The sequence below is a fragment of the Harpia harpyja genome, chromosome 9 (genome assembly GCF_026419915.1).
Source record: "Harpia harpyja isolate bHarHar1 chromosome 9, bHarHar1 primary haplotype, whole genome shotgun sequence".
Classification (NCBI taxonomy): domain Eukaryota; kingdom Metazoa; phylum Chordata; class Aves; order Accipitriformes; family Accipitridae; genus Harpia; species Harpia harpyja.
Genome location: NC_068948.1, coordinates 43,677,810 through 43,819,621, shown reverse-complemented (window position 1 = coordinate 43,819,621; position 141,812 = coordinate 43,677,810). Strand labels below are relative to the sequence as shown.

Below are 141,812 nucleotides of genomic sequence, written 5' to 3'. Positions count from 1 at the left end.
CATACAATGACCAGGTCATCTGGCTTTTCAACAAATCCAGAATACATACAGTAGTTCTTGAGCCTCCCTGTAGTGTTACTGACCAGTGTTCAACCTTGAATTCCTAACAGGCCAGTATCACTTAACATGTCTTTTTATTTCTCAAGTCCTTTAGAGCACCTTTAACTCTACTGACCACATTTCTCTTTGTGATTTTCCTCCACTCCCAGTTTCTATTTCTTCATTCGCTATATAGCGGTGCAGCTGCTTTCATGTTAGCCAGCACAGGCATGTCTGTACTGTGATGTTTTGCTGTCTCTCCAACAGCTTTAAAGCTTCCGTTAGCATTTTCGTTTTGTATGCATTTGTGTGCTCTCAAAGTATATGAATAATTTTCAATGTTTTGAAGTCATCCCCTTTGCAACCACTAGAGATAAGGTCCTGCCACCAGCCTCGTATTTGAAAGGAAGGGGCTTTGCCTCGGTCACTTCGCCTCCGACCCCGATGCCAAAATTCTCCTTGGTAAGTTGCTTGCGAGCATTTACTTAATACAGGCAGGACCAAAGCGGTCACTTGTTTGCACCTGCCAGCAGTTCAGAAAAAGCAGAACATTTAATACTACTTGCAGGTAGCAAGGCAGAGCCACAGAGCAAACCAGTCTCAGCAAGCGTTCCTCTCTTCAATCACATTTCCAGTACTTCTGGTTTGCTCAGGGCCCTGGAGAAACAATGTTCTCCTCTGCACTGTGAAAAACAAGCAAATGGGCAACAAACAACAGCATTTTTCTATTTCTGTAGTGACTCACCACTACCTAACTAAATAAGCAGCTGGGCATCGCTATTTTATTTTGTAAGAACACTGCATTTACAAAATGGATTACACTACAGCTCTTGTGCCTCTCACCAGGCACGGATCTCCTCCAGCCAGGTTGACCAGGTGCCACAGAATAAAGGGGACAGGCCGTGGAAATATTGTACTAGTCAAAATTTCGGCCCTTACACTCTTCCTTTGGAACCCCACGCCTACAGACAGCGGCCGCAAAAGCGCTAGCTGTAGAGGATGGCATCCCTTCCTTCCTCCTCCCACATCTGATTATCCTGTAAATGGCATAGCCAACTCACCAGTACAATTTGACCCTGGAGAGTTTTCAGTGCTCCCACTTGCGGGATTGATCACTTAGTCTTAATTCTACAGGCATTTCTTCATTTAGTTAACAAAGAGCAGGAACATATTTGTGCATTCTAGTGAAATCCTTTAGCAGGCTACATTACTTTTGTACAATAAACTTTCCCAAATCCGTTGAGGATAGTGAAAGTGTTCTCAGAAAAACAGTTATAGTTAGAATAAAATACAGATGATCGGAAATTCCCAGATGACAACAAACACATATACGCATGTGCTAGGCAGTCACATAGGAAACGTAAGGGAGTAGCTAAGGTGTCCAGCCCCATAGAATCAGAGCGTTTAACAGGGCTGTGCACAGAGATACATCCTAAATTTTATTCCCCCATGTAAGAAGGAAAAGAAAAGCCTTTTGTTCCAAACAAACACCACCAGATCATGATTATAAAAGCAGCACTGGATACAAGCTTCAAACCCCCACACTACGATTCAAATCACAGCAGTCTCCTCTTGTCATCCTCAGGATCTTTCATCAACCACACAGTGCTGCGGTGGATCAACACAAACACACCTCTTCTGCCTCCCTCTCTCCACTACAGGTGCACAAGCTTCCTGCTGAACTGCTCACTAGAAGCAGATGGATGAAATCCTAAAGCTGCTCCTACAGCTCTCCATAAAGAAAGCAGTCATGTAAAAATCAGGTATCTTCTCAACATGCAAAAAGCAATTATGCTAAAGACACGGGGAGAGCCCTGCAAGGTCCAGATCAAAAGCCAGAGACATTGGAGGCAAGAGAAAGACCTATCAAATTCACCGCACTTTTCCCAGCTTAAGGATCAGAAATGGAGCGTTCTGGCTCATAAATTCTACTTCCAGCAAATTCAAGCTTAAATCCCCTGAAGGCAATAAGGAAAAGGCAATCAACAACAACTCTAACCACTTCACAGATGCTCCTGTTTAGTTTATACAGCACTTCTTACAGCATTCAAATGGGTAAAATGGGATTTCAACGCAGGGGGGCTGACGGCAGCAAGCAGGATTCCTCGGTGAAGATACCAAGGGCAAAGGAAGTTCTGAGAAGCATCATATTGGTTATGATGAGTGAACTCAGCGTGCTCAGCCTTTGCTCATTTTAATCTGCCAGTAAGCAAGCTTGGCTAAACTGAACATCCTGCATCTACAGTGCCTTAAAAATCCACAGGAATCACAAAAATGAGGGGAAAAACAAACAAACTGATGCATTCCCTGGGAAGCCATGAAAAAACTAATCGCTATTTGTTTCCAACTGTTGTTCCGCTTCCTGAGCCAAATGTTCCCAAGTCAGCTGCGGTGGCTGAGGAGTGACCGGTTAGAGCTGGAAAGTTGTCGATTTAAAATTGCAGCTTGAACACTTTCAAACTCCTTAACATCTTTTATAGCTCCAGGACCACCTGTTCGAAAAGCGGAGCCCTCCGATGCCATAGCATGTGCCCTTACCCCCGCATCTTCCAACTAAAGCAATCAGCCTGGGGAGAAGACACTTAGCCTAGCCCGTTCTTCTGCTCTCACACCAAAAAGATGCAAGCTGTGTACTAGAGAAGAGATACATGAAGGGAACAGCCTCGCTCCCTCAAAGCGTCAAGGTCATTACTCCCATCTTCAGGAAAGGAGTGAGAAGAAGCTTCCAGACTCCTCGAACCCCTCTGCAGCATCTTCCCTAATTTACAGTGAGCATGCATGAAAGATGATATCCATCCCTAGTGCTCCGGGAGATGACAAAGGAGAAAGAACTATTTGACTCCAGGATAATGGAACACTAACCCAAGTCTTCTTTACCTTGTATTCGCTTTTACTCGCTCAGATTTGAACAGCATGGGGCATTCAAGACAGAATCACTAGGATTATTTTTTTTACTGCACGAAAGAGTCAACAGTGCGGAGATTCTGTTTGACAAAGCATCCTACTGTGAAACACACAATGTGTGCATTGTGCAAACCGATCTCCTGCAGGGCTAAGAAAACAAGGCAGGCTCGAAAAAAACCCCCACAAGATAACTGCAGCCCGCAATACCTCTTGGTACTTTACTCTGCTCACGGTTTTTCTTCTATAGGTACCACATTTACAGAGTCATGTTGAGAATGTCTTGATACAAATGCTTTTGTGAGTCCTGGACAACGCAGTGCTGTTTCTCTTGAATCAAAGGTACCAGCTCTACCCTCTCATTATGGCAAGTATTTAAGCACAGCTCAGGCGGTCAGTCCTCCCTTAAAACCTGAATTCTCAGGATAAATGAGATTCCAGAGGATAATGCATTTGGAACTTAAGAGCACAAACACATTTTCCACTATTTCTAACACTGTATCAAAAGATACACAACATCTCCTAAAAAGCAACATTTGCCTCCTTCCTCTGAGTTTACAGAGCTCATCACCCAGGGAAACGGATTGTACTGAAGGAGAAAACAATAATCTCCTTATGTTTTGGGTGTTCATTTCCCTTTCCAAGATTTTTACCCCTCACTCATCTCAGAGGCAGTTTTGCTTCGCTTTGCTTGCTTAAAACATTCATTATAAGTCATCTAGGCCAGGAAAGGATTAGAGAAGCACTGGCAGAAGTTGCAAAATGCAAGGCTGTTAGGTCGGAGAAATGAGACTTTCAGAGGCATAAACAACAATCCAGCACTGAACTACCACTTGTGCTTCAGAAAAAATTCCTCTATAAATTTTAAGCAGGTATATACTAAGAAAAACAAATCATGCACAGCAATGCAAAACAGCACCTCTTCATAACAAAGTAATGAAGCCTACCTGTCCACTTCCACGTAAGGTGTAATCTGCGCTTTACAGATGAGACGTGTTAATCACAGTGATGTTAACTGACTTACCCCAGGTACAAGGAGGAGCGGCTTCAACAGCAGAACTAGATTGCCTCCGAAAAGGTGGTCCCAGTCCTGTGCTCTAGCCATGCTTCACCTCCAAACGTGGCAGCAGAAGCGCTGATACTGGAACTAATTAAAGGCAAATCGGTAGAACTAGGAGCCATGACGCAAGAAAATATCCTGCGTAGCATCCAAGAAAGCCACCAGATAATCCAAAAGGCTGTTTAAGAGCCTGGCTGTCAGAGATGTCGGGATCTGCCAGGTCCATCGCAAGTGTCTGCTTGTTCCCTCGTCCCTATTTCTTCACACCAATTAGCGACAGCATTTTATAACTACTGCCCAAGTCCAAATAACCATCTCTGAAATCCTTGCTTTCACACAGGGATCAAAAACTACAGATCCTGGAGGATTTATTAAATCTACTAGATGGCTGACAGTTAAAATGCCTGTTTTTCTTCAAAGGTAGCAAAGCCAGAATGCTTTCACTGCAATTGAAGTGGTACCTCAAAAAGCACAGCTACCGAGTTTGTGTGGTTGCAGCATCTCCCCAAAGATCAGGTATTTATTCTCTGTTTGTTCCCTCAGCCCATCAGAAAACGTACACTTATTTTACACCTGGAAATCTCTTTCATCCATGGACGGCACTACAGGAAGCGGCAGGAAGAAGGAGGCAACAGAGATGTTTGAAGAGCAGGGACTCGTTGACCAGATGAGCTGAAGCTGTGGACTGTGCGGACAGACTTACTTTCTCTCACTGCTGATAGAAACATGTTCTGGAACCAGATCCAACACAGAAGAGAATTATATCACTTCAGGTTGCATTGGTTGCCGAACACATCGAAATCGAGGTGGCTCACATGTTTCAAAAGAACAACACTAACTGCCACCAATCCTGGGCCATCCCCAAAAGCATATGTCTACCTGGGGATTAGTAAATGATTTTTTTTTTTTTTTAAAAAAAAGACATGTTTGTTGCATACAACATCCATTAATGCTGTAATTAGACTCTGTGTTCAGAAACATCACTTGAGTTTCCATCAGCCAACTACAAAAAGAACAGCTTTGCTGAAAGCCTCTTCCTACATTTCATCAAGGAACTGGGCCGACGTGCAGAAGCAAGGCAAGGGAAGAGGCCCTCCTTCCAGCAGCTCCAGGAAGCACAGCGCACACCACACACTGCTTTACAGGCACAACCAACAGTCTCAGAGGCAGTCACTGCTCTCCTTATCCACAGTCACATTTCACACCAAGCACACCTTGGGCAGCCCCTCCAACTTCACCAACAGTAAAATGTCATTTTCTTTACACGCTTTGGGCCACCTGCTCCTTCACGGCAGTGCACAGTCATGGGGGCACACGTATCAACAATTCTCCTACTACCCAAAAGGCCAGGCTGGCTCTAGTTTTCCTGACAATTTATTCTTCAGGCAGCAGAAACAGATTGCAAAGGCTCAGCTGAAACCTCAACATCAAAGTTTTAACTTCCCATTTTCCAACAATCCTTCTAGAAAACATTGCACTTCGCTGTTGCGGTTGCTCCCCCCACCTCCCCACACATACACAATAATTCATTTTTACCTCAATAGCAGATGCAGTTGCTTTCTTGTAAAAACCCAGAGTTTAAAGATGACTTCTTCCACTTGCCATAATCCATTGTGTGGGAGAAACAGACATACAGTATCATATTGTTCCCTGTACAACACTTTGAGCTGTACTTTCTGCTCTGAACACACTGAAACTCCACTTGAGGCTACAGCAATTTCCATGCAGGAGGCAAAGGAGATTCTCGTGTCTGATCTAATACAGGATAAATCAATGTGCACTCATTTATTGCTTATAGTTCCCATCAGCTCAAGGAGAGACACCGTCCTAGAGTTTCAAGGCTATCCACACTGCTTTTGTATATGGAAAACATACCTCACACTTTGAGATATTTTGAGAACCCCGTTCCAATGCTTCCCCGGAGTTCAGGTGAGGGACGGGAAATCACTCAACCCCAGCTGCTTCTCACCGCGATTTTGGGAAAGGTCGTGCGAGGACGGCATCCTCGTCCTTGCCTTCTACAGAAATTCAGTTAGTATTAGTCATTCACCTCAGACAGCTGCTGGGAAGCTTAATTAGAGTGTGTACAGCACTCAGAGATTCTCAGATAAGATGTACCAGGGAAGGGCAGCATCATATTAATTAGCGTGGATTCAAGTGACGAAAGCGCTTCTCTCTGTCTCCTTCAGCTGTTGGAGCTTGAAAGAAAAATTACCCAGCACCACAGTCCTACATGTTGTAGTCAGAAAACCATTGGCACCACAGGGACCACATTTTTCTGGATGTGGTCTGAATTCCCATCAGCTTTGCAGGATTCTGACCTTTCGCTGTGGCTGCAAACGGGAGATCCCTGGAAGATGTGGATCCCAGCCCAAGCCAAGGAAAGCAGAGTTTTAAAATTCTTTCCCATGCAGGTATTTTCTCCCATTAAGTGCTTAAGAGCTGTATGATTAGGGAGATTAATTTTTGCAGCTGGACATTTTCTTTAAGAATGTAATTTTCCACACAGTTTTCTCATTTAGCTTTCTTTTATTCTAACCCCAAGACATTCACTTCCCCAGAATAAGACTCTCCTGCAAGGTTCAGAAAGGAATCCACTCTTGCATTTTAGTCCTTTCTTTTTACATCTGCAACGGGCTTGCTTTCAGAAAACCCTGTTACTACTTATTTCAACCCAGTAACTTGTCTGCATTGCCAGACAATCAACACCAGGAGTCCAAAACTACAAATTCATTTATCCAAGGACCCGATTGTAACAAAGCTACCTCATGGATCAAGTTGGTTTTTTTTTTAAAAGCGCAAGAAGTTCCTTAAAAAACATGAGAGTTGATGTACTGAAATCACACAGATACCCAGCACTTAGCAAGATGGTTGTGACAAGCTGGAACATGGATTAAAATTTAGAGAGGTCCACTGACATAGCGACACAAAACAAGAGTGCAACTTAATTATTATCAACCTCAGATGCATGATTTAACATAAGGGCGGTTACAGCCACTTTGTCTTTCCCTCGTTGTCACCTGGGAAGAGGATGACGGGTCCCTCACTGCAAACAGTCCCAGCCGATATCTGGGGACACACTTAAATAAAAGCTTTGTGTTTAACCTGCCACCAAATCCCTAGGAGTCGATGGCCAGGCACAGTAACAAGTGAGCTACTCCTCCAAATTCTGGCTGAATATTCTGAGACTTTAGGCATAAGGAAGACAAAACCAGAAGGAAACAGCCTCCTGACCTTCCCTGTCCCCATGCCCTCATCATCACCCTAGCAGGCTCTCCCTCTCCTGAAAAGGACTGGTTGGGACAGGACTTTCTCCCTGAAAAAGACAAGCCTCTGAACAAAAACGTGGAATTATACAGTTCTGTTAATGTCATTTCAGTCCTCAGCAGAGAAGTGGGGGCAGAGCAGAGGGGAAACATTTGAATTCCTCACAGCCTCCACGAGACACAACTTTTCTGCATTTCACAGTAGATTTTCTTTGCAGGCAAAGAGGAAAGCTGGACTACATGTTCTGTTTTTAAACAAGCTTACTTTTGCAAGTGATGGCGTTAGGCTTGCTCGCTCACTAATTTAAGCTTCCCGCTTCTCAGAGATAGATGTTCCTTTCAAGTTGTTTATGCCAGCCTCCCTTTTCTAATCTTTTATCCCACTCTCGCAGTACCCACTGACTTCAGAAGGCTCTGTATCATTCAGCATCACTTGCACAGAATAAGCTTTATGATTTTTTCAGCAAATTCAACTTTAACAGTGATTAAAACATATAGCAAAATAACAGTTCTTTAATACCAAGAGACACTTCATTTGAAGAATTCCAGGAAATGAATTCTCAAAAACCACACAGCAATCTTTTAAGAAGCACAAAATTGGCCCCTAAACAATCCCCCTGTATTTCAAGGGAAAGCAGATTGTGGAATATTTTTATTTATTAATACATTCATTCTCATGCTTGTGCTTTAGCACAGTCATGTTGGCTTTAACCAAATGACAAACCTCACAGAACTTCTTCTTTAAAGGGATGGGAGGCGGGTGGAAGAAATAGATGAGAGAAGAGTGATTAAAATCAGTCACAAGAAAGCCTATAAATACACCAGTGGACAGAGGAAGCATTCTCTCTTCTACTGAACTCAAAAATAGCGAGCTAAACTTTAAAAGACAAACAGATGCAATAGAGCAGATGCAATGGAGCAAAGATGCAGCAGAGCTTAGAGAAAGTCAACTGGGCAATTTAGCCAGGGATGTGTATTGCAGGGGTGGGAAAGGAGGAGGGAGGAGGAATCTGGATTGTCAGAAATCCTACTGGCTCAGGAAGTCACAAAAGGAGAAAATTAAGGGAACCCATAAGATTGCAAGAGAGAAATCAAATCACAGAGTCACAGAGGCAGTATGGAATAGAGGTATAATGTAGAAAAAAGGGACGCCAGGCCAGGAAACAGTTTATTTGTTACAAACGTTAAGCTTGTGGCAGCAAGGGCTTGAATAGGATCACAAGACCTGTGCATACACCTGCAATGTCAATTGGAAGTCAAAGGGATGTGTTGAATAAAACTGCTCAAATACATTCAGTGAGGTATAACATAAAACAGAAGCTCACTGAACATGCTCAAACACATCTGCTGTTCCCATCTCACCTAGTGCAGGGCTCTACCAAAGATATACTGAGGAGAAAGCAATGCTTCTAAGGGATGATGGCTTTTGTTTTCCCCCTCTCAACGCTCATAGGCTGGCTCTATCCCACTAAATACCTGGGGCTAACAGGAGTACGAATATATTTTCTAAAAGTACTCCTGGTTCTTTGATAAGAATACAATAAAGATGTTAAAGGGATTTATCAACACGTATCACTTTCCTTATCGCAAAAATCGGAACGTAAACTAGAAATAGGCAAAACAACAGTTGCAAAGGACGGATGCTTTATGGCGCTAGGAAAATACTACATGACATAATTGCAGCCGCTGCGCCTGAACAGCTCAGGCCACTGGTACGGCACGGCGGGTCAGTGCCAAGAAAAGGAGACGCTCAGGGCCAATGCGCAGGAAAGGAGAGTTGAGCTTAAGGACAACGAGGTCGCAGGTTATTACATGGAAACCACAAAAAATGTGTGTTAGAAATGGCATCGGTAGGACCTGTCCATCCAGCATCCTCCTCCCTCTCGGTGTAACATGGGTACTGTGAGTAAACAAGCAACACAATAAGCAACTTCCTGATCTGATTTTCTCAGGCAGCCGCCGGGACACTGAACGAGAGCTCTGAGAGTTTCAGGTCCTGGCAAGCGCAAGAAAGAGCAGCCACCGCAAAGAGAAAAACAAGCAAGGCTGTCACAGTGGGCCGGAAACAACAAAGCGATCTTACTTTCATTAGGCAGCTCCTCCCGATCCAGGTCATCAAGAGGGGCTGAGGCGCTGCTTCCACTGTCGTCCAGGGTGAGGATGAGGGGAACATCATCATCCATGCTCACAGCCATCCTGTCCCTTCAGAGGCTCCTACTCCAAGAACTTTAAATAACGCCTTTTTCAGTTCCACTTGTAAAATGCTTACGTCAAAAACTGTCCCCAGAAAGTCTTCCATCAGGGGTGTCTTCTAGACATAAGAATATAAAGGTATGCGTACCCATCTCTAGAGACCACAGTTCAAAAAAGGATCTAGTTATTTGCTTTTGAAAAGCAGCGCAGGATGCTAGACTCAATGGCAGTATTTACGCACGAGCTAAATTCAAAAAGTCAGGTCTGGGCTGCCTATTCCAGTCAGTGCACGGCTCGCAGTACAGCACGGAAGCAAAAGAAAGTGCTTCTTGACAAACTCCTGACCACTCAGCGCAACAAGCAGGCGGGCGTGACGCATCCGGGGCCAGCATGATGCTAAGTGTCACCGTCACACAGGGCTCTTTCCCCTGTCATGCCAGAATGCCTCGATTTCAGGTGGGGAGGGGAAAGAGGGAGAAAAAGAGGCCAGTTTGAGTCCGCACGCGTGAAGTTCCCGCAGGCTTTTTTTACTGGGCGATGCCACTGTCACAAAGTCACGGATTTCTTTAAAAGGTGGAGGAAAAGAAAAATCACGCAGGGCCTGGACAACCTCACAGGGACGCTCCACGACCGGTGCCGCCACGCAGCCGTTACTCTCCCCGTCTCCTTCCTTGCAGGCCGTGGCGAGGGCAGAAAGAAGTCACGGCGGAGGCCGCATCCCCCCCAACAGCAACAGGCCGACCGGGGCCGAGCCGCCCCGCTCCCGCAGGGCCGGCACCCGGGGCCGGGACGTGAGCCTTCGCGGCGGACTCTCGGGGGCTTGGGAAACAGGCAGAACGGCCGGGACCGGACTCCTCCCGCGGCCTACGAGAGAGGGACACCGAGACGGGGCTGTCACCCGCGCTGTGGAGGCCCCGGCCCGGCCCATTCCCCGGGCTCCCGCCGACCCCGGCCCGCGCAAACCGGCCCTGCCGCCCCCCCACACACCCTGCGGAGCCCTCGGGCAGCCCACCGATGAGCCTACCCACACACACACCACCAGCCCCTCACGCCTGTGGCCCCCGGGACCCCCCGCCGCCGCCGCCGAGCCCCCCGGACACGGCCCGGCCCCGCCGAACCGGCGCCCGCGGCCGCTGCGACACCTCTCCTCAGCGCCCGGCGCCCGCGGCCCCGCCCCGCCGCCTCTCATTGGCCGCGGCGGCTCGGGCCTCTTGCCGGAGAGGCCGAGCCTCCCTCCCCTCCCCGCCAATCCACGCTCCGTCACCGCCCACCGCCCGGCCCTCGGCTCCTGCGAGCGGATCCGGATTATTCCCGCCTCCTCCTCCTCCTCCCTGCCGCACTTGGTCTCGTCATTGGGTAGCGGCGCTGCCTCTCCGGCCAGGCGGGGATGCTGATTGGCCCGAGGTGGTGGAGGGCTAAGAACATCGCGCCTCAACCACGGGAAGGAAGAGGCGGGCTTTCGAGGAGGGGAGCGCGGGCTGCCATTGGCTGTGCTGAGGCCCCGCCCCCGGGGTCAGAGGGGAGCGGAGCGGTCACCTAGCAACCGCGGGACGCGGGCGGAAGGCGGGAGCTCCGGGCCCGCCGACCCCGACCCCGACGGGAGGCCCCGGCCCGGGAACCCCCCGGTCCCCGCCTCCAGGAGGCGATGTTTCTGCTCCCAGGCCCCCGTCCGGGGGCGTCGGTGCCCGCAGGGAAGAGATGGGCCCTGAGGAAGGGCAGCCCAGCCCCAAGAGGCAGCGGGTACAGCAGGTGCCGGGAAGGGCCGGGGGCCCCGTCAGTGAAACACGACGTTCCCCAAACCCCAGGATTACATCCATCTCTGAGGAGGTGAGGATTCTCAAGCTGGAAGCGAGCAGCCTGGTGTGTAATGAGTACATCTGTTCCACTGGTCCAGGCTGAGCATTTCTCACAGGCAGCCCACTGCGTGGAGTCCCCAGGACAGTCCCCCAGCCCAATCCAGCCTGATAAAGCCACCAGGCTCTGTCCAGTGGCTCTGATGAATTGATTCTGCCACCGGCAGGACTCCTGTCAGTGTTAGAAATAGGTAGGCAAGGCCTCTGTCCAGCTGGAGCATCCCCCTTGCTACCAGATCAGATGTGTCCAGTCTTAAATTACCAACACCTTTGTAAATGAGCCTTTCTTCTGCCCACCTGATGCCTCAACACACCCTCCCCTTCTCAGTGGTCCTTCTTTGTGTCATCCTCCAGGGCTGGATTTACAAGGAGGACAATGAGATGAGAGATCTCAACAACAGCTTCCAACAGCTGACCAGAAGACTTCAAGATCCGCAGACCAAGCAGGAAGCGGTGAAACAGCAGAAACAGGAGCTGCAGGCTTCCCCGAACAAGCATACCGAGCTACAGCAGGACACGCGGCACCTAAGGACACAACTAATACACTTGTATTGGAGCACTGAGAATCAGCACTGGCTCTCAGAAAGGTACTGCAGGAGGAGATTAAACATGTCATAGTGCTGTTGGGTCAGGCTGCTGCCTGCTTCAGGTCATTACCTGGCTCCTGCCAGCTCCTGGCAGGATGCATATGCTGGTTTTTGGAGTATACCTGCTCCATCACAATGCTCCACTGATTTCAGTGGAAAGGAGCCCTGTAGCAACACAACCGCAACCACCAAGCAAGTAGCTTACTCACAGGACCGCCTTTCCTCCTCATCCACTGACTCAGCTCTGAAACCTCCTCTGCAAAGCGCTGTGCCAGTCTGGAGAGGCTGCACGCTAGCCAGAATGCACAGCAGCGAGGCTACCACAGATCGGGTGAGGCATGTGTTGAGAAACAAGGGAGCTGGTGTGGGCCAAGCAGAGCAATCGTAATACTGCCCACACATAAAACCATCTTTTATAGTCGTTTGTAGCACCTAGGGCTGGGTGCAGCTAATTTTGGAAGCGAAGCAGTTCCCAGATTGGCTGGTACTTTGCTGAGAGACAGAAGACAAGGAGTCCGGGCTGAGTCAAAGGTGGAAAGTGTGATTAATCAGAGTGCTGAGCAGATAGAAAAATGAGAAATAAGAGCAGCAGCAGGCAGGAGGCCCAGCTGTGATTCAGGCCTCTGTATCAACAACTCTCACCCGAGCTGAGCATTAGTGATACTGGACAGGGTGAATCTGGAGCTAGGAAACAACTGAGCATTTCCCCTGCCTCATTTTATTCAGACTTGGTGTTTGCTCCACACAAGCGCCAGCCTCCTACAGGCAGGGCAGCCCACCGCAGTGATGGAGCATCTTTTGCTCTCGTGCTGGACTGCACAGCTCTGGCAGAACAAGAAGACGGGGCAGTAGTAAAGCATCAAATGCGAGTGAGAACTGTAGTATGAAATCCAAGCAATCCATTTATATCCTAAACAACACTGTCCTTGTGGAGTAAATAGCGAGGAAGTGCCAGTTCTGACCTCCTGATAGCCTGAAAGCCCTCGGTGACAACCTGGGCCAGTGTGGGACAGGAAAGCGTGTGGCTGATGCAATGGGTTCTAGTTTCCCCCGTTGATTCCTTGGAGCCTGAACACAGCAATGGGGGTAAACCGGCCACCCTGGCCATACAAGCCACTGTTAACTTGTTTTTCAGATAAAAATCTCTCTTCATTTTAAGAGGCTTCATCTTTCAAGTACTCCAGCACTCCAATATTGCCCCTTGTGTCCTGCTTTTGGGTTCAGCCGTTCTCTGCTGCTTTCGGGGCAGTTACCCCAGTTTGCTGATGACTCACCTCACTGGATCTGACTCACCCACCTGCTGCTAGGGAACAGGGCTCTCGCTTTTGTGTCAATCCTTAACCCTCTTGTCTCCATCTAGTGTCCAAATCACACTTTGGTTTCTCTCCTAGCCCACTGAGAGACCTGCAGGCTTAACAGCTTGCATGTCACTGTGCCCGACATCCAATTAAGCTGAACAGGCTCAGATTCACGTCAGCACCCCCAACGCCTCCTCCGAGAAGGCCCTAATTGCTTTCATGTCCCTGCAGCTTTTACCCAGGTGGAGAAGAGCTGCCAGACTACTGCAAAGCAAAGTGTAGGGAGAGACCCAAAAGCTCAGTGCTAATCATAAGGATCCTCACCTTCTCAGGTTTTTAATAACATCAGGTTATTCTCGCTTCCTATCTGCCAGGGCAGCTGGAGCAGCAAGCCCCAGAACTGCTGGCTCCCCCAATTCTCCTCCTCCTCCGCATGGCTCACTAGTTCAATGGGCAAGGAATAAATCGTTGCCAAGTGCCACCAAGACTACCTGTCCTTGGCCTTCTGCAGGCAGACACGTCCTGGTTTTTCCCACATTCCCAACAGCTCACAGCATATTAGCTGGGTTACAGCACCGCTGATATAACCTGCTTCTCAGCAAAGCTCTCGGCTCAGGCTCAGCCCCATCCAAACCACACAGATGTGGCCTTTTCTTCAGAGCGGTGGCAAAGCAGGCTCTGACCCGCGTGTGCAGTACTCGGTCAGAGTCCCCATCAGTGGACAGAGGCCGTCTGCAACGTCAGGGCTGGTGGGGGAAGCTCAAAGGAGCATGAAGGTATTTGGACTTGGCACCTCTTGAAAAGTCCCATCAGGCACATTTCCTTTTCTGGTCCCTTTGGGAAGGCTCAGTTCAGCAGCCAGGGGCAATTCTACCCGGATTTCGGATAGGTAAAATGATCCCTCCGTAGGGACGTGCAGGGAAAACCTGCTGAAGGCCCTCAGGCTTGCAGTAACTGGTGTCTGCTGTCTTGCCAGGCTGAGCGAGAGGCGCTGTCTGCACCAAGGACAAGGCTTGGCCCTGAAAGAGAAACGCTGTGCTTACCTACCGTTCCTGGACTGAGGAGGAGCGCTAAATGTGGCAGGAGAAGAATGAGCAGGACGTGAGGGGGACACCTACGACCTGTGCTGCCACCCACATCCAAAAAAGCTGCTTGTTCCAGACACTCCTCACGTCGAAGACGAAGAAAAAGGGAGAGGGCAAGAAGGCCAAGAAATAAGCACAAAATCCATGCTCTGTCCTCCAGTCTTTCCTCCCAGCAAGGCTGCTTGCTCCCCTGGGGCTCAGCTCTCCCAGGTTACAAGCATTAACTGAGATAGCACTTGCACTAAGGCCCGAGCCTGCCATGGCTGGCTGTCACAGACAGATGACATCAGAGCAGTGGCATGACGATACGTCTCACTATTTTAGGTTGAGCTCTGTTGCCTTTCAAAAGCAAGAATAACCTTTCTTGCCAACAGGACTGCACCAGGAGAGCAGGCTCCTGGCTGGCCTTCCTAGCTTCAGTGCCCTTCATGTGCTGGAGTGGGTCAAGGCCCAATCTTGCTGCTGCTGAAGGTGGCAATAAAATAATTTCTGGGGGCAGAATGATGCGCTTAACCTGGCTCGGTTTGTCCTTGGGTGAATTTGAGAGAATGTTTCCCTTTGTGCGGGACAGAGTTACCAAACTCCCAGCAACTCCCCTGCATTCCCTGACCTCAGCGGCTCGTCACTGCAGCCTCCCTTCCCAGGGGAGCAGTGACACTGGCTGCAAACCCCAAGTCACCCAGCCCATGTCCTTTATATGCCTCCCTACCTATACTCCTACAGACCGAGTTGCTCTTTCCCACCTCAGGAATGGAAATCAAGGAGCTGCTTTGCTCAGACAGTTTTTGGAGATGCTAGCTGTGCCCAGATCGCACAGCAGTGTCCCATGGACCAAACATGAGGCCCCAGCAGATTCGCCTTGGATCATTTATTTGGTAACGAGCATGGCGTTGCTGTGACAGCACCTCACAACACTCAGTATAAACCATGGGATTACGTGTCCACTCAGCACACCCTCGTCACCAGAAGCTGCTGAAATCCCCGCGGCAGATCCTTCTCTGTCTCAAACCCCATCCAGCTTGGGGGCACCCCCCCACCAGCGGGACGCAGGGCGATGCCTTTCCTCACCTCTGTGCTCGTCCTCCCTTCTCCTTCCTTGCCAAAGGAGATCATTAAAGCGTCGATGAAACGGAGCAAGGCCAGCAGAGAACCACCAAGACGGTCAGGGCTGGAGCACATGTCCTGTGCGTGGAGGCTGAGGGAATGGGGCTTCTTCAGCCTGGAGAAGGGACGGTTTTGGGGGGCCTCAGAGCAGCTTCCCAGCGCCTGCGAAGAGGAGGTAACCATGAGGATTGAGCCAAGCTTTGCGCACAGGTGCAGAGCAGAATGAAAAGACACAAACTGAAATGAGAAAGGCTCTGACTGGATATAAAGGGAAACTTTTCACCCCGAGGACAGTTAAGCAGTGGGAGGGGGTGCCAGAGAGGTCGTGCAGCCTCTGTCCTTGAGGGTTTCCACCACCCGACTGGGTAAAGCCCTGGACAGCCTTGCCTGAGCCCATAGCTCACCTGGCTTGAGCAGGAGGTTGGGCTAGAGATCTCCTGCAGTCCCATCGAGCATGAGTGATCCTGCGCTAGTACGCGACAGGCAGTACGAAGCAAGACTCCTCTCCCCAGAAGCGATCAGCGGAGGTCCCCGTCGGGGCTTTCAGACCTTAACTGCCCTGGCCAGCCTCGCCTGGGACCCCCCACCCCAGTGGCACCGTCCGCTCCCTGGTCTGGGAGCTCCATCCGACCTGCCCGTCCCCGCCAAGCTATGGTCTAGGAGTACCTGTGCCCGGTCCTTCTCCTGGACAGGCCCTGGACCTACGCCGTAAGGCAGCCCTGTCTCCCGCTGTTCCAACTTCCCGGCTGGACTTCCTGGACAGAAGGAACCTGACTCGTTATCACACCTCATCTGATGACCACCGGACAGTCAAGGGAAGCTGCTGTTACCACCAAGGCTGTCCCACTCTGGTGCTGCAGGATTGTGCCCTGCTCAGGGAGGTCACTGCCCCGTCAACGCTGCAGTCACCCTTGGCTCCTGGCTTGTCCTCCAGCGCGGAGCAGCCCCATCCTTCGTTTCCAGCCACGGAAAAGCCCAGGGTCCTCACGGACTCGGTCACCAGGTGGTCTCGGGTAGGCTAAGGCTGTATTTATGTCCAGAGGGACATTTGGTTTCACTTCCAGGGAGGCCTGGGTTTGCAGCCACCCGCTGCCGTGGAGTTCCTGGCCAAAGGAGGTCCGGACACGCTTTTCGACCGACCCCTCATCAGAGGGCCTCGGGGGGTCGCAGGGGCTGTCGCAGGGCTCTGGTTTTTACACCTTTCTGTCTTGAGGTTGTCTGAAGCCAGGCGGAGCCCGTCTGAGGGGGTGTTCAGCCTGCTGAGAGACTGAGAACGTCCTCTGCAGGGAGCACCCCGGCCTTCGGAGCAAGAACCGCTCTCGGGATGCTCCCAGACGCAGGACTTGCCCTCACGGCCCGCCTCGACGCCTTCTGTTGCCGGAGGTGCCGGGGTTGGCGGGTGGACGGCTCTCAAGGGCATCTCCCTGGAGCGGGGGCAAAGGCTGGGCTGGTTTCGGGGGGCAGGCGGTGGGCTCCAGAGCAGCGGATGGAGCTTGGCCACGTCTTCCTTCCTCATCCAAGGAGCTGCCCAGGCCGGACCCTCGGGCTTGGTACCAAAGAGGGTCTCGTCGCAGAAGGACGGAGTGTGACTCCTCAACCTTCGCGGGGCGGCAAGGAGAGAAAGCCGCGTGTTTATTAAAGCGGGCAAGGGCAGCACGGAGCCCCGGCCACGGCGTGGGAAGCTCACGGGAGGGCAGGGAGGTTGAGATTCCCCCCCAGACCCTCCCGAGGGCCGCCCGGGCTGGGGGAACCGAGGGGAGCTACCGGGCCGCCCTCCCCGGGCTGCTGCTCGCAGGGACCGGCACCCTAAGGAGCCCCGGGGCCACCGACGCCTAGCGAGCCCCGAAAAACCGGGACAGCGAGCCGAGGAGGGCTGGCGGGACCGCTCACCTGCACTTACTCCTCGGCCGGGGACCGGCAGCGGGAGCCGCCGCCGCCGCCACCGCCGCCCAGGGAGGCGCGAAGCCGGGCGGCACCGGGCGGGCCCCCGCGGGGCTGCCGAAGAGCGACTCGTCCACGAAGGACGCCCGCGCCCGGCGGACACCCCGGCCCCGGCCCCGGCCCCGGCCCCGGCCCGCCCGCGGCAGCTGGGGAACGGGAACGGGAGCGGGAGCGGAGCCGCCTCCCGGGACCGGCCCCGCCGCCCGCATGGCCGCTCACCGCCCGGGGCGGGGCGGCGACTGGCTCCGCCCCTTCCGACTCCGCCCACCACCGCGTGCTTCCGCCGCCGCCGCCGCCGGTACCGACATGGCGCCGTCGCGCGCCCGCCGCCAGCCCCGGGGAGCGCCGGTAAGGGGGGGGAGGGAGGGGGGCGGGGCTCCAGGGCGGCGTCACCGCTGCAGCCGGTGCCGGTGTCCTCGGTCCGGGTGTCTCCGGTCCCCGTGTGCCCCGTCCCCATGTGCTGGTGTCCCCCGTGCCCGTATCCCCCGTACCGGTATCCCCAGTCCCCGTGTGTCGGCGCCTCCCCGGTACTGGTGTCACCAGTCCCTGTGTGCTGCTGTCCTCAAAACCAGCGTCCCCCGGTCCCCGTGTGCCATAATCCTCAGCCCCGGCGTGCCCAGGACCGGTGTCCCCAGTGCCAGCGTCCCCAGTACTGGCGTCCCCAGTACTGGTGTCCCCAGTGCCGGTCTCCCCAGTTCTGGCGTCCCCACCGCCAGCGTCCCCAGTACCATTGTCCCCAGTGCCAGCATCCCCAGTGCCGGTGTCCCCAGCGCCGGCATCCCCAGTACTGGTGTCCCCAGCACCAGCATCCCCAGTACTGGTGTCCCTAGCACCATTGTCCCCAGTACTGGCATCCCCAGTGCCGGCGTCCCCAGCGCCAGCATCCACAGTACTGGTGTCCCCAGTGCTGATGTCCCCAGTGCCAGCGTTCCTAGTACTGGTGTCCCCAGTGCCAGCGTCCCCAGTTCTGGTGTCCCCAGTACTGGTGTCCCCAGTGCCAGCGTCCCCAGTTCTGGTGTCCCCAGTGCCAGCGTCCCCAGTGCCAGCATCCCCAGTGCCAGCATCCCCAGTACTGGTGTCTGCAGTACTGGTGACCCCAGTGCCAGTGTCCCCAGTGCCGGCATCCCCAGTACCAGCGTCCCCAGTACCGGTGTCCCTAGTGCCGGCATCCTCGGTGCCGGCGTCCCCAGTGCCAGTGTCCCCAGTACCGGTGTCCCCAGTGCTGGTGTCCCCAGTGCCAGCATCCCCAGTGCCAGCGTCCTCAGTGCCAGCGTCCTCAGTGCCGGCGTCCCCAGTGCCGGCGTCCCCAGTGCCGGCGTCCCCAGTTCTGGCGTCCCCAGTACCGATGTCCCCAGTCCCAGCGTCCCCAGTACCGGCGTCCCCAGTACGGGTGTCCCTGCCCGCCAGGCGGGCAGCGCAGACCCGCGCTGCCCCGGCACCTTGGGGACGCCCGTCGCCGCAGCCGCGTCCCCTCCGCCGTCCCCAGGTGCCCGCGCCCCCGCTGCCCGCCTTCCCCGCCGCCCAGGAGGACGATGGCGCCGACGCCGAGCCGGACACGCGGGCCATGGTGTGGGCCCAGAACCAGAAGAAGAAAAAATCCGGGGGCTTCCAGTCCATGGGTGCGTGTCGGGGGGACACACACACACGCAGCCGTCCCCGGGACGGGGACCGTCCCCTCCCGCCCGCGTCCCCTCACCCGTCCCCGTCCCCACAGGCCTCAGCTACCCCGTCTTCAAGGGCGTCATGAAGAAGGGCTACAAGGTGCCCACCCCCATCCAGAGGAAGGTGAGCGCGGGGAGGGGAGGCGGAGGGGGGGACGGCAGCGGGACCCCCGTCCCGTGTCGTCGTCGTCGGGACGGTGACGGCGACGCGGCGTCTCGCAGAGCATCCCCGCCATCCTGCGCGGCCGGGACGTGGTGGCGATGGCGCGGACGGGCAGCGGGAAGACGGCCTGCTTCCTCATCCCCATGTTCGAGAGGCTGAAGGCGCCCAGCCAGGCCGGGGCGCGCGCCCTCGTCCTCTCGCCCACCCGCGAGCTGGCCCTGCAGACCCTCAAGTTCACCAAGGAGGTACGGGGGGGACAACCGGGGGGGGGCAAGGGGGTTTGGTTTTAACGCCCCCCCCCCCCCGACGTGTTTCTTTCTCACCCCGCAGCTGGGCAAGTTCACAGGCCTGAAGACCGCCCTGATCCTGGGAGGAGACAAGTAAGTCGTCCCCACGTCCCCGCCGGTCCCCGTTTCCCCAAAGCGTCCCCAAAACCTGGCGAGGGGCTGAGGTGCCCCGTGCCGCCCCAGCCTCTCTCCCCTCTCGCAGGATGGAGGACCAGTTCGCCGCCCTGCACGAGAACCCCGACATGTGAGTGGGGGTGCGGGGAGGGGACCTGGGGGGGGGGGGAGATGGCCCCCGAGAGCCACCCGCCATCCGGGGACGTCGCTGGCGTTTACAGCCACTGCGCCCGACGGACGTGTCCTGGTGTTCCCTTGGAGCATCTTCCCGTGCTCCCCGTGAGGGACAAGGGGGTCTCTATCGGGTCTTCTTTGGGTCGGATTTGGGACCTGCACCTGGGATGGTGTGGGGGTGCCGTGTCGTGTCCCCCCCACCACCGGCCTGGTCCCATCGGCAGCTCTGTCCCCGCAGAATCATCGCCACCCCCGGGCGCCTGGTGCACGTGGCGGTGGAGATGAAACTGAAGCTGCACACCGTGGAGTACGTGGTGTTCGACGAGGCCGACAGGTCAGCGGGGTGCAGGGGGGGGTTCCCCGGGGCCGGCAGCGTCCCCGCGTGTGGGGTGAGCGACGGTGGGAGCGAGGTGCCCCGAGGGGGTGGCAGGGCTGGGCACGGAGGGACCGAACAGGCGCTGCCATGTCCCGTGTCCCTTCTCCCGCAGGCTTTTCGAGATGGGCTTCGCCGAGCAGCTCCAGGAGATCATCGCCCGGCTCCCGGACTGCCACCAGACCGTCCTCTTCTCCGCCACGCTGCCCAAGCTGCTTGTCGAGTTTGCCCGGGCCGGTGAGGAGCGTGGGGCAGACGGCGGTTGAGGGGGGGGCTGGATCTGGGGGGAACCTGGGGACGGGGACACGGCACGGTCCCGCAGCGGGGCTGGGCCCAGGACTGGTAAAACCAGGCTGGGCCAAGCGGGTGTCCCTAAGCCGAGAGGTGGGACTGGTCCCAGTGGCTCGACCCACGTCCCGCGTGTCACCACGTCCCACAGGTCTCACCGAGCCGATGCTGATCCGTCTGGATGTGGAGTCCAAGCTCAGCGAGCAGCTCAAGGTGAGAGGGGCCGGCGGCGGGGGGGGGGAGGCTCGATTTGGGCTTTGCGCCCCCCACCCCCTGCAAGCCACCCTGCGGTGGCTCCAGGCTTGTGAGGAGGGGACAGGAGGGGTGGTGGCATCTGGCGCGGGGACGCAGAGGGGCTGAGCTCTGCCCTCCTTTTGCAGCTGGCTTTCTTCCACGTGCGCGGGGACGACAAACCGGCCGTGCTGCTCCACCTGCTCCGGAACGTGGTGAAGCCCCAGGACCAGACGGTCGTCTTCGTGGCCACCAAGCACCACACGGAGTATCTCAAGGAGGCAAGTGGCATTTGGGGTTGCCCGGCCTGTCCCCCTGTTAAAGGGCAGGCTGCCGGGGGGGGTGCCTCGGACCCCTCTCCAGACCCACGTGGGGTCTGCATCTGTGATCGCGTCCCTGCTGGAATCTCTGCCTCTGTTTCGCTGGGTCGAAGGAGAAATCCCAGCATACGTCATCGTGGAGGTGCTGCATCCACCTACCCCTTGGAGAGAGGGGGGAGCACAGCGGGATTTGGGGGTCCGGGCGGGCACCCAGGAGTCTCAGGGAACTGGGCAGCCCTGTCTCTCGGCTGAGGGTGCATGCCCAGGTGGGATCTGATCTCTCTTCCCCCCTCCCCAGCTGCTGACGGCCCAGGGCATCCGCTGCACACACATCTACAGCTCGCTGGACCAGACCGCCCGCAAGATCAACATCGCCAAGTTCGCCCAGGGCAAGTGCCCAGTGCTGCTGGTCACCGACGTGGCCGCCCGTGGCCTTGACATCCCCATGCTGGACAACGTCATCAACTACAGCTTCCCCGCCAAGGCCAAGCTGTTCCTGCATCGCGTCGGTGGGTGCCGGTGCCCCGCACAGGGATCCTTGCGACCTGGGGGTCCCTCAGGGTGACAGGGAGGGTGTGAGTGGGCTGTCCCTTGTCCACTGGTTTTCCTGTCTCTGTGTCCTGCTGGGCTGGCGCTGCTGCCCTTGACTCGGTGGTGATATTTTTGGGGCAGGAGGTTGGCGTGTTGTGACAGCAGGAGACAGGCTGGGGACAAAACAGTGTCAGGAACGTCCCTGATCTCCCAGCTGAACTGTAGGGCTTCCTGCAGGCAGGGCTGGTGTCTTACCTTTAGGATGACAGAGTGGTGGGCTCCCCTTTGCCCCCTTCCACAGTGACCCACAGCCCCTTGCCAGCCATGCCCACGGGGTATATGTCACGTGCATGGGCTCCCAGGGGCACCAGTGGGTCCCTGCCCGGGTGGGGGCAGGCTGGGTTGGCACTGGGTCTGGTTTCCCACTCTCCTCCTCCCCTTGCCAGGTCGCGTGGCCCGAGCTGGCCGGAGCGGCACTGCCTACTCGCTGGTGGCTCCCGATGAGATGCCCTACGTCTTTGACCTCCACCTCTTCCTGGGGCGCCTGCTCGTCCTTGCCGGTGCCCAGGAGATGCCTGCTGGTGAGCCAGACCCAGTTGCAGGCATCGGGGCGGCTGCATGTCCAGGCTGGGCCGCTGGCTGTGTGGCTGCTGTGGTTTTATCCTCGGCCAGCGCTGGAGTTCACAGTCTTGTGGTTGGCATTCGTGCAGAGGGGCGATACGCTCTCATTGCTGGGGTGCAGCTGGGGAAAATGAGGTGCTGGGGGCTCCGACACACCCCGTGTGTCGGCGACGCTGATATAACACCACCGAGCTCCTTGTGGCTGTTAGCTCTGCTCTGTTAAATCCTGGATTGCTGCCGTGCCTGCTGCAGTAATCCCAGGGTGGGTGCCAGCGAGGTGACGCGGCGTCCCCCGGGCTGCAGATGCCGGCGGGGTCCTGGGCCGTGTCCCCCAGAGCCTGGTGGACGATGAGGAGTGCCTGCTGCTGACGGACCACGAGGGCTCGCTGGAGCTGCGGAGCCTGCGCCGCGTCGCCGACAACGCCCACAAGCAGTACCTGCGGTCCCGGCCCGGCCCCTCGCCCGAGTCTATCAAGAGGGCGAAGGACCTGGACGTGTCCCAGCTGGGCATCCACCCGCTCTTCAGTGAGTGACTCGGGGACGCCGAGGGAGGGGACCCTGTCCCCCTCGCCAAGGAGCTGATCTGTGCCCCTCTCTGTGCCCGCGATCCCCAGGTGCTCACTTCGAAGACACTGAGCTGGAGAGGCTGAAGTTCGTGGACAGCATTAAAACCTACAAGTCCAAGGCGGTGAGTTGAGACCCGGCCTCGGGCACGAGGCGCCTGGGTTGGGGTGGGAGGGAAACTGCGTGGGGCCAGCCATGCAGCTCACCGGGACTTGCACTCCCGCTCCGGGAGCAGACCATCTTTGAGATCAACGCCACGTCACGGACACCGGCCAGCACCGTGATGCGGTCGAAGCGGCGCCACGACCATGCTCTCATCGAGAAGTACCAGCGCGGGCAGCAGGAGAAGCGGGCAGCGGCTCTCAAAGGGCAGGGGCTGTGCCCGGCCCCCCCCGGGCCCGAGGAGGGAGAAGGAGAAGGAGAAGGAGGGGAGGAAAACCTCCAGGTAACACGGCAGGGATGAGGAGTTTGCCGTGGCCACCGGAGCTGCTGCAAGGTGGCCTCAGCTGGGTGCTGGCAGCACCAGGGCCCCGGGGCTGTGCCAGGGCTCGGGGGACCAGTGCAGGGACTGGTGGGGGGGCATGGCTCCTCCAGCCCATCCACTGTCCCCTTCCAGGACGTGTTCTCTACCGTGGTGAGCCAGAAGCGAAAACGGGGCCGAGGGGGAGAAGACGGTTCCAGGAAAAAGCCGCAGCAGCCAGCGCAGCGGGACGAAGACTTCTACGTCCCGTACCGGCCCAAGGACTTTGAGAGCGAGAGGGGGTGAGTCCAGGAGGGCTCCCGCTGCAGTCCTGCCGTGGCCTGCCTGTGGGGGGAACGTTCTCATCGCCCACCCTTTGCAGGCTGAGCGTGGGCGGCGAGGGCAGCCCCTTCGAGCAGCAGGCAGCTGGAGCCGTCCTGGATCTCATGGGGGACGAAAATCACAACCTCAACAAGAGCAAGCAACTGCTGAAGTGGTGAGGGGGGTCTGGCCATGGGCGGGAGGGGGTGGGAAGGGGGGCTGGGGGTCCCACCACCCGGTCCCACTGCTCTCCGCTCTCTCACAGGGACCGCAAGAAGAAGCGGTTCGTGGGGCAGACAGGCCAGGAGGACAAGAAGAAGGTGCGGACGGAGAGCGGGCGCTACATCAGCAGCTCCTACAAGAACAACCTGTATCCTGCCTGCGGGCACTGGTGGGGAGCGGGGCTGGACCCACTGGCAGCCGTGCGGCGTTGTGCCCTGCTCCCGGGGATCCATCCCGTGCCAGGGCAGCGGCCTGGGGAGGGAGGCTGGCCAGACACTCCGGTGGGTCGAGCAATGGGGAGTCGGGCGATGGGGAGTCGGGCGATGGGGAGTCACGGCACGTTCCCTTAACCCACCCTGGCCCAGCTATGAAAAGTGGAAGCAGAAGTACAAGGTAGACGAGCGGGACGAGGACGGGGAAGACGAAGGAGGCAGGGCGCAGTTCAGGGGGAAGCACAGGCGCGGGCACGGTGAGTACCTGGAGCAAGCGGCGGAGCCCCCACATCGTCCCCCCGCCACCTCGCTCTGGCCTCTGAGCTGAGCTTGGCTGTGTTCCCCCCCCTCCGCAGGACCTGCGCAGCCCCCCGCCCGGGGCAGGGTACGCTCGGAGCTGAAGAACAAGCAGCAGATCCTGAAGCAGCGCAAGAAGGCGGCCAAGCAGCGCTTCCTGCAGAGCGGGGGGCTGAAGCGCCTGAAGGCCAGGAACCGGCAGCGGGTGCAGGAGCTGCGGCAGATGGCCTTCGGGCGACGGGTGGGGGCCGCCAAGAAGGGCAAGCTGCGGAAAAGAGTGTAAGAGAGGGCGCCGTGCCCCAGCAGCTTCCCCCCCGTGCCTGGGCTGGGTGCCGGGGAAGGAGACATTAAATACGTGGCTGGTTTTGCATCCTGACTCCCCTTTGTCCTTGCCAAGAGCATCGTGCCTGGGATAATTCCCCCCCCGCCTTGGGCCACCCCCAGGCGCAGTCCAAAAACAGCCAGGTGCTGCGCATCCGCAGCTGGGTTGTATTTTGGCAGGAGACACCCGCGATGATACCCAACAGCCTGAACGTGAGCGGCAGCCGGTTCCTGCTGCCCGGGGTGCCCCTTGCAGGCTCTGCCCCAACGCGGTGCCATCCCGGCGTGCCCACTGCCGTCTGCGTCGCCTCTCGTTATGGGGGTTCCCAGACTTGTCAGGGAGCGACCTCCATCCCCAGGGAGGTGCTGGGGGTCCTGTGTCTCCACGCTGGCCCTGGCAGCCTCTCCCCAGCCCTGGGAGCTGGGGGGGGATTGTCCCCAGGGGCTATTCCTGGCTCGGAGGCACCCTGGCACCCCCATGGCGCAGAGGGCTTATGCCGGTGGCAACGGGCAAGCGTGGGGGACACGTCCCCGGCTGCCTGGGGCGCAGCTCAGCAGAGATGGCAGCCAGGTCCTGCACGCAGAGCAGCACCTGCGGAGACAGGGACCTCGGTGCCGCGGCCATCCGGGGACGTGAATGAATGTCCCCGTGTCCCTCCCAGCCCCTCCGCCCAGTGGAAAGGGCTGCACTGACCGTGTCCAGCTGGGCCTCGGTGTCTTCCAGGGCCACGTCCGTGGGGACCTCGAGCCGTGCGGTGGCGAGCTGGAAGAGGTTCAGCACTGCCAGCTTGATCTGCCCCAGCAGCAGGGTCTTCTGGGTGGCCGTGCTCTGGACGTGGGCCCAGTGGGACTCCTGGGGGACAGAGCGACAGAGAGCCCTGGGCCCCCCCCCCCCAGCCACTGCCCCATGTCCCCTGCACGCCCCCGGCTGGGAGAGGGGGACCCAGGAGTCCTGGCTGTGTATCCCCCCATGCAGAGTTCCTGATGATGCTTCTTCCAGGCACGTGGGGACCTCCAGCCCACCTTCCCACCGCCACCACGTTGGGCATCTGCCCTCTGCAGCACGCTTGGGGTCCACACTGCTGCCCTTCTCCCTGAAAGGGGACCCCCACGTTCCCCCCCCTTACCCCTTGAAGCACGTCACGGCGGGTGGCCTCCAGGCGTGCACGGAGCCGGGTCAGCTCGTCGTTGGTGCACAGGAGCTTGCTGCCGGCCTCCTTGCGGTACCGCCGGAGCTGTGCCCAGCCCTGGGCCAGCTGCTCCTGCCTGGCTTCTGCCTGTTGCGCCAGGGCTGCCCGTGCCCCCGCCAGCGCCCCGAAATGGGCCAGCATGGCCGGGATGTCCTGGAACTGGGCAGCAGGAGGGGGTTGAGAAGCTGCTGCCCTGGATGGGGCTGACCACCCCCCCCCCCAAAAAAAGGGGGCTTGGGGACACGGAGGTGGCACCGCAGGATGGGGATCCCCGCGCTCACCTGCCCCATCCCGGCCAGCACGCTCCGCAGGTAGTCACCGAAGCCACGGAGGCTCCGCAGGCGCCGGGCCAGGCGCTCCCTGCGCCGCAGCAGCCCCTCGAGCTCCCGGCGCAGGCGGGCGGCCTCGGCACCCTGCCCCGCCGCCCGCGCCCGCTCCTCGTCTGCCCGCCGCAGCGCCCGCTCCTGCCTCGCCGCTGAAGCCTGCGGCGCGGGGACGGAGTCAGCGGGGCCCCGACGGCCGGTCCGGTCCCGGTCCCCGCCCTGGCACCTTGAGGAAGGCGTCGAATTTGAGGACGACATCCCGGAGCTGCTCTTCCCTCCGGCCCAGCTGCCGCCGGCGCTGCGCCAGGCACTCCATCCTCTGCCGAAATTCCTGCGGGACCGCGGGGTGCTGGGAGCGTTGTCCCATGCCGGCGCACCCGAGTTGGGGACGGGTGCCGGCCCTTGAACGGCTGGGGACGTGCCCACCAGCTCCTTGTCTCCCATGGCACGCTGCAGCCCCCGGGGAGGGGGCACACGGAGGGGCTGGGGGGGGGCCACCCTTACCTCCCGCTGGCTCTGCAGCGCCCGCTCCACCTCCGCCACCTCCCGCCGTTTCAGCAGCAAGCGCGTGGAAGGCAGCAGCGTGGCACCATCCCGCGTCGGCACCGTCCTGCCGCAGGTTGCGTGGAGCTCATCGTGGCTGGGGGGGCAAGAGCCCGGGCGGGGGCACCCATCACTGCGGCATGGCCGGGGACCCCCAGGGACCACCGCTGTCTGCTGGGGCTCAGCACAGGGGGGGGGCTTGGCCTGCTCTCCCCTCACCCCCCCTTCCTCTTCAGCCTCCCTCTGCTCGGAGACCCCCAGCGCCACTGTAGCATCCCAGGGAAGGAGAAGTCACGGCACAACCTCAGCACCCACCCACTGACGCCCACCCTGGGGACCCGGCGACGGGAACATAAAACCGACAGACCACCGGGGACGGAGGACGCGCTGGCCCCGTTGCTGAGCCTTTGCTCGCCTCCAGCCAGCAGCACCCGCCATGGGAGCCAGGCGGGCGGCTGCCGGTCCCGCGGCGAGGACGGAGGGGGGGATCTCACTCACGGCAGCCGCAGCTTGTCCCGGAAAGCCGTCCGCAAATACTCCTCCAGGTCGAAGGCCATCTTGCCGGTGCCTCCTGCTTGCTGAGAGGCCGGCGTGGAGGCCGGGACGTGGGGCGGCCGAGATGGCGGCGGCACAACACTGTTGCCAGGGGCAGCCGGAGGCTCCCGCGGCTCCCTGGGATTTTCCCGGCACGGCTCTGAGCATCGCCCACGACGGCGGGGTGCTGGGCACGGGGACTGCGCTGAGGGTCCTCGGGGGCTAGCTCGCAGGTCGGTCCCGCTCGCAGCTCTCTAACCACACTCCATCCTCCCGCCCGCGCTCCGGTCCCCCCCAAGCCCTCAGACCCCACTCCGGCCCCTCAGAAACCTCTGTTCAGGCTCCACACCCCTTCGGAGACCACCGCGCACAACCGGACCCCGACCCCTGCCCCCCCAAGCGCTCGGGTCCCCCCCGCCCTGTACTCCCTCAGCTCTCCTCCATCTCACACTGTTCTTACCCACGTCCCAGGGAGGGCTCAGACCCCACGGCTTCACCCACGGTGCATAAGCTGCTCCTCTCTGCGTGCCCCAGGAGTGCCTCCTTTCCCCTCCACGTGCCCTCAGGTCCCCTTCGCTCCCCCCACGCGTGTGCTCACCTCCCCTCATTACCCTCCACGCACTCAGATCCCTTGTGCGCTCGCTTCTCCATCACCCTCTATGCACTCTTTCACTCCCCACTTTACACAGTTTATTCCCGTTCCCCTCCAGCACGCTCAGAGCCCTCCACCCCCCTCCAACCTCTGTTCCACCCTGATCCCATCCTGCTCTGTTTGGCCATTCCCATCCATACGTGCCGATCCCCTCCCTGCCCTCCTCTGAACACACAGCTCCTCTCCGTGTGCCTTTTCAATCCCTCCCTTTACCCTCGCAGGGCGCTCAGACTTGTCCTGTCCCTCCATCCCCTCCTGCACGCTCTGGCCCCTCTGTTACCCACCCTACGGTTCCCCCGCACGGCTGCCGTGATCCCCTCCCTGCGGATCCTGCTCCCCTCATCCCCTCCCTGTATAAGTTCCCTCCATGCTTTCCATCACGGCCAGGGATCCCCCTCAAAACCACACCGCAAGGTACAGGTTAACTCCCAACTTAGATATGGAGCAACACTTCAGAAGGACTTGGGGAAAAAAATATTTATAACAAAAAAAAAAAAAACCAAAACAATTAAGCCTCCCTAGAGTCAGCATCACCCACGCATGTCCTGCCCATGCACCAGTTGTTTCTTCTGTTATACTGGGACCAACACGGCCCCACAGCGACTTTCTCCATCACACTCCCTGCAACCCCAGCACTGCTCATGGCGACTGAGCCAGAATCCTGTACCAGTACTGGAGTCCGTCACAGGCATCAAGAGGAGCGGGCTACTGGGACCCACTTCCCGAGCTCTGCCTGTGCTGGGTGCCACCTTGTTAGAAATGACACCTGAGGCAAAGAGGAACATGAAGAGAGGGGGAAAAGAAATGGAGAAACGAGGCTGGGGAAGGACGGAATGAAAGCTGGGGAAGGGGTGAGTGGAGAAGGAAGCGGGGACGCTCCGACCGAACCAGCCTGCTGCAGGACACGAACAGCCTGCTCTCAGCCACGCGGCAATGAGGATGTGCTTGACGCTGGGCATCCAGCTGGAGTTCTGGCTGTTTCCGCAAGAAGGGATGGAAACTATGAGCCTCGTGTCTCTTCTCCCCTTGTTTCCTGCGGAGAGTCCCCGCTGTGCTGCTCGCCATCGTCACCTACATGGGGCACAGAGCAGCATCATCTCAGCAAGAGCCAACAAGCCAGACAACAGGAATTCCTCCCTCCCCGGCAGCTTCTCCTGGAAGACCCACAGCTTAGCAGGAGAGCAGGCAGCTCCGGCCCCAAAACTCGTCCGTCAGGCAGGCACCAGGGCTCACCTTCCGTAAGGCAGTTGAGGTAAGCAGTCTGGACGCTGTTCCCATTGACCAGCGCCATCGCCTCGTGCTTGGTGGAACTGCTCATGGTCTCTTCTTCCCCCTTCCCCTCCTCGTCATCTTCTGAGTCCACCAGCACTAAGATATCACCCGAGTCCTGATTCCTGTGAACAGCAGAGCAAGCAGAGGTGGGCTGAAAGGCTGAGGATGGCCTGTCCTGACCCCTCCCTCCAGCCTGTGCCTCCCCTGGCTTTGAGAACCCTCTACGCCAAAATGGCCAATTCTGATGGATTCTCCCAATCCTGCACTATGTTCAAAGAACAGCTGGTTTCAGACCCTGCTGGCAGCAACACCACCACTGGCATTCTGCACTACTTCCCATTCGTCTTCCGAAGTCCTCAACCACAAACATTCTAATGTACTAAACTGCACGAGCCCCTCCCAAGTGGAGTTATTCTCCCCCCCTGTACACATGGGGATACGAAGGCATTCAGAAAAGAGCCTTCCCACGCTGCAGCACCACAGCTGTGAGAACAGAACCAAGAGGGGCAAGGGAAGGGAGCGGGACCAGGAGGGGTGCGAGCAGGAAGCAGAGAAGAAATCCGGTGCACCTGAACCCCAGGAAGCCACTTGTTCACGTGCAGTTATCAGACATCCCTCCTGAGAGAGGAAGGACACGGGCAAACACCCACACAGAGCGGCAGAAGATCACCGTTTCTATTTACTCTAAGTCTTCAGGCTCACCTGCACCAAGGAGCAGCTCTCCCGCACAACCTCCTCCCACGCTAACGGGCGCCTTGCCAGCACCACCCCTGCGCATCCCAAAGCGACACCACTCCCGCTCTGATGCCAAGTGCTCTCCTCTCCCCCCATCCTCCTGCTCCCACACCCACGCCGAGTCTCACCCAGCCCCACCATCCCCTTCCCGTGGGAAGCACAGCTCCCACGTAAGAACAGCTTTGCTCTGGGGATGGCTCCTGCCTCAGAGGTGGATTCCCTACCCTACAGGGAGATCACCTCCGTCAGGAGGCGGACTAGCAAGGCCACGCAGGACTGGGCTGAGGAAAATCAACACTCACCTGAATGCAGCACCTGAACGGGAGAGAAGGGAAGGGAAAAGACAGCATTAGAAACCGGCCCCAGAGCAGTCCCTTGGGCAGCGCGCTGCTGGTTTTACTGTACCACCCCTGCCAATCCTGCCTGCGGTAGGATGGTCTCTGGCAGCCACACGTAGAGGCGTGGATGCGAAGCTGACCTGCCCACGTATACAACGAGAACACCAGAGAGGTCACAAGGAAAAGGGAGAAGGCCCAGCACAGCACAGCTCCCCGGAGAAGGCGAGGGGAAGGTGCCTGAAGCACTCAGTTGGGGAAGGGCCTTGCGTTTCCAACCCATCTGCCTCCAGAGTTTTGACCAGGAGCAGGATGAGGCCCAAGGGCTGGGGTGATTGTCACAGCACACCAGAAGGGTCTAGCTGGTTAGGGATAAAACCAGGCCACCCCAGGAAGGAGTAACCTCCTCCCTGTCTTGTGCAGGGGAGAGCTCCTACCTCTCAGGCACAAGAGGGGATTGTAGTACAAGACGATCCCGGTGATGGTGAGAATAGCCAGCAGGGACAGGACTACCACTGCACCCACGACCCCGACGATGTTCACCGGCTCTGTGGAGAGGAGACACAGGAGGCCAGCTTGTCAACGAGACATGGATGGATGAGGAAATCTCAGTGCCTGGTGCTGTCTCAGCTCCCATTTCCCATCGCTGCAACAGTCCCACCAGCACAAGGGGCGAGGGTTTCAGCACTCATACTTCATTGATATAGAAAGCACCACACTAAGGCCCCTGTTTTTGTGCCCATGTGCATTTAAGCGAAAGGAAATCAACCCCTGCCCATTGCACCTTGAGCAGCTTGGCCCTCAGAGGTGCACCTCTGCATTCACAACCCCCAGGAGGGACCAAGGATGCTCCTCTCTCAGGCCCATTACACTGAGGAGAGGGGAATCAGGCCTTTTCACCCTGGGATGGAGGGAGCCAGTCCTGCATCTACACTTGCCGCAAGAGTATGGACAGCGTCAACAGGCTAAGAGGGCTCTTAGTGGCAAATGGAGCCCCTTGGGGGCTCGCCAATGACCCCAATGAGCTGTGTCCCTCACTCCTCCTCAATCCCTGCTGCAGCAACCCCAGGCAGCCCCACTCACGCTTCACTGTCAGGCAGACGAACAACTCCCTCAGTCCCACGGGGTTCTGTGCCTTGCAGACGTAACAGCCCCCGTCAGTGCCCTGGGAGCAGTTCCGGATGGTGAGCCGGGACACGTTGCCCTCCTGGGCGATGAGGTACCTCCCTCCGGGTTGGATCTCCATCTCTGGCTGGGTGATTCCCTGCAGCCAGGTGAGCCTCGCTGCCGGGGTGCTCTCAGTCACACGGCATGTCAGGGTCACGTTGTCACCCACAAAGCAGGTCTTTGGGGGCTCCGACTCCAGTGAAGGGATTTCTGAACAGCCCAAGGGGAAAAAAAAAAGAAAAAGAAAAGAGTCAAGGAGGGAATGGAGGAGTTTAACATAACAAGCAGTCAGCCATCTGACTGATTAATAATCATTAACAGAAGGAAGTCAGACAGGAGGCTGGGACTTGAGCGCTATGGGTTTGGCATTCAGCTCACTCACAAGACTTCAGCAGCCTTCCAAGGAGCAATGTGAGCAACTTTCACGTTGCTCAGTCCCTTTTTTGACACCTGTCTTTATAATCCCAGGGAGGAACAGTCAGAGGGTAGCCAGTCGGAAGATGGCAGAGAGGAGAAAGGCAGCCCAGGAATTTTCCTTGGGAGCAGCAGAGCTCACAACCCTTGGAGGATAAATACAGCTCAGGTTTTCAAAAGCCACTTTAGTCAGACCCCTTAGTTGCTTGAAGGGGGCCTGGGGGCATGCACAACCCTTCTGCTATAAACCCAGCCCGGCCAAATTTAATCTCAAGATGCGCAAGGCACTAAAACCACCTCTCACTTTCACACAGGCACGAGTGCTTGCACAGGTGAAAAGCTTGATGCAGGGAGATTCGTCAGCCCCTGAAGATGTACCCAAAACACAACTAACTCACCTGCGACTGTGCCATGATGGATCTCAGCTGCAGGACTTCTGTGCCTTGTGCAGTCACCTTTGCACAAGCCAAGCCCTGCCACGCTGCCTCATTAGCATTGCCCCCTGCGGCAAGTGCCCCCCCCCCACAAGCCTGGCTTGCCTGATCACTGCCTTAGTGCTTTGGAGGGCAGAGAATGATGGGGGTGCCTGTCTGCCCCACCATTAGCAGGCTCATTAATAGTTAACAAGGTAGGCAAGTCAACTCACTTATCTCCACAGTGCATGCAGGCTGCTCCTGCTTGACGACATGGCTCCCGACACACTTGAACACTTTGCGGTGGGAGAGGTGGGAGCTGTTCAGCGTTTCCACGTGGGTGTCTGAGGAGCTCGTGGAGCTGATGACCCAGCTTGAGTTCTCCAGATCGTGCCCCTCTTCTCTCCAGTGCAGGGTGGGGTGGGGGTACCCCCCAGGCCAGCTGCAAAACAGCTGCAGCATCAGCCCCGACGAGGAAGTCTCAGCCCAGCACTTTGGGGTTGAATGCGGTGGATCTATCAGCAAGAACAGCACATAGTTAGAAACATTTCCAAGTCACAGCTCTCGGCACCTCAGGGCTGGAACCCCCAGAAGTGCTTATTTTTGCCATCATTCCCCTTGAAAGTCTTCCTGCTTCCCCTGCCTATCTTGCTCCTTGACCTGTGTCCCACAGCCTCAGGGGAGCATGACTCTGAATGACAGTCAACACGGACCAAAAGCCGGAACAGCAACCACAGCCAAGCCTTGAGGGACTAATGCACAGGGAGGAAAAAAATTATTGCCCCAGCTTTATCCAATGGAGAGAAGGTAAGCACCTAAAAACACAGCAGGAGAACAAAATCTCCGTGCTGCCCTTGGCAATTCATCACAGCACAGGTCCTCATGCCTCAGATACAAGGGGGTGACACTGATTCACACTACTTAAGAACAAGGCTCTGCCTCTCCATGTCGCTGATACAAGCGCTCGGATTTCCCAAGGGAACATGGAAAGCATGAGAGCTCTTGCCAAGGGGCAAGTAACCAGCTTCTCAGAGCCACCAGCTCAAAGCTGGAGCACTTCCCCAGCAAGCCCAGCACATTGTTGAAGGAGGCGGCTGTTCCTAGCATACAAGATTCTCTCTCCACACGGAGTCCTGGTGACTCCAGCTCGCAGCGTCAGGGCCACAGACACGTGCCACTGAAGCCAAACCAATCGTGCTCCGCTCCTTCCCGGCACCACTGTCACTGCCATGTGGGGCCAGACAGTATCACTCAACCACGCACCACGGTCTGTGTCCGCACCACACCTCAGCAGGGGGGACAAACTCCAGCAAAGAACATAGGTAGGGTAAGTCACCACTGGCCTCATGCCAGGGCTGATCACTTGGTAACCGCCAGGACTATGTTTGTTATTTAAATACAGAAACAACTACACGAGAGCAGGAATGGGTCAGAAGTCAATAGAAACCCAAGAGCAATCCCTTTGGGCAGAGGGGGTCTCACGTTTCATGCAGTATGATGCAGTATGAGTTCCTGCCTCTCTCCCATCAGCTAGCTTCACACACACACACCCGTGCACAGATAGACACACGTGTTTGTTTAACAGCCATAGGGATTCTGGACTCGGATCCAGGCAGAATTAACACACTGTACCCTTGTGGCTGGCTTGCCTAATGCAAAACTGAACAAGACCCCACCAAGAGATCAGATGCTGCCAAAGCAAGCCCCACACAAGAGGCGTCAGAGGGATAGCCTGATGTTTATTTTGCAGAGCATTTATTCAAGTGACTTTCAAATGACATGAGTTAAAAAAAAAAATAATCACGGCAAAACCCCAGGTGAGCGACCAGAACATACCTTCTTGGGGCTGGGCTTTCCAGGAATTATATGCACACATCTCGTATGATCTTTGAAACTATCCAGCTCTGGCAAGAAAGTTCTCTATAACAATTCCTCTGTCCCAGCTCTGGGAAGGTCTCACAACCAATCCCGAAACCTGGCTGTGGTTAATAAAAGCAACCTGTCAGCCTGAATCACCAGAAACTGCCCCACGTCAAGAGGCAGACGCAGCCCTTCCAGGACGTCCAGCCAGAGAGCTGCACTTTTTGTGCTGGTTCCAGGAACCTGCCTCCTGAAGCCACCAGCTTTACATCCTGAACTCCCAGGCTTTCCCAGTACAACTCTACTCTTCTGTCCAAACGCTAACAGACATCTCTTTCCAAAACGTTAACACGACAAAACCCTAAAAACCTCCAACCCCCCCCAACCAAAAAAAGACTCACAAAACACCAGCAAAAAGGACCTCATGCCCACAGAAGAGCCAACAGCAGCTTGTATCAAATTGCAGACAAACATACCAAGGAATCACTTGGAGGTATGCAATTGCACGCTTCTTCATACCATGTGCTTCCTATCCAAACCAAACACAGAACAGCAGCTCAAGGCAGGGCTGCACCTTTGTCATGTTGCTAGAATGTTTACTCTACTGCTTGTGTTTTTTTAAAACGCAGTTTTAAGCAAAGAGAACTTTTTGGTACAAGCCACGAGGTGGGTTGAAGACTGTCAATTGGTAACTCCCACATGAAGCCCACAGATCCTGGGTGGCTCTTTTACAGCGGTGCCAAGTCTGTGTCTGAGAGGTTCACTCCAGCCCAGGCTAAGCTGGTCCAGTAACAGTGAAGTGTGAAAAATCAGGGCCTGCGCTTCTAGTCTGAGGTTGAGAAGCTTCAGCTTCTGGCCTTTGCTGATGCTTCTTCTGCTGGTCTAAAGCACCACCAGAAGTACCTCTCTCACCTATTTTAAGGGCACGGCACTGTCCCGTATCACCTTTGTAACCTTTGGAAATTAATTGACACATTATTTCCGTGCTAATAAATGAAGTTCAGAGTGCAGCACCAACACTTGGCATGCCATAGATATCTTTTGCTCACGAGTGTTTTACACCAATGCTCCAGATTTAGGGCTCCCCCCTCCTAAGCCCTGCGCCTACATATATATTCTCTGAAGCAGCCCGGGGTTCGATTCCTTCACTCCAGCCCTCCTTGACCCTCCAACCCCCATCTACAGGTTCCTTGCCCCAGGAAGGGAATTTTTACTCGTGTGACCTTACAGAGATTTAATCTGCACAAAGCAGGTACAACAGCACGAACCCTTCACCAAACACCTAGGAGGAAGGAACACCCTGAATGCAAACAGAAAACAGGTCTCATACACGGTACGTGTTGACAGAAAGACCAGCAAGAAAGGAAGGGGCCAACAGACCAGAGTGTCACTGAAATAGGCAAACTGGCAGCAGTCTTTCCCTATAACATGGGCTTGGCTGGCATAAAGGACAGCAGGTCACAGCCCCGGTGTGAGGGGCCAGAGCCTACATCACATCTGATTCGACTTGGTGAAGGGGCCAAGAGTGGTACCAGCCATAGGACCTGCAGTCCCTCCTAATGTGGAGGCGGCTGCTCTCACAGAACAGATGAGGCATCTGGGCAAAATAATGGTTCCCTGGCAGAAGCAGGAAGGACCTGTGGCGTGCAGTGGTGTGCAAAGTAAGCGACTTGAGTGCTCTCCAGCCCGATGTTCCACCCGTGCTGTGAAGATTTCTAAGAGAATGAATGAATGAAATAGGGATGGAAATGGGAGAGAGCACGAAAAGACACAACAGGACAAAAAGGCTGAAAGAATGGCCTGTGCTGGTAATGACAGGCATGCTCCCAGGACACTGCTCCTAGCAGTAAATTTGAGGAATGTGGTGTTTCCATTAAAACTGGAAGGCTGCACAGTAAGACTTGGCACAGACAACTCGTCAGCTGAGGACCCTCCATCCTCTCACCAAAATGACGGCAACAAGGAATGGCACAGCACATCTATTTCAAACGTATTTCAATCAAGGGAAAAAAAGAGAGCGGGCAGCAGCCCCCACCCTAAGATTTATGAAGGCTCAAGTCAGCCAGATTCTGAGGCAAAGGGCCACCCTGGAACAGCTACAGGATATGAAAGATCTGACCAAAAACTAGTTTATAATCACCAGTGAAGAAGGAATTGAAGAGACATAGAGAGGACTTGACAGCTGGCATTTCATCCTCTGCATCGCAAACAACTGATCCTTGACAGACCATTTAGACACGTCTTGGTGCTCGTGAGTGAATGTGTAATTAAGTAGTATCAGCCTGCTCACAGATTTTGCATGATAAGACCACCTTGCCGTTTTTTACATTACTTTTCCACCAGTGCCAGATGAATCTGGGGACCTGTGAGACTGAGGGGAGGAAATTCACAGACGCGGCACAGACTTACTGGCTACCAGGAGCCGGACCCTGTGCTCATGGTCCGTCTTGTTCAGCACTTCCTTGCAAGTGTAGTTGCCTTCGTCCTGCACACGCAGCTCTGTGATGCGCAGAGAGCTGTTGTCAACCAGGGAGAAACGGACGTCCGGGGGGAAGGTGACCCTTGAGGAGAAGAGTGGGGGGAAAGAGTGCGGATCCCCTTGAAACCAGACCACCTCGGTTGCTTCTTTGGAGACATTTCGGCATAAAAGGAGGATGCTTCCTCCAACCTTCCCAAAGACCACTTCCTCTGTTCCTGCAAAACAGAACGGACAGCGTTAGGGATGTAGGGAACCGGCAAAGCCCTCTTCTGTCAGCAAAGACCCGGACATCTGATATATATCAACCCTCTGGGGTGCTTGTTAGTGGGCTACCGTCAAAGGATCTCCGAGATGCATTTGGCGACTAAAAACGTTTGAGTGCAGATGCACGATCGGGAAGAGGAACGCAGCTGAAAAGGCTCAAGAAGAAAGCAAGGACAGGCTATTTCTGCCCGAGAGAGGAGGGCAACAAACAAGTGACCTGAAGGAGCCAGAGAAGAGCGGCGTTAGAGCACTAACGACGTGGGGTCACAGCAACGCCCACGCTCAGCCAACGTTTTGCTGGACCACTTGCCCCAGTAGCCTCATCCCCGCACCGCTCAGGAGGGCGCACGGTACCGAAAAAAGAGACAAAAACCGCCTGGGTATCGGCAGCCGTCGAGGAAGATGACACAACTGTCGATATCCCCCTTTCGCCTTTTTCCTATTTTCCCCTTCCTGCCAAATGGCACCCGGACCCTACAGCCAGCTCGAGGGTCCGCAGGAGTCCCCGCTTCTACCAGCCCCCTCAGCGTCTGCCCTGCTTGTTTTCAAAGGGGAATCGTGTTACTTTCAGCACAAAAAAAATTACTTTTTTTAAAAAAATAAATCGGCGTTAGGGCCCACTGGGGAGCTCCCCTCAGGAGCACGGCGGACTGAGGTACGGCTCTAACAGTCGCCCACACACGGTCGCCGCTCCCCTCCCCTCAGCCCCCGCTACCTGCGGCGTCCCGGCGCTGCACCAGCCTCCAGACGCAGAGGGCGAGGAAGAACCGGGCTGGCGGCGTCCCGCTGCGGAACCGCATCGCCGTGTGCTGCCGCCACAGCCTCCCGCCTCGGGGAGGCGGCGCTGCCTCGCCTCCGCCCCGGCGAACGGGCAGGGGAGGGCCGGCGGGCCCGTCCTGCCCCGCTGCCCGCTCGCTGGGGCCCGTGAAGGGGGTCGCGTAGCCATCCCCGCCGCCTCAGACCCGCCATCTTGACCGCCCGCCATCTTGGGCGCCCCCCCCGACCCAGCCCGCCATCTTGGGGGCACCCCCCCCGCCATCTTGGGCAGCCCCCTCAGAGCGGCCCGAAGCCGGTTTCCCTGCCCGGGCAGGCAGGCACTGACCTGGAGTGCGGTCCAAGGATCGGGAACGTTTAAAGCAAGGAGGATGGTGTTTCCAGACGGCAAAACTAAGTGAAGGTAGTAAGCGAACCCCCCCGCCCAGAGGATGTTCCATAATTCAACCACTTAGAGACACCCCAAAAGCAGCGGGAGCGGGAAGAACAGTGATAAATGACTACGAACAGTGCCACAAACTGTATGATTCTTGGCTAAGGGCAAAACCAACCAAACAAAAAAACCCCAGGCAGCAGCATAAACCAAAGCTGGAAAGAAGCAGACCACAGACCCAAGAGGGACTGGCAGGAGGAAGCAGGTGGAAAGGGTAAAGGATGAGCTTCTCCATAGCTGGAGGGGTCCCAAGGAAACAGGCAACAAAGAGAAAGGCACTAGTGCTTTCAGTTTCTCTAAAGGCATCCCTCGGATTCCCCTGGGTGAACGTAACAAAGCACAGCCAGTGTGCTGTTCAATGTCTGCAGCAGATGTGTAAGGAGAAATTGACCCAATGACAGGTTTTTCTTGCTGACTGATGCCAAGTAGACCCAACGGTCCTGCATTGTCCACCATTGCAGACAGCAACTTCCACGCTGGTTTGTTGTATGTAGTAATACATAGATTACTTCTCTGCGTAACCCCGCAACAAGGGCTGTAAAGCACGCAGGTATCCTCAGGTTCCTCCAGGACACCTTACCGCTTGGGAAAGGCACAACATGGCCAGCTCTCCAGCAGCTATCGCACATTGGGCTAAGGCTTGCATGGAGCACAGCACCGAGATCCACGGGGCTGGCCCCTGGCACATAAATTATAACCTAATTAACGTCAGGGCCAAGGCCGTGAAGCAGGGGCAGCACTGCTGCTTTAGGTAATCGCTCTGCTTCTGCTCCCCCTCTCCCGTCGGCCGCGGCCCCCCCGCCTGGGGGCGCCCCAACGGCTGGAGCGGGGGAAAGGCTAGCGGCGCGCCGCCGCCAATGAGAGCGGAGCGTGGCGGCGCCTCCGCCAATGGGAGCGGGGGGCGGGCTGAGGGGGGCGGGGATTGAGCCGTGCGGGCGTAGTGCGCGGAGCGGAGGGCAGCAGCAGCCATGCCGGTGGACCTGGGGCTGTGGAGCGGGCCGCTGAGCCTCACCGAGGTGGAGCAGAAGCCGGCGCACCCGCTGCGTGTCAAGTATGGCTCCGTGGAGATAGACGAGCTGGGCAAGGTGCTCACGCCCACTCAGGTGAGCAGGGCTCGGCCCCGCGTTCCGGGGGGAGGTGTGTCGCAAGGGGGCGCGGCAAAATGGCGGGAGGCGGCCGGGCCTCTTGCGCCTTCGCTCCGGCAGCTCCCATCGGAGCCTCACCGGGTGCGGGGGGGAGAGAGAGGTGCCCCGCTTTCCCGTCGGCTTTTGTACGGGGGCGGCGCGGTCAGGCCTGGCTCCGCGCTGCAGGAGAGGTCCCGGCGGCTCCCGTGGGCCGGGCGTGAGCTGGCACTGAACGGCCTTGAACTCGCTGGGGTGCTGCTGGCTGCGCTGGTCACGCGTGGCCTCCGTGTGCAGTGCAGCTGGCTGGCGCAGGCTGCGTGGTGCGGGCAGGAGGGCTGGCTGGTTGGGCTAAGGCTGTCATCTCTCCAGGTCCAGCATCGCCCCACCAGCATCGAGTGGGATGGCTGTGATCCGCAGAAGCTTTACACCCTGGTTCTCACAGACCCAGATGCTCCTAGCAGGAAGGACCCAAAGTTCAGGTAATGGGCGTGGGCAGCTCCCTATCTCGCCTGGGGAAAAGGGAGCGTCTCTCTTGATCTGAGCAGAGGCTTAGAAGGAGATCGGGAATGTGCTCTGCCTAAGGTGCAGCAGTGAGAAACAGTGCCCTTGCATCTCTCCTTGAGACAGGGACGGCATGGGGAGGAGCAGCTGCTTTTGCCAGGGGTGGTTGAAGGTCTGCTGTTGCTTGGAGAAGCACAGCATTGGCTGCTTGCTCTAATTTGGTACATGTGTGAGTTGGAATGAGGTCTGTCAGTGCTAGCAGTGGAGTGTTAAACCTGGGACCAGCTCACCTTTCTCAAATCAGGCTCAGAAGCATGTGGAATACCCACTCTTAGAGGTCAGGCTCTGGGAAACCCAGGCAGTATGACAGAGCTGGTTTTGACAGGCTCTGCTGCCTGAAGGAGGCAGTATCTGCTCTAGGACTGGTGCTCTTTGGGTTTGGCAAAGCAGGAGTGGCAGCTGTTAGCTTCAGTTACCCTACACTGACAGCCTGACAGAAAAGCAGCAGCTTGGAGTAATGAAGGGTCTTAGCTGAGGCTGTGATGCAGTCTCATTGTTTTCTGCCTTCTTCCAGGGAATGGCATCACTTCTTGGTGACCAACATGAAAGGCAACAATGTGGGGAGTGGGACTGTGCTGTCAGATTACGTCGGCTCTGGACCTCCCAAGGGAACAGGTCGGTACCTGGCTGCAGCAGTTCCCACGCTCTGAGCATAGCCGTGCTGCATGGATCAAATGCGGTGCGCAGGGGAGGGTGGGGAGGCCTGCGGAAAACTGGCTGCCTGCTTGGCGTGTGCTGCATGGCTGGGCAAACGCTGTCCTGCGCTGTGGAAACGGACCATGTGGGACTGCCTGCAGCTGCTTGTAGCCACGGCCAGCACGGACACATCCCTTTGTTGGATGGCAGGCTTGTGCCGTCCTGCCTGCAGTTGGTAGGCAGTGTTGCTTGGTGAGGGGGAGCACTAGCCCAGGCAGGACATGAGCTATTTAAGCCTATCTAGTACATCTTCTCTAAGCTCCTTTAGCTCCATCATACTTATCCTTCTGATCCTGGGGAATGCAGGTGTCCGTTTCCCTGCGTTCCTGGGGTCACTTTAAAGCAAATCTTAAACCTGGGAACGGCAGGTGACTGGCACTTGTAATGCTGTCTCCTCCCCGCAGGGCTGCATCGCTATGTGTGGCTGGTGTACGAGCAGCCGAAGCAGCTGACCTGCAACGAGCCCATCCTCTCTAATCGCTCTGGTGACAAACGAGGGAAGTTCAAGGTGGCATCTTTCCGCAGCAAGTATGAGTTGGGGGTGCCGGTGGCTGGCACTTGCTACCAGGCAGAGTGGGATGACTATGTGCCAAAGCTCTACGAGCAGCTGTCAGGGAAGTAGGGCAAGGGGCCCCGAAGAAGCACTGTGCAGCATGCTCTGCGCCCCTGGAGACCAAGCTGGTCAAAGCACATCGCTGTAGTTTTGTTTGATTAGTGAGTTGAACCCAACTGCTCCTGTGCTGACTGCTGGAACTGTAACCCTGTCCCTGGCCTGAACCTGCTTCTGTGTCAGTGTGGTCCAGACCTGTGCTGTGCTTCAGCTGATTCCTGTAGGTACAGGTAATCGCTAGCTAGATGAGCTTCTGACAAGGTGTCCCGCTAAGGGCCACCCCCTCCAAGCTGACCTGCTTATGGGAAACCAAACCCTCTGCGAATTAGTGTCACTCAGTGTCCCTCCTGTACTGAAATGGTATTATGTGGCAGCAGTGTGGGTACAGAACCACTTCTGGGTTGGTGCTGGCAGTGTAGCCTCCCCTTTCCAGGAGAGGAAATGGCAGTCTAAGGGAAACTACCGTTCTTTTGGTTTTGGTTTTTTTGTTTTTGTTATTTTTTACCCTCAAGTATTTGGCCAGTGCCTCCACTTCACTGAAGTGAACCACTAAAACAGTGAAGGCGTAGCTGGTAGGAGGAGGCAGGGAAGCTAGTTTATAGCACTACCTTCTGTTCTCTGTTGCCACTCAAAGCTGAGAGACCACTGTCATTTTGTTCAAGTTCTGTTGTGACCTGATGTTAACGTGCTGTTTGCTCACAGTGCAATTAAAAACTTACCAAGGTGGATGGTGTGGTTGTCTTCTTGGGGGACGAGGGCAGTGCTTACAGGAGCAGGTTGGTGTCAACAGGTTCCTTTCCTCCTCCTGATGTAGAGAGGCTGGACCCTCTGGCAGGAGCTCCCCCCTCCTGGCAGTGCCACCTGAAACAAGTGCTGATGCTGGAGGAATGCAGCTCAAAGCAGTCAATGTCTTTCTATCCAACAGCCTACCTTGTGCCAACTGAAGTCTACTCGCCTTGAGGTGCAGCTCACCTCCACAGTAAAGGCTTATGGCAAACAGAGTGCTGGCAGGCTGGCTTTAGAAATTCAGAGAGGACACTTCTTTTTCCAGGGTGTTTCTGAAGCCACCATCTCAGCAGCAGCAGGGTGATTTACCCCCTGAAAACCTCCTGTCCCCTGTTAGAACCTCAACATTCCTTGCAGCTGATGGGGCAGCCTGTGCTCACAGCTCTGTCCTGTGCCTTGGCCAGCTGTGGGGGAGCAGAGCCAGCTGTTAATGAGCCCTTCCACCCTGGAACGAGCCTCCTGGTGGCTGAGGGAGCCCAGTGCCTTTAGCCCATGTTTGGTAGCTGGCAGAGGTGCCTGTCCCATGGGATCTCCCATGCATGGTGCTCCCTGGAGGCCTCCTCCTTTCCACCCAGCAGGTGCTGTGCTGCAGGAGCTTGCACCACCACAGCTGAACCCTGACCGCAGATTTCAGCTCCTGTGAGAAGCACCACCAGCTTTACTGACCTGAAGCCACTTCCCAGCCAAGCTGCAGGGTCCCAGTTGTTTTCCTGATCCTCCAACAGCTTGCAGTGAGGCCTGGTGGTGTCTCCTAAGCACTTAAAGCAGAAAATGAACTTTTGGTCCAGTCTGACATCTTTAAAAGGTTAAAAAAGAGGAAGCCAATGTAATTCTACTTCATGGAACTAGAAGCCTTCCCCCTTTTTTAAACTGCTGCTTTTCTCAAAGATCTGCACCCAAGTGATCAGAGAAACGGGTATCAAAAACCTCAACATGCTGCGTCAGGGCCCTGTAAAAATCAGCGTGACGCTCTAATGACCAAGACCCACAAGATGAAACGCATCAGGTGGGTGGAGACGAGCTTGAACAGCCATACTTCATTCACCAGGCTCAGCAAGGGCTGATCCACCTTGGGCTGGAAGCAGGACATAACGAATAAGCCACAATTCATTAGCCTAAAAACCTCCACTGTCAAGAAAACCAGGTTTGGAACAAAGCCCCAGAGGTTCCTCCAGCCCTGCCGGCACAGCCCCAGGCTGATGGACGGGGCTGGAGGGACATCTCGCCCCCTGCGCGTCCACAAGAGGTGCGCTGGGGGGAGCGCAGTGGGTCACCTCCCCTGTTCCCACCTTCAGACTGTGCCGGGGACAGGCCACGAGCCGCTCTTGCCACAATGAGACAGCGAGGCATTGTGATGAACACTTTTATTTACAAATATAATTAAAAGCTCTGACAGTTATTCATGCTCTTCCTTGGAACCTGAAAAATGTTTTTGTTGTTTTGTTGGTTTTTTGTTGTTTTTTGTTTTTTTGTTTTTTTTTTTTTAAAGTGCATGCAAAAGAAGTAAAGCCTTTTTTTTTTATCTTTTTATTGTAAGAAAATACACAGTTTGAAAGTGTGAATAATGCAATATTTATGACCAAGATCATGGGGTTGGGGGTGGACTTGGGGGAGGAACAAAAAAAAAAAAAAGAAAAAAAAGGGCTGGGGATGATCTAACAGACAGTGTTGAACTCCAAGTACTGAACTGGAGAGTGGGCGGGGTGGCTGGGAGCAGGAGGGAAGGGGGGAAAGAAGTAAAAAAATTTTTGATCAGAGAAACAGTTAAAATACAATATGAAAATAAGTAAAAGCTCTCCTTAAATTCCTTCTATACACAAAATACACGATTTGACAAAGCCCAATTTGTGCTACTGGGATCCTGTGGGCTCATTTAAGTGTATTCACATTCTCTGCGACAGCAGAAAATGATTATGATACAATCAAGAATATGCCGAGGACCGAGGTCTCATCCCCGCCTCGCCTGGCATGGTTCTTCTAAAAATCACCAGATCTTCGCCCCGCCCCTCCCCACCCCCAAAAAAGTAATAATATGTCACCACTGATATGTACATCACGATTAAGTTTTTTTTCTGTAAAATGTATCAAATTTTTCAATCTTTAATAAAATTTTTTATTATTTAATTATTCCTGATGAATAAATACCAAAAAAATAAAAATAAAATAAAATTATGCAGCAGCTAGTTAAGGTAAGGCTGCGGATTTAGTCTCTCTCCCCCTGGGTTTGTATATATCTTTTGATTATTATTATTTTTTTTGCTTGTACTTTCATTGATTGGTGGTAAAATGAGTGATTGCTCAAAAGCAACATACATCCACTTTTTTTTTTTTTCCATTAAAATTGTCTCCAAAGTTTTCACTGAAACATTTTTAATCATTGCACAGAGACATCAATACTGTGACATACTATGGAAAAGACCGCCAGGAGCTGTCCTGCACTGGGACTTGACACAGGGGGAAAGGGGGCCCCTGATGGAGTAAGAATATACAGGCACTAGTCCGACACGATGTCAGTAAGAGAGACAGAAAGAGAGAGAGCACGCCCGTTAACATGGGGAATGTTGGTTTTGCAAGTTTTATCATTGTTTTGTTTGCTTTTTGTCTTTTTGTTTTTAAATGGCAAAGAAATTTAATCTCATCTATAGTCCTCCTTGGGATATTCTAATGTGACCAAATTCCCAAAGCCCATTCGCAAGCTCTCCATGTCAAACGTTTCAATCTCTCGCTCCTGCCTTTCCAACAGAAACTTTATCCTCTCGCTGCGTTCCTTCTGGAGGGCGGCTAGCTCCTCTTCGATCTGAAAGAAGCACAGTCAGCAGCCCCTTAGCAGAGCACGACCGCCCCGGGTACGGCAGCTCCCGACGCACGGTGCCAACCCCGTGTCCGAGGCGAGATCGACACGTCTAACCAGGTACCCCCTGGCAGCCCACCCAAAACGTACCTTTTGTTCAAGATGTGCCCTGCGCAGCGACACCCGTTGCTCCAGCTTCTGGAGTTCTCTTTCATGCTGTGCTTCTGTCTGCATCTTAATTTTGCTCTGGTATGCGTTGAGCAGCTCCATCTCCTGCTGGAGTTGCAGTCTCAGGGCTTGGCATTCTGCTTCTTGGGCCTCATCCAGCCGTAGCTGTAAGATCATTGGGAAAACAACATTCAAGCCTCCACTAGTAACTTCTCTGCTGCGACGCTAGCGACACACCGCTCTTCCTTCTCAAAGCCGGGGAGCCTCTGGTGTTGGTGGCAGAATGAGAAAGCGGGAAGGGCTTCATAAACAGCTGCTTCCCCACTGACACAGAGGCAGAAGCCTCAGAGAAGATCCAATTCTAAACCCCAGCATGCGAGGGGCAGCGGGGAAAGGATGCGCGTTCTGCGGGATGCTTATTACAAGAGGGAAAGTACCACCTGACGCGTTATTTAAAACAGTTGTTAAAAACACAGCCGCATCGCTCACCATCCAGCGGCTAGGACGGGAAGAACACAATATGCTGCAAGGACCGATGGCCCAACTGTACCCCAACTCCACGCACCTTGGTGAGAGACCCCCTGCCCAGGGACAGGAGGTGCCGGATGCTGCACCTACCGCTTGTGAGGCCATCATCTCGTTGATGCTCTGCTCATACTGCTCTGCCAGGATGGCGAGCTTCCTTGTCTGCTCATCCTTCAGACTCTTCAAAATTGTCTTGTGCTCACTCTTTGGAGTTACTTCCAGCTGGTGATTCTTCAGTGCTTTGTACTGCTTAGTTTGCACTTTGCATGTGTCCTGGAACTGCTTTTTGATCTGCATTTCCATAGCCTGCCAAGGAAGGAACGATGTGAGGAGCATGAAGAGCTTTGGGAATGGAGAGGTTGTAGTACATCCAAATGGGCAGGTTGGTGAGAGACAGCCACAGTTCTCCTGTGCTCTGCGCTGTCTCCTGCCCCTGCACGCGGGTTGAGCAGGGTGTACTCCGCACACACAGCAACCTAACCAGCGGCATCAACTCAGGCTCTCCTTCAGCACTGACCACAGGCCTGGGCTGGGAACAGGATCCACTAAGCCCTCCTCAGCCCAGAACATCTCCGTCTCCTACCCCTGCTTCCTGCAGGTCGCCCAGCCCCTCACCCTGCCCCCTGCCTCCCAAAAAGCATTTGCTTTTTCAAGGCCTCCCATTTTGCTACCTCACCAAGGCCTCCACAAACTGCCTCCCCCACCTCAGCCATACGCTACATGGAGACTGTAGATCCGAGAACTAGCGAGGGTGTGACAAAGCGAATAAAAGCAACGTGCCTTTTTGGACGTTCAGAGGAGGAACAGAAATCTCCCATGGCAAGCAGGTCAGAGGTTTCTAATCAACCTGCAGCCAAACTGGGACAGAGCACAGCACTCAGCACACCCATGTTCTCTCTCTCTGTTGACTTTGAAAGCGAGGAAGCATCACCCAGCCCCTTTCCATATCAAGGTTTATAGGCTGACACCAGCAAGGGCCTAAAGAAGCACAGCTCATCAGAAGCAAATTCTGTAATACTTTGCTAAGGACTAGCCTATTTTTACCCAGCAGCCTCAATCAGCATGGCACTTAAAAATTCCTCAGTGAGCTCTTTGCTATAATAGCCTACAACTTTCTTATACCAGAGCAGCCCTGCGCAAAGGAAAGGGAGGCAAGGGAGAGCACACAGTGCCGGTGGAGAACAGTGGTTCTGCAGCATGGATGCTGCACAGAGGAGGCAGCAAGCGCACAGCCCAGCCTGCCTGGCAGGACAGAGTTTGGAAGAGGAGGAAGGAAAGCTTCCAGCACCTTCAGGTTCTTTGGTTGCTGCCGGAGCTCCATGAAATGCTTCCTGTGCAGCTCCCGCTCTCGCCGCTTGTTGTATTCCAGCTGGTTCTCGAGCTCAGTCTGGTGCTGCAGCCGGATCAGGTCCATTCGCAGCTTCTGCAGCGTGTGCAGCTGCCTGTACTCCAGCTCACGCGTCGACTCGTCGTGCCGGATCAGCATGGCATGCTCCATTTCCTTCTGGGTCCGCTTCTTGTTTAACTCCTGCACAAGAGGACAGCAGAGCACAAGACAAAAGCTGAGGAGTGATTCTCTCTGCCCTGAGATGCAGTAGTTGAGTTTGTGAGGCTGGGTGTTTTGGTCACTTGTCTAAGCAACATCAAGGACTTCCATGTACCGCAGGGAAACACAAACCCAGCAGCACGATGGGAACACTAATAAAGCGGCCACCTAGCATCCATCCATCCCCCTGTAACCTCTCCTGGATCACCCAGGGAGTCTCCAGCAGGTGGCACTGGGACCACAGGCAAGCCCTCTGTGACTGCTGAGAATCACGGAAGTTATAATAAATACATCCTGGGGTGCTCACAGCTGGGGTGACTGGCAGAATCAGGGGCTCTTATTTGTCTGTTTTAAATTACCCTGAGCCCCTGCTAGGTGCTGGGAGATGAGGCTTCTCTCATATCACTTATACTAGAATGGCCAAAGCAGAGGCAAACAGCTCCAACACACCACACCCGATAAGAAAAAGAATTTCATCTACCATTGTGTGTACAGGTGGCTTTTGGCCCCAGGCACAGCACGTTTAAAATGAGGATACAGCCCAAGCCTCACACAATTTTGCAATGTGCACATCAGAGTTCCTGCACATGGTGCCCTGCAGTCTAGGAAAACCTTCACTGAGTTGCAAGCCAAGGAAGAGGAAGATACCGGATTCTCTCCCTGATTACTGCTAGTATTTCTGGCTCAGGGTATCAGCAACAACCTGTGGAGCATGGAGCGGAATCCAGCTCAGTCAAGCAGTGATTACAGCTGTACCCCTTGCTGATATTTGGTGACCTTCACAGATGGTCTGCTGGTACATCTCAGTTTCAGCTCTCAGGTTTACAAACTCATCACTGTGCTTCATGCTAGACTGAGACAGGCACAGTGGGAGCTGCCTCGCACTACGCACACGCACAGTGCCCAGCACAGGGAGGGCCCAGCGTTGGCTCAGTCTAACAAGTTTCTGCAGTAAAAGCAAAAAAAACCTAATTATTTTGAGTTGTTGCTTGCATGCTGTAATCCTGTTTTAATTCTCAACATCAGCACCTGCAAACAGGCACTTCAGCCCCTCTGGCTATTACAACTGTGACAGGTTTAAGCTAGGAGGATGGGGAAGGAAACGGGGCCAGGTCTTGCCTCTGCATTCTTGGCCATAAGGATGTTGCACATGTTTACATTTAAGCAAAATTTGCACCTTGACAGCCAAGATAAAAAATTAGATCTACTGGGGTACTGAATCATTTCCCACTTGCGCAAAGGCAGGTAGCACACTGAACAGGCACTATGTCAGCCCATACAGTGAGCTGTGGCACTTGTGCCTTCATCTTAGGACAGGACAGCCAGCCTCTCTAGTGCCCATTCCACACTTGATTTCAGTTCACACAGCATGAACAAACAGAGGCACTCCACTTCTGTCAAACACTTTCCCACTTGCAAAAAAAGAACCTCTGTGGTTACTTAAAATATCAAGAAAAAAACATTTTGGAAGTGTTACTTACTTCAGGTGTCTGATCCAGTGAATTTGAACTAGTTAGTAGGGATATTATTTTCAGGAAATAAACACATCATTCTGAAAATTAGGTCTCTCAAGAGCTTAAATGCAGGAGCTCAGAGGAGTGTTTCCTAGTTAAAATACCATGCTAGGTAACTGAACTCTGTTCTCATCCCTGCCACAGAGCTTATATGCTGTGATAAGGGTGCCCAAATCTGATTTTTCAGTCATTCATTTTCAGGGTGTCCAAGTTGAGATGTCTGGATGTGATTTGCAAAGCAGCTGAGCAGCCCCAGGCACATCTGAAGTCAAGGGCAGCAAAGCTCCAAAGAGGTGAAATATAGAGCAATGCTAAATATGCCAGAAAATTTGATGGTAGCAGACTAAGTACATGATTATTAGAAATTTTTAACCACTCACTCATTCTCACCTTTACTAAAATACCTTCTCATCTGATAGTCTTTATCCAAAAATAACATTAATGAAGAATTCAGATACTATAGTGATGACCACAGAAAAATCTACAAGTAATAATTCTTTCTCCAAAGTGGTATTTGACTACGGGCAGCCTGTAAGGCAAGGGTTAATAACTAATGAGAAAAAGCAAGATGTTGAATAGCTTCTCATTAACAAACTATTGCCCATTCTGTGCATTAATGTGAGCAGAGCCCAACGGAAAAGCAACATCTGCTTATTTGTAGACAACCAGAATGCAGACACAAGAAAGGACTGAATTTTTGGTATTTCCTACATTTGTAGCATTTCATTCTGCAACCTTAATATTGTTCTTTTAAGGTTATTACTGGTTTATTACACGTATTTCAACTGCGTAAGTTTTCTTTAGCCAACAAGTAGAACCCCTCACATGATGATGCCCTTTCAGCCATCCCACAGGTGGCCCTGGCACTCAACATGGCACAAACTGCCCTGTGCTGCAAAGAAGCCCAGCAGGATCCCCCAAAATCTAATGCCCAGGAGCTCAGATGACACATCTGACACAGAGTGGGTGGCCCACATAATGTTTCTATTGGCAAATCAACAATGCCACCCCTCCTAAGTTAACAGAAGCATCCACATCTGTGTGGAAAACTATTTCCCAAAACATGTTTCCTACATTTTTCTCAGCTCTGTTTAGCAACTGGAAACATGAAGATCTAATGTCAGCAAACTGTTTTACAAACATGAAGCTAAAACAGTTACAGAAACGCTTGGGAAAGGAAGTGAAGAGTGCCATACTTCCCGAATGTTCTGCTGCTCCATCTCGTGCTTCTTGATCATTGTTTTTCTTTTGAAGAAACGGCAGTTTTTGTCGTAGTAGAGTCTCTGCTGGCTGAGAAGATGGGCCTCCTCTTCAGCCTGTGTGTGCTGCAGGTTCTCTTTATGTTTGGATATTCTTTCTTGCTTCTCTTTCTTCGGCGTGCTGTGGTCCTCATTCATTTCCTGCATGCATACAGGGTCAAAACCAAGACTTCCCTTAGGATTACAGTGACACAGGACTTGGAGGACCTTCAGTCACTGGCGGCTACTCTGCCATTCAGTTCACAAAAGGACACCAAAATCCTGACTACAACACCAGGTACCAGCAGAACCAGACTCGTCACCTGCCATGCCAGGCCCTACTGCCTCTTGAGTTGTATTATGACCCACCAAGTGGAGAAGGAAAAAGTGGCCATTAAACACAAACATCTCAGGGGGCTAAACAGCGCAGCAGTGAAAAGACAGTAACACACCACTGCAAGGGATGCTCTGGCTGTCCAGGAAAGAGATTGGGTCAAACCCCTTGGCTCCCTTCCCAGCTCTGCGCCTGTTTTACAACAGAGTCCAGCTTGGGCTTAAGTTTCATTTCAACAAGACTCATGCTCGATTCTCTATCGAATCGGATACCTAACAGAGCTCCTTGCTATTCATTTTCTCACCTTGACATTCTTAACAGCAAATGATTTTTGTGATGTGGTGGGGACACTGTACTTAAGTAATGCAATTTGGAATAGATAAGCTATATGCTAAGTTACTTCTTTTTCTAATTCATATAAGTGATCGCAGGGCTTTTAGTCAAGTGACATCTAAATGGCTGCTCTAACTACTTCCAGCTTAAGCAAAAAAAACCCCAAAAACCAAAAAAACCAAACCACCCAAAAAACCCAACCCCCAAAATAAAACAAACCAGATGAGGAAAAAGGGGAAGAAGACTTCTCTGTGAAGTCCCATTTTCCCTCATCAACATTGGTTTCAAAGATTCTGCTCTTACAGCAAATTGTGAAGGCACCTCTAGCACCCTTACAGATTATTCTAGAAATGCTGCCAGATGCTCCCAGTTCCTGAAAGTTTACTTGCTGAGAATCTACATGTGCTTCCAAGCATGACAGTATCCCTTAAACCCCTGGGCTGGACCAGGTTTGTCAAAACGAAAGTCTAGTTCGTGTTCATTCCACACCCCTTCAGCCCTGAAAATGATGGTTTCTTGCCTCTTTAATCTTTTCCTTGCAAAGCTTGTATTGTTTCTTCTGACTTTCCAAAAAGGTCGCCAGGTCTTTCTTTTGCTGAGCCAAAATCTGTTGCTGGAATTTCTTTTCATCTGCTGCAGCTGCCTTTGCCTGCAAGGCACAGAGAGAGAGGAAAAAAAAAAAAAAAAAAAGAAAGAAAAAAACCAAAGGGTGAGGGAACAGGTACTGAATCCAGCACAAATCAGTCTCCTGTTGTGTGTTTTTCGGTCTGTCATTCTCCCATCGCTGTGCTAGACAAAGCCATGAGTATTCCACCACATGAAAGCTGCTTGCACAAAAACCCCATAACGCTCACATACATTTAAGGGTTTCCTCATGCTTCTTACCTCTCTTACCAAAACCACCCCAGAGGGTAAAACCCCACTAATTTACCGTATGGATTAACGTGTTGATTTTTAAACAGACCGAGTAACAGCAGCAAGCTTTTGTCATTCCCTCAGCCATGAGGCAGAAGCTCCCTCCAAGGTCTCCACAGAGTTTGTCAGTCTCTTTTAGCCAGCTGTCACTAGCTACAGTATTGGTCGATGCCAATGGAGTGCCCATCACCCAGAAGGTTGACTTCTGGCTGTGAAGCTATTTCGCAAAACTAGCCAGGGCAGCTCCGGACAGTAACCGCACGGTGCACTTAAGAACATGGGTTTTAAGCAGTACTTCCACAGCCTTCTCTTAGAGCTCTGGTACACACCTCTCCCTCCAATCTTGATGGACAGCTAGGGAGCCTGTAACTCTACTCACCTCTTTCTCCATCACAGCCACTTGCTTCTTGGCCAGCTTCTCCAGCTCAATGGACGAGTTGTTGGCATGCGTCTCCACCTCCTTCTGCAGCTTGAGGCGGTGCTCGTCCATCTCGGCCTTCAACTTGTTTTCCAGGGCGATCAGCTGCTTCTGGTGCTGGCGCCGCATCCGCTTATATCCTGACATCTGTTCCCGCAACTCGTTCTCCTGCTCATGCTCATGGATCTGTCTTGTAACCTGATGTCAGGAAAAGGGGAAGAAGTGCTACATGGCCGCCTTCACAGACAAGCTATCTCCATATTAGCTGCTTACCTGTAAACCAGACCCTGCTTTGCTGTACTCTTATAAATCAACTTTCAGGGAATGCTGTTGCAGCTTTCAGAGGGTGCTGCTCTTTAATATAAAAAATGAGGCCATAAGGTTTCTCTCTCCTGATTTTTACCCCCCATCTTTTCCTGAGAATTTTATGTGCATTTTCAGTAACACAGCAGAAAATGCCACGTTACAAATAAAGGAAACAGCAGGTTACTAATCACTCCACGAAACACTAGATGAGATCTGGAAACAAAGGTGGCTGCTGGACAACCTTCTTCAGACACAGGACTCAAATCTTGAGGGTGACAGGGACTTACAAGATGGCAGCCATTTTAAGAACACCCCCCCCTCCCAACCCACCCGTTCTTTCCTTCCTCCTCAAGTCACCACGGTTCCAATTCAGACCCTCAATACCTATTTCCTGCGACGAGTAGCCTCCTTCAAAATTTCTTCTTAAAATTCGAGAGTATGGCAAGACTGAGCTCATTCCCTACCAGAACTGAAAGTTTTCTAACAAGGGAACACTGTTCTGGAACTGTGTGCTCTTAACAAGATTGATCAGATGGTCTAAGCAGATTTTAAACTCTGCTCAGCTGAAACAAACTCACAAGTTCCACATTCATTTCCATGCCCAAGTGTATCCATGTGAAAGGAAAAAAAAACCCGCCAGTAAGTTGTGCCAAAAATTTTCAGAAGAAAATGCGAATGGTAATGCTTCCATTTCAAAAGAAGAAAAGTGTCCAAGACTGAGTGTTTTTTGTTTTTTTTTTTAATACAGTCCCAGGAACTTCACATATAAAGATCTACTGATCTTTTATATGACAGTCCTGGGAGCCAAAAGCTAGAGCCCTTAGTACATGTGTAGAGCTGCAGTCCCTGATTCTGTACAAGGGGACCTCTCCTTTCACACTTAACAAGCATGAAGCAAAGAGCTCAGCCCTTTGATGGTGATCATTGAAGCTTTATGAACCAACAGTCCTTCCTGCAGTCTGCAAGAGCCCAGCCTTCCTGATGTGTTTCTGACAGCAGCCAAGAGAAAGAACTGGCACCTACTACAGTACTGCTGTCACTTGAAGGCTATTTTTCAGAGATCTTTAAAGTAAGTTCAGACGTAGGATGGGATGCACCTACAGACCTGAGAAGGCTCAAGTTCAACAGAAGAAGAGCAGCTGCTTTACCGAGCAGCAAACCAAGGCCACTTGCTGGCAGCCCTGTGCTTCAGGACTAGTAGCTGATAGCAAGCAGTGATCAAGTAAGAGCTCCAAAATCAACAAGCAAGTTTAACACCATAACTGATGTATCACCCAAGGCAGACAGCATGCTGCCACCTGTCTCGGCTCAAACGACTACCAACACTTGGAAGGAGTGTGAAGAGGAAGTTAGGAAGAGCCTTCCAAAGCCTTCACCTTGAAATAGATTAACAACAATTTACAGTAAATAGTTACCAACCAAGAAAATGATAGCCAGAGTGCCAGAACAGAAACAAGGCGTGAAAGGATGAAGCGACTGAAGTGGACAGCCTCTGTCTTCCCCCATCCCTTCCAAAGACAACCCCAGAGAGAAAAGGAAACATCTGATTGCAAAGAAAACAAAGAACTAGCCTGACTACAGTGCTATGTCAATTACCAAGAAGTAATGATGGTGGGTTTACCACATTAGTGAGGTCAAACATCAACTACAAGGTAAGCGATGATGCATAAATCACATCCTCCTTGTACAGGGAATTTTGGGATGTTATTTTGAAGTTGACTGGATTAAATATACACTTACACCTCAGCAATTGGTGTAACATAGCAGCCTTCAAATGCTTGAGGCTAGGTAATGAAATAGATCTAAGCCAGATACCAGGAATATGTGAGATTGTAGAAATGACTACAGAAACACAAACACAGTATTAGCCCTCTGTATTGCTATAGTTCAAAAAGCCTTTTTTTTTTTTTTTTTTTTAAAAGTGTAACAATGACAGCCATACTTCGCAGAAGTTGGTAAGCATTTGAAGGAATTTGCACATTTCAGTCAAGTTCAGCAGGAATAAGATCTCTGACAGAAGCTTCCAGGTAATGAAAGTTCCTCTGAGAAGTCATCCAAGTTAATTTTGAGAGACAGATGTCAGGTAAGACAGGCAGACCCCCAAAATTTTACATATGCCATTTACCATGTTAAATGACATACGACTTGGAGAGAACAGACTTGGTCAGGGACTTGCGGAGACATGGAGATAAGTACCACGCAGCAGTACAAGATCTTCCTGGATGTGCTATTTTTGAGGCCCGGCCTTTTTGTGAGCAGTGGGACGTTCTGCACGGCACACTCCGTTCCAAGAAGTTGGCAGAATGAAGCAAACAGCAAGAGTATAAGAAAAAATGGATCTAGGAATCCGCTAGCAACGTTCCCAGTTTCCCCTTCGGTCTAATCTCTAATGAGATTTAGAACATGCTCTTGTTTTATTTACAGCAAAAATGAACTTTTATCCTTTTTTTTTTTTTTTTTTTGCTGCTCCTGTGCACACCATTTCCAGTTTTGCTCAGCTTGTCTCTCTCATGACAAGAATTCCATCTCTGAAAGATTTCACATTAGGTCTGGGATATTTATCCCCAACAATAGGATGCAATTACTAATTATAACACTAGCTGATAAAGCCTTTTAGTCACAGCAGAATATGAGACATTAAAAAGTCAGAGGAAAACAAAAGAAGCATTTCATTCCTGAAGACAAGAGAGCAGGAGAACAGTAGACTTGGTGGATGTCTCGTAGATTTAATGTCTGCATACAGCATGCTTGTGCTAAAGACCTAATTTATCACCATAATTTCTAATCAAGACCAACACTCTTCAGAACTCCGTCTTTGAAGACAAGGTCTCCAAATGGTGATATCAGGGAGTGGATGAAATTGGAAGAAATTAATATTAGTTACTGAATATGACCAGTTAGTACCAGAGATGTTCTTCACACTAAGCATGTCAACACATGAATGAATAAAGGATTATGGTTTTAAAGATTAAGCCCCTAATGAATGAACAGTTTGAGCAACCATTTTAAAAAGAAAATTTGGGGAAGTTCCAGTAATCACCTTTCTGGTGTTCTTAGACAAAGGCACTTGGAACTTTATGAAGTACTTCACAAACATAATCCCATAGATTATTATGGGGAAAAAAAGATGATAACTGAATTGCTCATTGCAAAATTTGTTCTCCACATAACCAGAAAATGTCAGGATTCTTTAAAGCAGAAAACGGCCGTTTCCTGAAGCTCTATCTGCAGCATGCAATAATCAAGCAGATCATCAGGAGAACCAAAAAAACTGTCTAAAACAGAACAGCTTTTATTAAGGTATGACATTTTCTCAGTTTCTTATCTCTCTGTATCTTTGGCACACACAGAACTGAGAGATGTCTTTTCCAACCTACTCCCACAGGCAGTTCACTTGCCATAAAAATCCAAACTTTTCCTCTTTCACCCCTCCAAGATTTTTGCTTTACGTAAGGAAGTTGGACTCAACTTCTCCTCCAAACCAGCAGCTCTTTAGAGTTCCTTTTTCTACATTGTTTAACCAAGATACTGAATGCTCTCCTAAAGGACAGTTATTCTCACCTCACAATAACCAAAGAAAATACTGAGCTCCTCTTTGCTGGACAAAGCAGGGTACCGAGCAAGACACTGCTGGCAGCCTCTCACAGCAAGAAAAGAACTTTTGAGATAAGAAAGAACAAGTTCAGTATTTTTAGAGCAAAGATCTATAAAGGCAGCAGCCAGATGAGTCTGTTAAGAGAAACTCAACCATCTGGAATAAAATGTCATTGCTTCAGCAGAAGAGGGTGCAAGGGAACAGCCATCATGTAAATGTACCTGGTTTTGGAGTCAGACTGCCCTGGTGTCCTTTTAATGGCCACATCCAGAGAAGCCTGCTCACACATAGCTAGGCATTTGGCTTTGCAGACCCTGGATGAGATCACATCATTCTTTCGCTGGCATTTGGATTTCAAAGACAACGCCAAGGCCTTCGATAAGAGTCCACACTGTCTGATCTTTCTATGAAATTTTAACTATTAGATCATTTCATCTGAAAACTGTAAAAGCAGCTATCAAGGAAATGCATGAGGCAGTGGGGAGTTAAGAGGTCAAGCATGAAAGACATCCAGAAATGGAGATCGATGCATCTCTGCACATATTTAAAAAACACCTTTCACTTGAAAATGCTGATAGGTGTAGTCTTATCAACATGCAGAACCTCTACCATTCTTTTTAAACAGCAGCTTTCTGAGCTTCAAGGCTTAGATTTCTAGTTGTAACTTTTAATTTATGGATCACTGATAGTCTGCAAAATAATATGGAGATGTAGTAGGTACCTGATTTCCATTTCAGATAGTAACTTCCACTGCAACAGCAGAAATATGCAGTGTATTTTCCACCACTGTTCCAAGGTGATGGTTACTGTTGCCACAAGAGTGTCATGGAAAAAAAAAAAGGAGGGTTGGGGGAGGATGGTCTCCACAATGACCAAAGAGAAAGGTGGTCCAGGAAAGAGTGACTATTAAAATTGCTGCTTGAATTATGACCAAACGTAAGCTCCTTCAGCCTTCTGAACCGCATCTGCTCATTTCTTCGTTTTTTCTTTGTCTGTTTGGTTGTTTTTTTTTTTTTTTTTTAACCTTAGTATCAAAGCATCACTGAAAGACTAGAAAGGTATATTCACAGCCTGTTTCTTTGTGGACAGCCCATTTCACTATTTTATCTGGAAGTTTGTCCAATTTCCTTCTTATTCACGTGATGCTTTTGCAGAGCAACTGGGCAGGGCCATTAAAATGATGCTTAAAATCACTGGGACATCTGGAGCGTTGAGCTGTCTAATGTAGTTCTCCTGTCACCCCTGCACTCGCTGAAGCTACCTGAGCTTGTTTTTAGAAAGAGATCCAACTTCCAAGTTAGGAGCATCCTTTTAGAAATGCCAGTCTTCCCTCCATCTGCAATATCCTGATCTAAGGGTGAATAACAAGGACTTGAGGGCCCAAGACCCTGGACTCCACCAGCAGGAGCAGCTGTGAAGCAACAGCCCCCGGCACCCAGACTCGCTGCTTTTCCTCTATAATACTGCCCTGCTCTCGTGTTGGGGGGTAGTGTTCAGCAAATCCCACAAGCAAAAGTTTTTACACCCAAATATCATCCCATATTATTGAATTTGGGGTCAGAACTCCCATTTTCTGATTCTCTGCAATACAGGCCACCTGATGCTCTCAACTGCATAATCTTTCTGCGCCCAGAAAGCAGTACCCAGCTGCTGAGAAACCAACTGATGGTCAGCAGCAACGATGTAGGGAACCAAAGCATGATGGTTTTTTTAGTTTTTAATACTGTGGGATCAGTTTCTGGTTTCACACTATGAATTCCAGACATGTTTAGGTCATTCTCAGCATATCAGCTCCATGGCTGACCTCGCCCTCCCCACAGGTATTTAAGCAGGAAGTCAAGGGAGCAGGCATGGGAGTCTTCCTTTGGCCAGAAGAGCAGCAGCATTCAGCACCATTACCCACTGACATCATCCAGCCACCGAGCAGCGATCGAATGCACAGTGATAAAAAAACAGTGTGCTGACAGCCACACCAGCACTTCAAACCCAAGCACGTATGCTGGCATTCTTCATGTTCTGTGCAATAGGTTTCAGCTTAGCCTTTTTTTTTTTTCCTAGATTTCCATTTTGGAACATGAAGAGGTGGGAATGAAAGATTATTAAAGGGAAAGCCCATCACAAGGTTAACTGAAATTAAATAAAATATTTCTGTTGTAAACACAGGGAAACTTCTCCCCCACCACATAACCTCAGAACCTAAGGACACAGTAACACCTCCTGTAGCACCAAGGAGGTGCTTTGGGAACTTCCCTCTGTACTGGGAAGGGGATATGTGTGCATATGATGGGGACAACAAAGCTTTTGCATGACACATACTTCCATGTGCTTTTCCAAAGGCCTGCCGGCTAACATAGTGAGCTAATGGGTGGGACTTCCCTCTCCCCCAAAAGATACTGTGCTGTGCATGTACTGCTCACCTTAAATGTGCACCCTAAGCCCTCCCAGCATGAGCCCAGACACACTCCATACCAGAGCATGTTCCACAGAAAGCCAAAAAAAAAAAAAAAAAAAGTTCTCCAAAAAAGCCTACCATCCTCTCCACCCAGTATTAATTTTATCTTTATCATCATTTGGTCACTGAAGCAGAAAGATTTAGCAAATCCAAGTGACTAAGGAATTAAGGTAGACAGAGTCCCAGCCCCACAGGAGGCTGCCATGGGATTTAGGAGTGACCTTGGGACATTAGCTGTCTTCCCCAGAGCTTAGAGGTCCGGGAAGATCTCACAGTCCATACCTTCATACCAATATCTTTCATCAGCTCCCAAGGGGGCCTTGCCATGCAATACCTTCAAGCCACCCAAGTAGCCCAAGGATGACCTATTCAAGGAAGATAGGAGTTATGGACTCTGCTGCTGAAGGCAGGACAAGAAGGTGCAGCAGCTTTCCACAGGGAGTAAAAGAATATTAATATATTCAACACATATACCTATTTATCAATCAAATTGTATATAAGTTTGGAGTATGATACTTGAGTCATTCATCATTTCTTCCTTCCAGCCAACCTAACTGGATCCTACTTTTATTTGCTGAGTGCAGGCAATAGTGTTGGCACTATGCTGGGTGCATGCACACACACATACACATACAAAAGAGAAAAAAAATCACCAGCCAGAGGGTATCCAGGAGACCAGAGATCCTGCCTGTGTCAGGTGTGCTGCATGAAGTCCTCTAATGCACACATTTCTAGGTCACTCTTTAAATTTGGGGGGGGGGGGGGGGGGGGGGGGGCAGGTAGGGAAGGGGGAGCAGGGGACACTGGCCTGGGGAGCACTCAGGCTATGGCTACCCAGAAGTACACCTGCAAAAGATGGAACTCAGATGCTCCCCTCAAATGTCAGCCCATGAAGCATCTGGCCAGAAGTCTGAATGCCACAGCATCATTTTGGATTTTAAACAGCAGCAGCAGCAACCACCACACAGAAAAATTTTGGCTACTGGCACTGCTGCTGCTTTTTCCCTCCACTCACAACCTTTAGCTGTGGTCACACACACACACACACACTCTGTCTAGTGCATCTAGAAACGGGAAGCAATTCAGAGGATCAAGAAATGGTGGTATAGAAGGAAAAATCCCACCATTCAGGCAGGGTGAGACAAGAAGGGGAGGGCTCACTGGTGTAATTTCGGGGTTGGTCTAGGATGATGTCATAGCACTGAGCAAGTGCCATGGCTAACAGTGGGTACTTTCTAATGCTCCCTGTCCATCTGACCTCTAATACCATCGGGCTGAAATATTTAAGATTACATTTATTCTAGCTTTAAAAGGCCATTTTTCACTCCTTTCTGTCAAAAAGGTTGCCACTGACTGCAGCCTGTGCGGATGCAAGGTGGGGGAGGCGGCACGACAACTAACTCTTCCAGCACACACCCCTTTCCCTACTACAAAGGCATCCACAGCAATCACATTTGCAATAGTACAAATCTTGGATGGATTCATCCCATCCCCCTCCTCTTTGTAAGCCCACAGCCCGCTGTAAGCCCTCTCCGTTATCGCAACCCAGCAATCCTTCCTAGGGATCAAGCTGAAAAATGCAGTCACGGTACAGTTGCTTGAAATAAATGAATGAATGAAAAAAAAAAAAAAACCCCAGCCAGCAGCTCAGCCGGGAAGCAGCAATCTTATTGTTTCAAAACCCATCTGCATCTCCATAGCATTTAAGCATATTTCACACGAGCACATAAACACACTTTATGCACATGCAAATAAACATATTAATAAAAGAGATAGGTGGAAAAGGGGGGGGGCATGGAATCTGAGATGATATTAACTTCACCCAGGAAAGTGGCTTATCTCACATATACTAGAAATACACAGAGAAATTAAACATATTCTGCATTTTACATCTCACATACACAGAGCTAAAATATCTTTCGGTGCAATATCTAGTTGCTATGCCAACAACAACAACAAAAAAATTAGGAGAGAAAAAAAAAAATTCCTGACCCCTTTGCAGAGGGAGAGGGGATGAGAGGAGGTGGGGAGGGGTGGCTGCTTACCAAAGATGCTGATTTGATTGTGGCAAAGCGCTCTCGGTTCCGGTAGTGGAGGGCCTGATTCTGCACTGACTGGGTAGGCCGCACCTCAGGCCTGCGATCCCTGTGGCCCACCTCATCCCTTATAAATACATGATCCTGCAGAAATGGATAAAAACAAGGAGAAAGTCCGGCTGTGCTCTTCCCGCGGCGGCTGCCTCTCTCTCACCCCTCTGTCTGCACAAGCGCCGCTGTTTGAGAGGCATAGTTCAGCTCTCTGCTAGCCCCGGCAGCTCCCACGGTACAAAATGAATAAGCAACACATTGCAGGCTTGGGTTCGGCGTGTCAGCTGATCGCTAGCGGGATGCCTTCTGAATCCCTGGCTGTTTTTTTTTTTTTTTTAAACCTCCAGTATTACATATGTGCAAAAAAAAAAAAGACTCAAAAGCATAAAGCGATGCAGAGCAATCGGACTCCTCAGAAAGGTCGGGTTCAAGCACTGCAACCAAGCAATCCCATTAAAAACGTGATTTCCATGTCTAGCAAAGATGATGCTTTTCCCTTTTAACACAAGAGCAACATTTTGCCTCATTCCCTTTGCCGGTTCGTCCTCAACAGGGTTTCTTTGTCTCTTGTTTGCTATCTGCTGTGGAGGACAAGCATCCTGGCTAAAACCATGGCAGGCTGGAGAGGACCAGGAAAGCCTCCGTGACCGCTCAGGGATCCTGCTTTCCAGTCATGATCCTGCACAGTTCTAGCACTTTCTCTCCACAGCCCACAAAGGATTTTTTTTTTTTTTTTTTCCCCCTTTTAAAGCAACAGCTCACAGGTTTTAGCACAAATGGTTCCCGGTACAACCTCCCTCTTGCTCGCTGGCCAGGCTTCGTGAGGAGCGACCGTGCATCTGCAAAACGGCGCGTGCAAATTTTCCAACAGAACAATGCTCTCGTCACACGTATAGAGGAGAGACCCTAATCAGAAAGGCCGGTGAAAACCACCACCACAATCTTGCTAACTGAAATGGTGACTGCCAAAACTCAGTGCACCCACAGGCTACGCCTTCAGGACGGAGCAGCCTTTGGACACCAGGTGCGTCCCGCTGCCTCCCACCCCAGCCTGGCCAGCGGCGTGGGCTCCACGGGGGCAGCAGTGATGGTAGCCAGCGTTGGCACATCTGCCACACTGCCATCTACCATAGTTTCATGACTCAAGCTCCCCCTCCTAAAAAACTCTAAGGAAAACTGAGATTCTTCCTGAATTATATCAGCTGTCAGGGGTGCAAAATAAAGGCTGCAAATGTGAGCAAAGGCCTATACCAAAAGGCAAACAAAAGACTCCAACCCTTGCAGAGAACAGCCGGCTCCACCAGAGTGACTCGCTGCCTCCGGGCACCCGGCGTTTGCAGGCGAGCATAGGCAGCTTTGCCACCCTGCCATGCCAGAGCAGACACCAGTAAGGTCAGAAAGACCCATGGTGAGAAACCAGCCGATATGGAGTAGCATCTCCGTTATGACATTGCTGTCGTACCAACGCTCCTTTCCCACTCTGCAGACACTTGTTTCCCTCTCTGCTGTCCTCAATTTCTAGCTGCTTTTAGTCTGGATCCATGCACATTCAGCCATTTTCAATATGATTCTGTAAATGATTTCAAGCAAAAGCCAAACAGGTACAGAAATGCTGATATAAAGAGCTGGACAACATGTTGATTTAAAGTGCCTTAAACCCAATACCTTTTCTCATATTCTTCATTTTGAGTGTTTATGCTCCGTGCTCACCTTTCACTTGCCTTTGCATGGAGAGACAACAACATCCAAGACCATCACAGAGCCAAGTCTGTACCAGCTCCTCCGCACCCACCCAAGGGAGACAGACCAAGCTAAAACGGTTAAAAAGGACAATCCTCCATAGAAGTGGTAGGGCTACAGAGTATAACAGAAAATTGCAGTTTCATTTTATATTGGCCATCCTTATACTGGACCTTTTGTTGCACTGTCTTAAGAGGGGAAGGCAGTGTTACAGAAGGGTGATTACTGGCAATTGGGCTGATCTTAGATTTTCAACTTGTGCATGTTCATACAACAGGCAGGGCTCTCAGACTTACACGCTTTCCTGAGAAAGGTACATCTTAGGCTTTACAATAGTCATACCAAAAAAATCCTCATTAAACATTTAAAGTTTAACAGTATCGCTCAGTTTAATTGGACTCATGGCTTCACTGGAAGAACACCAATCCCAAGCTTTATACAGCTTTGCAGCACTCTTGCCCATCAAGTAGATATAAGGAGGACGCTGAAATACAATCGGGGATACCCCGATAACCCAAAGCAGATGGGCTGGCTACTAACCTTAGTAGAAATACCAGACTAAAATGATGTGTTTTGGAGCTTTCCGGCACAACAGCCCCCTAGCCAGGCAAGGGGTAGTGCTAGAAGCAATGCTGAAGTTGGCCTCTCGCTCTCCAACAAGCAGCTCTGCAGAGAAAAACCCGAATCTTTGGGGCTAGTGCAAACACAGCCTCATGTAAATGCACTGGTACGAAGCAAGCTGCAGCAAGGGGAAGGGAGTCAGCAACTGCAAAAGGGAACTCCTTTGTTACAGGCTGAAACTGGAGCACCTCATAAAAAAATAAAGCTGAATAAAAAAGTCCTGTGGTAAAGATCTATACGAGACTTACTCATCTGAACCATGGAAGACTGAAGAGAAACGATAGTACACAGAAGCTACTATTCCTCTATTGTAGCTATGAAATTAAGGTGGAGACAGGACAAATATTACCCTTGGTCACACACAAAGCCTGCAGCAGCACATGTGAACGTACAAGGTTCCTAAGGTCTGCTAGCAATATCCCAATCCCTGGACCTTCATCCCTCTCTCCATTACATTGGTATGCCAGGGTGAATGTGAAATGCTAAAACCAGAGCAGCAGCAAATCACTGAAAAAAAGACTTTAAAAATGGGCATTCAGATTTTTCAGAATGCTCCAAAACACCACCTAAAATGACAAGTTGAAATTGTAATTACTTCTTACATAGGAGAAATTAATCTGTAGGTTACTTTGTTATCTAAGAGATGGATTCTTAAGAGGGCAGAATGTCATCCCGGTCTTGTTTTATGGGACTTCTAGTAACTTCAGTGCACATAAGAAGCTCACAGCAGAATCTAACTGCCCTTCTGGAATGTGAATTAACTGCATTCTCCATTTCAAATTGAGCTGGGCAAGGAATGGGAAAATTCCTTTGCAACTGAGCAAAAGGACCAATTTTAAAGTGGACAAAAACCTTAGTGGTTGTCCTTGGCATTCCTTAATCTGGAATCTGAGGCTTCTGCATCAGGCAGGCAACCACTATTAACTCTCAAATAAGCCCATGCAACCTTAACAGGCAAAACATTTTTCAGAAAAACTGTCACACTACCAGAAATAAAATCACTTGACGTGAAGAGTTACCAAATCTAGCAAGTTACACTACCACAGAGACCTGCAGGATAAACCTAAGAGAAGCCGTATCTCCACCAGCCTTCCTCAGACAATGTGACTGATGGCTCCTACAACAGACATCTACCTACAAACCCAGAAAATCGATATCTGCTCTTCTAATTTTATTTTCTTCTCCAATAAGCTTGCTAAGAGACACTGCAATCATATCTCCTTTCAGATGTTGGAACAAATCAGGAGATTTTGTTTCAAACTTTTAGCTCCAGGTTTGTGGGAAACAAAGATACAAAACTGTCATCTCAGCTCAAGTTACTCAGTAAGTAAAATCTGATCAAAAGCACCCCAGAAACTCACCCAATTTGGGTCAGGGTATCTCTCGGCCCTAAATCTGCAGTTCAAACATTGGTTTGTTTTTAAAGTAACGTATCTTCATGTGTATTTCACTTTCCAACTGTTTTCTGTGTTTATTGCAATATTTGCTTTATGAATACAACTTCAGGCATGCTCAGGTAACAACTCACCTTAAACCATTAAAATCCTTCTATTTAGGGTCAATAATCTAGAATCTTCAACCTCCTACTACAGAAATAATCTGTTCTTCTGACTATATTATCTGCTACATAAACAGTTTTCAGGTTGATCACAACAAATGGGGGTATTTGGCTGGGTGTTGGCTTTGAAATTGCTGACCATATTTGTCAGGACAAAAATTCTCAAACATTTCTACAGTATTATCTGATCAGAGAGCTGGTAGAGCTTCCAGTTACTTAGCAGATGGTAAAGAGCAAGTCTCTCAAAAACAATGAAAAACCCAAAAGGCAGGACTCCTACATATATTATGGATTAATAAGTAACCTAAAAAAAAACCCCCAAACAAACAAAAAAATTGTTCTTGTGGAAATTAATCTCTGGATAAATAGAAATACAGAGAAGCAGTCAGAATATTTGTTCAGATACAAATTGATTCAAGTGGGGTTCCAGCTGGATATCTAAAGGGCTACCACTGGTGTATTGTCTGAGCATCCTACAAAGCACATGGGTTTCTGCTCAAACCAGTGAGTTTTGCCCAAGGTCACCCTACAGAGTAAGAACTTGAATTTTGCTCTCTAGAGTCCCATGCCAGTTCTACCACATGCTGTCTTTTCATCCTCCTCACTGAAAAAGGGCTTTACCAGCCACTGCCTCCAACACCAGCGCAACATTTCAGGAATATCTGCTTAACACTGTTGCCACGCATTTTTAAGAGCAACATTAACAGCATGTTGCTAACAGTATCTTCATTTTATGTTCAAGATATTCCGACTAGACTCCTTCCTCATAACACTTAATAATTACACTGATCAGATAATTTTTTGTTTTGTTTTCTTAGAGGAAGACGTAGCTTGTTCCAAGAAACGCTAGGGAAAAAACCCACGCACACATTGCTGCAACAAAACTTCCTAGGTGAATAAAATACCTGCTCAGAAGACAACTGGAACAAGCAAGGTATAGAAGCAAACAGAAAACAACTCAGTAGGTAGATAGGAGTTTTCCTACAGAAAAAAAATCAATGAGAATTTCACCTCAGATTTTAATCACAGCAAAACCAGGCAGACAGATCTATAAATTGCATTTGATGTTTACATTTTTTCAGTATATAAGGTTGTTATATGGTTGAAGCAACCCTTGCACTGACAAAGAATCAAACACAAGAATTAACAAAATACAGAGAAAGGAGTCCCATTGTCTTCAGCAGCTGATTTAGAAACTAACATACAGCCCAACTGCAAACTCTGATCACACTGGACTCGCCTGAAGCTGAAACATCTAAACTTTCACCTCAGAAGGAGCATTCACTTGCACATAGCATTTTTTGTTATGCACACCAAATAAAAACCTTCACAAACACTGTTTACACAAGAGGATTCACTAACTGGAAAGGACTGCCAGTCTCCTAGACAAATAGGAAAGGCAATTTCTGAGCCATAGTAAGGACTTTAATGGAATTGCAGCAAATCCCTTCCTTCTAAGAATTTAAAGAGCAAGGAAGCAGTGTGCCATCGTTCATTTTAATACATTGCACTAAATGCCTCGATAATCTACAGAGAGGCTTAACTATCAAGAGTCTTTCAAGAAAAGGCTTCATGTCACCAACCTGCTTGACATGACTCCAGAGGGTACATGAGGGGTCATCACTGCTGGCACATACAAGCCAAAACTCAGTAAGTCATTACCTAAATATCCTTCAAATCTCATAAAAACATCTTTTCCAAGTATGAATCATAAATCTTGACAAGTAGGGAAAACACCCTCAGCTTTGCCTCAGCTGTAACTCATGCAGAACTGCCATGCCAGAGCACTCTCCATCCACAGAATTCAACATGAACCCTGCATATTAATCACGGCAGCAACAGGTGACACGTAAAGGTTAATTTAATGGATATGGAAAGTCACTCAAGTTGCAACAGTTATTACAGAAGTATGTTTTTATTACAGACACTGGGCAAGAATTGTGATGATCAACTATGAACATCCTCTTTTCATCCTTTTGTTATAAACTAGATTTTAATCGGAGGATTTCCCTGACATTTTTATTGCCCAAGTTTCATCTTTGTAAGTACTGATGATTTTTAAGGTTGAAGTAAGTAACAGCAACAACTCTGTATTGCAGTTGAACAAAACAGTACTGTCCTGGCTTTTTGTTTAGATTAAAAGATAACAACCTTTTTTACTATTATAAAGTTTTATGGAAATAAAATAATACCCTGTGGGATCATTCTAAATCCTACCACTTGGCATATTCATTTTAGACAACAAGATAATATTTCTGGGAAGCCACCTGTACACACACTGACATACCAGCAGTTGAACAAAGCAGATGACAAACTACCTACGATGCATCAACTGATGCCTGTATGCTTAGGGAGACAAAATCTTCATCCTCATTTTAAGATGAATTAACTGATACCTATCTGCTTTTAAGATCCAGGTTACGTGTCTCTGAAGCACGGTGTATTTGGAACTTAACTCCCTGCCCCTTTTGTCGTCTTTTTTTTGCGCTTTCAGATACAATTGGATTTGCATCAGAGCTGCGATTTACTCTTCAGTTCTCAACCTGTGCAGCTGAACAACTGAATTAGCTCCCAACAGGAGATGGGCACGAGAATGTGTATCCATAGGCAAGATGATCCTTGGATGGAGAAGCACAGTAATGTTAACTGTCTTCAAAAGAGACGTTAGAAAGCCAGAACTCTTACACTGACCATATTGTGACTTTTGTGGAGGAGGTCACCAATCTGAAACCCGCAAAGGGGCAAGGAAAAGTTCTAGTAGGACAGCTCATCCAAGCTGAACATCTGAATTCCCTGTAAAGAATTTGGTGGCAATTAAGGCATCCTCCTGAGGAAGCAGTCTTTGATCCTAAAGATGGACTGAGATCCCAGGAAGGGAGGATGCAGGCTTCCTGCCTGAGTAGCAGACATTATTGCAATTTTTTTTTTCCTCTCAGGAGTTTAGGACACAGCTATAAACTAAGTTATATAAAAAGCTACACATTCAATTATGGCTTTTTATTATTTTTCTTCCTGTCCAGTGATTTCTCTTCCAATCTACAAGTTCTACTCTGCTGATAGGTGGGAGTCACCTTTGTTCTAAGCACAAGTTCAGAAACACGGAGCTCTACTGCTGCCCCAAAGCTTTTGTATTGTGGAAGGGGTGAGTCTGTGCCTGCTTTTCATGGAGGATTTATCACAACTGCTACTCTCCATCAGGCAAAACCCAAGCATTTTGGCTATCATGATCTAGTATAGGCAGTGCAAATTAACCAGATCAGAAGCAGGTCATTTCACTTACCCTATGACCACAAAACATTTTTGGATGTTACAGCCAACTAGCAGCTGTTTAAAACAAACAAACAAAAAGTTGTTTACAAATGCTTTTACTGTATCAGCCTCTTTCTTATGCTTTGTCTCTGTCTCAGACTAGCTGGTCACAGTATAGATGCTAGGAGTGCTTGATAAGGATGCTTAAAGCTTCTCCCAGCCTAGCGCTGCACAGGTGATATTGCAAGAGCCTGAGGTCTGCTCCTGATTTACACCAAGTAAATGCCACTCCAAACTGGCTCTTCACACCAACCAGCAGCCTGAAGCACTGAAGGCTGGGAACTACATTTCACACATGACCACAGACTCTTTCATCCTACATTTTACAATTGCACGTGACATTCTGGGGCTGTGGTCCAAAGAAATCAAAAGGCCTCTGACACTTAGAGCTTTGAGCCTTAGAAAATATCAACAGTCTAGGCAATTTTGCCATCTTGGTCACTTTACACAGTGTGGTACATCTGGAGGTTGTTAATTAACACATTTGCAGAATACCATAATTTTACACAACACTTTGATTTGACCCATGTCAAAACAATCTCGTATGTGACCCTATGCCCACATAATGGAGACAGCTGGCTAATTATATTCATCAGTACTTTCTTTTTAGCCTTTAAAGGCTGATTAAATGCAAAACAAAAGCTTAGATTAAACTTGAACCCCAGGTTCTTTCCATTTTGTTTGTGATTAGGCTCCAGAGTGCTACCAAACTCAGCACTCCCTACTTCTCACCTGCTAGAACAAAACCAAGTTGTGTGGATGAGCTTCATCACAGTTTACAGAAACACAGTTAAAGCAAGCACAAAGACAATTGAAGTCTTTTCAGAATAAGGAACTTTACCTTGAAAATAGGGTGGGATGTATGTGTATATAAACCCCCTGAAGTCTACTGTTCCAATTTTAGTCTTTTCACATGTATTAATATATACATAATATACACATAAAGCAGTTTGCCATTTAAAATTGCATTCCCCAAAGTAACAGAGAATAAAAAAAATCATGTACTAAATTAAAACAATATATTTGCAGACCAGAATACATCTTGCTACACATAGTCTAAATTTGCCTTATGCATACATACAGTGGAAGGTAACATTTGCCAATTGAGAAGGTACCTACTCCACTGCAAGAATCAGTAATCACAGCCAGTTGTTAAGTATTTTGTAAAGACCATCAGTGCAGACCTGGGTTTTGTGCTTCCAAAATTACCCTAAAACACCTGTGTTAAGTGATCTACAGGAGATTTCTTTTACAATACTTCAGTTACAAGTATGCAAGAGACCCTGTTTTTTCAAACCAGGTAACAAAAACTTTCATGTGGTATCATGTTTATGCATTCTAGCCAACTGAATGTCTTAATCTCACGAAAAAAACCAGCTATACAGAAGTTTAAGAGGACTGAATTCATAGCATCAGAAATCTTCCTGTATTTGTACTTCGGGTGTCATACAACCACTGTAAACCAAAATATTCTTAAAACAAGCAGGAACTCCACTTCTTTCACAAACGCAATTTATGTCTGGTGGGAGTGGCTCACGTTTTGTTTTCATCAACTGTAATGACACTGATCAGTCAGGAATATTGTACCATATGACTACTGTGCAAATCTGTCCCTCAAACTTCTATTTTAATGCATATGTAAATAGGACTACTTAACAATGTGAAATTAAAGTTAATACACATTTCTGAAGCCTACACGAAATGAGAAAGAGCTCCAACTATAACCACCCACAACATAGAATCAGTTGCACCGTTCTTCATTCAGGATGGTTCCTCGGGCTAGCATTTTGTATCTAAAACTGTTTGTTCAGAAAGGTGAAAATAAAATCTTATCAAAGGTGCTATTGCAAATGTATTTCAGAAGGATGTAAACCCCTGAAACCTATGCAACTTATCTGCCAGGATCTTTAAATATGTAAGGCAATCTTTAGCTGAAGACAAAATTTCTTGAGAGCTCCCTTTTATAAGCACTTCAATATCCAATTACACACACACAGTATTTCAGGAGGAAAAACTGCTTACAAATATTTAGTTACAGGCTTTACTGTAACCTTACAAATGAGAAATTCATACTTCTCATTCTGCTGTAATGTTTTAGCTCCTCTGGCAAAAAGCATACATACACTTTGAAGCTGTTTGCAAATGCACTCACACAAACAACCTACATTTTACTGCCCACTAGCAAATGACACTGCTAAGGCCAAGCCAAAACCATTTTAGTCAAACAATCTTAGATTAGATGCTGACTTACAGCTAGACAACTTTAGCTTGATATCTAGCATTAAGAAAACAAAAGGCAACAGATCACAACATGCAGCAGAAGAGCAGAAAAGCATTGAGTGGAACTTGACTCAAAACATACCTCGTGGGAAGGGTCCAAAGTTCTGCACACTTCCACTTCTCATGAGGGAAATCCAAGTGCAAGCAGATTTTAATCATACACTGTGACTGGTAAATGGTTAGCTTAGCTGCTATGACCACTTGTCATCATACTACATAATACAGTACAATCATTCAAAAGGAAACAAGGACTGATGTTACAAGCAGAGATGAAGAAGTGCACATGCAGGGCTGGGTAAGGAGGCATGCACTAAATCTGTGCGAACCCTGCCTAGACACTGACAGCGCTACCTTCCATTAGCGGCCTCTTTTTATTTTCAGAGGTTATTTAAATGCAGTTTAGCTTTTAAAGAAAAAACACACAACTTGATTCTGGCAAGCCCGGCACCAGCTCCTGCTCTCAGCAGATGGCTCAGCACAAGACCACAGCACACTGATGGTTGGGCCCTACGCAGGTGAGCCAACATGAGCAATAGCAGGGACTGCAGGAAACTATGGAGAGCACCAGAGAACATACCTTCTTATGAACAACGGAGGAAGTGGAATTAATTGTGCTCTCGTCACTATGCATCATGACCAGTTCAGGGCTGCTCTCATCCAGGACCTCCTGCATGCTGCTCACACTGCTGCTCTGACTGCCTGTGCTCACAGACATACTTGGGATGGAATGGTTGCTGCCCAGACTGTCCATCTTCCTACTCAGGTTTGATCCATGCTCACTGTCCTATAAAACAAGGGGCATCAGTTACAAGTACTGCAGGAGATCACCTGCCCAGCATGTGCCTGCAGTGCCCAAAGTTTGTTTTAAAGGCAGCTCTGCAAAGTTAAAGGTTCTTTGCTCATTATTTTAGCAACTACGTTTCTCAAGGTTGCTTGGGTTATGAAATACTCCATATGGGGAGCTAGCTTTTGCTTTTTCCCCTGCAATCTTACTACATCATGCTTCAAGTCAGTTTTTTCTACATATCAGTAAGTCTGGGCATGGCTCTTGGCTTGAATAGGAGACATCCAGGAATACTGGATGGCTGGCAGAGAAGTCTCATCATTAAAAGGAGTGATCTAAGTTTGTATTAAAACAGTGTTCCAAGTCAGGATATGCTACAACACATTTTGTGAATCAGAAAAGATGTAAGACAATGAACCCATTTGTTTATTATTTGATAAATATCACATGGTGCTTAACAGGTGTAGAGTTTTTAACCTCCATGTCCCAAGCAGTCAGGAATTACATTTTGTCAAGCTAAAAACCCCTTTAATCTTGTGGTTTTGGCCAAGATAAATTCTTCATTAACCTTTAAAGCAGCTGATTCAGAAGAGCCTGCATTACTACAGTGATTAAAACTGCTGTAATGTAGCCATACATAAATAAATATTCCTCGTATAGGACATATTTTTGATTCTACAGACTAATATTAGAAGTTAGCAGCCTTTTTTCTTGTTGCATACTCATAATGAGCACAGTAATCCCAAAGTATGTGCTTAATCTGGACTGACTTGAGAATTTATGGAGTTCTTTGTAATTAATTAGTGGCACTGAAGAGGCTTGCAAGGAGTTCACAGTGAGGACTGAGAACTCTGAACATCCTTCAGCTCCTGGTCCAAAATAGCCTTGATTCACCAAAATGAATGGCTTGCTACTGCACCCAGTTTGTCCTGGCCTCCAAAGTGATCTTGGGGAGAATTACATTACAAATCAATTAACAGGGTACTCATTTTGTTGGAAACTGACAGAAAGATAAAGTTGACAGACTCGACAGATTTGTATTTGATTGTGTGATTATTTTTTAAGCAATCAGCAGATCATTCAGAGCCTGTGTGAGAGCACTTAAAATCCAAAATAATACTCTTTTAGAGAGAACGTATGCACATGAGAATGAAAATACTTCCAGGATGCTTATATAAAGTTGCAGAAGAAATAACATAATGAAGCATCTGAGATGAGGATATGGCTATGTAATTAATTAATGTATACACACAAAGGACAGAGATGAGATTGCATATGCAACCTTAACATTGACTTCCTGACTTGAATACTTTCCAAATGACCTTAACTTCCTTGCAAGAGCTCCGGATGAAAGCATTAGTAATATTTTGAGTGTTAAAGATTTGTAATGCTCCTTTTCCACCTTAGAAAGTCTAAGGTGGAAAAAGGAACTGTCTTGTGGCATTAACAGTTGAGCAGCTTCTGTTAACCAGTTAAGTAGTAACTGAAGCACATGCTAGGTTTTCTTTTCACTGCCAAGTTAGTGATACACACGAGCAATACAACCTCCTTTCATGGTACACAAGCTCAGTGGTAAAACACAGTGCAGAGCATGCTGTGCACATGCAGAGTGTGAGCTTCATTAGAGTGTTAATTCCTGGAAATGCAATATCTTTTTTTCCCCCCCTCTTTTGAGGAGTGGGGACAGGAGGAACAGAAGAAGATACATCCTGGAGTCAACTACTACCACATGTATCCCACTTAGCTGTTCAGCTCCGATCTGCTGAACAGCCAAGGGGGGAACCCATTCCCTTGCGCTTTCCTACCCTGTCACCCTTCTAACAGCTTTTCACACATGGGTAGAAAAAGCTTGAAGGTTTCAGTGCAAAAGTCTGACAATCACCCCACCCCCCAACTAAGCTTGAAGTTTAGAAGTTGGCTAGCTAGAGGTTAGCACTTCATAGCTTTAATCACAGTGGTTGCTGTTCTTGCTCCTTTTGTGCATCTCCTTCAAGGTGAAGGACAGTGCTAATTGCCAGTCCCCTCCTTCTGTACGCTCTCCTACCTGACACCCAGGCTCGCCCATTTCTTAAACCAGAGCTCTGGTTTAGCTTTAAGGGAACATTTGACATACACAAACCTCAAAACCAAGTCCCTGAATATATGCTGAGCTTGGGCATCTCACTGCTTATTATCTAGCTATACTGCAGGAAGAAGGAATACAAACATCAATTTGTCTGTCAATTTTTTTCATTGAGAACCAGTCATGGATTTATTTACCCAATGTGTCTGCACCAAATGATATTAACTTCCACCTAAGCTCATCAATTGAAAAATGACTGGTTTCCTTCTCTAAGCCACAGTTAGTGTCAATTATCATACACTGATTAAGTGGGTTGTTTATTACAAGATTTAAACTGAAGCTGAATTGTATGTCTTTAACTTTTTTCTTATTCAACATTAAAGAATTTTAAAAAATAAGTCTTACTAATTTGGTGATTTGCTTTTCAGCTTATGGTAGGCCAATTACTTTACAGTAAAGTTATGGCAATTGAAAAAAATATTAACATCAAGTGGTCTTGACTGTACTTATGAGAAAGAAAAGCTTTGACTGTCAATAAACCCTCCTTCGCACAGGCTGTGAGATGCTTTCTTCTCACAGAGAATCTCCCTCCAAACAAGTTTCTTCCCTAAAGCTTTCAGAGGAAAGGCCACCATTTGAAATAAATCCAAAGTTTTAAAGCTGCCAATAAATGCACATCTAACACTGAGTAAGGCCTACTATCGCTCATTATCCTATCCTGTCTTTCTGCTGATCCAGATGATACTCCAATAACATGGATTGCATCCTCACCTAGGCTGTGCTTGTTCTGCCCCCATAATGGCAGGAACACCTCACTTGCCCTAAAATTATAACAGTGCAAATGGGATAACAAAATAAAAGTACCTCCTCCTCTTCTTGAGACTCGGTCAGTGGGCCATTCCGAGTCTCTTGGAAAAGGATTTTCTTCATTTTCCGGTACTGAAGGTTATCCAGTTCACGTACTGCATCTTTTGTCCTTTGTATGAGGTCTATTAGTACCCTTGGTGGTCGGTCTCGGCGAACAAAATCATGCTAAATTAAAGGAAATAAAACAGATGGTTTCAGACGTGACACTAATATGTTTGATGTAAAAACAAGGACAAAGTGACTTTTTTTGAGACACCTGAAAAGACAGTTCATGTTCAGTAATTGGTCTGTTCATATTCAGTAATTAGTAATACCCATTATGAAAGACTCCAAACACACTGAGCACTGAAATACACTGAATGGGCTCACCACGACATCAAATAACCAAACTGATCATGCTACGCACTATGAGTTTTGAAGCATAAGGTGCAAAACGTTTTGTTCAGAAGTCAAAAGATCTGCTTAAGCACAGAACTCAATCAAATGTAGAGTACAGAGAAGTGAGGCAAAAATCACTTTGCTGCTTGAAACTGATGTGCATGTGTATGCATGCGCACAGGCACATCAGCAGCAGGAGAAGCTGGGTAGTGGATGGAGAGGTGTGAGGCTTGGCTGACCCTTTGCAAGGTCTCTCTGGCCCTGACTCCCTTATTCACTTTTCTGTCTGAAGTGAAACAGTTTGGACCAGGGTCAGGTGTTCTGAACTCTCCAAGCAACACGGCTGATTTGTCCCTTCCTGAGCTCATTCACTTGAAGCATACCAGGTACAAGACAGTGCCACTTCAAACCTTACAAAGGCATAGGACTTTACAATGAACAAAATGAATAAAGGACAAAGAAGAATCAATCCTGATTATGCAAGACTACCTGCCTAAGCTTATCCTGCATCTATCTGTTTTGATTCATACATAAAACCAATAAGACGACTGCAAGGTTTTGGTTTTTTTTTTTTTTATACTCGAAACATTTGTAGCTAAAGTAAAATCACATTCTTACCAACTCCTGCTAAGGAGGTACTAGAAGTGCAGGTTTTAAGTGCAAGCTTCACAATAAATTCTTCAATGGAATTGAAGTATATGATTAAAAGCTCTTCTCTGACTTAATAGCTACATTCTCCTGAACTGTACAACTGCCAGTAGAGTATGAAAGCCTTGCAGCTTTCCCATTAACCTTTGACTAAAGTAGACAGCCTGAGTATACACTAGCCAATATTCTATATGGTATCGCTACAGTTGGGTATGTTGCTGAGTATGTGCCACAGGAGACGGCCGGAAGGCACAGACATCTTCTACATGCTTCTGGAAACATTAACAGTGAAAGAGAGAAATGGGAAAAATAGTTGTTCTCTACCCTATATTGCAAATGCCATGATGGCCTTTTGTTAGAGAGCCTCAACAGCTGGACCCTACCTGCAAAGAAATTCTCAGGAGGGTCACATCTGCCCACTTGGCTTCACAGCTCTTTGCATACCTGGTGAACTCAGGGTCCCATAGGACAGGGAAAAGCACCTCTACCCTAGATGTGTTGCCCTTCCTCAAGTTCAAGAACTAATACATCCAACTGTAGCTGGAGTAACTGATACATGAAACCCAGTCCTCCTTAAAACAGGAGTCTTACATACAAAAAAGCTGAAAGGATAAGCCGATCTTCTTTTAACGATTTGTAAATAACATGGACAGTATCATGCCACAGGCTTATTTCTTGTTTTTAATTGAATTCAAACTGTTGTGCACTTGAGTTTTACTAATGGGGGCGGCTAGTCATCTCACTATCAATTTTTTGCTAGTAGTGATGATATTTACTTTTGAATTATAGCTAAAAGTTCTAAACATCATTTCACACAAAAGCAAAATGAATAATTTCTGCTCCTCAACACAGATAACCACCATTTATTTCTCTATAAACAGCAACAATCTGCAGCTTATCTATGATTAGAGAAAAAGGTAATCATTTTTATCTCATTGTAGATAATTTTTAGAAAGCAGTAATGCATTTGGAACAACGGTCCTGAACTTAAATCCATCCTATATGTCCAGTGTCTACTTGTTTATGCATATTCTTTAGCAGTGCAAATACTCATTTCACCGGAAAGACTATGTCCTTCATATTCAAGCACTACTCAAATATCAGAATGCAACCACATGGAAACCATCGGGCAGACACACAGAAGTGAAAACCAAAAGGGTCTTGCATAGCGAGAATACAATTCTGACTAGTTACTTGCATTATCTAATTGTCAAAACTGCACATAAGAGATGTAGGCACCCCTCTGCTAGGTACCGTGCAACTCTAAGAAATGAAGGCTGAAAGGACTTAATTTGTCTACTTTCTCCAAATTGCAAGGAAAAAAAAACCCCTAAGCAAACAACAAAACCAAAATGGACTCAAAGGGGGAAAAAGGTTAGTCTAAAGGCATGTACCAAGTTGGCTGGAAGAGTGACTAATGGAATGCAGGTCTCCTGGGAACGTCATGCAAGCTGAGAAAAACAGGGGAAAAAAGTGTTTAAAACAAATTGTATAATTGCTTTTCATTTTAAAAGTGAAAAAATATTAGTGAGAGAGTTTTGGAAGTTTGGGGGGTTTATTTTTTGTTTTTTATTTCAACTGCATTTTAATATCACTACAGTCATTTGACTATTTTCATCTGGGATAGTGAATGGAAACCGAATTCATTCCCAAATACCTCATTTAAAATTCAGTTCTCTAGGAAAATGTGGCCACAAAAAATTTGCTCTATCCCTGTTTACCACAGACAAGTGAAAAACCCTCAAAAGACAAAAAGATCTTCAATCTTATAGTCTAACAAGCTTTAGGGAGAGCTACTGCAGGAGGGAACATCTAGAGTACTGTTCTGAAAGTCTAAACCAAATAAAAAGACTGCATATACATGATTTAAGAATAAGATCTCAGATCCGATTGTTTGCACAGACTCCAACCTAAGGTACTCATGAAATCATATCCTTCAATGAACTTACACTATTCCTAGAGAGCAGAAAGGCTGCCAATCCACATGAATGAATCATTCTGAATCCCACAACATAAACCTATTAGCTGGTCAAAGGATTGTCAGGGTGCTGCAAGCAGAACCAGAGAACAAAACGCTGGTTATGTGCCACAGCACAAATGTATCACAGGAAAAAAAATATACCAGGCACTGAAGAGAGAGTACAAACAAGCTCGTTCATCAGCCTTTACCTGGAGAGTGAAGGCATGAGAGTTAAATATTCTATATGGTCCAGGCTTAAAGCAAGGACAGAAGCGAATGCAAAGCTAGCTGTTCGGTAAAGAGCGCAGGGTTTCGATTTCTTTCTTCAAGAACCAAGAGGCTCAGAAACATCCATGAAAATGCATTTTACTGAGCTGAAAGAGTAACAAGAGAAGCCATAAAACAAAGGCTGAATGGTAGCCTTAGAACAAAAATCAGCATGAAAAGGCTGTCAGGTAGACACAGAGCAGCAATCTAACCTACTGTGGAAATTAAGCAAAACGCTCAATGGAGCTAGCAATTCCTCTGCTCAAATATTTAAGGAAAAACTGAATCCTGTTTACCTGGTGTGGAACAGCAGCATGCAATGCAATTCTCACCAGCAGCTATGTACAGCAACCAGAGGAATAGCAGGGCCACTAATCAATTTTAAAGAAAGGAAATACTTAAAAGAAAAAAAAAAGCATGATGGAAAAGGGGCTGGACAGGATTTCACACATCCCTACCTTCTAATGGAAGGCTGCTCCTGAATTTCCCAAACACAAAGCCCTTGGAGTTATAAGCAGTTCCTATACCTCTCAGGTAAACTGAGACTTAAACTGGAACTGATTTATGATTCACTGACAAAACTTTGGCAAACTTTGGACACATCGCTCCCAGCACAGGTCCCCCTTCTACATGCTCTTGGCAATTACAAACCTGTACAAGGCACCTTCCAAAATGGTACAGTTATTTCCAAAACAAGTTCTAATTAATTAGGTTCAGGATAGAAACTATTAAGGGGATATAAACAACTTTTGGGTTTGGTGGTTTGATTGGGGAAGAAGTTAACCTAGGCCTATCCTGTTAGTGCTACTTTTAACAGTGAAGTATGATGCATGAATATAGAAAAGAAGCAAACACGTTACAAGATGTTAATGAAACAAGAGCAATTGCTCAAAACCCATCTAGGACAAAGAGATGATTGGAAAATGGAGATCAGAAACACAGATAGAAAATACAACACTGCATGACTAGAGAGAGAAGTTGAAAAAAATGTGATGTCTGGAAATACACTATTAAAAAAAAAAAAACAACAACAGATGCAGAGTACGTTTGGTAAGTAATAATATGAGGCAGGATCTACAGTTGGCACTAATCATAGAATGGTTTGGGTTGGAAGGGACCTCAAAGATCACCTAGTTCCAACCCCCCTGCCATGGGCAGGGACACCTTCCACTAGACCAGGTTGCTCAAAGCCCCATGCAACCTGGCCTTGAACACTTCCAGGGATGGGGCACCCATGTTTCTGGACAACCTGTTCCAGTGCCTCACCACCCTCACAGGGAAGAACTTCTTCCTTAGATCTAATATAAGTCTGCCTTCTTTCAGTTTAAAGCCATTACCCCTTGCCCTATCAATAAATTTGTCAGGACTTCTGCACCAGACAGCAGTCAACAGAACACAGTATCAAAACCTCCTGTTGTAACACCACAGAGCAGAGCAGAGCCTGCCCTTCGCAGCTCCCACGTAACCACACCTGGAATAACATTTCACGATATGTATATTAGTGCCAGAAATGCCCGTCCAGCCAGAGGAACACTAGACAAAAAAACCAACAAACCAAAAAGTGGATCAGAAAGGCCCAAATGAATGATTTACATGAATAGAGCAAAAACAAGAGCTGAACTGAGATCAGGCAGAAAGATCATTAAAAGATATATATTCAAAAGGTATGAACAGATAAAGAATTAATCATGTTCACATTAGCATTACTAGAAGAAAAAGGTCAAGATAACCTTCCTGAACTTCTTCAGTGTCTGCCAAAAAAACCAGGCAAGACAGGACAGTTCAGAGCACCCCACACAGAACAATCCTGCTCTGGCCAGGAGATAAACATAAGTCATCCAAGTCTCTTTCCATCTCTAATACCCATGCTCCTTTAAATAATCAGCCACTATCTGTAAATCTTTATTAAGAGCTCAATCCTCTGATCATGTGGAGCGTAATTCTCAAAGTACTAGTAGCTCTGCAAAAGATTTGCTATTGCCTATACATCTTATAAAGACTGGTTAAGTCTAGATTTTGAGTAGCAATTAAAATGGCTTTTTAGATTTTCTATCACTTCTACAGAGAAAGCCTGTAGCAAATTACAAGCCTTAAATCTCACTGAAATTGCATATAAGCTTGGTAGCAAGTACTGCCTGTTACACAACAGAAAAATAACATTTTTCCTTACTGGAGAAGGCAAGCAAAAAAAAAAAAAAGAAAACCAAAAAGGAACATCAGCAAGTTAACAGTTACATTATTTTACATAAAACTGCGTAACTGCTCCCAAAAGTTCTTTGCTTTCACACAAGCTGCGCCAAGTTATAGTCTCTCCACTCCCTCTGCCCCCATTTAGAGGGCTAACAGGGTTGCTTCCAGTTTCCTCCCTCATTTCTGTCTGCTTTTTCAGAGACCACATAGTGCAGCATGGTCACAACTCAGGGCATCGTACTGACAGCACAGTATAGCAGAGAGGCTGGTGAAAACTCCTTCTTCAAAGCAGTAGGAAACACACTCCTAAGTCCTGCCTACACGGAAAACTATTGGTTGGAATTCACATCTGCGGCACAGATTTAACTAACCCAGCTCTGGACCTGTTTGTCCTTGATAATACTTTCAGTTAAAGTATGTACAGCATTATCTTCCAAAAAAAAAAAAAAATTAAAAAACTAAAAATCAAGATTAAATCCTTCTATCCCCCTCCTCCTGACAGGTCCTTACTTCAGCTAAAAAAATAATCTGTTACTCACACTACTATCCCATGAGGCTTGCAAGTTCTCCAACACAAATGTAACCTCTGCAGAGCTCTGGGGTGTAAGAGGAACAAGGTGCTGGGCTGCTCCCCCAAATAACTCCTCACTCAGCAGTATACCTGTTTTACCACACAGCCTACCTCTACTTTTCTCCAGTAGTTTGACTCTTGAGCATCATATTGTGATATGAATTGTGATGGACATAACAGGCAAAGTCAGGAAACAAACAGCCTAAAATACTCTTCAGAAGAACCCAACACTCTACTGATTCAGATGAGAGCAAAACCAACAATTTTTTTTTTAAAGGTTAAATATTTTTTCACCATCTTTAGAATTATTTTGGTACACAAACAGATTTTTCCAAAATTTCTGGAAAAGATGTGAAAAATTACCCGTAACAGATCTGTTGATGATGGCCTTTCCTGAGGTATTTTCTGTAAGCAGTAATCAACAAATCCCCTAAAGGAGTCTGACCTGTAAATAAAAAAAAAAAGTTCTAAATGAAAAAGAAGCTTAGGATGTGGAATACACGCACACTTACTAGTGCAGAGCAAAAGAAAAACCTTGACTAATTTGTTCTTAAGTTCTAGGGCAGAGAAATTAACTGGATTTTTCAAATTCTGAGTTAAGTTGATCCCATCAGCTCTTCAAACAGTTAAAGACTGTTGAAACAAACACAAACACAGAATTATCCCCAACCACAAACTGAAAACCAAGCAAGAACTATGTGTACCAGTCACTATTTTCAATTTTCCTTCAACTACTTAAAAATAGATGACAATGAAATTATTGCTAACTCCAGAAATGCACTCGTTAAGTTAGCCGATGAAATGGCTCTCTATTCTCTAGAAGCTTCCCACCATTTGTAACACTGACTCAGTGAAGTGCCTTGATACAATGCTTAGTTCAACAAAACTTTAGGCCATATATGAGGTTGTATCACAACTGGAAAGAAGAAAACTGATCATCTAGGTGCCACTGAACTCGAAAGCGGCATAAAAGGCACCTTGCTTACTCCCTTCTCAAAGCCACAGAGAGCAAACAGGTGACTATAAACAAACTGCTTGCAATCAAGAATACTGATTCTTATACTGTATTCACAAGTTGTCTCTACTCTGCATTGCAAATTCTGCACAGAAGACCATGGGTATCAGTGTGCAGATACAAGACCAAGTTCTTTGAATCTTGAAAAATGGACAAAATGGAGATGATGAAATAAGGAAACTGAAGTAGAGTGGTTTTGATAAAGTGATTAGCAGTGAAATAATTATGCTGCTTAAATGCCTAGCAGTGTAACAGGGGGAACTTCACACCTCTCCAGGAGCTATTGTTTCAAGCCATCTGCAGACTCTGCCAAGCACTACTCCATAGCTACGTTCCACTCTTGGGTACAGAGAACAGGAAACGGGGCAACCCCTTTGCTCCCACAGAATAACAAAGCATTCTTGCATCCAAGCCCAGATTCCAGAACAAGCCTGTAGCATGGGGATAGTTACTGGCCACAGATCTCTGATAACTTTTGAAGTCACTCACTGAAAATATCTAATTACCTCTATATTCTGTGTACCTCTCCCCTCCCTTTCTCCATATTTCAGCTGCACTGCAATGCTAACAATTCTTCTATCAGGGATCTTTTGCAGCTGGAAACTTTGCTGAAGCTGAGCTATGGCTGGCTTAATGCATCCAAGAATATTTTAATTCCTACAGCGTCTACAGCCCCATAATTAACACCTCCACACATTTAGATAGTAGCGCAGTCAAAGTGACAGAAGGTCAAAATTGAGCCTGCCTACACAGAGGTATTGAGTATTATTTGAGAACGCAGTCAAATCACTACACTGCAACAAACACTTTTTCTTGTCAGACTTTAACCATGCAGAGAGTTTTGCAGAGCATTTTCAGGGAAATAAACAAACAAAAATTCTGGTAATAGCTCTCTTACCATTCATTTGACTGTAACGTAGGGGAATCGTTCTGGGCTATGTGATATAAGGCACTCATTGCATTCATGTTGAAAAGTGGAGGCTTCCTTTCAGCTAGAAAGAGAAGAGAAAGGTGTGATAAGGCAGTCTGGAAAGAAAAGGAGAAAGATATAGAAGTATGAGCAGGGTATCACTGCTAAATCCTAAATCAATAGCTCGTTACTGTCATCATCACATTTAGGCTAATTATTTTAATATTCTAGGTTAGACCAGGACAACCACTCAAAGAAAGCTGCTATTCATTTGAAGAAGGGATGATGAAATCCAAAGAGAACAGGATGCAAATTATAAGGAAAAGTTTCCAGTAAATTTTACCTTAACTGCAACATTTCACACCTGACCTGCAATGGTAAAATCAGCAGAAGCTGACTAAAGCAGAGCTTAGACATACAGCATGTCAGGGCTACGAAATTTATGTATCAATCCCTACAGATCTTTGATGCACTGCTGTAGCATCTGTGTTAAGGGAAAAGAGTGGCTGGCTGCCTGTTTCATTTGCCATTGGCAGTCACCTGCAAGTGGGACAGTTTGCCAAATTCACTTGCCCGATGTGTTGTTAACTCTCTCTAAAATTCTTTTTAGTCCTTGCACCGAGAGGACACCTCTCTACCAGCCCCTGACCTTTCAGGAGTGCAGCACATCTCACACAGACATTGAGAAAAGCTAGTTTTCACCACCATCTAAGGTCAGTCATGCCAATCAGCCAATGATGCCAGGATTTTTAAGTTTGTGTCAGGTCAGAGCAATCACTTGTCGTTGACATGCAGCATGCATGCAAACCACTGCACTTTCTTTTCTTTAAACACTACTTTCTTTCAGCTACACAAGAAATTAAGACATCAGCATTCAAAGAAATTTCCTCCCACTGCTACCTGACCCCATGTTCAGATATGGAATCATGCAAAGGCAAAGTTCAAAGCTTAAAAAAGAAAGTTTAATACTACTTAAAAGGGTAATATTAAAAAAAGCAAACCCATCAACTATGTAAAGTGACTTTGAGATTCTTGACTGAAAAGCTCCATAGAAATTCTAGTATGAAGACTCAGTGCCTACGTAGGGTAGCATAACATCTATTCTACTACTGTGATTTACTCCTTGAGAGGTCATAACATGCCTAAACTCCGCATGAAAAAAAAAAAAAAAAAAAAAATCAGTAGCCATGTGGAAGAACAGAAGTCTAAAACTTCTGATTCTGGCATTCTTTACATTAAAATACAGTCTGTGGCAGCAAGGCATTAGTGCTGGCACATGAAATACAACACTGGAAGTTACTAGTCATCTACGCCATTACCATCTCCATATTGGAGTCAACATTTCTTCCAACTCTGTACGTCCTCCTCTTTGTTATCTCATATATATTTCTGCTGATTAAACGTTTATAAATAACATTTTCAGTGAACTTGTCCTCACAATAAGTTCTTGAGGTACTGCTGTTAAGGTAAGTAGAATCCATATCAAGACTATCTTTGAAAATAATCTACTCAGCACATGCAATGTCAATATTCAAACTTAAAATGCACACATCTGCTCTGTATACCTGCTATCACATCTACATCTGCTTCAGGTTGTGTGGATGCGTATCATTTGCCCTTTGCAGTGCAAACCCTTTTCTTCTCATGTAAAGAACCTGTCCACGTTGGTTCATGTCACAAACTTTCAGCTGAGATTGAAGATTTTTGTTTCAGAGAGTGGGGAAGTAAGAAGAATTGAAAATTAAATGTAGGTCCCTTCTGACACACAATTCTTAGGACACCAGTTCCCTTGACATAATAGCAGCAACAACTTTCTCAAAATCCATCTTGAAAAATACAGTCTACAAACTATAATCTCCTCTCATACAAGACTAGAATCCTCTAGTTAAGGGAATAACTGAGCACACCAGATTAACATTAAAGCACAACAGCATTAATGGCTTGCTCTTGATTTGCCAGTGAGTAAAAGGTTTAACTCAACTGTCAATGCTTTCCAAGACAGGCTTTTTAAAGAAAAAAACCAAAAACCAACTTCTGAGGAATAAGAATCTTCCATTTTTTTCAGGATTTCCTAATAAATATTGCAAACAGTTAATTATTCATCTCAGCTACCAAGTATTTACTCACCTAACTCAATACACGTGATCCCAAGAGACCAGACATCCACCTTTCCATCATACTGTCCCTCGTCCATAGCAAGGATCACCTCTGGTGCCATCCTACCAACCACAGTGCAAAACATGTGGGTTAGAGGATACAAACTGTGATTCCCAGCATGTAACTTAAAATGAGATGGTTTCATCATCTTCAGCAGCGCAGCGGACCAGAACTTAAAGAGCCAGCATGGAGCTGAGTAAAGCCATGCTGAAACGAAACAATGCTTGCCTGCACTAGCAACTCTTCCAAGAGGCAGTTTAAGAAAGGAAAGTAAGAGGCCAATCTGATCATCTTGCTGTTAGCACAACATGCTGTCACATGGGAGACCCACACCACTCTCAAAGGCATTGTACCTGCAGGCAGACAGCAAGGGCTGGGAGAGTCCTAAAGGCATCACTTTCACTCTCACCAGAGATGATGGGTTTTCCATTGGCACACCAGGAGAGTTTTCCAGCAGATATATGCAGCCTGTGAGTGTAGCTATGAAAGGAACAGGGAAATCTGCAACAGTGGGGAAATACGGTGGTCCAGGATAAAGGGATGAGTGGGGGGAAAAAGAAGCAGCGGGTCCAGCCTGCAAAAATTCAGCCTCTTAACTTTTGTTCTTCAAAGATGAAGCAGGCTTCCTGCCAAATGGACTTGTTCAGAGGTTGGGTGATAGGTGACCTCCCGTCAATGCCTGGGGCGTCTGCCACAAAATAAGTGGAGCATAAAGCTGTGCTGGTCCACTATGTTAGGAATGCCAAGCAACTCAAGTGACCCTTAAGCAAGTTTCTTCAAAACAGAATTTAAGTAGCTGTGTGACTTGCAGTCTGCATGGCCAGATTAACAGGATTCCCTTTCTCCACGTGGTTGTCTTAGTTCCATTACCTGTGACAAGTGTTAATAATTTTTAAGCCAATGGCATTACAACAGTCAAAACATTAACTGGTGCCATTTCAAAGCGCTGCACAGCCTACCTCTACTCATGGGTACTGAGGAAGAACACATTTCCTGAAGAGCTGGACACAGGGATTTTAAGAAAACTGCTTGGTTAATAAAGTTTTTATGCCAGGTATTATTTTCAGATTGTGAAACACTGGAAATGGAAGAGAGCAGTCTTATAAAGGACTGAAGTACTGTAGGCTTTACTCACCAGTAAGGCGTTCCCACAAACGAATTGGCAGGGGAGACTATAGACGCAGACCCAAAATCAGCTAGTTTCACTTGACCTGGTTCTGTTAGAAGAATATTTCCAGCTTTAATATCCCTTTAAAAGAAAAAAAGAAAAGTATACTTCCAGCTACAGTAGAGTAACTTCCAAAATTTACAAACACACAGAAATCCACTAACCTTTTGTCGATTAAACATTCATTAAAACCTAACAAAATTTAGAAGTCTAGTATTACAGAAAGCTAGAGAAATCAGATACATGGGTTTTTTGGGAATGGAAACCTGGCTGCACCCAAAAAGGTAAGGGGTGAGGGAAGAAAAGAAGAGATGAGTCATGGTTGCAAGGTTGAGGCCCCAAACTGAGATGCAGGAGAGATGTATCCTAATACCCAGCTGTGACACCCTTAAACAATACCAGACATGTCATTTTCATCTCTCAAATGCCCTAGGCTCCCTTATCTAATCCTTCCTACAACTCTCATAATTCACACATTTAAGAGATTAACAATAATGACACTACTGAAATACAAAAGGCACAAGATACACTCAACATCTCTGGCACTGTAAGTTTCTTAATACCAGCAGTAAGTGGGATAATTTCAAATTAACTGCCCATGAAATGTTGAGAAAGGTTAACTCAATTTGCATACCTTCCAAGACACTTGGCAATGACCCTATTCAAAGTTTGAGACAGACTTGTCAGTTATATCTGAAATATTTTTTTCTTCCACCCACCTGACATAAAAGGATTGCTCTAAAGACATTCAAGTCTACTTAGATGTTGTCAGCTGAAAATCACAATATAGTGAAGGTTCCTTAAAACCCTGATACAGCACTTAAATAACAAAGGGAAAATTGCACACTAGGTATGCCACAGATGCCTTTACATGGGCAAAGCTATTTGCTTTTGCACAAGCAGACCCTCAACATAAATGGAATACACTTAAGGGATCCCTGTCAGCCAGGCTGTATACACCATACAGTCTGGAATATTTCTTTGCCATGTCTTCAAAATATATAATGTATCTTTATAGTAAAAATTCATCAAGAAAAATATCAGCTTTTCTTATCTGGTGTTCAACTGTAAAGTCCCTAAACACCAAAGCCACTTATCAGTAGTAGTAGACCTCCAACACAAACAAGTTACTGTGTATTGCCAAATGCACTCATACTCTGACCCTATGAAAACTAGCTAATTAGATAAATGGGAAGGGAAACAAAGCTATCTTGTATTTGTTGCAGAGGAAGAGCATACACTGAATTATCATACAATGGTTGAAGCATAATGATTTGTGCATCAAACACAAATCCAGTATCACTGTAGACCCGGTCAACAGCTAAGCTGAAAGACACTTTAAATTTAGCATGATAAACACTGGTGAGATGCCTTTCCAAAGGGCAGCCCACAGGACAGGCAAAGCTGGGATACAGAGAGCCACAGAGATAGGAATTTACTTACAGTATTTCAGCAGCAGAGCCAGAGTAAAGAACCTCTATTCCCGCATTCCCAGGACAGTAGTGCTTCAAAACTAATATTACAGAATTATTTGTACACATGTGCTACTCAAATACATCCTGACATGTCTTCATGTTTTAGGTCTATGCATCTCTCACCTCCGCTGGAGGACAAGTGCTAAAGATGTCTTGTATGTGCAAGAATGAACACCTCAAAAGTACAAAAGAGACAGCACAGGCTGTCCTCTTTGCTATCATCTCCACTGCTACCTTCACTGTACAACAATCAACAGAAGACTCAGGAGCCACGTTAGGTATCAGCAAACGTAACTGCTAACTTAGGTTTGCCTTGTGCCTGCAGTTAAACGGAAAATAATCTCATCCTTTGCCATCCCATAGCATGACGTGAGAACTAACTGGTAGCAGAGATGCTCAGAGAGCTCAGGAGGCGAGATTAGAGACTTGCTTTGTTCCTGCATCTCCACAAGGTGTCCCTCCATTCTAGGTCACGCTCGGTTTTGCCTTCCTTGCTGTGGGGCAGGGAAACCAAAGCTGTCCCACCTGCCAGCTTTGGTCCCTTCTCATTCGGCGTTTGCTTTACTTTTCACAGTCTACAGGAACTTGCCACAGCAGAGGCAAGCACGGTGTTTTCCTCCAGGTGTGCGCACTCTTTTGCCTCTCCTTTTTAAGATACAACATCTATCAGAAAATTAGAAATCTCTTGATGGTCCTCTTTTCTGAGAGAGGAGACTTGCCTTCCCATCTCAGAAGTTAAAAGGCAGAATACCCTCCGTGGAAGAAAACCAGCTAGATAGGAAAGGCTTGCGTGGTACTTCTAGCAGTAACTTTCCGTATGGCTGCTCTCAGCACGCCGCAACAGCAAAGTAACTTTTTCCAGTTTGAAAAAGAAATAACTAGCTTTGTTCTTGATATGCAATAAGCATGCTAATGGAAAGGTCACACAGAGTAGCTAGGTTCCAGTATGTGAAATTGCTAAATTTACAACACATTAATTGCACCATGTTAGAAAGTCCTAATGAGTATACTGAGAAAAACTAATTCTCTATAGTGTCCATACAGGGAGTCATTTACTATAAATAAGAATTCAATGCACTTTGAAAGCACATAAAATATATCAGAACAGGTATCTTTATGCTCAGATAAGGGCATATATGCAACGGGCTGATAAAAAATAATATTAATTTCATAAACTGGCATTCATGTTTAAATTAATATTTCACTTAAATATGATTTAGTAACCACGTGGAGATATGCCCCAAATAGTTATTCTAACAAGTGACAAGTAATTCCTGGGTTTATAGAAATCCCTCGCTGTCTCAGCCTCAGATATACCAATTTGCTGTCTCAAACTTGCCAGTAAACTACGAAGAGGCTTTTAGCCCCATAAATTAGTCTCAAGTTCCCTCATTCTGATGACTCCCCACTCATTACACTAATCTAGTTCTCACCCATTTCACAAGTTCCTGACATACTAGTAGCATCCAAAATTAAGACAAAAAAACCCTTATAATAAGAACACGCAACACTGTTGACAAATGAGTCAAAAAATCCAAACTCCTGAAAAATACCACATTACGAAAGACAGATCTAGGAGCGGAATCCACGAGCAGCCTGTTACAACATCTTCCTCTGCCTGTGTGCTCTGATTTCTCCCAAGGTAGTTTTACCCTTGACTTATGCTTTCATTGACTGATTTCTGAAAGCATGAAGTTTTACTTACTCATACATAAAAAACTGTCACAATGTCTAATCTTAAAAATAGTCTAGCTCTATCACTCCACTTTGTTTATTCTTTGTTACCAGGATCTGCAGACAAAAATTGCTAACATGGAAGAGAATTCAGCACAGGATATAGCCACATGAAATTATTTCAACCAAATAAATGCACTCCTTAACAGCTAACAGCTTTTATTTATGTATCTACCCTGACAGTAGTACTGACATGTTCACTAGAGAAAATTTTGGTAGAATAACCTTTACCAATGTCCTGGTTTCAGCTGGGATAGAGTTAACTGTCTTCCTAGTAGCTGGTACAGTGCTATGTTTTGAGTTCAGAGCGAAGAATGCTGATAACACTGATGTTTTCAGTTGTTGCTCAGTAGTGTTTAGACTAATGTCAAGGATTTTTCAGCTTCTCATGCCCAGCCAGTGAGAAAGCTGGAGGGGCACAAGAAGTTGGCACAGGACACAGCCAGGGCACCTGACCCAAACTGGCCAACGGTGTATTCCATACCATGTGACGTCCCATCCAGTACAGAAACGGGGAAGTGGGGGGCAGGGATTCGCCGCTCGGGGGACTGGCTGGGTGTCGGTCGGCGGGTGGTGAGCAATTGCACTGCGTATCATTTGTACATTCCAATCCTTTCATTATTGCTGTTGTCATTTTATTAGTGTTATCATTATCATTATTAGTTTCTTCTTTTCTGCTCTATTAAACCGTTCTTATCTCAACCCACGGGTTTTGCTTCTTTTCCCAATTTTCTCCCCCATCCCACTGGGGGGGGGGGGAGTGAGTGAGCGGCTGCGTGGTGTTTAGTTGCTGGCTGGGGTTAAACCACGACAACCAACATTGCTTAAACACAGCAAAGCAATTTTCAGACTCCAGAGAGTGGAAGATGGAAGGGCATCTAGCAGCACCAAGCTCTAGCCTTACCTATGAATCTTACAGTGAGAGTGCAGGTAGGCCAGCCCCTGCAAGGCACCGTGGGTGATGGCAGCAATCTCCACTTCCTGAAGTGGTTTCTTGTGAACTACAGAAAAAAATTCAAAAAAAACCATAAGAAGGTAAGTGTGATCTTTTCCCGAGACAGTGTTTTTAAAGAGAAGGATCACCACCAATTTTGCCAGCTATGGGGTAAACATCATCTTCACTGTACTAGTTTCCTGTGGCTTGATGGCCATTAGCAGCTCAGAGTTTATGCACAGCCTGTGCATGTATTTCACATCATAGGAAACCACATTTTTCTTCACATTCCTGCTAGGGCCAACAGTTACTGTTAATACCAGGAGATATGCCTGAGTGCAGCTTGCCACATATATTTGAAATTCTCGTTTGGTCCTTAGCAAGGAAAACTTCCCAGTTTTTTCCCCCAAAGAGCCAAAAACAGGAAAACGAGGAATACCTGCTACAAAGAGATGCCCCAAAGCACTTTCCATATATCCCTAAATATGACCAGCATATGCCTTTGGCTGACCATATCTTATATACAAAAGATATGGCCCACAAGAAGTACTAGTTTTTACAAACTTCAGCTTAGATTCCCTATGCCTCTGCAGGTGCTGCTGTTCTAGTTTTGAGGTCATATCAGTCTCTTGTTCTATAAAACCATCTGTAATTATTCCTACAAACTGCAAGGCAAGGACAAAGGTGATCTCTGCAGGTTTTTGTTATGGAAATTCAGAAAACAAGCAGTCTGCTTCAGTCATCAAGAAGGCACAAATTACAGAAACATAGCTATATACATTTACACCTTCAGTTTACAACACATAAATGTGCATGCCAACTATACGTAGCACTGGCCTCGTGGGAAAGTCTCAGCTTACCCTTGGCATCACAAACACTGGCATTCTAGCTACAGAATGGAGTAGTATAGACAGACCGCCTCTACCATCTGCAAAGTACCAGTCTGTGAAAAAACAACCTCCCACTGTACTCAGAAAGGGCACTAGCAAAAAGAAAAATCAAAGACTATATGAAACTTACCCTCTAGCAAATCAGAAGCTGATCCTAAACAGTACTCCATAACCAACTGCAAGAAAAAAAAGAATGCTTTTGAATAATAGGGTAGACACTCCCCCACAAACAGTTACTACTTGAATGGCTGAGTAACAACAGAAGCAAATAAAACTTGAAGGTGCAAGAAATGCAATAAGCGATGAACAAAATAAAATGCTCCAAATATTCCAGCAACGTCAAGACATCTTTCATTGTTGTGAAGAAGGTTTAGGCACTCAGAAGTTCGTGGGGAGATACTGTAGAGGATGTTCCACAATAACTGTTTAATCTGCATGAACACAGAGAAGCAGGGATTTGTTGCAATATCCTAAATATCTATTCCCTTAAAATTACCTGGAAGCTTCTTCATATGAAAGGGACTACAGGCAGCATGGGATGAATACTGCTACATGTAAAGACACTGCATGTACTGAATATTTGATTGCTGTACTGTACATTTTCTGCTCATGAAGACCTCTGAATGCCACATCACTCACTCACCCATGCCGTATGCTCTTTCAGGTAACAGCCCTTATACTCTATGGTGTTGGGGTGCTTCAGCTGTTGTAGAAACTTGACTTCTTTGATGATATCCTGCCATTTCTAACAAAAAAAGGCAAAAAGGTATAAATATATTTCTCTGCTTAATCCCCTACATACTCTCATACACCACACCTGTAACTACAGTCTGAAAAGCAACCATAAAACCATTTTACAATGTGAAGATGGTAAGTGTCATAGTTGCAAAAGCACAACTGTACATCAGTTGTCTGGATCCCTATTGCACTGAGACTTCCCAAGACATATTTAAACAGCTTGATGATTGTAAAAATATTTTTTTCCTCATTTTAATTGCAACACATTTTAGTTCAAGCATTGCTACCGTTTTGCATATTGAACTGTCCAGTGGTCTCAAACTTAGTAACAAACTCACCTGCCTCAAGAGACAATACCACGTATAATACATGTTAGAGATAGCAGCAGTTAGCTGTTTGCTTCCTTCTGTAATGCAGCACAAAGCCACTGACATTTGGAAGACCTCAGCACATGTGGGAGACCAACAGGTAAGCAAGGAAAAAATGTGTTTAAAACATCCCTGTTTCCTCTTAACAAACATGCATGTCAACGCACCAATCCAAATGAACAGAGTCAATCCAAGTTCAAAGCACCGCAACACAAAAATAAGAGATACAACGAACAAGCAACAACTGAAGTGAGACTGATATTCTGAATACAAGGTCTATGCAATTTTAGGTTACAGATCCTGAAAAGTGTTTCAAGTCAGCTATACATTTCAGTCAACACCTCAAAGAGTTGTGGTTATGGCTCCAGTAGCCAGTGTGCTCTTAATGCAGTTATTACTGGAATTATTACTGAAATAACCACCATACAAGCATTCTGAATTCCCGTTCACCTCCTTAAACTGAACTATTTGTCAGAATTTGCATAAACTCATTTTCCCTCCTCAAACCTCCATGCTTCCTACAGAAGTGAGCAACAGCTACTGCATTAAAAAGCTGGACTGCTAGGGTCAAATGAAATATGCAGCTAATTTCACTGTTCAGATTTACATTATGGTTGCAACAGCTTCTGCATGCAGAAATGTCTTTATTCATCTTACCTCATTCGTTTGCTTTCCACTATAGGACATTTTCTTGACTGCCACCACCTCATTAGTGTGGGAATTTGTAGCCTGGAGTAGGGAGAAAGAAATAGATTGAAAAAGTTTCATTTTCTTCCTCCCCATGGAGTGAGTTGTGCCTTTGGCAAACGCAAGCTTTTTTCTCCTATATCGCAACCTCGCAAGCTCCTACACTTCAGAGACATCTTCCTTGTGATAAGATTTACCAGACAACTCTTACGACACTTTTTCCATATCCACTGTTCCTCCCTCAGCCCTTACTGCACTTGCTACCTCTGTATTGATATGCAAACCAAGGCCCAATATTGCACCTACTGAGAACACACAAAATACAGTTTTATTGGAATTGCAGTAAAAAAAGTTTTAGATGAACCTTTGGAAAAATGTCTTCCAAAGAAACAAATAAAGAGGTGTGTCAAAACCTCTGTAATTTCATCCAAAACCCCAATACAACACTGATATTCTTAAACAGCTATTTCAATTTCCAGTTTCAAGAAGATGCTTCATTCTGGAGTTTATCTCAATTAAAAAAAAAGCAACCTTCCTTTCACTGCGCTGGATCTCAGTTTTGCAATGAATATTACTCAGTCATCAAAATTCTACTTTTCTGCAACTGGAGGCTGAAAACTCAGTTTTAGAAAGAGCTCTACTTGCCTGGATTGCCACTGCCATCATTTCTGCATGTTAAGGACAGAAAACTTGAAGGTTTTAGTCTTAAAAGAGTTGTTGAAATCCCTGTACCTCCAAGCATTTACCATTTTTGGGACAAAAGGACAGTTAAAAGCTTAGAATACAATAGAAGCTAAATGTGGTAAATCCTTCTTTCAACTGCTTGAGAGGATGAGTACAATACTTTCAAGTAACATATTAACGAAAGACATTTCATGAGGCATACAGTGACTTCAAAGAAAAATTATGTTGGGTGAACCAATAGACCATAGGAATTACTAAAGCGAGTTGACACACTTAGACTCTTCACAGCACACACTCCTCCTCAAGTAAGTTAGAGAAAGCTGAAAACAAGTAACTTTTGGATAAGGCAAAACCCTTCCTAATCCTGATTCAGCACATAAAAGATCAAGAGTATTTTACTCAAATAGATGAATTAATGCTAGTGTTCTAAAGAAATTTCCAATTATTTGTGTCTGTTACATTAATTCCAAGTATCTTCACGTGAACATGGTATCTCTCATTTCAGCCATAATCTTTTGCTGAATGGCACACTGCCATGTTCTCACAGTTGTGGGTCAAGTTCTTGCTGTACCAAGCGCTTGGGATCCTCCTGGCTGAAATAACTTAAAGGGCTATACAAGCACACTTGACAGAAATATCCACTTGCTGAAGTGGTTTTGGCCATACTTGTAGATATTTAGTGAAAAGCTTGGCAGAAAACAAGCACATTTTGCTTACAAAACCTTCTTCACACTGCCCTCATCTGCTTTATCACTTTTCGTGTTTCTAACATGGATATAAGTAGGTTGTTTTTGATGAAAACTATACTTCTGAAGTGCAAAATCAACTTAGTTGATTTCAAGTCAAGTTAGCATCAACTTTAAAACCTTGTGAGAAGCAATATACTTTTTCTTAGCCTTCTGATATATGAAGTATCATTTCTTTCAAGCAAGAAAATAAATTTCAAATTGTCTTGCCAAGCTTTGCCAATAGTATATTGGAAAACAAAACAGCTTGCAAAAATTGAGCTTAAATTGAAGTTTATACTAGAATAATCATATTAATCCACAATAACAACAGTGACAAGATACTGATCAATGTATTTGCTGTTTGTAGTAGTGTCAGTACCAATTTAAACAAAAAGGTCAAAGAGATACAGCAACAGCATAACAATCCACGCCCTGCCCCTTTTTATGTATCTGAAATCTCTTCCCCATTCTTTTGGATGACTTAGAAAGCCTTGTTCCTTCTAAGTTTTTTTGACCTATTCTCCTCTTTTGATACCAAGCATGTCAGGATCCCTCGAATCTTGCCATGATGATCTGAGATCTTATTCTCGGCCCCTGCCTTACTCCAAGATGCATAAGAATCACGATGTAAGACAGGCTACAAAAGCTTTTAAAAGGAGGAAAAACAAAACAAAGATGCACAGCATCCCCTGCGTGGTAGGGAAAAGCTCTAGCATGACCCATGCAAAGCAGGGTATAGCTAGAGGCCTTCCTCAGGTGAACAGATGGATCCCAGGCTACTGTGCACTGAAAATTGCAAACAGGTGAGTTCCTGCTTGTGACTTACATACACAGCAGGACAGGGCAAAGACTCTGAAGAACAATTTACTGGATGCCAAGTACTTCATGCAACAGGAAGGAAACCTTAAGTTTCAAACAGTGCCAAAGAAGTGCGGACGAACCACAGAAAAGTGGCAATGCATCTAATTACTATGTTACTACAGTAGTATTACTACAGGTACGACAGCAATCACCATCAAGCTTGGAGGATGCTGCTGCTGCTAGGATATTGCAAGAAGCTGCAGTCTGGCTAAACCCTCCGATGTTTTTAAAGCACAGACCAGTTAAATAAAGCTTGCAGGGAAAGGAGGAAAAGAAGCATCAGGGAATCGCAAGTCTTTTACCTAACCGTAGCGACATCTCAGTTGTAAGCCTGCCTGGTAGACTGGATGTGCAACACTCCTCACGCTTTTCCCCTGGAAGTATGAGGAACTTCTGAACACCAAAACTGAATGATAAAGGTGGCACCTTCACTATTTCATCTTTACCCTAAAGCATACCATGCATCCTTTCCCTTTGGTTTTGAAAAGCACTGGGTAGGACCGCCCTACTCCCATGCTTGCTCCTCTTCTGGAGTGGATCAACATGTATTGTAAGTTTTACAGCCTCATCCTCTTACACATATAGTACATTTAACATTATGCTTTCACCTACCTGTCACTTACTCCAACATCTAAAAGTGCCTGCCCCACTGTTGACAAGCCCCATGGCAGACACCCCCCCCCACCCTGTATCATTACTACCAGAGTATGCATTGAGGAATTATACCATTATCCCTCAAAACACGCATGCACTGCTTATCTGGCACAAAATATCAGGCTACTCTCCTGTTCTAACAACAGTTCCAACAACAACTCCATCACTGTACACAACTATAAACAGTGAATTGGAGTGATTGCAAATAATTCATGCTAGCTACTGCCAGGTTCTGGAGTTACAGATGTAAGGGTACTTGTCTAAATACTTTAATGTTTGATATTCAGAAATCTCAGTTCTAGTGAACTTGATCTTCTGGAGTGGCAGGCCACGCTACCAAGCAGCTTTAATCTGTCTTTGACTGATTTTTTTCATAGTGAATTCTATTTTAGTTTCACTGATAGTGACTGGATTATAATTATTTCCAAATCCAGTATCTTGGATTTGGCTTGCTTTGATACTAATGGTAAAAGCACTATTCTTCTCACTTTCCAGATTAAATTCTCTTGACTTTATCAATTAATGCAACACATCCTTCCCACTTGAATTCTCATTCCTTTTAGGACTTTCTCTTTGCTTTTGTCATATAAGCATTTGCTATTGAAGATAGTATGTTATGAGATGAACATGGGGACAAAGAGGGTAGCAAAACAAAATGGTATTTCAAAGACATTTCTAACTCCTAGATTATCAGAGCAGCAGAGAAATCATTCAAAACCCCGAATGCAATTTGATGTGACTTCCATGGTATCTTTACCCAAGCAGCCACAATACCAATTCATTAACAAAAGTAGCTTTTAACTCCAAACGCATTTTGAATCATTAATTCACTAGATCTATTAATTTGCAATGATTTACAAGCATATAAGCACCAAGTAGAGTATCTTGAAATGCCAGTTTGGCAAATTAATTTCCAACTGCTTAAATTCAACACTGAGCATCAGACAGCACAAGATACCATATACTTAACGTGAATGGTTAGGTACACTATTAAGACTATAGTCAACTGCTACTATAAATACAGCTGTAACAGTAAAGAGCTCAGGAGTGCTCTGGAGACACTTATTTTTGAGATGTGTTATGAGAAAGCTAATACACACAGAGCACTAAGAGCTCAAAGGACGCTCCCTTTTACAGATGCTGAAAAACTCTAAAATGCCACTTAAAATGGTTCTGTTTTTCAAAAAGGAGGTAAAGAACTATACTTACAAAGTAAACTGCTCCAAAACTTCCATGTCCAATTTCATGTAAACCCACAAATATTTCTTCAGGATCATCTTTGTAGAACAGGTCAGCTATTTCTGGGTCCTTTGGCACCCCTTTGCGCATGTTGAACAGTATTACAAACTAGTTCGCGCTTTCAATTTCCAATCAATTTCTTCCTTCATCGACAAAGTAGTTTGTAGACAGCATTCAGCACCTGGTGAAAAAGTTCATCTTTAATATGTTTCCTTTACACACATTTCTGTTCTCGCTCCTCTGACAGCAAAACAAGAGGAAATACTTTCAGGAGCAATAGACTTCACTATCGTTTCCTTCAGCTAATTCTTTTTAATTATTAGTCCAATTTAGATATAGAGATTAAAATGCATTCAGAGTACAACAGCTCTTTATCTCATACAGGAAGCAAGTGCTGCAGTTACACTAAAGTCCACTTGAAGACAAGAGTCCTGTTGCTATGCAAAACATCCTGTGATATGAATTTGTTATTCTTCATGCTGGTCTCCTAATGTGTCAGTTTTTAGACTATCACCATTGTTCCTCCTACTTTTCTCTGCTGTTTGTTTGCTTTGTTTCTCTACTCCCGCTTGCCAGCTGGTGCCAATAGAAAAGTTAGCTTCTATTCCACGGAAACACTTCACAATATACGATTTATTTATTTATTTTTCAGAGCTGTAAGGCAGCTAGTGCTGTTGGATTGTGATGGCTCCCAGGTCACAGAATTGCTTTTGAAAGATCCTAGACTCCGTCATGTAAGGCAGATCTATACCTCTTTAACATCTTTCTTTAGCATAAGCATATAATTAGACAGCGCAGAACTGAGCTGCACTTAAATGAAGATCTTAAATACTCATCCCCAAAATTTATGGAAAAAAACCAACCCCAAACCCAAAAAACCCCCACCATCAGAAAGTTTCACATTTCCTATCAAAACATCCTGAAAAAATTGCATTGGTTCCTTGGACACTGGTGTGCAAAGCAATGATGGATGCCCCTACCCATCTGCTTTTGACTTCTGAAACCCAGCAGATTATCTACAGGTGAGTCAACTGGAGCAGTTTCTAACAGTCTGGAGCAAGTCTCAAAACTACTTCCAGATTCGTAGTTCAGCACCTCATTTATTGAGGCCACATCTTCCCTGTGCATAAAAGAAAGAGACTTCTGAAAACATACATTAAAATGTTCAGCCTACCTCATGATATAAACCAGTGTAACATTTAAAGAGAGACCAGCTGAAATTTAGCAATTGGATAAAATTAAAACTAAAACACACATAAAAGGCTTTAGAAGGTTTCAGACTGCAAGTGCCATCCAGATGGAATGATGTAGGCAGGGCATAATTTTGGTCTGGGGCTGAGACAGTCTCCTTGGCTCCGGATGATAAGTAATGGAGCAACAAGCACAACAAACTGCTGTTCATTAGAGGTGCACAAAGTACTCTGCTGGAGCATACCTGGGTAACTGTGGCACAAAGCATGCTCTGTGGCTCAGATTCCTTTCAGCAGCATTGTCCTGTGCTCTCGTCCCCCCAGACTCTATGCGGTCTCTTATTCTGCAAAGGAAAACAAATATTAGTAACTAGAAAGAGTATTTTAAGTTTTAAACCTTATTCTAATACACAAAAATACTACATCTAGAAAAGATCACGGACTATCAAGGAACCACTTGAAAGCACAGTTAAAAGGAATACTGGCTGTGAATGGTAATGGTGTCTCTTTAGGTGAAATAATGCACTTCCTGTGTTCTATGGCCTTTGGGCTTGCTATGTATCATTATAAGATAGGAAACCAGGAAAAGAGGTTAAATGCCAAGTTCTTTGACTTTTACAAAGACTCTTAAGCTTGCTGGGACACAGGGGAGCATAGAAGTTTGCTCTCAGACTACACTTTTTAGATTGCCTATAAAAAGGACAAAGCTCACAAAGCTGAGTCTATTACTTAGCTCAGTATGTTATACCTGATGACACACAAGACTTCAAAGAAAGTCCTAGGCATTAATAAGTCAAACATTGTTGGATTCCACTGGGGAGAGAATGAGCAATGAAAAGATGAAAAAAGGAGGGCAACCAGTTAGACCCATCAGCTGAAATCAGGTCTAGATTGCTCACAGTTAAGGATGCAACTCACTGCAGTCACTCATTCCTACCAGTGTAGCAACACCCCCAAACAGCCACAGCTGTCCTCTCAGCGGAGTCAAACACATAGAGAGCTTGAAATTAGCTTGCTTTCATAGAAAAGGTTATCATGTAGCCACATCCACAGTAGAAAAGCTTCCAAGTAAAGCATACTACAATACTTACATTGCCAAAATCTGAATTAATATACACCTGAATTAATGACAAACAAGCTAACTCATCTTCTCATTTATTAGGAAAAAATATGAGCAGAAGTATTCTTTCCTAGTAGCTAACATTACCAAAAAATGGTATTTTTGTCTACTGTTCTCTACACATGGCAATACTACTGAGCTGTTAAAAAGCTATTTGAAGAGCTCCAGAAAAAGGTTCTGCAATATTTAGTTTAAAAAAAAATTTCAAATATAAACAAATGACAAAAGCCAGATGAATGAAATGATTATTCATTCTCAGCTGATTGGCCTCACCCAAAGGTGCTATATTTATTACATGCCTGCAGACAGGGGCAAAGAATGCAGTATTTCAGGTCTGGCATTCTTCAGCCAAGTGAAAAATCCATTTGGCTTTAGAACAATAAAAAAAAACTGACGAAGAAAACAATTTATCCATCTCTAGTCAAATGAACTTCTCTGCCATAAACAAAGTCTGTGCAGCTCTAATATTCAAGGATGAACTAGTATTTGAAATGGGAAACTAGATCTCAATACTTAAAGTTAAGCCCCAAGTAATAACGTCAGTCTCCAATTAGGACTGACATAAATAGTGAAGCTGTACAATAAGTAAATCTTCTCAGCAGGACTATTATTTTCCAGTAATGATTATCAGAAAAAACTTAGGATGGAAAGTGTATCAAGAGTAACTTGAGTCCTGTTGATTTGAACATGATCACCAACTGCTCCATATGATCCCATAGTGCCTGCAGTGCCTCCTGGAACAAACACTGAGAATCCTTTGCATGACCACATTACAGCGCTAGATATGCAATTCTGGCGCGGGACAGCGTAAAACAGAAAAGATACAAATCACACCACTTTGAGGTAAGCTGGCAAGGTCACAAATTCTTAATATTACAACTCTCTCCCTCACACACTAAGACTGGAAGAAAGACGGTTTAAACAATGGCAGAGCATCATGGGAATCGAATGCCATTAGTAGAAAAGCTCAAGTTCAAGCTATGGTCAATTTAAGCAAGTTCTTTCAGTTACCAAAATACTGAATTAGCACATCAATAAACAATTTCTACGAGAAGCCAGATTTCTACTTTTCATCCTTCAAAAAGCACACCTAAAGCAGCATTTGAGACATGCTCTGAAGACCTCAAATGAAAACAGCATTAATCACACTGGCGGTGACTTACAGAAGTGACAAGTGACTCAAGATTTTCAGAGCTTGTGAGATCAGCATTTTGTTCACACAAGGCCATTTGGAGATGCCTCAAACTGCCTAGCTAGAAATTAAAGCTCTCAATCAACAGTTACTAGTGAAAAATCCCTGCCTTGGAGCAAAAACTGCTTGTGCCCCATTTCTGAAATACTGTAAGGGGCTAGAAAAATAGGATGAATTCTTGAGAGTAAATTCAGCATCAGAAATGACACTAAGAAAAATATTTAAAAGGTTCTCTGAGAAAAAAGTTCTCCAATGAAAGTTACAGAACATATTATGAAAACCATAAAGAAAATTGCTTTTTAAAGGCCTACAACTATTCCAGCCACAATTAGGGAACCAGTGTTACTTTGGATGCATCCATATGGCAATGTCTCTGTTTCCCAGTAATGTCACAGGCAGAGAAAAGCAAAATCACTAGTTACTTTAAAATTCAGTTCTTTTATGGGAAATGCGCGATGCGACCTGTGGACTGCCCAGCACAGAAGCGCCCGAAGAGAGAGTGAAATGCTGAAGAACTGCCTTGAAAACTGCACGGAAGATGATTATGTTCTTAAACCAGTAAAGCAATTCTGCTTAGACCAGTTTGCTGTACTACTCCCCTCCTCTCCCACCCTTCAAACACAAACTCAGGAATGCAATCCAGACTAAGCGAATCCCTCTCGATGGAGTGGGTAGTTATTGCTGTAGTTCTGGCCCCCTGCCATCTCATCACAGTGTTTCAAGGATTTGCTACTCCTCACTTACGCTAAATGGCACAATAACCTGCTGCTTTTAGTGGCTGGGGCAAGACGACAGCAGGTTTCATCATGGAGTTTCACCAGAAGATCGTGGTAGAGAGTATGGGAACTCTCTATGGGTAGAGAGTAAGGAAGCAGATAGCAGTGTGCTATTGCCTATGAACAAGGAACGATGAACTAGAGACGCATCCTGCAGACTACTCATAGACTGGACCCTGGATAATGCTGTAACTAGTCTCACTACTAAAGCAAACAAGTGGGGTTTTCTCCCCCAACAGTTTAAAGAAAAGCAAAGTTTCCTCAATCATAAGCAACCCTCACATTTTAAAAGCATGCATTACTGCTTTTGCTACATATGTTTGCACAAAAATTCTCTTGCTACCAATTAAGACCGCCAGGCGCTATATTAGTAACAACAGAAAAGACCTTGATCTGAATATAAAGGAAGCAACAAAACATAACTGAAAGTGCTTTTAAGAAGAGCTAAACTACCCACATTTGCAAGTATTCCATGGATCTAAAACTACATCCATCTATAAGGAGATAGTTATACTTGAGAACTCAATTTCTGTAACTGCTAATGAGGTGTCTTCACAGAGCACAGTATCAGAAGAGTTAAGATATTTACTTCTTCCTTTGTCAAGTTCACTAAACAACTGGCAACCCGCCCAGCACCCTTAGCTCACAGCACATTCAATACACACGGCAGGGTTTCCACACCCTACAAGCATCTCAATTGCACTCCCATAAAGTGCAAGTGTGTGGCTTGTAAAACACAGCTTGACTTGCATCTCACAACACTATAGGCCCCTTTCAAATGAGTACAGAAATATATAAAATTAATTTTAGTTGGTAACTACACCACGGTACTTCCCAAAACAAGGACAAAGTTTTCCACTTCAAGCAGAAAAACAAACTACAGGAAACAGGGTGGAACAGCAGCAGATTCCACTCATAGGAGGAGCAACGTGACATGGCTCATGCATTCATTTTTAGATTAATATTTTTGGGGGAATAATTTTACACCAGAATTCTTTTTCCAAGAATGACAAACACATAGAGTCTCCTGTCTCCACTTCAGTCTCTACAAAATCTCCAAAAATCTGGAAGACAACATTAAGAAGGAAATTCTCAGATAAACTCAGTCGATAAAAACTGTCCCGAATAAGAAACCTTTTGAGCTCAAAGTAGGCACATGCTAAAGTTCCACTGCAGTCCTCACACATAAATTTATATTGTTTGTTTGATTTTGGGTTTGGGTTTTGTTGTTGTCGTTGTTTTTAAGAAGTAGGAGCTTTTCTTCTTCCTTTAATTGCTACATATGGCTAGCTAGCAAGGCCACACACAAACACTTCATCCCGTGCTTTTGCAGCTAATTCTCTCACATGCAGACCACAACCTAGGATGAACAGTCCACTACTTTGCAGAAGCAGGTACTTTGGCTTTTTGAGAAAGACTCCTAAACCTCCATATTTTAAGCTTTTCAAGTGTCATTTCTTTGATTGTCACGAATTACTTTTCCAGCTAACATTATGTAACCAAAAGTAACCTGTGTTTTTTCCTAGTATTATTAGCACTTGGTTTATTTTAATGCTTAAAACAGTCAGATAGACATATCTGGTATATAAATTCAAGCTACTTACGAGTTTACTGACAGTGTATACAAAAAGAAACGGTACTACAGCCTTTTTTTTACTTAAATTCATCACTGATTCCAAGATAACTCAGAAAAGATTTCACTTTGCACAAGCAGCAAGTCCTCTCACGTCCTTTCTGCAAATTTCTAAGAAGTGAAATGATCTAATTTGTACGTAACAGAAATGGAAGGTACTCAGTGACCTTCAGTAGCAAAGAAAAATATTTTTGAGCATTCGAAAATGCTCTGTAGATATCAGGACAGCACTCCCTGAGGGCATACAGCAGGGGGACCACGTTCAGGAATCAGGACACAGTCTGCTAGGAAAGCTAGGTAATGTAACCAGAACATAAGCACAAAAGGTGCCTAGTCATATGGTTAGCAGCTGAGACTCATACGCTAGTTCCTCAAACACTACCTTTCTTGCTCTGCTTTTCAAAGAAATAAATTCCCAGAACATTCAAGTCAAATTACACACACCATTTTTATTAACATTTGCATAATATTTGGATGCAATCACAGCTCTTCACTACCTACAACTTCTAAAAAGAACTGCAAGAATTTTTCTTTGTCAAGTATTCAGCTCAGCAGTCCACTTTGAATATCATCCTGACACACACATGCTTTGGTTCAGTATTCTCCAGTGTTCACACGCGCATCAGGTCATTTAGAGTTAACAAGATTACTCATGCTAATAAAATCCCCTGAATCAGAACTTTACTGACTAAGGTGATCACTGCATAGTGCCCCAGGATATGAAATTAACCTAGTAACTTGCGGGTCTTATTGTAGATACATACCTTCATTGAAGCAACTTTTTTTCCTGATTAGAAGCAGTAGTTTTAAAGGAAACATTGTTCCATTTGCAACTCCTCTATGACTAGTATTTAGGTGTCAAGAGTAGGACAAGAAACTTATGAAAAAAATAAAAACATAAAACCAGGGGGCTTAAAGTCAAGAAACAAACAATTAGTTTTAGTCATAGGGAATGTTTCAACAAGCATGAAGTCAAGCAACATGCCAGCCTTCCAAAGGAATCACTACCAGTTGCATTCACTGGAAGTCCTACTGGCAAAGACACACTAGCTACTGCAGGAAGTTTAGAGATATTATAAAACGCAAATGCATCAAAAAATATCTATACACTGTCTTCCTTCTTGCTCTCCAAAAAGACCTTATGGCTGATGTATTAAGTTTCAATAATTGCAGAATGATGATTAGGCACTGAAATGAGAAACTAGCGGCACCTATAGCACTGGTCTATCATGACCTGCCGCCAGACAGTAACCACAAGCCTCCAAAAAAAAAAAACCAAAACCAAAAACCAAAAACCCCCCAAAAAACAAAACCACAAACAACCCCCAAAAACCCAAAACTAATTTATATTCTTGTTTATGAACACCCTATGGAAAAGCATGATATACAAGGTAAAAATTACACTGATCCTCTAATTTTCCTAAAAGTAACATTACTCTGAATCGTGCTGCCGAGATACCCTGGGAGCTAAACACAACACACAGGACTGCAGCGATTACAGACAAATGCACGCAGCAGCGTGCACCATAAAGAGTTGCAACCATTGACACCCCAAATTCTGACACCATGCTTATGTTCCAGGAAGTTTAGCCAACCTTTCTGGACATAAGCTGTATCACAGGTTAGCAGAAAATAGGGGTAACAGTTATTCTGAAAGCAACATCCTCTTCCAAACCTACTGTTCAAAGGCGAAGTGCCATCTTTTCTCTGCACCTGACCCAAAGTTCATGACTCAGTGAATGTTTCCATACAGACCAGCACTATTAGTCCTACTGCAACTTGCTTCATGAAACCACACTGAATTTTAACACCTGTGAAACAGCATGCTTAATTTTAGTTTTGCTTTTTACATTTTCATCGAAGGTTGTTTAAAAAAAGCAGGAACAGAATGAGAAGGCACACATCTGAGATACTTGATACACTCATTTAGGTCAACACAAACATAGTCCTTAATCTCACACCTACTTTTGAGCACTGTGTAGCCCTTCTGAAGTATTAAACCCAGCTTAAAAAGGGCTTCTGTAATTTTTCTCTATAGTAACCACCCCTCTATATCCACAAACCTCTATGAAAGCAGGTAAAGAAACCTGACAATCAACATAGTCTTCCCCAATAACATGTTCCTATAGACCATTCTGTGACCTTTTTTTCCCCTTGGATGCATAACAAAGAACACCACTTATTTATTAAGGACTTTATACAACTCTAGTATTTTCATTACCTATGAACCAGAAATATTTACAACATTATCTGCTATGTTCACAGTATGGGAACAGCAGAAAGAAAAGGAAATGTGGTGTCAGATAGCACTCCAGCTCAAAATTCAGGTGCCTCTTTTTAGACAGGTTCCTCAACTGAGCCCCAAAACTACTGCCAGGAACAGCCCTCCTTTGCTATTGTCCATAAAGCAAAAGTTGAGGTTTTTGTTTGTGTGGGTTTTTTTTTTTTTTTTCCTCTTCAAGGAACCTAGGAACATCTGTAACAACAAAGTTAGTATCAGGCAGCCTTTCCCTAATATCCACATAGCTCAAAATTCAGCAAATGACTTTAAAAGACATGCTTGTGACTATCCTGCTGCAGATGCTTTAGCATTTTGAAAATTTTGCAGCTGTCAAAAAAAAAAAAAAAAAATCACATGATGTTTTAATGACAAAATTGTGAGGAAACTATGAATGAGTTAAAAACTCAGGTGATCAGCCCAATTGGCAGAGTCATCAAAAGTAGCAAACAAGCTAGTACCTCCCAAATCTTCTCTGCAAGTGGCATTTTAAGAATGAACTGAAATAAAAGGTATGATAGCATTTCTTAGTACCTGGAACTTGTCTCTTACAGGCAAAAGGCAAGCCCTTTACCTTCACTTCGCTTTGCTAAACACGTCTAACTGTAGTTACCCAAGATCATGGGGTAAAGCCTGGGCTTTATTTTAAGAAGTCAAACAGCATCGTTCTTCACAACAGATACGTAATGAAAAGGCAAAACTTCACAGCAAGAGACACTGGGTGATGCTTGCCAATAATTTTCCAGTTAAATTTAAAACAATTTAATGAAAATATGTATGTCCTTATTTTGTTTAAGGGTAATTAACACTATTACATTTCTTGGACCAGAACCTGTATTTTATCTTACAATCTAGAGTGTATTATTATGGTTTTGCAGGTTTATTTGGCAAGATTAAGAACTTTGAGTCATTAAATAAACCTTGTATAGTTAAAAAAAAAAAGGAAAGAAAAAGGCTTCTTGCTCTGAAAAACATTTCATAGTATTTCATCATGGCACACTTGAAATAATTCAGTAGTACATCTGGAAGGGAGGAAAGATAAATGAATAATTTTAAATCCTAATGTACATAAGCCCAAACAGCATACAGAGAAATATAAATTTCATCAGATCTTCTCATCAAAACATCTCTAAAACATCACAGATGGGTCATGAAATTGAGGAAATTGCCTCCCTATTTTCATCAGATTTTTTCTGTAGCATTTTTATCAGGCTCTTCATCATGTTGCTTAAAAGACAGTGAACTCTAGACAATTATAAATTCATGCGTATTATGCTGTGTGCTACTCACAGGCAAAAATAAGTCATCAAATTTGTTTATGAAAGCCTGAAGAGACACCAGCACACTCAGAGTTTCCTGCCTATTAATGTAACGGCTTCCAAAGAGCTGTATCCATTTCGTGGTTTAAAGCTATTTTTAGATTATTTTTGAAGAGTTTATATTTTGACCATCACATAATCAAACAAAAAAGACAGCAACTGGATAAATCTATTCCCACAGCTCTCCAGACTGTCCAGGACGATGCTGCAGTAAGAGCTGACCTACTCCTACTCACCTGCATCACAACTCAAAACTGTAGGATCAACACGCTGACACTGAAGCAATCACAGCGGCCACCAGATCTACATGCCACCAGATCATTTAAATAGTAAACGCATAATGGGGCTGCAAGCACATCTCTGTCTGTATTTCAAGCTCAGTTTTTCTGAAACGTAGGAAGTGACTGTTACAATAACCTTGAACACAAAAAAATTCTCTGAGTTTTAAAATTAGTTTTCATCTCGTTAGCTTAGATGGCATGACTTTTGATGTGTCCCTTAGAGTAAGTAAAAAACTGCAGGGAACAGTTAGATTTAACTAATTGAGGTTAACATATAATTATACTACTGAACAGTTACTTTGTGCTACCCAAGGAAAAGGTGTGTTTTAGCAGAGGGACATGTATATATTTACATATGAAAAGCCTGTGATATCATGTGGGGCAAAAAGTGATTTCATTATGTAAGTGCAAGAAGACAATGAATAAGATCCTCTAATGTAACAGTGTCCTACTGTAGCCACATAGCTTTTGTTGTAACACTAGCTGACTTTGAAAAAGTAAGTTTCTATTTAAAAAACTGTTTGTTCTCTTTTTGCAAGAAAATATAACTCAGATACTGATTTTCTCGAAGCTATACCACAGTAAAACTGGCCAAAAAGAGAGTCATGCAGTAGGTTCTTAACAAAAAGAAAACAGATGCAGACTGCACTTACGGAGGCAGGGGTGGGTGGTGGTGGGGAAAGACATTCTCTGCTCATGGAGGGTCAGAGTACCTCTCGCAACAAACCAAATTGTGGTTTTTTTTAAATTTTTTTTCTTCTGTTTGAAGAGACGGGGAAGGTAAGTGTGAAGTATGTTCTTCATGAGTCTAAGAAAATCCATGGATCTTCATTATGAGCTTACTATTAATAAAAACCCCAAACCTCTGAATTTCTAAAGAGAGTTACACAGTGCAGCACATGGTGTTCATCCTCTCCATTGATAAGGTTTAGAGAGAAAGGCTTCTGAATCCTAACCTCGTACTGCTGCTGGTTTAATAAACAGCAGAAAAAGCCACAGCGCTCCAATATATTTCCCCCAAGATGTCTAGTAGTCTTGCTTTGCATTACACTTCCCCCTTACACACCCCCCCTTTCTCTGCCCCATGAATCTCTCCCTACCACACACTTCTCCTTTTATAGATCTCCTTCCTTCCTGCCTCCTCTGTGCCAGCCAGAGATAACACTTTAGGAAACAGCCTTTTTGACTACTTCGGTTTATCATTTTAGCTTGGTCCGCCCTCAGTGACTGTGACTCCAACACATCCAGCTCTCGTCCTGACCTATTTACAGGCACCACTGCAACCATTAACATATGTAACAGGAATTTTTTCCACACTCATATCATTAAAAATGGCTACATCTGTTTCATTCAGGTGTTCAAAGTCTGCTTCCAGAGTGGAATTAAACATGAAAAAGCTTATTTTGAAAAATCCACAAAGATTCAATTTCATGTGGGAATACTATGATTAGAAGACGACAAACTTAACCTAGCACATACCAACCAAGTCAGAATCAGTCATTAATATTACACGACTTACCCACTGGCTTTCTAAGTTTATTCTTTCATAGCATATGTATTTTTTATGGCTAGTAATAAAAGACATGCATAGAAGTGAAATACAGATGTCTAATGTCCAAAACATCATTATTATAATCTAATAATCGTGTGCAAGAAGAGAGCATATATCCTCTATGAAAAAAGCACTGGATGGCTGAACATCTGCAAAGAAAAAAAGATAGTGCGCTGCTTTTATTCAACACCCAGAAAGAACTGAAAATTTGCTATATCAGCCATCATACATGTTTATAAGATGGCTCTCTTGTAGATACCTCTTCTACAGGATCATTTTAACATCTTTATGACAATTACAGCAATTATTTACATGCAGCAGTTATCATGGAATCATGAAAGTACCAAATATATTTTTACCTGCCATAATACAGTGAACCATCCATAAACACCACCACATACCATGAGAGCATCTAGCTTTACACAATACACAGTCTGTTTTACAACCGTAAAACATTTCGTTTACCAAGCAGCCTCAGTGAAGCTAACAGTTACTTGGTGCATAGGGCAGGGATAAAGCTCCGCAGGGCAGAAGGACACATCAGGGAGGACCACACAGCTGGGGGGGTTGTTGTTACCTGGAACCCTCTATGGGTGTCCATGTACTTTCGTCCCTCAGAGGTTTTGAGGGCAGTACTGTCCACGCTTTACAAAACACAGAAGCTGATAAAATGAGAAACAAAACCTGCTCAAGGTCACACAAAGAATACAGCAACTAGAAAAAAAAAAAAAACAACCCCAAAAAACAAAAACGAGGTTTCCAGATTAGAAAGAGCTGGGGCAGCAATCTCACTGAATAATCATCTGCTTTTTTTTTTTTTTTTTTTTTTTGGCTGATTTACCTATCACACACATTGACATAGGAAGCTGGTTTTCTGGCTGACTGAACATTCATAAAATAAATCACCCAGTATCTCTTAAAGATCTGAATAAAAGCAAATAAGCGTATGAAGTTTAAAACTATATGCAACCTTTCCAAGGTACTCATTTCTGCAGTACCTCAACACCACAAGCAGGAGTGATTTCCTCATCACCAAGTACCCTCAGCATCAGACAAATGCTGCTAAAGTAACTCCTTCACCCTGCAAGCATGTTCTCAGCCACTCTCTAATACGGTTCACACAGACCAGCACTGCACTACGCTCTTGGGAAAGGACTGTGCATGGAAGAAAAAAGCCTCACTGCTTGCAAAATCCTCTCCTATCTTACAGGGTCACAAACTAATCACTAAGTGATATAAGTAATAACACTTGGTCATATAAACTAAAGTATTTCAACAGGTATTTACTCTTCTTCCTGCCCTATACCCTAGTCCTCCTGCTGAACCAGCAGGCATGGGGCCTGAACCATGGCACCATCAGCAAAACCCACCGGGTACCTCTCTTCATTACTGCTGGGCCATTTTTTCTTTGGTAAGTTTGTTCCATGATGGTTCCAGATCTCCAGGGATTTTTTTCATAGCTTTTTCTATTTTAGGAACAAATATACAGACACAAGTTTCCTCCATCTTCTCACAAGTTCACTTAAGGAAAAGCACAAATACTGCCGTTATCTCACAGCTTGTTTTTGGCAATTATGTTTTATAGAGAGCTGGAGCACAAATACTGCTAGCGTGCTTGGAGAAACATTTATATTATTAGGGTCACGTTCATATTTGCATCTCTCCGGCACCTGCGGCAGCTCTTTTCTGAATGTAGTTTAATACAGGAAAAACATACATTCCATTTTAAAACACACATGCACAAATTCACTTGTTAAAATAAAAAAGAAAAATCCTAGCATTTGAAGAAAGGTTAAAGAGGACTTCATTTGATTCGGCCCCTCCCTCATTCACTCCAGTAAAGAAAGGCATACAGGTAATTTATGTTTTGGATATACAGAAGACAGAAAAATGTTATTTCCCTTTCACTGTTTATTCTGAGAAAAACATGCATTTCTTCCATCAGCTGAAGAGGTTCTGGAAAGGCTTCACATTTGTCTTTTATTCTTTAAAAAGCAGCCATCAGGATATCAGCTCAAAGAAACAAAGAACATGTCTAGTGATCTAATACTTAACTAGTTTAAGAGAAAAAATTTAACATTAAGTAAATTCACTATATACAGCATGCTTCACCTATAATACCTTGCTACCCCTTCAAAATCAAGCATTGTACACAGATTATTTCAAGAAGGGGCAGGAATAAAACTTAATGCTGACTGGATGAATGGAGAAGCAGCATAGATACTGTCATAGGCGCAGGAGACTGTCCTTATTTCCTTCGACTTTTTCAGGACTTTAAGATGCTACAGAAGCTGTTTCCACTGCCATTTCATTATGTAATGAGTGTGCTAATATACATATTAATCCAGATAGGAGGCATCTTGCATCACTAATGCATGTTTCTGACCACCACTTCCCCCCCCCGCCCCCTTTCCTGAAACTGTTTGAGACCTCCCAAAGCCCAGCAAGCATCACTGCATCAGATTACTCCAGTGTTCTAGAGCAGTATTTTGGTATGGCCTCAGGAGTTTTCCTGTATTTACACTCCCTAAATTGAAGTTTAGGATTCTAGAGTACAGCTCTGCAGCAACTTAAGCAGTTTTGACTAATTCAGATATAACTTAACTTGTAACCTAACTGCATTATGCAGCCATGCTTGTCTACGTGCTGCTTTGGATAACTCCATCTTAATTTAGCAAGGCACGAGAAACATCCAGGACTTCGAGAGACAAAATTTCTACCTGCATTTCATAAACTGCTTTCAGCAGCAGCCTCCCTCTCCATCGTGCTAGCACAGCCACTTGTACAACCCCACACTCACTCCATCAAGAAGCTGATCCAGACAATTAACAACCCAGAAAAAACTTGTTTTCTGACCAGATTCCCCAGCCCCACACCACATCTATCCATGCAAACAGGAGCAAACAGCCAGGGGCAGGAACTGCTTATGCCTGCGCTGCCAAAACTGTCAAACGAGGCTATTAGAACATCTCCATTGGAGTTTCAGTCGCTAAGACTCTCAAGAAAAGTAATTTCAGGCCACCCATTTATCAAAATACAATGAATTCAATACCTCATCCTGAAGCCTATACACCCTTATTTTCCCTCCATGAGGAGGTTCCTGGGTGGTTATTGAAGACTCTGGCAGCTCACCAGTAGAGTGCTGCAGTCACCCCTTCAGGAGACTGTATTTTCCTGTAATTAATATACTGTTACCACCTTTTGCTAATTCATTGTACTTGACAAGTAAGGTGAGAAAATAATTGTGCTGCTAACATGCTACTGTGTAAGACACCAGGATACAGTAATTGTCTCAAAGACAACACTGAAGTCAGAGATCCTGTATTCTCCAACTCGCAGAGCAGGCTGTTGAGACAGAAAGAAAACCCACAGTGAATGATGCCAGTTTTCAGCCAGGGGTATAATCAGGAATGATGAATGGCTCCTTACCACGAAGGAGAGAAAAATGGACATCATGCACATTAGGGGGGGGACAGGGGATGGACAGAAAAAAAACCTCAAAAAACCAACAACCCCTCAATATATTGTCAAACATATCAATTACAAGTCCCAGAGTAAAACTGGGGGGGGGGGGGGGGGGGGAAGACTGCTGAACTGAAACAACTATTTTGCTTTAGCAAATTCTCAGTTAAGACTGAAATTATATCTCACGATACCATGCCATCATTCCCATTATATAAGAATATGCAGCACTCAAAGACTCTTCCAATAACTGGATAAGAGAGGTCCATGTCTGTGATTTCAGACACAAGACTGTCTGAAAGACTTATTTTCAGGTCTTATTGAAAGACCTTAAGACTTATTTTCTTGGGATTTATCAGGTCAGAACAGACCCTTAACATTGCTCCAATGCACATTTTTAGCGACTTTAACTAAAAAAAAGTTTTATATTAGAACTGAGGGGGGTGGGGTTGCTTCACTGGGCACTGGAATCAGATGTTTAAGATTAACTCAGCTTGTGAACAGCCAGCACTCTGCAGTCAGCTCGGATCCTTCTTCAGACAAACATAGTTTTGGTTCCAACTGAAGGGAGATCAGCAGACACAGGCAGTGAAGAAGAGAAACAGGTTAGGATATGCAAATTGGCAAGCACCTCTCCCCTCAGCATACTCTTTTCTTCTTTTTTTTTTTTTTTTTTAAATTAGCATTGCAGTCACAAAGAATCAATGTACAGTTTTAACTGACATTAATTCTTATTTTAAATAATCTATGCTTAAATTTCATTTTTCCACTTGAAATTCAAAATGCAAGTTTCAGTACTGCATCCTTATGCACAGGCATATCCTCAGATGAGTTTTAAAGTACTAAGATTTAATATTTCAGAATGTTAAACCCAGAGAGAAAAAAAATTATCAGTAAACAAAACCTACTTGGTGTCCTCAAGAAAACAAGATAGAAATAAGGGTAAAATACAGGATGGGACTAATCTTCTCACAGGCAAAGAAAGTAGACTTAGTCTCCCAGGACCTAGTGGGTCCTTTTAGGAAAAGGGGAAGGTAGATCACCATGGCAACGGAGTATTTTATGAGATACTTTAGTACTGCAATATGCTATGCTATGAACATAATAGATAAGGCAAGAAGCAGTCCTCTTCCAAACAAATAGAAAAGCTTTTAGCAAAAACATGGAGTACATTTCTGTTTGCTGTTATTTCCAATAATGAAAAACTGATGTTGCAGAAGACACCATGGATATCGGTAACAGAAATTACTATCAAAGCTTAAATTAAATTCTATGGTTGTTGGGCTACCTGATGAAAACATCTAAAGACTACAAAGTCAATGAAAGAAGACTATTATGAGGGGAGAGTCAAACTTATTAACTGCTGGCCCAACTTCTATGCAGCGTACCTAAATCACATCAGATTATTGCACATCTGCACAAAAATAAAAGGTGACAGAATTTGGGAGGGTGGTTGTAGGGACAAAGGGGCACTCGATAAAGGTGTCTTCTGTGGGTGGCAGTGGCAGACATTTACACTGGCATTTGAGGGCAGGAGGGATCAGACGAGAAATTCAGATCAGAGACATCACTAAAACAAGAAAATATAACAAAAAGGATATCAAAGAGAATGAAAGACGACCATACCCTAAAGAATAATTTAGAAATATCTATATTTCTGCATGAGCAGCAGCCAAGGAACTGGCAGCTGATGTTGGAATGTGTGTGTTCAATAGCTAAGCAGCAACAAAATCCAGGTTTATTGGTAAACACAGCGTAGGAAGACGAGATCACTTAGAGACTGCTATAAGATATGATTGAGTTTTATTTTCGCTCTAATGATAATTTACTGTTTTTGAATTGTCGCCAAGATAGCCATTTAGTTGTTTGCTATTTTTGAGAAGGCATCTAGAGTAATGACATAGATTTGTGTGTATTAACACCACCAAATAGGTTTCAGTCACTTATCTTGTAGATAACACTCATTCATAGCAGCAGTGATGAAATCATTGTGTTAAAAAGAAACACAGCTAGGTCCACCTTGCATGGCTCAGACCTGAGAGAAGTCAGAGGCAGAACAGTGGCTGATGAAATGCATTTATTACAAAAGTAGGGTGGCATACAGTAGTAGTAGCATTTTCAGCTACTCACACACACTGCTGAATTTTAAATTAATTGTAACCACACAGGAAAAAGACCTGGGGGTTGCTGTAGACAGCTCTCTGAAAACATCTGCTCAGTGTGCAGAGGCAGTCAAAAAGGCAAATGGAGTGTTGGGATGCATAAATAGAATGACAGAAAGCCATGCCAAAAGTACTAATGTCACAACAGAAATTAAGGATCAAAGATATTGTATTATCCAAATACAATATCCCACATCAGGTACATGAAAAAGGCTTTAGAAATAAAGCAGAAAAATAAAAAAAAGCATTAGATGTAGGGGAAGACATCAACATGAAGGTAAACCGAAAATAAAGCCAGCTTACACTGGGGATAAATAGAAGGGCTACGATGCATTAAATAAAATGGGGAAAAGAGCACACGACAAGCCTGTCCTTTTTTCTCCCCTCTGAGAAGAGGTAGAGCAAGGAATGTAGCCCAAAGGTAACAAGTTTCAACTTAAAAATACAACAGCTAATTCAGATAGATGGACATAAAAATATTATGTGTTTCTATACTGAATATAGAAACAAAACCTTCTCAATTAATGAATTCACTGATTTGTAGTACTGAATGCAAGGCTCAGAGCTAAAAGCTCAGAAAATTGCAGTGGAAAACAGAGAACACTTCCACCTCAGTCAGAAGACAACTGCAGACTGCCAAGACCAATATCAAAGCAAAACCCCCGAAATACCTCCTTTGTAGGTAGGTTATTTAATTTTGCCCACTCAATGGGCTTTTGTTCCCATCTCTGAGAAGATCAAGTTCAGCATCCTTCACAGTAAGATACAAGTTCATCACACACACCCCATCCCCATCCCCCTGCTCCTGGCACCCACATGCTATAACCATTTCCTTATAGATTTACTTCAGGAATTCTCTTTTCTTGATCCAGAGTTTGATAATAAATCCCTGTCAGACTCCCACTGCAATCCAGCATGTTTACTCCTTGTACCATCTCCTCAGATCATTCTTTTCTTTCCTTGAAAAAACACACCTGCTCATACCATCTGACCCCAAACTTCTTGTTAACCTGACCAGTAATGAAAACTGGTTTAAGCCACTTTTATTGTTCCTGGTAAGAAATTATCCTTGCCAAATATTATAGTTCTATTTGATATGTTACATCAGTGTATTCCAACAATGCTGAGAGTGAATAATAACAGCAGATAGGAAATAGATCACGAGTCTTTTTGTTCATTACTTCTGTGGCAAATTCCTGGGGCAACAGCTTTTACATACGCAAGGAAAGGAAAAGTCACTTTTTCCTTCTGTAGATTTGTTTTTGTCTAACAGAAAAATTCCAGTTACACTTTCTAAAGCTCCTCGGAGCTGTCAAACTTACTCCAAGGATGTTCTGGGAATAAGAGTTATTATTTAAAGTTTGGTTACTATGGATAATACACTAATCAAAATATCGAGCAAAAGTGTAACACACAAGCCAGCATTCCACAGATCCCATCATCTACAAGGCTGCAGCTCAGTACTGGTCCTCATTTACTGGTCCCCACTGGCAAACAGTGACATTTGACCATCGCCAAAGCTAAACCGATAGAAATACTGCCATTTAGCATCCCAGTGCTCCATGATTTCCTAATTTAATATAAACAACTTTCTTCCAACTGATGCTTCGTTTGGAGCAGAGCAGAAAGGAGCTGGCGAGCAGCAGAGGCGTGTTGGAGCAGCTACACCCAGGGACGGGTCCGTGCTGCAGCACCCCGTTTCTCCTCATTCTCCAGCATTAGCTTTGCTCGACTAATAGCAGACACACTGCAAGGTTCCCACATATACAAACTAAACAGATCTAGCTCTACCCTTCTGGATTAAAACACAACCACTTGAGTAGCTATGGCCTAGTGATTTCAAGAGACACATGTTTAGGCATCCCTTGACCACTTGAAGCTTTGTTTATTTGGACAGATACGGAGATAAAATAGCTACAAGTTAACATTACTGTGTGAGCAAGGCCCTAGTTATACAATTGCTTATTTAGGTCCTCTGCTGTAGCAAGGCTGTCTTTGCAGGGGGAAAAAAAAAAAAAAAAAAAGAGATATCAAGACCACCAGATGTGGCTACACATCCTTAAGTCTACACTACAGAGCTTGATTTTTGACAAAAACTCCCCATTCTCTATTAAAAACTCCTCCACTATATTTTTCTGCAAACCCAGCCTTGGCAGCAACAGTAAACTAAGCAGTCTTTGAAGACTGCAGTAGAATTTCAGTAACATAAAATAATCTTAAATCTCATGCAATTAAGCCATTAAACTTTTCTAACAGAAACCAAAATAGTCTTTTTGCTGAATAAAACATCTAAAGTTCATTCACCGATATGATCTTGATGCCCTACTTGTTACCTTTTTAACTAGGCGAAAAAAAAAGCCTGAATAGAGATTAAATAATACATGAGGTTTTTATCTAAAGACAACTAAGCTTAACTGCTACAGTAAAGCTTTCATCACTAGTAACGTCTTTGCCAAGAGTATTTTCCCCTGCAGGCAATGTTGTTGGACTTAAATCAGAAAAAGTCAGTCATTTATGTCAGTCTATTCCAGTTCTGCTTTCTATTAAGACAGACTGAAGTCCTATTCCCATTGCAAGTGCTGGGTAAAATCCCTGTTTTCCCACATTTCATTCTCCTCTCTGTTCACGATGCCAGACCTTCACCTATTTGAGTACGGACACTCAGTTTAAATTCCTCTAAGAAATAGATCCTGGTATCTAACAAAGATACAAGACAACCACAAAAATATACCCTTCACTCTATTAAAGCAAATTCTTCAGAAATAATCCAATCTTTTTTGCCCAGGTAAGTTTACACAAATATCTATGCAACCATTCCTATCTTGTGATTACAGTTTCTTTTCCACTTAATATTTCACCACTAGTAATTTAGACTTTGGGGAAGTATGTATTGAGGAGAAAGAGCAGGGAAAAGAGGTTCGAGGGTTTTTTTGATACATTCGTTAAGCAAGTTTTCAGTACATGAAAACAATCTTCTACTGATAAAGAATATCACGCAACCTTACTACAGCAGCAGAAGCACTGAACATGCCCCACAGGATAAAGGTTTTCTGCTGCTTGATAGTGTTCTGCATTGCACTGAAAGCATTTCTGCAGGAAAATGTCACCGTCATGGGAAAACACTCATCTTAAGATCTACACCAGGTTTATGCACAAGAAGAGGATGCTCATTTTCCCAGAGAAAGGGTCCCCACACTTGATGCCTGCAAGAATATAAATATTATTTTGTTTTGCAGGTCGAGAAATATAAATGATTTGCCTGACTGTGAACATTTTATCAGGCTTAGCCATACTCACACCACAGAACAGAAACTTTTTTTTGTGATGAGTACATACTTTCAACAAGGCCATTCTATTTTTTTTTTTTAATACTAGAATTGCCTTTAGACATTTAAAAGAAAGTCCCTGTGAAGGATTCTGCACACACACCTGTCAATTCAACACACCAAGTAGCAGTAATTCTCTAAAAAACACAAACAAGATATTTTTAAGTGAGAGAATAGACACAAACTTACTCAACTCAAATGCTGGTACATCCTTTGCTTTCCTTATTCCCTGAAGCAAAACTCCTGCCTGCCTGCCTCCCTATGCTCCCTTACAAAAGCTTCCCTTTTCATGACATGTTCTGTTCAAGAGTCTTAAACATTAATTAAGCCTAACAGTCTTCAGAGATGTTAGCACAGCTATAAAAAGGTTTCTGAATCGAGTGGCTACTGAAGGAACTGGCATCTGATCAAATTTTCAAGAGTTATGCTCCCTGCCTTATGAATAAATCAAGGAATTATCAGGTTTTGAAAGTCTCCAGCACTATTTTAGCTCTTGGTGCCTCATGTACATATTAACAGCCCTATTTTATGGATTCAGCATCTAAGGCATAATGAACCTAAGGGGATACTAGTAGCAAAACTATGAAAGACTCCAATCCCTTACCTTAGCCAGAAGATTACAGTTCTTTGTGGCCTTTTTTTTTTTTTTAGTATACATATTTATATATTTGGCAAGAAATTAAAATCTGACTGAAATATTAAAAGATAATTCTATATTTTCTACACACTACAGTGTCTAAGTGATGAATATTTTAATCAGGGACAGCTTCTCAATCACAGGTTAGCTTGGAAGACCCATTATTTTGTTCTGGTTAATTTTAAGCACAGCTTTCTGAGATGCTCTATGAATGAAGTACATTCTTCTGCAGACTGGGACATATTACCACTAAGAATGAAAAATTCTAGCATTAACTAACACATTCATGATAGTTCAATATTTTACTGTACAGTCACATCAGCCCAAAATCCTAAAGGAGCTCAGAAAGTCAAGGCTTCAGAAAGTCAACTGTACCAGGGTCACTACTGTACAGGAACATCTAGTCACTCCTGCTATTAGAAGAGGATACTCTAGGCAGGAAGACTGGGGAAAAACTTTCTGGGTCTACCTAACTAATCTATACATAGTATAAATGTATAACTAAATCTAATATGACAAGAACAAAGGCCTTATAAGGATTACCAGAGCTATCATGAATTTTACACTTATATCTTACAATTTTAAAGCAGTTGCCTCCAAGGAGAGAAACCCTTCAGGGGAAGCTGCACTGAACTCTTCTGATCAGCCCTTTTCTATCAAGTAACCATACAGTTTTGTGATTTTCTCTTCACAATACTGAAAAAACCCAACACTTTTGAAAGTGTAACTACAGGAGAAAAACACCAAATATTTGCATACAAACAACATACATCAGAGCTGAACATTTCTAACCTAGCCAAATTTCAGTATCCTGTGACTGGAAAAAAAAAAAATCCCACTGAAATAAATAACCACAGAAGTTATCTTGCAAACTCCAATCCAGAAGCTTCAAACCATTTGAAATTACACTGCATGCAGACACTGTTGAAAAAACACAACTACATCTTTCCTTGGTCAGAAACAAACTTTTGCAGAGAATATGAGAGAGTACGAAGAGGTTACGGAGCAAACCCATACTGTGCCTAAACTCTCTGTAAAACATACATGAAGCCAAACAGAGGAACTGCCTTCTCCTCATCTTGCTCTTCTAAGGAAGTGCAACGCAGCAGCGAGGTTCAGCTCCAGGCTTCCCCTTTTCCACCGCACAGCAGGGACAAAGCACTCCTCCCTGCTCCACTTAACACAGCAACAACGGGCCGGGAACTGCCAATTATGTCCAGCTTTGCAAAATTGGCTTCTTGTTACAAATGCAACATTGCAGTTTTCCACTGAGAACTGTTGCTTGCTCACTCTACTATAACTACAGGAAAAGCCCATTTCTGCAATCTAGAAGAGACATCAGCCCCTATGATCGGTAGTAGGAAAAGCACTTAAAGGACTTGCCCTTTTCCCATGAAAACCTCAAGTAACAATGTAATTCCATCCTTCCTTAGATATTTCACAGTGTACCCAAGAAGATAAGGTACGCACTGCTCATTTAGTGGTTTTAAACAGAAGAGCTGCCCTCCTAACAACATGGCACCTAATATCAGTGACTGAGAAAGCCCAGCCAGTATTCTTCTTTTCACTTCCATATTAGCCACCAACACAAGAATGGGCAACCTTACTAACCTAACAAGGCCCACATTAAAATATATTCATAAGACAGGGCAGGAAGACAAATACCACGTGTCCTGGACAACCAAGGGAGCAAATTCAGGGAATACTCCCCAGGCATGAGATGACCCCAGCATCTACTACACAAAGGAGCTGAGTAAGGGCATCACCACAGAGCCCTGCACCCTAACAGCCCAGCTGCCTGCCATTCAGCTGCTTCCCAAAGCTTTATATTTTACCCTCAGCAAGCCAACCCTCACGCAACTGTGGAACACGGCAAGCCTCACGGTTCTCGGATTTCAAAGTGGGTCTAGACGTGATAGCACTCCACTGGCACTCTAGGGCTTCTCTGGAACACCCCATGCGCCTCCAGACAAGATCCCCCCCTGCATGGGAATCCAGACTTCCACGCTGGAAGAAACACACACGTCAGCTTCTGAAGCAGTAGGCTGGTTTTATTTGGACAATGCCAGAACAAGAACTGATTCTTAGAGTACAAGCCTGAGCTCCGTATCTTGCACATGCAGCTTGCAGGACAGCCACTCCCTTAGATATCCTTTCAAACCACCTCTGTCCTCTCCTCCTCTCTCACTCTGCCTCTTCAGATGGCAGAACAGGGGGAGCCGTGTTCCAGGGCAGGCATCCCCATCATCTCCAGCCCAAGCAGCTCCTTGTCTCTTCAATTCCCAGTTTGCAGAGAGATGCAGTTACAGGTGGACATCCCAGCCGGGCACAGTTCCATGACATCTTTAACTCCATCCTCCTTGTGCTGCTGTACACCCCAACGTGACCACACTGAACATGAAGCTACACCATAACATACTCTTCAGCCCTTCAGGGGCACTTAAGTGAGTCTGCTGGCAATTGTGCAGCACTTCCAGACTCACTTCCCCTGTATCTGAGATTTGCAGCTACCCAGAAACTCCACAGTAGCACAGACCCATTGCAAGTGACATGATCTACTTCTGATAAGGGACTTGTGCTTGAATTGCTTGTGAGTGGCACATGGCTCAAGAGTCACTTTAACCCCTGGGGTTAAAGAGTGTAAAAAAAAAAAAAAAAAAGATAGGGAAGGTGTCTCAGACCTATTGCATACTAAAACTAGAGCCATTCCCTGGTGACAGCAGTGTGAAAACGAAATTTCAAAGTGGAAACACATTTTCACAGTAGTGCTAAGGAACAGAAATGGAAGAAAGCACCCTTTATAAAGATTTCACTTAAGTGTCCTCATTAAAAAGGGAGAAACAGTAGCAGTGTGTAATCATTAATGTCATCCAATATATTTTTGAGTCCCCAACACTCAATTATATTTATTGAGACTCCAGAAACTACCATTAACAGTTTGAGAGCATGTGGCATCTGCTACTTCTAAGATGAGTCATGGTAGGAAATTCCCCTATATTTTCTAGGAACCAGTTTAAGCAGCCAACGATTGAACCAGTGATCTGACTACATATGCACCCACACAAATGAGAAGAAATAACTTCTATCAATAAATGAACATTATATTTAACATACTGACTGCAGATTTCAAATAAGAGATTACAGTTAGAAAAAATATTTTGAGAAAACATTCCCCAGTTTAATTTGAATGGAACATAAATTTTGTCAAGATACATTAAAGGACAGAAGAGACTGGAAGAAAGAGAAACTAATTTAAATAAATTGAATGAATTTGAGGACATTTTGAAGGAGGAAAGTAAATACACAACAGAACTTCAACACCTCATAGCACTTGCCTGCATTTTCAAGTGCTGCATCATTAACTGTATAATCTCTTACCACATCTGTCCCTCCCCAAACTTTAAATCATCTCAGCTCTCTGCCCCCAGCTTCTGTCTTATCTAAAACTACAACGGATCAAACTTCTCACCTTCCAATTTCTCTCCACTCCAAAATACTACACTAGAAATGCCTCATTTTCAACAGGCATACTCCCTCCCCCTGACCTCAGATGGCCCATATCACAGAGACACTTCGCATTTACTCTGCTGACAGCTAGATCCTTCACACTGTAGAGCTGGTTCATTCTGTTCCTCCCCTCAGATGCTCGACAGTCCCACGAAAACCTCTCAGAAGATACATCCATAGCAGCAGCAGCCACCTCTAGATTGGCCTCAGGAGTAAAACTCAGTCTCCTGAACTTAAAAGCATCCTGGTTATGTTTGCCTCTCACTTTCCAAACAGTCTGCCACTACCTTCTATAAGAGAGGGACTGCAATGTGCAAAGTCTAAATTTAACTAAGTTCTAGGTTTGAAGTTGGTCAGTCAGAACAATATGGATTTTAAAAGTCAGGTCAAATTACCAGATGACCTTCTAATGAAGGAATGCAACTTCACTGACAATGTAGAATTAGTTTTTACTTTAGTAGGTACTGAGGACGTGTCTTTCGCTAGGCACAAATTCAAGATCTAAGCCAAACTTTTATGAAGTTATTTTATATTGTTTTGACCAATTTCAACATTTTTACTCCACGGTCAATACAGCTGCAAGGAAACTGGGAGGATACAGGGTTTCTATGAAGATTCATCTAGTCTTGGAGCATTGGTTGGGTACTTCAAGCTATGATACATTTTTGGTTTTGACTTCTAATCTGATAACAAAAGCTCAAACATTTGTGTGCAAGTAGCAAACTAATAACACTTCCAGATAAGCCCTCAGGCTCCTAGAATTACTGAATAGTAGTAGTCTCACCTTCAGATAGTACAAGATGGCCTTCTTAAATTACCGGGACTCTTGATAAAAATCCAGAAGGACAAAAGAGAAATTCCACCTCACTTTTGAATACCTGAAAGTTACATTCTCATCTATCAATGGAGTGAACTTAAAACAAATCCACCACAAACCAGCAACACCCTAACCCATTAGGTTGAACTACTTGGAAGGACAATTGCTTACACCCACCAACGACACAGAATAAGATTCACTATTTTTCACCATGAAAGTGACTGCAAAGAGAGTTACAAGCCCTAGCATTTGAGTACAAAAAACTTTTTGCTATCCCAGTAACAGTCCATATGAGGGAGTTTGGTCTTACTGAGAATTAGTTCCCAGACTCATACAGGTTCCCTGTACAACAACAGACCAGGCATTAGCTCTCTTAAGACAAGACACTTTCTGTAAAATGGGACACCACCCCATTTATCTGCAATATTTATACTGACAATTAATTTCTCCAAGCATGAACTTAAATATATATTCCTACATAGCTTAGCTAAATGTGGCACTACATTTGAATAGTGTAATGCTATTGTAATAAATTGTTCTTGTTGACATACTACTGCTAAATATCACTACTAATACTTAGTACTTGGCTGTTGACAAGTGCTTAATTATCACAGCAGCATTGTAACAAGAAGTGTAAGAGCAAGTTCAAAGAAGCAATTGGAAACTTTCACTCCATTGTAAAAGTTGCTTATTCTGAAATCAGTGGCATAAGCAAGTCTTCCACATCAGGTGATAAAGCTGACTATAAGAACACACACAGTTTTCCCCAGCACTCACAGAACCCCCTTGCCAGTATCAGATGTAGCCTAGATGATTTTTTTTTTTTTCCAGCCACTGAATTTTCTTTAAAAGATTCCTGATGAGGAGATTTTCAGGTATGACCTGATGTAAAATAGCTGGAATTCTTTGCAAGTATTTACAATAAATTAAGGGTTTGTGCCAAAATACCACTACAGTTGGTAGCAGCGAAGTAGGGCACAGACCTGCACTGTAGCGATCTGTAGCTGGTTTTAGTTCTGAAGGAGATTACCAGTTTTATCAGTATTTCTTCTCTTTTCAGACATCACGTGGCCTTCAATTGCAAAGCTGCATTCATTCAATACCAAAGCAGAACCAAAAGATGTCAACAATATATCCAATATCTTGTTTCTAGCTGCAACCAGTGCTACACACACACGATGAAGATACAAAATCTGACGATTATAACCAAAACATCTATGTACATAAATCCATTCAAATCCCAGGTCCCTCCTGTTTTCCAAAAAACGCAAATCCAAATTCCCTGAAGCAACAGGAAAGTGCATTAGATGGGGAGGCCTATGAATACAATGGCAAAAATCTGCCCTAATGTATTTTAAGTTATGCTACAGGAAGCACTATTGAAACACGAAACAAAAACAAATTTGTCAAACGGATCTCTGGGAGTCTGAAGAAAAGCTCACACGTAGCTGTTCCAGGAAACCTGCTCAGCAAAATGGCCATCACACATTTGTCACGTTTCACCTTTCTAGTAAAGCATCAACTCCATGCATAAGAGTTTGTACTAGTATAAGAAGTGTGTATAATTTAAGCAAAATTATGTGTATTATGCAAGGTATGCTTGCATCCCTCTGCCTTATTTCCCTCTCTATAAAGAATAAAACTGCGGCTTCTAAGTAGCTTAACTGTCTGATGGAGAAAAGTACACCACTGCTGCTCCCCTCAGTCACAAGAACTACATCAACTGATTTTCCAGAACTGGGAAGGTTTAAGATTCAGCAGTATCGCCAAACAGCAAGGACTGCTGGGCACATGATGTCAGTCATCACCAGAAGTTCCACCTGAAGAACACCTGCAGGACGTATGCAGTGATCTGGTTGCCCCAATTTAATTTTCAGCTGGCAGCGCTCACAAAGCACAGCATTCCTGAGGTGCCCTTACAGGATGCAGAAAGAGCTCAGCGTTAAATTGTTTTCGGTTCAACACTGTGCACCCGTAATTCTAGGCTAAATTACACTAAAAGGCACCAGGAACCTTACACTGCAGCTCTGCATTCACCTAGTCTGGATGAAGGGAAGATCCAAAGATTTCACCCGTGCTGGTACCAGATCAAGTAGATTTAAACTGGCCTTTTCCACAGAGTACAACTCAGCTACCCTACTATACACACATAGAACAGGTATAGCTTCAAAATGCTTCTTAGAAAAACCCCTGAAGTACATTTGCATAAATCCTTCAATTTAGAGACCACCAACTCTCAGCATTGCATCATTCATACCTCTAGTCAACAGCTGAATAGGAGCACTGGCATTTTAAAATAGTTTTTAGAAAAAAACATTTCATGTACATTATTGCTATATGAGTGTTACTCAGGAAGACAGAACCATTTCCATGGCATGTTAAGAATAACACAGTAGGTAATCATCCCATAGCTTGCCATGTGTATATTTATTAACCAATCACCATACTGTAAATATGACCAGTGCCATTTACGCCTACAGATTGTAAAATAGTTTCCAAACCTGCAACTGAAATGTCAGTATAAAGCTTAAAAATTAATACATGAACTGAGCAGAGGAAGCCCCACCACTACGCAAGAGCAGAACTATTAGAGTATTTTGTCACCAAAGATGGGCCAATACCCTAGAAGCACTAAGGGAAGTACAAGCGGCAAGGCCATTTCATGTCTGAATGATTAAGATATTTAACCATTTATTTAATTTCTATCATCATGTTAATTTTACAGCCCTTTCAATCATACATTCAACACAAAGACTAAGGGAAAAAGAGTCCAAGTGTGCACTCTGAAGTGCAGCACTCCAAACACAGGCTCCAAAAGCATCCTAATCCTCCCATCCTATCACCCACCACCAGAAGAGACTGGACTTTCTAAGTGAGATAAATTAACAGTCAAAGCAAACACAAAATGCTCTGTAAATCTCAAAGGGTAACCCAAGACAAATACTAAACAACCTGGTAGATTTTAAAGACTACACAGAAACCAAAGTGTCCTTCAGAAGGCTGTACTATCTTCCAAAATAGGGACACAGAGCACAAACACTTTAAGGATAAGGAACAAGATGACCAGCACAAAAAGAGAAGTTTATCGAATTCATCTGAAGCACCTTTTTGACAGCCAATCAAAATATATCATAACTGAAATTAATCATGGGCCAGTAAATGTTCTAATGCTCAGAAGCTATTCAAACACTCCCCAGCAAAATTTTGTTTTCTGGTATTGCATTTGTCCGTGGAAGTTTTGGGGGTTTGGGATCTGTGTTTAAGTCAGTCCCAACCCAGACGGCACAGCTTCTTAACTACCTGCTCTAAGTTACACACTTCAGCAGATAGATTTGGCAGCCTTACATATGGGTTCAAGATTTCCATTTGAACCACCAGAGGTTTCTTAATTCAATTCAGTAAATGCACCATTTGGCATGTAATTTAGGAGGGAGGACAAAATTTTAAAGCTGCTTCTGAAAACAGTGGAATATGCCCAGATTACTACATAAAGATTCTGGAACAGCTACAAGGAATTCAGCTACTGTTACATAGACTTCTGCCTCTGTTGGCCTGGAAATGCCTCTTAGCCCTGTACTTCCTTCCAGAGTTGGTTTATGCAACCAGTAATTGAAAGCATTCACCATCAGGTCTGTCTTATTTAAAATCAGACACTGTAGATTTCAATGCAGCTTCTTGAGCAGAAAGTGTGAAAGAACCACCACAAACATAATTGCAAAGGTAGACTGAGCCTAACATGAGCTTGGTGAATGAAATGGTTTTTGGGGAAAGAAGAAGACAGCAAGAGCAGCAGATCCTTCAAGATCAACCTAAAAGATATCAATTTTTCTGCTATTACCAAAATATCTAGGATACACCTGTTCTGCTGACACAGGAAACCTTGCTCTAGATTATAAGTCTTCAGACTATCACAGCCAAACTGAGTCAGCATGAGACAGTTTCAAGCAGTATAAAAAGAATTTCTGAACACATTGTTTAAGAGTAAATGAGGACAGAAACTATATGCCCTGGTACGCCAATATGGCAGCATTTCCCTGTCATGTCAGTGCCACACTGTTTATTAAAGTTTACCATGAGTCATATCTACCTCTGCTCTTTCACTCCCAAAATTATAGCAGGGTACGTTCCCCTGCACACAGAAAGCTTTTCATCTCTTCTGATCATCGCTGGTTTTAAGAGCTGTTGTGACAGGTCAGCAGATACAGACAGTACTTAAGCTCCAAATGCTGTTTACTAGCCTTTCTGAAATGACCTGATGGTTTCACAGCTACTCCTGACAAAGGGCAGCCACACAATTTGTGCAGCTGGCAGTCTAATCAAAGACCAGAAGACAACTTAGGATCCTCAGACTCTCTCTTGTTATCAGAGACTGAAGGATACTATCTGGTGCAGAAAAAGCATGCATGCACTACTGCTGCTACCATGGCAGGCAGGGGGCTTCCATCCATGAAAAAATTCTTTCATTTTCTTTAAGTTGGCTTGGAATAAACACTATCAATGCTGCAGCAAATGCACATGGCCATTCACTTGACGAGGGGATTGCTGAGTTTTGGTAGCCTTTAGTGGCATCTACTATGGGGGGGAAGAGGCAGGGAGCCATGAAAACATTGCTGTATGCATCTAAAAACCTTGTTATTTTTAATAGTGCATTTTAATATCAGTAACCCTGAAGCAAAATGGTTAGAACATTTTCTTCCATCGGTGTTCTGATAGCACACCAAGAGCTTTCAAAAGGTGGATATTTTGGGCCAGTGCAGCCAGAATGATCCCAGGAAGGAAAGCTCACCCACTGTGGCAAAAATCAACATAGGAAGGGTGAGTTCATTCATCCATTAAGCTGAAGAGCTTAAAATGGAAACATTCTGTATGTGTCTCTCTAGGCCAGGACGAACAACCAACAAAAATGAATTACTACTACAGCAAGTGACTGGAAAACACACTGATGGAAACTGATGATATCTTTTGCCTTTCCCTCCTACCTATTAAAAAGTCCATATGAACAAATTATTGCATGTTGTTGCAAAGAGGGAGCAAAATCAGATCCGCTATTTTCACCTTTTTCCTTTAAAGAAGCTTTTGTGTTTCTCCAGCTACAGAGGCTGATCTGTAAGATCTCACCTCTCCTTGCAATCCCTACTATGCTTATATTCTTAGCTATGGATGCACAACTGCAAAAAAATCAACAACAGATAGAGATACTTGCAAAATGCATTACACCAAGTCCTGCAGCTTTGGAGGTTTAAAAAGACTTAAAGGTTTAATGAATAAAATTGGGGTGAAGAAGTCATCTATGTTTAGCGCATTTTGGTATGGAAAAAATTCTTCAAAACAATAACTGACAGCTTCATTTACCAAACATTCTGATTAAAAAAAAAAAAACAACAAAAAAACCAAAAAAAACCACCAAAAGATTCACATTCACAATGAGAGAGTTGGAAGCTAAAAATAACCGGCCAGCTGCAATTCCCACCTTATGTGGCTAGGCAGAAGTGCTTTGTTCTCCCCCTCCCCAAGTGCTCACTTCCTTCTTCGTTGCAACATCAGAAGCTGAACTTGATGCTAACAAGCCACAAAGTCCTGCCCAGAATTTAAAGTCACACCCCAGTAATTACATAAAATAAGCTCTTAATACAAGTGGTTAAAAAAAAAAAAAAAAAAATCTATTTACTCAACTTCGGTTTTGCTTTTAATTCCAAAATATTTTGACTGGTCATAAAAAAAAAGTAATTTTCATTTCTGAGGTTTGCTTTCTCCACCCAGATGTCTCAATTTTTTTTTTTTTTTAAATCACAGTGTAGAACAGCAGCATGCTCATTTATCTTGCCACTATGCCAGTACAGGGATCAAACCCCCCTGAACATGCAACCTTTTAAGAACATCATTTTAGGTGTATCTGATCTTCACTTTTTGTACAGAAAACATAAAGGAGGATAGCAATAGTGGGTGAAGGAGAAAAAAACAAAGGAAACTTAGGATAACATAAAGGTAGAACTCAGTTGTGCAGATGTCCCGCTCAAAAGGTGGCCCTAGATATCAGATTAATATACAAAAGCAGCAAAAATCCTCCAAAAATCTTTGCAAGCTTCCAGTAAAAAGGCAATGCATTCTCCTCTGACCTGACCTCTCTAAATAAAAGGCAGCACACACAAACGCATGGACAGAAAAACCCCTCTACAATGCATACAGTTTCTCCCCTGAGAAGACAGAATAAATCACATGACAGTTATTAAAAAAAAAAAACAACTTTGTGCTCTATTGGTACCCTGACACTAAAAAGACCACTTAAAAACCCACCGAGACCAGGAGATGGCTCCAGGTCATAGAGCTCATATTAACCCACCTCCAGAGAGAACACTACCTGTTGGGTACAGCAGCCTGGGCAGGGTGTGCCACATACCCAAACCATAACCAAAACCTTCCCTATTGCATATAAATGCAACTCCCTGGCCACCAGTTAACCACTGAAGTGCAAGAGCCTGGTTTTAAACACCCTGTTTTTTAAAAACCAAAACAAACCAACCACCACAACTCCTCCTAGTTGCTTGCCCCAAACCAGGACAGACCTGGTGACTTGAAGGACAGCCATCCGTTTCATTAAGTCAGCTTGAGCTTTGCAACAGTTTTCTTAAATCAGTCCTCAGCTGGGGGGAGGTAGATTCCACCCTACATCCCCCTTCTACTAATAGTAGTAGCAAACGCTTGTGGTTCTGTGACATTAGCAGTCAGCACTAGGAAGTTCCTTCTGCCAGGCACCCAAGATGAGAGTGATAATCTTCACATACACAGTTCTACCATCTCCTACGCAGCTTTTGAGCTGCAGGAATACAAAAGCACAGGATACAGAGGGACTTTCATCCAGACACTCAGCGTTCAGCAGAACTTCACAAGAGTTCTTAATTTATGAATGATGACACAAATTAAGCTGTCCTTTTTGTTTAAGGCAACTGGGAAGACAGAGATCATAAATATGAAAGTTGACTTCCTCTCTATACACCCTTGAGACTCTTACCCACAACTTCACTGAGAACAGCTGCAAATGCTCTTTGGATGGTGAGGCCCTGCCACCAGAAGCCAAATGTTCTTTAACCGAGATGTTTTATCCTTTACGCATTCACCACAAATTCCCTGGATGGCTTTGGAAGCCAGGTGGGCTTAGCAGTGCTCGGAAAGATTTCTGTTGTGCTGTACTGCTTACCTAAACTAAAGAACTTCCTAAATAAAAAAAGCAAACAAACAGAAACTTTCCTCACTTGTATTAATGAAACAGTCTATTTGAAGAAAATTAATATGCATAGGTGCTTCCTTTTCTAACTTCAGGTTCTCGGTTATATACTGCAAGTAATTCTCTCACTTCAGGAACAAATAGGACAATATTAAAAAATAACTTCACCTTCACATGATTCCTGTCATGTGGTGCCATGACCTGACATTTTAAAAAGCCATTGTACACATGAAGTATGAAATAAAAGTTTGTTTGGCAATACCTGTTTGCTTACATGTTATCATCTTCTAGTCAATATTCTCACTGCCTATGAGAGAAATATTCTGCTTGGGGTTTTCTCCCACTTCTTAAGGCAGGGTATTTTTCTATGTAGGCTATAAAACACTGAACAACATGCAGCAAAGTATGTCAGCCTTTCAAAAAAGCCTTTCCTTGTTTATATCACATATCTGAACACAAACGTATTTAAAAAAAAAAAAAAGCAGGTGCAAGTAATATATTGGGTTTCCTAAAAAAAGCACTTCAGAAAACAAGGTAAAATAGAGTGAAAGGAGGGTGTGTTAATTATGATTCAAGTCTTCCCCTGCAGATTGCAGCCAAAGACAACACAAATGCTGCTAGACCCAGCTAATGCATAAGAAACAGAAAGTGAAACTCACTAATTTACTCATTAACTTAAACTCAACAGTGGTATGGGGTTTTTTTGTTTGGTGTGGGGGTTTCTGGAGGTTTTGGGTTTCGGCTTTTTGGGTTTTTTAAAGAAAGATAACTCACAGTATAATTTAGCAGTACTGCCCCTACTTCCTGAGAGGGAAGTTTCTACCTTCCAGCCCCATCCTCATTCCCCATCTGCCTGTTCCTACCCCCAGACCACTGGCTTTGCTACACATAGTTATTTTGCAGCTGGATCAGTTTCCTAATCCATATCACAGGTACGTGCCAACACAACTCAGTGGGAGAAAGGAGAAGCTAAAGTAACAGCTGATTTTAATTCAGCAGTAACATCGGCTTAAAATTCATGTTAATTTACAGACTCATGATTTTAAAATTCACAATCAATTTCATGCTCCCAAACCCCTGATCTCTACCTCCTCAAGCCCTGTGTTTCAATAAGAATCTGAGTCTGTATACTTCTTTCAGTCAATACATTTCAAATCCATCAAGACACAGAAAACAGCTTATGTATATAATCATGAAGAGATGAAACTCCAAAACCAAATAAAAATGTATGGATTTAGACCTCAGTCATCAAGGCTGTATCTTGACCTTCAAGTACGTAAGTGTGGCACTGCTGAATTTTAAGGAAGTTAAAGTTTAATAAGATACCATTACTAATGGCTGACAAGATTATTTAGTTTTGGAAAAAAACCCTGATATCCAGTCTTTCCTAAAATGGGGTTTCCTCCTTTCTTGCATAGTGGCTTATTATAATGCTGGCCAGAAGAGATAAAATTCTGACAGATATTTTATAAATATACTCTCAAATGAATTTTTAAAAACCACAACATGAGCGTTCACGCAGAAGTTTCACAGTTGTCAAAAGACAACCTGAGCTTGAAGATGGCCAAATCTTAGAAAGTTTTTAATATTTGATTTATACCTTTTAATACTAAGGACTAAAATTTTTGTTGCCTAATACATGGTTTTTAATCTTTTGTTCAATTTACAAAGTGGAAACATGGCAGATTAAAATACCTAGGCAGATACACAGGAAAAATTCAGCTGAATACATAGCATTTCTTTTGGCAAGAAGGTGCTAAGGGCTCACTAGTGGCAGGATAAGTAATCATCACAATGTTAAACTGCCAAAATTCACTTAGGCTACAGCATGACCTGCATGCAAAACCAGCCGTGAAATAGAAAAGAAACGCTCAAGGCGGACTCAAGCATTAATGCATATGCTCTAGTTTTACTCCAGACCACTGCAGTGCTCCGATATTGCAGCAGTCTGTATCTACCCAGGGTAATTGAAGGTGAAGCCAGGAACAGCTACTATCATAGCTTCAGCTATTAAGACTCCTTAATGAATGGTCTAACAATAACCCAGGCTTAACCAGTTCTCTCATTGCGAGGGCCTTAACCATAATAAGCCCCTTGAACATTCCTACAGTGTTTTCCGAAGATCTCACAGCATGAGGCTACTAACTGTGCTCTCATAGCCTTGTGACGCAGGTATTAGTCAACCTTTTTTTTTTTTTTTCCCCCCTCCATTTAAGTACAGATAAAAAACTGAGGCAGAAAGCTAGCAAACGACTTCCCTGTGGATATGCAGCTGACTAGTGGCATACAGAATCCAGATCTTCCAGATTCCAGCCCTGTCATCAGCCAAAAGGCCATCATTATGAAGAAAGAAATTAGTCTGTTCTTATAAATAGCATTTGAATATAAGCCTTCCTAAAATATTTGCAAGGAGTTGACCTTAAACACCAGCAGAGCTGCACTGGTAGCCTGGGGCTCCAGTCACTAGCCTGCATGTCAGTAGACCGGGGTTCTTGTCCCTCTGCCTCTCTGGATGTCTCCAGAGCCTGGGTCTGATACAAACTGTGTAACAGATCAGACCACAATCTCATTTGACCACCTCTGGCTGGTTTGGGCTCAGCATATCAAGAAGCAGTGAAGACTGTTCAAAAATATAAACAATGTTGTTCTAAAATACTCAGGTAGCCAGGAAAAAAAAAATAAACAACAAGCCTTAGTCAGCAACTTTCTGCTACTTTATTCTAAGGCACTAAATGATCGTGGTCAGACTGGCAGAAATCTCACTATAACATACAGCTGGAAACCTGAAACAGAAAATGTCCCCAGCACACCTGAAATTTGGACCACTTGTCCAAGTTAATATTGAGTCAGACTTTAGGATTTGAACTGCTCTTATTGTCTATCACACATTTACTTGCAATTTCTGCAGCTCTCAGATGCGCAAGTACACCTGCAGCAGGTCTAATTCCTGGACTACATTTCCTGCGGCAAAATACTAAGCCCAATACTGATTTTGCAACAACAACAACAACAAAAATTCACTTGAAATTACATACTTTCTGGTAAGGCAACCCTAAAATACGAAGTTGAAAATTGCAAAAGCAGAGCTAAAGTAAACAAACTAAAAATAAGACTGTGTAGTAAAAAAGTAATTCCAGTAGTTGCTCATTTATTCTAGTTTTAGATACCTGCATTACTACCTCCCACCCACCTGGGCCATCATCAAGTGCTGAACACACAACCTTTACAACCATAACAGGAGCTTTTTGTCTATGGGAAGAGCTGAAAATGGAAAGCTTGTTATCTTCTGCGGGGATCCTCCACAGAGAAAAGACACCATGCAGAAACATACACAAGAAATTTTGAGAAATAAGTGCCTGAGTTGAACAACAAGTTGGAACATTTTTTTATTTCTATTCCTCACTTTAGGAGCAAAATGCGGTTACAGACAGGAGAGCCATAAAATATTCCTATTTTTGGCTGTCTGCTTCCCAAATGACAAAAACCTCATGACTATGAAAACATGAGCCTCTAACACCTCAGCTAAAGGCTCACCTCTCTTAATGCAAAAGCAGCAGCAGAGTCAAAATTCACTGCATTCTCCACAGGATGACAAAACTCATTGCATTAGTATGCATTAAAGCACCGCCTGACTGTGGCAAAGCGGATGAGACCTGACTCTTAACAGAGACTGTTTCCATCCCAGCTCACATTTAGGTCTCAATTATCTTATCTGCTCTGCCACTCGCATACTTTCCAGATAAGAAATGTTTTTCCCCTCTTTTGAAAGACGCTTAGAGTTAAAACTGAAACCACAGCCAATGTTAAGATTAAAAGTGTTATAAATTAAAACTCATTTAAGGCTAATACTTTTAAAAAAATATTCTGTGTACAGGTTGAAACTGGGAACTAGAGTTAATTGACATGCTATGTAAGTTTTAGTAACAGTAGTATGTTCTGCAACTGGAAAGGGAGTATTTTCTTGACTTCCAGTTTATTCACATGGTTTAGGTCAACGATCAGTTCATCTGAAGTTGAGAAACTGCTTAAGAGTTGGGGGGGGGGAAGCCTGTTTTCCTTTTCCAATCTATGACTAAGAATGAGGCAAGCGAAGGGAGGATCTAAGATCCTGAAGGCGATGGTAACAAGAGGTCATTAGTTAATTCCCTCAACGATAGATACTACTTCCTTTTATTAAATAACATCAGTTTTTAATGATGTCAATTTTTTTTTTCTTCGTAAGGATACAGCATACTTAAACTTTACCTGAAGCAGTCAAAATAAGCAGAAACACACAAGAAACCCTGAACTGAAAGGCAGATTTGTCATAAACCAAGTAAGATGTAATAAGACTCATCTGATTTTTATGCAAAAACTTACAAAGTTGAGAGAGCATATATATTCCTTCTTACAGATATTATGTATCTTTGGCCTAACAAAAGCAGTACCAAATCTGGCATAAAGTTTGTTTTAACCAGTACTTTAATGTTTACAAATAAATTAGAATCAGGTTTTTCATTAGGAAAAAAGACAAACACAAACATTCTGAGGTTTAAATGAAGGTTCCTGCTTATTGCTTAAATCATTTTTGAAAAAGCTTAATCAATGTACTCTTATGACCAACTCTTTATTATCTGTATTACTGCAGCACCTGTAAGCTTCAGTTACACCGTAGTAAGACCTACAAAGCCACAGCAGAGGTGATAATAATCTCTTCAGAGCAGGCATCATCTAAAAGATGAATAGTTAAGAAACACAGGAGAGCACAAGGAAATAGACGACTGGAATTTATGTTCTCTGTAACTGCATTTCAGTACACTTTCTCTTGTGCACTGGAAGGATCAAGGTGTACATTTTCTTCCTCCACCCGCCTCACCAAAAAACCCCTCCAGAAGCTATGTAAGAACAAAACAAACCCCCAAAACACAGAAGGAAGATGTTTTGGCTAGTAAGACTAGAAGAAAACTATATATTTACACATTCTTAATACCTCTACTTCCCATAAAAGACAGAAAGGATTTCAGGTTTTAAGTTGTTATACCATAAAGCGAGACTGAACCTATAAGAAAACAGACATCCCTCTGGATGGCTAAAAGGGTAGGTGAACTGTCAAGGCAGAGCTGCTGAGGCAATACCCATCTCCTTTAATGAAACATCCAGTGAGTTCATGTATTCACTCCAGTGAGTTCATGTATTCACTCCAGTGCAACGGGCACATACACAACTTTTGGAAGAATCCTGTTTTTATTTAAAGGAATTCTTTGAAAATTTACCACTATAACACAGTAGTGCATCCAACACAAACCAGCAGCCAGAGCAGTTTACAAAGCTTTTTGCTCAGCATTAGACTAAAAATCCAAACTCTTTTTGCTGTGTAATAAATCAGTGCTCTGCGTTTAACAATTTGCAGCGGTACCATATGCTACGTAGTCCCATATGCTCCATCACAGGGAAGAAAAACATCATCTCAATATGAATCATCAGTGACTATATTCTTGTAAATCTGGCTTAAACACTCACAACGTTCAAGGGCAACCTTAAATAAATCTGCTCAATTTTATGCCAGATTCTGTGCAACAGAATCGCAGATCACTTATTTAAAATTAAAGAAAAAAGGAGTTTTAATGTAGGAAGTGAGCACACTATTTGCATCTCTCCAGAAACAGACTCACTATGCACAAGATTTGGCACACACTCATCAATTCCAATCTAATAAAGACATCCTGCTCATAAAATGATGATAGTATCTGGTATTCATAACACCTTTCATCCTAAACTGCTTAATGTATGTGAAAATACGTACACTACCTACAAGATTCATTCCTCCCAGTGTTGAAAAGCAACTACTCTGGAACGTGGCATCTGCCACGTTCTGCTTCACAGTAATTCTGGAGAGTAGTTTGTCAGAAAAGTAAAAAACAAAACAAAACAAAACCCATGTATGCATTTTAGGCTACAGGGAAATGCAGTAGGCAGTGTAGTTTCCTAGACAGGAGTTTATCCAGGACTTTGCGTTAACATCTCCGCTCTTAAAGTGACAATTTCTTAGATTAAGTATGAAGAGCTTTCTCTCTCTTCCCAAAGACAGTGCAACCCGCAGCATAAAAGCCGCTTGTACCGAAGCGAAGTCATGAAGGCCTGAAAACATGGCACCCCAAAGTCACCATTTGCCCTTCTTCTGAGGAATTACTTGGTCTCAGGTAACCCAGCATCATAATTAACAGAGTGACAGCAGAAGGGGTTGCAAATAGGGGGGAATTCCCTGGTTGAAAACTTTAAAGGCAACCTGATGAAGATTAGTTCACCTGAATGAGCTACGTTCTCTAGCTTTGCCCAACTAACCCCCACGATCCAACAATGTCCAATAATACTAATATTCAGAAAGACAGACTGAAATTAATACACCTAACAAACTGTGAGAATGTCTTTATTTGAAAGTCTTTTGTAGCTAAGTAGGAAGGCATGCAACTGCGTGTTCCCACATAACTATTGGTTTCATTAAATTCGAAATAAACCAGAGTCCATTTTGACCTAATATTCAGGGTGGGGAAAAAATAGTAATTACATCAACATCAAGCTATTACCTGTTGAAGGGCATAAGTGCTTACTTCATTAACAACTCGGACAAACTTGTTTTGTAAGCTCCCTATATTAAATCTGAAATTTCCCTGCCCTCACAAATTAAACTAACAATTTCTTACACAAAGGGAAAGTCCAGTAAGACAACACAAACACAAGGATGAGTATATAAACACGAGAACTTCCAAACTGCCCAAATCAAATGCATTCTTTGCCATCCTCAATAAGAACAAGCTTACCCAAGCCACCTAGACAACCTAATTTCAACAATTACTCTGAATTCATTTAAACGACTTCTTTAAAAAAAAAAAACCAAAAAAAAAAACTAGCAGTACTCCAGGGTTCTTCAATCTGAGAGCAAAACGTACTGACCTTGACAAACATGTGTTTTTCACATTTCCAACCGGAGGTAAAAATTAAATACCCACGATATAGTTCTACAGAATAAGGATAGCATGTCACATTAGAAGCATTGTTCTTTAATGCTGTGAAGTGGGACTTTATAAAGATTCAACAGAAGCTGCCACAGTATCAGAAATAACTAGGAGGGCACTCGGATTTCCAACATCCTTCAGTAGCTCAGGAGATGGATGACCACACCCAATTAATTTACTTTAATTTCTATTTCAACTTTCCTCCTCATTAATTAGGAACTGAGGTTCACATAGATTACAGTTCCTGGCATGCAATGCCCATGATGATTTTAAGTGGTGCACACTATACGATTGTGCTTCGTGTGCTGTAATACAGCCAGCAGATCAAAATGAAAAGTCAGAACGTGTGCTACCTATGTAAAAATAGGAAGAGAGATTTCCTTCTTTTTACCCCAAATATCTAAGGAACCCTAGATTTATCAGATCAATACTCTGTAAAATATGTCTCACTCAAATTAAAACAGACCTACCACAGTGATTTCAGAGTGATAACAAGACAGTGTCAGGAAAACTCACTGAGCTACCCTTGAAAGGACTAATGAACAAGCAGGCACAATGCAATTGCATAATGTTTATTACACAGCACTAAGCCGAAGGCAATCAAATAATTTTGGTTTAATCAATGGCCTTCAAATAAGGAAGCAGTTTGAAAATAATACGCATAAAATGAAGCACTCTTTTGGGTTTACTACGATTTTTTTTTCCTGTCATGTAAAAGCACATTTATTAAAAAAGCTGAACATGTACTGAAATATATTATAAAAGTCTACTTCTTGAATATCTTTGATACCAAAATTGCACTTTTATTCAAACTCACTTTGCTGTAAATGCTGTGACTGAACCACAGAGAGGTTCTGTTAAAAAAATCTGAACTCTTTCTTAAAACAAAAGATCTGTTTTCTATTTAAAAACATTAACCTTACACTAAGTTTTTTTTTCCCCTGTAAAAAACAACGAATAAATAAAATTGAAAGCATTTCATGAACACCACCTCCCCTGCCATTTCTCATAACCTGAATGTTGCAGCATTTCACAAGGCTGCAGAACAACCTGGAACAAAAACCTGTAAATGGAGAAAACAACTAGTCTGTGTTCCTCGTCCAAATTCACTGACCCCACCCTTTGTGCAGCAAACTTCCCTGCCACTGCTACCCCTCGCCTCCCCAGCCACAGGGTTTACTGAACAGCCTGCGTCAGCCCAGCAAACTCCAGGCTAGCTATGCACAAGCAGGGTTTTCTCTTGCAGGCAAGACGGCTGATCAGTCAGAAGAGACAGAGCCCAGTTCTGTTGAAAGACCACCCCATCCTGCAACACGTTATGAAAAATAAATTTAACAGCAAAAGCCTGTTGATACAAGATCCATATTTAGAATGCACAGAAGTAGAAACATCTCATCTTTAAAAGGTCTGACTTGCAAGGATCCTTTTTAACTGATAACGAATGTAACATAGCAAAAGGGAAGTACATACAGAGAATCACTGTAATATACGTACAGAAGAATCAGTTTGCAATCTGAAAACCATTATATTGGGAAAGGAAGATGGAAACAATCTAGCTCAAGTTTTCCTCAAATCAGTTGCCAGAGGAAGTTATATGATGAGTTATAAGTAAGAAATCTTGATTTGACAAAAACCTGAAAAAACCCTATACATTAATGCAGATATGAACAGTCTGCAGCCTCATTATGAAGGCATAAAAGAATTAAGTTGTCAGATATTTGTAGAATGTCAGTGTTAAAAGAGAATTTGTGAACAGGTATTTACATTTAAAACACTCCCTATATTGTTACATTACTCCCCGAGAACTCAAAATTAGCTAGCTACCAGAAACAATACAGTTTTAAAGACAAAAACAGAGAGGAACAAGCATGGTGTATTACTTCTCTCCACGAACAATCCATTATCAATGTAGAATGTGTAGAACACATGTACTCTAATAAACCTGGTACAAGATACATTAAACTAATGACCACCAGCAAAATAAGCTACATCACTCTAAGCATTGTAGCATTCCAAACCTTTATTATGTAAGCAGACCTTGGAGAACAGATTGGAGTCCACTTATCCTCACCCAAACACGAGCAACATAAACTGCAGTAACAGTGTCATACCTCTGTTGCGCTCTTACCCAGTTAACTTTTAATCACTTTGTGTACTGCGGAACAGCTGCCACAGGAGAGGTGAGGAGCATACCCCATCGATCCATAACCCTGAACTGCTTTCATCTCCTCATTTCGATCGCTACGCTGTAAGGTGGGCAAAGAGATTTGAAATCCTCTTCGACAGAAAGGGGAACTGAGCACAGCTCTCCAACAGCCTAGGTAAGTCCTTCTGCTAGGAGGCTTCTGCACAGCAGGTAGGCCATACCAGCACCACCTGTTTCGCTGTTTTTAAACAAACATGGCAGCTACCACTAGACTGTGTGCTGAGCCCAAGTACCCCACACACCTATGAGATCAGTGTTCAACTGCCAGAGCACAACCCTGAGAAGAACACCCTGGTTGCAGAGAGCAAATCTGGCTCCGAGCTGCTCAATTCTGTCCAGGCTGAGTAAGCGACCAGGGAAAACCTGGATGCTACCAGGGCTACTCAGTGGCTACTCAATTTTAGAATTATCACAGTTATAAGATTAGGGAATTAATTCTGCTTATGTTCCTGGGGGCGGGGGGGGAGGGGTGAAGACACGAGGAGATATATGTAAAACAGAATTCTAAGGGCTTAGTACTTGCCTAGTGTCCTCCTTCTTTCTCCTTCCCACGCAAATATGAGTACTGCTAGATGACATTCAGCACCTACAGTAAATCATTTCTTGATGTCATTAAAAGGACAGATACATCTGCTAAGACCAGACCTACGTAATTACTTCCAACTCAGTTTAAAGCAAGCTGACAGTAACCAAGCTCCCCTTTTCACTTGAATTTCACCAGGCCAATACTAATGCCGTTCAAATTACTTGCTCACAAACAGTTCTGAGGGGTAATCTTAATGGACAAATGCCGTTTATCCGGGCTGTGACAGTGTCCCTAGCTTGCAGGTGAAGGAAAGGCAGTGGCTTTCCCTCCTCCCTTCACCTCCACCCTCCCACCGAGGCATTTCCCCCTCCGCACAGATTACTCTAATGCTCCGGAGCTGCTCTCCTGTAGCTCCCAACTTCCCACAGAGCTCCTCCACCACGACCAGCAAACTCGGGACAGCTCACCACACCAGGGAGCCGCATGTCAGAAGTCCTACAAAAACCAGCACAAGCTGCTGGGACCCCCCAACCCCTGCGTGTGTGTGTGTGTGTGTGTGTCCCTCCATCCCGGCACTCCCAGCACCACAGCCGCCACAGGAAGACCGCAGCTGGCCGGGGGGCTCGCACCCCCCCCAAACCCCCCTCACACGAAGCCCAGAGGCAGCCACCCCAGCCCCCGAGCACCTCCGGGTAAGCGGGCGCGCCCCCGGGACACCCGGTACCCCCTCGGCCCGTCAACGGGCGCCACGGGGGCAACGACAAAGTGCTTTTTTTTTTTTTATTTTTAGCCCCAAAACCGCTGCCGAGCCCCCCCCCCCCCCCCCGGCGGGACCCGCCTGTCAGAGGCGAAGGCGCCGCGCGCGCTCCCTCAGCCGCCTCGCCTCACGGCCGAGCGTTCCCACCCCCGCGCCTCACCTGGTGCCTGCCGGCCGGCCGGCGGCAACGGGCCACGTCCGCGGCGGCCGAGGAGAAAGGCGGGAGGAGGGAAGGAAGGTGTCCGCCGGGCCGTCCCCGCCGCCGTTCCCGTCCCCCCGCCGCTTCCTGCCACGGCCCCGCCGCCGCCCGAGGTGCGGCTCCCCCTGCCAGGCGCGGCCAATCGCTCGGCGATCGGCTCCACGGCCTGCCCGCCGCGGGCGGGAGGCGGGGGGGGGGGGGGGGAGGAAGGGAGTAAGCATCGGCGCTCGGCTAGCCAGCCCGGCGGCACAGGACAGGTAGCGGAGAGGCGGCGGCGCCGCCTCATCGAGCACAACTCCTCTGAAGCATCGGCGCTCGATTCAGCAGCCTGCGCGGTCCCCGCCGGGAGCGGAGGCCTCGGGGCGTGCCGGGCCGGCAGCCGCCGTTAACGGCTGCGGGGGGGTCTCAGGGCCTAGAGTGGGCGGTGTCGGGGCCCATAGCGGGCTTAGGTGTGTTGTGGGGGGTGTGTCGGGGCCTGTAGCGGCTTCAGGTGTGCGAGGGTCCGGGTTCGGGCCTGTGGTAGCCTCAGGTGTGTGAGGGAGCGGTGTCGGGGCCCGGTAAAAAGGCGGCTCTGAGTCTTTAAGTACCTGCTGTCAGGGTTGGGGGAGGTTTCACGACGACTGGGTGTCCTGTGGCAGGTCACAGCTGGAAGAGATTCCGAGTAACCAAAAAAAAGAGAAGGTCTGATTAAACAGTGGTGTGCCTTAAGGAGGAAAGGCCTCAAAGGAGAAGAAGGTGCTTTAGCAGTGGTTCAGAGGTCTGGATTAGGAAGAGCTCAAAGCAGAGACAGGGTAAGGTGATTTAATGCTGCTTCTGTCACACTGTGGTTCCCTACAGCCTCTGCATCGAGGCAAATGCTCCTTCCTTTATTGCTGTAGAGGCTCATAGTGGCTTATTCTGTGATAGTTTTTGTTATAATTTTTTGCTAAACAAAACTGAAGGAGCAGAGATTTATCTTCTGCCAGTACCTCATTCTACTAACTTGTTTCTGATGACTGTTCTCCTCCTGGGCTGCCTTCTAGAACCATCATGGTATAGCCCTTTGAAACTAAAGGTACAGAAACTTGAAAGCCACATGTTCCAGGCTAAGGGTGTTGGTATGCATTCTGTTCTTCAAAGGCCAAGGTACTATATTACAGGTTTTCTCATTGCAGTCATCCAGCTCATACAATAAATGAGTTGCCATGATCTTTGTTTATAAGCTGAGCTTCGTAACCTTTTCTTCTCTATTTCTTACAAATGGAAAGAAAAACATAGCGAGCATAACTTCCGCGTCAGCTACTCTGTGAATAGTTGACGCTGACAAAGCAGGAGGCAGAAATCTTTCTTCAAACTGAGTGACGGTGTATAAAACAATAAATGAGTTGTGATGAGAAAAACAGCTTTGATGAAAACACGAGCCAAGAACAATAGCTTGACAGAGAAGTTTAAACTTTCCCTGATAGCTCTTTGGGGCGTAGACAGTTAAGTTTCTGCATTTGTAAGGCAAACATGGCATTCCTTAAAGCTGAACCTTCTCCCTTGGGTTCCCACTGAATGCCTGAGAGATGACAGTAGAGGGTGTCTCCAGAAGGCTAATATTAAACATGAGGAATTAGTATGGAGGGAGCAACAGCAAGTGAGATTCCAGTTTTGACCACAGAACGAGCTGAAAAATTTTGCATCAGCAGCTGCATGCAGTTTCTTACTCATTGGCTGTACACAGCTCCTTCTGTTCAAAGGGTTCTTGTGTGCCCTCATATTAGTAAATGCACCTGCCCTTTGTGTGATGTGTGAAAGATGGGCTGCTCTTAAAGGATAAATTGGCTTCAGACAAAGTGCTGAGGCAGTGTAACGCAGGAAGAATTAACCTTGGAAGGGCAGCCTTGGTTCAGACACACTTGCAACTCGTTTGCTATCCACAACAGTACGAACCAGGCTTGCAGGGGAGCTGGTGGGCTAAATATGTGGACAGGTGGAAGAGGTGCAGACAGGAAAGGGGGAAGAAAGGGGGAAAATTGTGCTTATAAAGCTTTTGAGGGGGCTCTGGTTAGTTCTGAGAAAGGGCTTTAGCCAGTCCCATCTCTATTTTTAACTCTGTGACTATATGACTTTGGGAAAGTTATCTGAACAATTCAAGCCAGGTGCAAGTCTACGGGGAGAGGACAAACCCATCGGCGCTGGGTGCAGCGTGGGCACCCAGTCAGCTCATGCGATGTGGCAGCCGCTGCCGCCGCACCCTTTCCTGTTCACCCTGTGGCCACAGGCAGCCCTGCCAGCTACCGCTGCACTGTGTGAGGAGAAAGGTAAAAGGATTGCTTTCCAAGATGCTGATAACCCCTAGCACCCGGCATTACTTGGCAATGGAGAGGTGGCGAGCAGCTCTGGCGTTGCATCTCCTATGTGCCAAGTCAAATGCCCTCAAATGGGACGTTGAGCTCTGGGAACTGCTCTTGGTAGTGTTGACTTTTAGCTGTGTCTCAGCCTCATCTCCTGTAAAATGTAGTATTTACTTATGTAAAAAGGTATCGGGCATACTTTGCATGGGTGTTCCGAGTTAAATATTGTCAGTCAGGGCAAACAGATCTTTGGGGTGAACTACAGGAAAGCAAAGTGCATACGCTGCGTTATTACAATTCTTTTCAGAACAAAGAGTGTGACCTGGTGCTCCTCTGAGCTGCTGAGCACCCAGTTCAGCGAGTTTGAAAAAGCGCTGCGGTGTTCTTGACTTCGGTCCTCCCTTCGATAAAACCTATTCTGTTTTCTTTCTTTTCCCTTGGTGAGATGTTTATAGTATCTCAGTGAGTCAATAAGTTGTGCATTTGAGGAATGCACCTCACAACTGTTAAGGTAAGCCTTTAGTATGGCTCTGCTGGAGGCAGTGAGACTAATTAGTTCTTCCCAGGTGACTTGGGAGTTGCAGAAAAGGGCTAAATGAGATATTTAGCCTGAAGTATCAATGGGAGGTATTTTCATATGGCATGGGATCCTGTATTTAATGGGTCCTGCATGTGAATCTCACTGCAGGATCTGTATCGTGGTCCCTAATTTTCTGGCAGTGTCTAGTCAGGAGAATAACCTGTGCCCGGCCGATGCGAGGCATTCCTAATGGATTTGGACGCTTGTTCTGTGAAAGCTGCTCCTTAACTGGCACAAAGCAACTGCTTCACTTGGGTGAATGCGATATCACAGTGCCGTGGTGGTGCTTTATTGAGAGTATGGAGGAACAGGGAAGTAATTTCCGTATTAAAAAAAAATAAAATTGGAAAGAGTAGCGTGTCCTGTAACAAACCCATTCCCACCTCTGCGAGGTTCTGCTCCTGGCCTG

General features: G+C 45.7%; 7 protein-coding genes across 13 annotated transcripts in view; 2 read left to right on the top strand and 5 right to left on the bottom strand.

The window, feature by feature from the left end:
• TPCN1 (two pore segment channel 1) overlaps positions 1 to 10,674 on the bottom strand; it is a 49,815-nt gene extending 39,141 nt beyond the window's left edge. Inside the window, exons 1-2 of one of the 3 annotated variants that reach the window (XM_052795701.1) lie at positions 10,602 to 10,674; positions 9,350 to 10,323 (exon numbers count right to left, since the gene is read on the bottom strand). In XM_052795701.1, the coding sequence (XP_052651661.1) occupies positions 9,350 to 9,461 (112 nt within the window). In that variant the 5' untranslated portion in view covers positions 9,462 to 10,323; positions 10,602 to 10,674. Of the gene's footprint in view, positions 1 to 3,964; positions 4,088 to 9,349; positions 10,443 to 10,601 lie in introns of those variants that run through there. The other 2 variants (XM_052795708.1, XM_052795700.1) reach the window with 2 other exon arrangements.
• Positions 10,675 to 12,231: 1,557 nt separating this feature from the next.
• RITA1 (RBPJ interacting and tubulin associated 1) lies at positions 12,232 to 17,536 on the bottom strand. Of its 2 annotated transcripts, XM_052797023.1 has the most exons (4): positions 17,277 to 17,536; positions 16,053 to 16,984; positions 15,351 to 15,548; positions 12,232 to 14,216 (listed from the first exon to the last, which is right to left on the bottom strand). In XM_052797023.1, exons 1-2 carry the CDS (start codon positions 17,534 to 17,536, stop codon positions 16,441 to 16,443), a joined length of 804 nt encoding a protein of 267 aa, XP_052652983.1. In that variant the 3' UTR covers positions 12,232 to 14,216; positions 15,351 to 15,548; positions 16,053 to 16,440. The 2 variants fall into 2 exon arrangements, with proteins under 2 accessions (XP_052652983.1, XP_052652982.1); XM_052797022.1 differs by lacking the exon at positions 12,232 to 14,216 and having other exon boundaries at positions 15,136 to 15,548.
• On the top strand, positions 17,535 to 24,536 carry DDX54 (DEAD-box helicase 54). The gene is made up of 20 exons (XM_052797020.1): positions 17,535 to 17,675; positions 18,814 to 18,946; positions 19,042 to 19,112; positions 19,211 to 19,396; positions 19,482 to 19,531; positions 19,641 to 19,682; positions 19,965 to 20,060; positions 20,215 to 20,336; positions 20,539 to 20,600; positions 20,768 to 20,899; positions 21,237 to 21,447; positions 21,916 to 22,050; positions 22,394 to 22,615; positions 22,705 to 22,778; positions 22,890 to 23,099; positions 23,271 to 23,416; positions 23,497 to 23,610; positions 23,701 to 23,805; positions 24,023 to 24,126; positions 24,226 to 24,536. The coding sequence occupies exons 1-20, from the start codon at positions 17,535 to 17,537 to the stop codon at positions 24,447 to 24,449; spliced, it is 2,580 nt and encodes an 859-aa protein (XP_052652980.1). The 3' UTR covers positions 24,450 to 24,536.
• Positions 24,537 to 24,635: 99 nt separating this feature from the next.
• CFAP73 (cilia and flagella associated protein 73) lies at positions 24,636 to 27,746 on the bottom strand. Its single transcript, XM_052797021.1, has 8 exons — positions 27,538 to 27,746; positions 27,042 to 27,264; positions 26,505 to 26,610; positions 26,227 to 26,331; positions 25,959 to 26,159; positions 25,615 to 25,836; positions 25,182 to 25,340; positions 24,636 to 25,079 (listed from the first exon to the last, which is right to left on the bottom strand). The coding sequence occupies exons 1-8, from the start codon at positions 27,683 to 27,685 to the stop codon at positions 24,933 to 24,935; spliced, it is 1,311 nt and encodes a 436-aa protein (XP_052652981.1). The 5' UTR covers positions 27,686 to 27,746; the 3' UTR covers positions 24,636 to 24,932.
• Positions 27,747 to 28,212: 466 nt separating this feature from the next.
• On the bottom strand, positions 28,213 to 37,635 carry VSIG10 (V-set and immunoglobulin domain containing 10). Its single transcript, XM_052797828.1, has 8 exons — positions 37,384 to 37,635; positions 36,335 to 36,619; positions 32,299 to 32,580; positions 31,155 to 31,448; positions 30,509 to 30,619; positions 30,039 to 30,051; positions 28,963 to 29,123; positions 28,213 to 28,800 (listed from the first exon to the last, which is right to left on the bottom strand). Exons 1-8 carry the CDS (start codon positions 37,466 to 37,468, stop codon positions 28,730 to 28,732), a joined length of 1,302 nt encoding a protein of 433 aa, XP_052653788.1. The 5' UTR covers positions 37,469 to 37,635; the 3' UTR covers positions 28,213 to 28,729.
• A 1,157-nt stretch (positions 37,636 to 38,792) lies between these two features.
• PEBP1 (phosphatidylethanolamine binding protein 1) lies at positions 38,793 to 41,592 on the top strand. The gene is made up of 4 exons (XM_052798242.1): positions 38,793 to 38,978; positions 39,369 to 39,478; positions 40,075 to 40,175; positions 40,661 to 41,592. Exons 1-4 carry the CDS (start codon positions 38,844 to 38,846, stop codon positions 40,876 to 40,878), a joined length of 564 nt encoding a protein of 187 aa, XP_052654202.1. The 5' UTR covers positions 38,793 to 38,843; the 3' UTR covers positions 40,879 to 41,592.
• Positions 41,593 to 43,001: 1,409 nt separating this feature from the next.
• Positions 43,002 to 138,604, bottom strand: TAOK3 (TAO kinase 3). 4 transcript variants are annotated; one of them, XM_052798237.1, is made up of 21 exons: positions 138,467 to 138,604; positions 96,787 to 96,885; positions 95,322 to 95,532; positions 91,156 to 91,227; positions 90,036 to 90,137; positions 89,523 to 89,568; positions 88,473 to 88,569; positions 84,327 to 84,440; positions 83,162 to 83,253; positions 81,023 to 81,116; positions 79,473 to 79,554; positions 73,093 to 73,260; positions 69,960 to 70,166; positions 59,833 to 59,967; positions 51,396 to 51,632; positions 50,622 to 50,750; positions 49,393 to 49,596; positions 46,425 to 46,664; positions 45,230 to 45,442; positions 44,594 to 44,776; positions 43,002 to 44,449 (listed from the first exon to the last, which is right to left on the bottom strand). In XM_052798237.1, exons 3-21 carry the CDS (start codon positions 95,439 to 95,441, stop codon positions 44,288 to 44,290), a joined length of 2,697 nt encoding a protein of 898 aa, XP_052654197.1. In that variant the 5' UTR covers positions 95,442 to 95,532; positions 96,787 to 96,885; positions 138,467 to 138,604; the 3' UTR covers positions 43,002 to 44,287. The 4 variants fall into 4 exon arrangements, with proteins under 4 accessions (XP_052654197.1, XP_052654198.1, XP_052654200.1 ...); XM_052798238.1 differs by lacking the exon at positions 69,960 to 70,166; XM_052798240.1 differs by lacking the exons at positions 84,327 to 84,440; positions 88,473 to 88,569; positions 89,523 to 89,568; ... (3 more) ...; positions 96,787 to 96,885; positions 138,467 to 138,604 and having other exon boundaries at positions 81,023 to 81,150.
• Between the last annotated feature and the right edge of the window lie 3,208 nt (positions 138,605 to 141,812).

Bases quoted from the DNA above. Each gene is read 5' to 3' on its own strand.
- DDX54 (XM_052797020.1), top strand. From the start codon at position 17,535: ATGGCCGCTCACCGCCCGGGGCGGGGCGGCGACTGGCTCCGCCCCTTC. The intron at 20,337-20,538 runs GTGAGGAGCGTG...CACGTCCCACAG, and splicing joins TGTCGAGTTTGCCCGGGCCG to GTCTCACCGAGCCGATGCTG. The intron at 22,616-22,704 runs GTGAGTGACTCG...CGCGATCCCCAG, and splicing joins GGGCATCCACCCGCTCTTCA to GTGCTCACTTCGAAGACACT.
- RITA1 (XM_052797023.1), bottom strand. From the start codon at position 17,536: ATGCGGGCGGCGGGGCCGGTCCCGGGAGGCGGCTCCGCTCCCGCTCCC. The intron at 16,985-17,276 runs GTGAGCGGTCCC...CGCCCCGCGAAG, and splicing joins CGGCCGAGGAGTAAGTGCAG to GTTGAGGAGTCACACTCCGT.
- CFAP73 (XM_052797021.1), bottom strand. From the start codon at position 27,685: ATGAGGGGAGGTGAGCACACGCGTGGGGGGAGCGAAGGGGACCTGAGG. The intron at 26,332-26,504 runs GTAAGGGTGGCC...GCGGTCCCGCAG, and splicing joins CGCTGCAGAGCCAGCGGGAG to GAATTTCGGCAGAGGATGGA. The intron at 25,080-25,181 runs GTCAGTGCAGCC...CTGTCTCCGCAG, and splicing joins CCGAGGCCCAGCTGGACACG to GTGCTGCTCTGCGTGCAGGA.
- VSIG10 (XM_052797828.1), bottom strand. From the start codon at position 37,468: ATGCGGTTCCGCAGCGGGACGCCGCCAGCCCGGTTCTTCCTCGCCCTC. The intron at 30,620-31,154 runs GTGAGTGGGGCT...TCCTCTCCACAG, and splicing joins CGTCTGCCTGACAGTGAAGC to AGCCGGTGAACATCGTCGGG. The intron at 28,801-28,962 runs GTGAGCCCTGGT...TGCCCCATGTAG, and splicing joins CCTCAACTGCCTTACGGAAG to GTGACGATGGCGAGCAGCAC.
- PEBP1 (XM_052798242.1), top strand. From the start codon at position 38,844: ATGCCGGTGGACCTGGGGCTGTGGAGCGGGCCGCTGAGCCTCACCGAG. The intron at 38,979-39,368 runs GTGAGCAGGGCT...TCATCTCTCCAG, and splicing joins AGGTGCTCACGCCCACTCAG to GTCCAGCATCGCCCCACCAG. The intron at 39,479-40,074 runs GTAATGGGCGTG...GCCTTCTTCCAG, and splicing joins AGGAAGGACCCAAAGTTCAG to GGAATGGCATCACTTCTTGG.
- TAOK3 (XM_052798237.1), bottom strand. From the start codon at position 95,441: ATGCGCAAAGGGGTGCCAAAGGACCCAGAAATAGCTGACCTGTTCTAC. The intron at 84,441-88,472 runs GTAAGGCTAGAG...TTTCTTTTAAAG, and splicing joins TCTCACTGTAAGATTCATAG to GGATATTAAAGCTGGAAATA. The intron at 46,665-49,392 runs GTATGGCACTCT...CCTCTTGTGCAG, and splicing joins AGCAGCAGAACATTCGGGAA to GAGTTAAACAAGAAGCGGAC.